The 144179-nt window shown below is 36.5% G+C and overlaps 3 protein-coding genes, 1 long non-coding RNA gene and 2 pseudogenes across 39 annotated transcripts; 3 read left to right on the forward strand and 3 right to left on the reverse strand.

Moving 5' to 3' along the window:
- Positions 1-20064: 20064 nt before the first annotated feature.
- On the forward strand, positions 20065-33669 carry LOC132252663 (uncharacterized). Of its 4 annotated transcripts, none has more exons than XM_059741719.1 (7): positions 20065-20175; positions 20299-20389; positions 28713-28763; positions 28878-28929; positions 30538-30633; positions 33245-33323; positions 33409-33669. In XM_059741719.1, the coding sequence occupies exons 3-7, from the start codon at positions 28727-28729 to the stop codon at positions 33484-33486; spliced, it is 342 nt and encodes a 113-aa protein (XP_059597702.1). In that variant the 5' UTR covers positions 20065-20175; positions 20299-20389; positions 28713-28726; the 3' UTR covers positions 33487-33669. The 4 variants fall into 4 exon arrangements, with proteins under 4 accessions (XP_059597702.1, XP_059597701.1, XP_059597700.1 ...); XM_059741718.1 differs by having other exon boundaries at positions 20299-20387; positions 28718-28763; XM_059741717.1 differs by lacking the exon at positions 20299-20389 and having other exon boundaries at positions 20067-20175; positions 28718-28763.
- Positions 33670-37379: 3710 nt separating this feature from the next.
- On the forward strand, positions 37380-37533 carry LOC132255012 (5.8S ribosomal RNA; annotated as a pseudogene).
- A 9973-nt stretch (positions 37534-47506) lies between these two features.
- Positions 47507-81485, forward strand: LOC100254420 (putative disease resistance RPP13-like protein 1). 31 transcript variants are annotated; one of them, XM_059741680.1, is made up of 15 exons: positions 47512-49106; positions 52523-52608; positions 52733-52794; positions 52891-53008; positions 53135-53324; positions 53660-53711; positions 53843-54315; positions 79024-79107; positions 79226-79296; positions 79420-79497; positions 79577-79724; positions 79810-79903; positions 80298-80397; positions 80539-81064; positions 81345-81485. In XM_059741680.1, the coding sequence occupies exons 1-4, from the start codon at positions 47681-47683 to the stop codon at positions 52934-52936; spliced, it is 1620 nt and encodes a 539-aa protein (XP_059597663.1). In that variant the 5' UTR covers positions 47512-47680; the 3' UTR covers positions 52937-53008; positions 53135-53324; positions 53660-53711; positions 53843-54315; positions 79024-79107; positions 79226-79296; positions 79420-79497; positions 79577-79724; positions 79810-79903; positions 80298-80397; positions 80539-81064; positions 81345-81485. The 31 variants fall into 31 exon arrangements, with proteins under 31 accessions (XP_059597656.1, XP_059597657.1, XP_019073174.1 ...); XM_010647199.3 differs by lacking the exons at positions 79024-79107; positions 79226-79296; positions 79420-79497; ... (3 more) ...; positions 80539-81064; positions 81345-81485 and adding exons at positions 54640-54966; positions 55361-55460; positions 55602-55730; positions 55851-56752 and having other exon boundaries at positions 53135-53568; positions 53861-54554; XM_059741677.1 differs by lacking the exons at positions 79024-79107; positions 79226-79296; positions 79420-79497; ... (3 more) ...; positions 80539-81064; positions 81345-81485 and adding exons at positions 54640-54966; positions 55361-55460; positions 55602-55730; positions 55851-56752 and having other exon boundaries at positions 53843-54554.
- LOC100852775 (SAC3 family protein C) lies at positions 56777-71211 on the reverse strand. Of its 3 annotated transcripts, none has more exons than XM_019217664.2 (9): positions 70816-71158; positions 65940-66040; positions 63415-63636; positions 62312-62533; positions 62127-62212; positions 61856-61952; positions 61387-61479; positions 61138-61291; positions 56777-57289 (listed from the first exon to the last, which is right to left on the reverse strand). In XM_019217664.2, exons 1-9 carry the CDS (start codon positions 71063-71065, stop codon positions 57270-57272), a joined length of 1245 nt encoding a protein of 414 aa, XP_019073209.1. In that variant the 5' UTR covers positions 71066-71158; the 3' UTR covers positions 56777-57269. The 3 variants fall into 3 exon arrangements, with proteins under 3 accessions (XP_019073209.1, XP_019073210.1, XP_010645524.1); XM_019217665.1 differs by lacking the exon at positions 56777-57289 and adding an exon at positions 68875-68999 and having other exon boundaries at positions 60583-61291; positions 70816-70930; XM_010647222.3 differs by lacking the exon at positions 56777-57289 and having other exon boundaries at positions 60583-61291; positions 70816-71211.
- A 5636-nt stretch (positions 81486-87121) lies between the features above and the next one.
- LOC109121532 (uncharacterized) lies at positions 87122-87534 on the reverse strand. Its single transcript, XR_002029179.1, has 2 exons — positions 87490-87534; positions 87122-87394 (listed from the first exon to the last, which is right to left on the reverse strand). It is a non-coding gene; the product is annotated as an uncharacterized LOC109121532 (long non-coding RNA).
- Positions 87535-97765: 10231 nt separating this feature from the next.
- LOC104877891 (SAC3 family protein C-like) lies at positions 97766-109046 on the reverse strand (annotated as a pseudogene).
- Positions 109047-144179: the final 35133 nt, after the last annotated feature.

The raw sequence follows: 144179 nt of genomic DNA on the forward strand, positions 1-144179 counted from the left end.
GTGAAGAATTTGTGAGCTTCAAATATTGGAACCTATTGCAAATAGGAATGCATCACAAATATAATTGCTTTGATGATTTTCTTTTCCTTTCAAGACCAATTTATTATGTCAAGCAATGGTTCTCTCAATATGTTCTTGATGTTTCTTAGAGAATGATAACAGTTTAATGTTATTTTATGGCTTGCATTTTCCTCATCTAATTTGCATAAACTTTTCCAATTTAAACTATTGGTTTTTTTTTTTTTTTTGTCATATAAATACAAATATTTTTAAAACAATATGTGTTGTGGATTTTCTTTAGCATTTGACTTTTTAAAACAAATCAATTTGTCAATTGTGTGCAAGCAATCTGAGGTTCTTGGCTTGTCTTGTAAAGTCCTTAAAACTTAAAACTAATTATTAAGTTATTTTATCTATTAACTAGTGATAGGTGTAGATCTGTTAAGGGATTTGTTGACAATATGATATTACAAGTGAATAATTAGGATATTTCATAAATATAGCTTGATGAATTAGGAAAAGGAAAAAAGGAACTTGATGAATTTTAATGGTGAATTTAGCTCAATGTCCATACCTTTGATAAAGGGGTATCCATTAGAAACTTGAGAGAAAATACATTCAAGAGATTTTTAACTCATATGAGTTGTGATAAAGTTGAGTCTAATTTTTTTTTCCTATAAAGATGATAAAATGACGAGTATTATGAACTTTTACCCCCTAAACCATAAAAGCATACCAAAAACTTTTTCTCTCTCTTTTCAATTTTTAGAAAACTTTTATTGAGATTCTTTTTAATAACTATTGTACCCTTACTTTAAAATGTTGTTTGTTATATCTTTTTATTTTTTATTTTTTACCATAAATTCTATTTTTGAACTTGATAGTTCCTAATTTTTTTTCCTCTTTATATTGTTTTTCTTTTTATCTAAAAATTTATGAACTTTATAATGAGTTTACAAATCTATTGATGTTTTATGGATTGTATTATCATTTTTGTCTCAATTCATTTTTATTGCTTTCTTTTCAATGGAATAAAAAAATGCGAACCAATGGTGTAAATGAAACTAGCTATTGATTTCTAAAAGTCGCATATAGACTTGGATGAACTATAATTTATATTTACAACTCAATTTTATGGTTAGGGAGTGTATCAATCTATTCTTTTTGAGTAGGCATTTCTAGGTTTTTTCTTTTTCTTTTTCTATCTTTTTTTTTTTTGTTGAAAAAACAACATGAATTTCATAATTTAAGGGGATATAGATATGCTATTATGTAAAATAAAGAGTTTTATTTTATTTTATTTTTCACTTAGATAAGATTTTTCAAGTTTTAGCTAGTAATTTTAGCAAATTAGTTACTTAACTTTATAGTGCTAATACTTCACCTCATAAACTATAAAGCATTCTATTTTATATCAATTTACTTAGTCCTTACCATTTTCAATAAGGAAACTAATGTTTTTTATTATGTTGAATAACTAGGGTTGATTTTATTGACGTGAGTTGTTGAATGAGCAATTATAGAAATAAAAATATTCTAGTTACCAAGTTAGTTTTATTTTATTGTAAATCATCCAAGATTGTAGCCTAGATTAGTGTGATTAGTTTCTTCCAAATTAACTTCATGTATAGGTTATATATAGCCCTCATCTGCTGTATCTTTCAATATATAGAAGAATACCATTTTTCTTCTCTTCAACATGGTATCAGAGCAGAGATTCTAGGGCCATAGAATTTCAGAAAAAAAAAAAAAACAGAAAGAGGAAAATGGAAACACCTCCTATTAGGGTGGAAAAACACGAAGGGGAGAGTTCAATTCTCGCAGATCTTATGACAAGAATGACACAAGTACTGAACCACAACCAAACTCAGAACCATATCACAAGTCATGAACCTGCTACACAGATTGGAATCAAGTTAGATGGTACCAATTATGCACTATGGTCCCAAATTGTCGAGATGTATATCTCAGGTAAAGACAAGTTGGGATACATAAATGGAGATTTTCCACAGCCCCTGCAAACAGATCCTGCATTCAGAAAATGGAGAACCGAAAACGCAGTGGTGAAGGGATGGCTAATCAATTCTATGGATCCAAAGTTAGTCAGTAACTTTATCAAATTCTCAATGGCTAAGGCTGTTTGGGATAATATTGCTATTACGTACTTTGATGGCACTGATACATCACAAGTATATGATCTCAAAAGAAGAGTAACCAGATTCAAACAAGAAGGAGGATCTATCGAGACACACTACAACAATCTGCAAGGCTTGTGGAGGGAAATCGACTTTCGTTGACCAAATCCTATGGAATGTGATATTAATATACAAAAATATAACTCTATTTTATAGGAGGATAGAGTCTACACTTTCGTAGACGGACTTGATGATCGGCTTGACAAGATCTGAGCAGATGTGCTGTAGATACAACCATTCCCAACAGTGGAACAAGCTTATGCGCAAGTTTGAATAGAGGATTTGAGGCAATCCGTAATGATGATGAATGAAGATACCATATCTGGTGGTGCTATGCTTTCAAGAGGAGAACATAAACCTCAACACCAATTATCTTTTCAAACGCCATCAAATGGAAAGCCTAACACAACCACAAAACCAAAAGGGGAAGGAGGAGGCTGCACACATTGTGGGAATACAAAACACACCAAAGAAACATGCTTCAAACTACATGGTTATCCAGATTGGTGGCATGAACTCAAGGCAAAGAAAAAGCGTGAAGCAAGTGGAGGCGACAATCTTGGTTGTGCAGCTCTTATGAGCGTAGAGCCTCAACTATCTCTCGTACCACAACAAGAATATTCTATCTCCACTAGTGAACAGATTGCTCAGAATGACTCAGGTAACCAAGGTTATGTTTTTTCTTGCTCGAAAACGGGGAACCATGATGGCTGGATCATTGACTTTGGGGCAACAGACCACATGACCTTTGACCCTTGTGACTTCTCTAAAGCCACCCAACCAAAACGAATATGCATTGCCAATGCTAATGGAGTAACATATCCAGTAACAGGGGTTGGAACAGTGGCTCTTTCTCCTTCTTTTACATTACCAAATACCTTACTAGTTCCATCACTTTCCAATTAATTGTTATCTATTGGACAAGTGACTGAGGAATTGAATTGTTATGCTCTAATGTACCCTAACTTTTGTTTGTTTAAGGATATTCTCACCAAGGAGATTATTGGTCGTGGTACTAAAAGGGAAGGGTTGTATTACATGGATGATTTTAGTTATGGTCGAGCAAATAATATGCATTCTGCTGGAGTTAAGGAAAGACAGATATGGTTATGGCATAATCGGTTGGGGCATCCCTCATTTCGGTATTTGAGATGTTTATTTCTAGATTTATTTACGAAGTTTAATGAGTCAGATTTTAAGTGTGAAGCTTGTATTCAGGCTAAGAGTCATCAGGTACCTTATTCAATCAGTTTGAATAAATGTGACACTCATTTTTTGATTGTTCATTCTGACGTTTGGGGCCCTGCTCCTATTACTATTTCTTCTAGTGTTCGTTGGTTTGTAACCTTTGTCGATGATTGTACACGAATGACTTGGCTTTATGTGATGAAAAATAAACATGAAGTGTTTGAAATATTTCGATCATTTCATAATATGATTCGAACACAATTTTCTGCTAAACTTCAAATTCTTTGATCTGATAATGGTGGGGAATATGATAATGCACAATTTCACAGATACTTTCAGGAACATGGTTTGCATCATGAGACATCTTGTTCTCAAACACCGCAACAGAACGGTGTTGCAGAGCGCAAGAATAGACATATCTTGGAAATCACTCGAGCTTTCTTGACTGCTGCTTATGTTCCTAAACGATTTTGGCTAGATGCAATAATGACTGCTGTATACTTAATGAATCGATTGCCATCACGAGTTTTGCACTACAAAACCCCTCTTCAAGTTCTCGCACAACATGTGACATTACCATCAGTTCTAATGCTTCCTCCAAGAAAGTTTGGTTGTGTTACATATGTTCATCTACACAAGAATCAACGGACAAAGCTTGATCCATGTGCTGTCCATTGTGTTTTTCTTGGCTATGCAACTCACAAGAAAGGATACCGATGTTATGATCCAGCTACAAGGCGACTCTATACCACCATGGATGTCACCTTTATTGAATAGGAGAATTTCTTCACTTCTCAATCTTCCCACTTCTCTCTTCAGGGGGAGATGACGAGTGAAGAGCAGAATTGGGAAAATTGGCCAGGCTTCGAAGAAACTTCAAATGATATAAGGGAGGTTCAGCCAAGAGAACCAATGGCAATACTGATAGATCAAAGAGGAGAAGTTGAAAATGTTGAGCATGTCGAAGCAGAGATCGAACAACAACCAACAAGAGTATATCAAAATGGAGAAGTTAGGGAAATTGAAAGTGAACAACCCTTCCATGACTTGACAGTACCACAATTAGACCAATCTCTTGAGAATATTCCTGAGGTACAAGTTCTAAACTCTCCTCACAATATTTTTTCTGGCTATAAACTACCTTTCAGGCATAACCGCGGGCAACCACCAAACCGCTATTCACCCGATCATGGAACGAGCAAGTCAAAGTACCCAATTGCCAACCATATCTCAACTCAAAAATTGTCTGAACCTCTCAAGGCATTGGTTCATAAATTATCTGCAGATAGTGTTCCTGATACAGTGAGTGAAGCCATGAATAATCCCAAATGGATCCAAGTGATAGAGGAAGAGATGAAAGCATTACAAAAAAATGATACTTGGGCGCTTGTGCCATTGCCTAAGGGAAAGAAAACTGTGGGATGTCGATGGGTGTTCTCTATCAAACACAAAGTAGATGGATCAGTTGAAAGATATAAAGCAAGGCTCGTTGCGAAGGGATATACTCAGACATATGGGGTAGATTATCAAGAAACTTTTTCACCTATAGCAAAATTAAATACTGTGAGAGTACTAATCTCTCTTGCTGCAAACTTGGACTGGCCATTGCACCAATTTGACGTCAAAAATGCCTTTCTCCATAGGGATCTTAAAAAGGAGGTGTACATGGACATTCCACCGGGTTTTGTTTCTTCGACACAGGGGAAGGATGTTTGCAAGTTACAAAAGGCATTATACGGATTGAAACAGTCTTCTAGAGCATGGTTTGGACGATTTAGCCTTGCCATGAGAAAGCACGGTTTCAAGCAAAGTAATTTAGATCATACTCTCTTCTTAAAGCACCAACGGGGGAAGGTAACAACTCTAATAATCTATGTTGATGATATGATAATTACAAGAAATGACGAGGAAGAAATCTCTAAATTACAAGAGCATTTAGCAATTGAATTTGAGATGAAAAATCTTGGAGGGTTGAAGTATTTTTTGGGGATTGAAGTAGCTCGATCAAAACAAGGCATATTTCTATCCCAAAGGAAGTACGTGCTTGACTTGTTGTCTGAAATAGGAATGCTTGATTGTAGACCTGCTGATACACCAGTTGTTCAAAACCATGGCTTGGGAGAATTTCCTAACCAGACCCCTACCAATAAAGAAAGGTATCAACGCCTTGTGGGAAAGCTGATATACTTATCTCACACACGACCTGATATTGCTTATGCGGTGAGCTTGGTGAGTCAATTCATGCATTGTCCTAGCGAAGATCATATGAGTGCAGTGGTTCGTATTTTACGGTACTTGAAGTCTTCTCCAAGAAGAGGACTGATGTTCACGAAAAACCAACATCTGCACATTGACGGTTATACGGACGCAGACTGGGCATGGAACATTACTGATAGAAAATCCACATCGGGCTACTTCACATTTGTGGGAGGCAATCTGGTCACTTGGAGGAGTAAAAAACATAAGGTAGTTGCTTTATCTAGTGCAGAGGCTGAGTTTAGAGGCATGACTAAAGGATTGTGTGAGCTACTTTGGTTAAAAAGATTATTAGAGGAAATTAAGTGTTCATCTCAGAATACAATGAACTTGTTTTGTGATAATAAGGCAGCCATAGCAATCGCGCATAACCCAGTTCAACATGACCGCACCAAACATGTTGAAGTGGATCGACATTTTATCAAGCAGAAGCTCGAAGACAAGGTCATTCAATTTCCTTTTGTGAAGTCAGAAGATCAACTAGCAAATATTCTTACAAAGGCTGTCTCTAGCAAAATATTTCACAACTCACTTGACAAATTGGGCATTGATGATATCTATGCACCAACTTGAGGGGGAGTATTGACGTGAGTTGTTGAAGGAGCAATTATAGAAATAAAAATATTCTAGTTACCAAGTTAGTTTTATTTGATTGTAAATCATCCAAGATTGTAGCCTAGATTAGTGTGATTAGTTTCTTCCAAATTAACTTCATGTACAGGTTATATATAACCCTCATCTGCTGTATCTTTCAATATATAGAAGAATACCATTTTTCTTCTCCTCAACAGATTTTACTTTGATTACAAAACAATATTAATGTTAAATAATAAATTTTCCTAAAAGCTTAATTAAGTTGTTAGAATTTGAGCACATAACATATATAATGGTCCAACACCCCTCCTCTCCTCATATGTGAGCCCATACCTATCATGGGGAGCACTTTATGGTCATAAATAATTAGATAGATAAATAATGAGGGAAGGACTTGGACTCAGGACCCCTATTAACTTCTCATTAGCAACCTCATATCTAGCCTTTTTTTTACTCAATAAATTAGGGAAATAATGTCTTTAGGTCCAAACTAATAACCTTCGAATAAATAAGACTCTAATGCCATATTGAACTTTTGATTTTTCTAAAAGCTTAAACTATTAAGATTTGATCCCATTCTTTAACACTCTCTTTCACTGCAACCCCATACCCACGTATGAAGAGAAAAATTTTCCTATGCAACTAACCTCATTTTAGTAAATCATGGAAATAATGAGGTGAGATTCAAACACACAACCCCCCACTAAACAAGACACTATTGGCATGTTAAGCAACTGATCTTCCTAACAACTTAAGTTGTCATGATTTAGGCTCATAATGTACATCATGCTCCAAAATTAGAAAAAACCTTCTAACTCCTTTCAAGTATTAAATTATATAACATTGTTTTTTTCATTCAAAAGTTCATATTAGACATAGGCAAATAAAAGTTTCTAAGCCTGGGGCTTTTTCAATACTTTTCTCAAAACAAAATCTTAGATCTCACTTCCATTTTTTTTTTCCTAAAAAAGTATCTATAAGTTTACAACTAAAACTTAAAAGTTTTAAATGTCCCAAGAGTTTAAAATGAGAGCAAAACAAAGTGAGAGTAGATGATTGGGTAGAGATGGTGGCAGTAAGATCAAGGAGAACAACAATATCACTTCTTTTTTTCATTTGGATAGAAATGAAGTTTTTATTGATGCTCTAAAATAGTATTTTGAATATTAGTTATTCTATAAGGATATACAAACTTCTTCATATGACACCTATAATGAAGACACACTTGTCACCTCTTTCATTTAAGCTAAAATGAGATCAATGTGTGTTAATCCAACCTTGGTAAGTATAAGATCTAATTGCTAAACCAAGATGCTCAAACTAATCTTGAAATGCTAATGGGTAGGGAAACTAGATTTACCACTAAGGACACAAAGTCCATTCCAAAACCTTGAGCTTTGCTCATGAACTAGGTAGATTTATTAACATCAAGGCATTATGGTAAGGCTGACACATTAGAAGGAGGTATAAAAGATCATAAACCAATAAAAACTATTAGTTTTTAGGAAGCATGTATTTTCTAGAATAAGAATAAAACAATTATCAGAAGCACATGATACCATCTTAAGGAAGAATAGAGTAAGAAACACCTTTACCCCCCTCCCTGGCATTCACTATGGGCAACATCCATGCTTCATAGGCATCCATGTGACTTAGGGTCTTATTGAAGATAAATATTCATTTTCAAATAATGTAGCACTATGGCATAGGAGATATGAAGGTAGAACATGGACCTATCATGTATCAAAGATTAAGGCCAAGAAAAGTGTATTGAATGTCATGTTTATTAGAGAGATGTCTTCGATATGTAACATTAATCTTTGAGGCATGATGCTAAATAATTAGTCAAACTCACACATCATCAATGAGACACATGAGAGACAATGATTGATCGCCATGGGCTTTACAAAATAAGATATCAACATTACACTTCGAAATAATAAGTGTACATGTCATACTAATTGCACATTGGTTTTTAACATGGAAACAATAAAATAAGCATAACACAAATTAAAAAATTTGAGACTTCAATCACAAAATTGAAAATATTAATTAAAATGGTATATAAAAATCAAGAAAAAAAAAAGAAAAAAATACAAATACTAACATAAATTACTAACTTGAAATCTTAACATTTATATAATTACAAGTCTCTAGTTTTTACTTTTTCTTTCTCTTAGTTTATACATTTTTGTTCAATTTTAGTTTCTAAACAAAAATACTAGATTTTGGTTTGTAAATAAATAAATAAATAAAAAATAGGTTGAAGGTTAACTTATCTATTTTAGCTATTTACTTTTATGTCAACATTATTGAAATAAATTGAGAGCAAATTTTAGGTATGTGAAAATGGTGAAAGGGTAGAGAATGAAAGAGTTTAAAAATAAATAAGAATTCAAAATATTTAAGAAATATGTTGTTTAGTTTAGAGAGAGATAATGAAATATGAAAACTATTATAAGGAAATCATTAAACAAAAAATTGACATGCAACATTGCTAGAAATGTCCTCATCTTCTTCCTCTTCTCCAATTCCTAGTTCTAATGTTATTTTCATTTTTGTTCCTCTTTCCCTACTCATTGATTACATCTTCTTCACTCTAAATTCAAGACAAAAACCAACTAAGAATGAAAAATAATAATAAAGGACTATGTAATTGACTATGTAATATTTAACTAAGTAATGTAAATGAAGCTAACCAAACAATCTTTAAGGATTTTGCTACTACACACCTAAAGGTACATTGATCCTTTCTACATGGATCACATTTAAACAATGGCTAAACTTGACTTTAGGAAAAATCTTTCTTAAAATATGACCTACCTCATTAACATTAGCAATCTTTCTAAAACAAGATATGACTTTCTTCTAGAATCTCTTAAATAAAATGAAATTAGACATCAATATGCCTTACCAATGAGTGATGAACTTTATTCTTAAATAAATGTAGGGCACTCCCATTATCATAATAAATCACAATGTGATCATGCTTAACTCTTAAATGTTAGATAAATATCTCTGATAATTACAAGTAATAAAATGAAAATCCAAGATCATACCTCCAGCCATGGCAATCAAATTCACACAAAATAGGGATTAGTTGGCTAGTCCTTACAAGACCTTATGTCCATGCACCGATGGAACTCATAGACTTATTCTTGTAGATCAGAGACTCTTTTTCCCTCTTTTGGAATTAATCCTGTATCTATCTATTTATTTTCTCTTCTTCCCATCAAAGAAGACTTCGGGTAGTTTTCAACCGAGTAATATGTCTCACGTCTGTAGACATGGGTGGTTACTCCATAAGAGATGTGCCCCCACGTTTCATTTATTTTAGGGAAAATAATATTTAAATGGGCCACAATTTAAAATATTTTTATTTTATTAAAAATGCAAAACGGTTTCCAACATTTCTCCCACTTAGCCCATAAAAATTACTTAATATGTATTAATTAAATTAATACATAACATATTTTTCCCTAAATCCTTATACTTAATCAAAAGAATTTAAAGCACATAAATCATGTCAGTAAGTCCTCTAAGAACAAGTATTACCTTCCATGTATTACAATGCAACTTTCTCTTTTGAATAAGAACAATACGTGAGTCATTCCTTTATGAATGAGTTTCCAAAATTCTCATTCAAGGTCTACTTAACATTCATAACATGCATATTTTCATTCTCTAAACTTTATGTATATAACCAAATGAGAAGACAAGATTGAAATAATTGGAGTTTTCATATCAACCAAAAAATGCGATGAAACACAAAAGATGTCTCAATTACACAAAATTTAAAAAATAGAATTGAGTCCCATATGTTCAACCTGTTCCTTATAAGCCTTAGGTGGCAATCCTTTCGTCAAAGGATCCGCAATCATCAATCCAGTACTAATATGCTCAATAGCCACCTTGTTTGACTTAACATGTTCCCTAATAGATAAGTACTTTATGTCAATGTGTTTACTATGACTTCCACTCTTATTATTCTTAGCTAAAAACACTATGGTAGAGTTATCACAGTAAATCCTCAATGGCTTAGAAATTAAGTCAACAACTTGAAGCCCTGAAATAAAACTCCTCAGCCAAATAGCATGTGACGTTGCTTCAAAACATGAAACAAATTTCGCTTCTGTGGTCGAAGTAGCAACCAATGTTTGTTTTGCACTTTTCCATGAAATGGCCCCTCCAGCTAATAAGAAGACATATCCAGATGTCAACTTTCTAGAATCAAGGCAGCTAGCAAAGTTAGAATCCAAATATCCAACCACATCCAAATAATCAGATCGCATGTATGTAAGTTTGTAGTCCCTAGTCCCCTTAAAGTATCACATGACTTTCTTTGCAGCTTTTTAGTGTTCCAGACCTCGATTACTTTGATATCTGCCCAACATTCCAACTGCATAAGAAATGTCAGGTCTTGTATTAACCTGAGCATACATTAAACTCCCAACTGAAAAAGCATAAGGAATATTTTTCATCTCTTTATTTTCCAAATCATTACTGAGGCATTGGTTCAAACTAAATTTGTCACCTTTGACAATCGGTGCAATACCAGGTGAACAATCCTTCATGCGAAATCTCTCAAGCACTTTATTGATATAGGTTTCTTGAGACAATCCTAATATCCGTTGAGATCTCTCTCTCTCAATCTTTATGCCAATGACATAAGAAGCTTCACCCATATCTTTCATATCAAATTGTTGCAAGAGAAATCGCCTCACCTCACCTCATGAAGTAAGCCCAAATCATTTGAAGCAAGCAAAATATCATCCACATATGAGACTAAGAAATTCATTTTGCTCCTACTAACCTTATGGTACATACATTGATCCATAACATTTTCTATAAAACCAAATGAAGAAATAACATCATGGAACTTTAAATACCATTGACGGAATGCTTGTTTTAGTCCATATATAGATTTTTTAAGCTTGCAAACAATGTGATCATTTCCATTTGTGATGAACCATTCTGGTTGTTTCATGTAAACCTTTTCCTCTAAATCCCCATTAAGGAATGCTGTTTTCACATCCATTTGATGTAACTCCATATCAAAATGAGCTACCAATGCCATGATTATCCAAAATAAATCCTTCTTGGAAATAGGAGAGAAGGTATCATGATAATCAATTCCTTCTTGTTGAGTGAATCCTTTAGCTACAAGTCTTGCCTTATATCTTTCAATATTGCCCAAAGAACCCCTTTTAGTCTTAAAAACCCATTTACAACCAATTACCTTTGCACCTTTAGGCAACTCAACAAGATCCCAGACTTGATTATTAGCCATTGAATTCATCTCATCTTTTCACTTCCACCCACGGCTTGTGAAAACGTAATGGGGTCATCTTCAACACCAATATCAATGTCATATTCTTGTAAGTACACAACATAATCAAAAGAAATTGTAGACCTCCTTTCTGTAGTAGATCTTCTTAATGTTATATCAACATTCCCTTGTTGAGGATGTTGAATAACTAAATCCATCAGAATATCCTCATGATGTGGTTCATTAACAACTGGTGTTTCTTGGATTGTCAAATCTTGATGACTATCCAGGAAAATAATTAATCCACTTGAAGACTCAAGAGTGGGTTCAATATTGTGGCGTTCCTCAAACACTAAGTGTCAAGATTCATTGCTCCCACTAATCACATCATTCTCCAAAAACCTTGCATTATGAGATTCTACAATTTTCGTAGCACAAGAAGGATAATAAAAATTTGTATCCTTAGACTTTTCTATGTAGCCAATGAAATATCCACTGACTATTCTTGAGTCTAACTTTTTCTCTTGTGGATTATAAATTCTAACCTCAACTAGGCAACCCCATACATGTACATGCCTTAGACTGGGTTTGCAACATTTCCATAACTCAAAAGGCGTTTTAGGAACTACCTTGGTTGGAACCCGGTTTAGTACATATGTGATTCATTCCCAATTGGTGTATCAGCTGATTCATGTCCTCTCAATGGTCCCCAACAACGGTGTCATTTGATTCGTGTCCAGCTGGTATTCCTTGATTGTGGTCCTCAGACGGGAGTAATCAACAAAATTTATAACCTATTACACCATGTACTAGGATAGCCTCAGCTAGCATAGCATAGTGGCTCTAGGATCGTTCACTGGGATGGGTTTTCACTTCACAATTGATATTAATTCAAAGCTGAATTGGTGTTTTTTCATTTCAAGGTTAGCTCTAAAAGAAAATATAAAGATGTTTGAAAAGGTTGGTTTTAAGCTAACCAAAAATAGTAACTGATTTTAATTACAAAGAAAAATGTTTCTTGGAGTTTCAGATCACTAGGCTTAGGTTCCTTATACAAAAAGGGAGTTCTGGTCACTTGAATCTTTTCCTCGCATTGGGGATTTAACATATAGTTATTTCCCGAATCGATGTGGTATAGATGTTTCCCCTTAATGGGTTCAAACACTAAATCTCTCTCACTGATGCATCTTGCAATGGCTCATGCCTCTCACCTAGAATTTGCCATTCAAGGTGATCCTTAACCTTGGATTACCCTTTAAAAGCTCGCAAGAGATAACTAATGGATGTCTCCTTAGAGTCCAAAAGCTTACCAAGTGTTGGCTATTCTAGAAAATCCTACCTTCAAGTCACCTCCCAAAGGCTCGCAAGAGGTAAACTAGTGCATCTCAATGGACGGAGATCACTTGCCTTACCAAGTGTTAGCCTAGGTAACTTAAAGGCGTTTTAAGTTAACTAAAAAGATAAAAACCATTAACGAGTCACACTTTCTCTTCATTAAAAACTGAAACAACAAAACTTCTAATTTTTGCATATGGAAACTTACTTGGCTTTCTTCACTCCAAGAGACAAAGAGCCAAGCCACTCATCCTCTAAGGAAACATCCTCAGAGTTTGATTTGCTAGAAATAAAAATAACGAGAAAACAAAAATATGAAGGAAAAACAGAGCAAGTGCTCTGTAAAAATATATTTCTTACTATCGTCAATTACATCCATGATCTATGATCTACATGATATATCCGTATTATTTACATTGGTTCAAAGATATATATAGAGAAGATATTTTCTAAGAAATATCCCAATAATATCTTTGACTGATTACAAGGAGAAAATAGAAATTTACAAAATATCTTGAGAAAAAATCTAACTGAGTCGGTTGCAAATATCTGAGATTGCACAGGTGGATTTCACACTTTGAATTGTCCATTTTGCAAGTTTGAACTTTGATTTTGCAAGTTGAATTTGTGATTTTGCAACTTGGAGGTGATTCCGCAACTTGGAGATGATTTGCAACTTGTTTCGCAGCTTGGAGGTGATTTCGCAACGTGGTTCGCAGTTGCGAAGATGGAGTTTCAACTTGCGAAGTGGCACACGTGTGCTTGGAGGTGGTTTCGCAGCTGCAAAACACCTTACAAAATTTCGCAAGTGGGTTTCATTTCGCAGCTTATTTCGCAGGTACGAAATGGGCTTTGGGCCATGAAATTTTCGCTCAACTTTGTGCGGTTGTCTTCAAATGGCCATAACTTCTTCTTTTCAACTCCAATTCATGTACCGTTTGAAGCGTTGGGCTTCTGACTTCCCGATCTTCGAAACGACATATAGTATGCATGAAATGGACTTCAGGAAGTACTCAAAATGTCTTCAACAGTTGCTGTCCTCTTGAATTCTTCATGTTAGATTTCTCTCTTTGCTTTCCCTCATTGCATTCATGATTTGCTTTTGGCAAAGGACTTCAAAGCTCCAAAGCTTGGATTCTTCTTGTAAATGAGCTTTTATTTTCTTTGCCATGGATTATATAAAGCTCTCCCTCATCTTAGATTGCTTTGGTGATAAAAAAGATATCAAAAACACTAAAACTTAACACAATTTGATTAGAAACGATTGCAAGGGTCCTTAACATGCCAATTGAGTTAAAAGGTAATAACTACTACTCAAAAGTGTTTAAAAGAGTTAATTACAAGCTACAAAACAGCACTTTTTGAATAGTAATCAATATGTTGTTGTCTTTATGGCCTCACTCCACAAGGATAATAGGAGGTTGGAGTTACTAACCATGTCCTTTAGGGTTTGGTTTCATCTTTCAGCCACACCATTTTGGGATGGTGAGCAAGGCATTGTGTATTGGGCAACAATGCCATGTTCCTGTAGAAACCTTGCAAATGGACCAGATAATTGTCCTTTTTCAGTGTACCTACCATAATATTCACCAACTCTATCTGACTTCACAATCTTAATTTGTTTACCCAATTGTTTCTCTACCTCTGCATTATAGATTTTGAAAGCATCTAGTGCTTCACACTTATCATAAAGCAAAAAAAGATACATATATCGTGAGTAGTCATCGATAAAAGTGTTAAAATATATTTGACCATTTAAGCACATATTATAAAGACCACTAATGTCAGTGTGTATGATTTCTAAAACATTAGAAGTCCTCCTAGCACTTTGATTCTTAGTCATGTTGGTTTGCTTTCCCTTAATGCAACCCACACAAATATCAAAATCAGTAAAATCAAGAGCCTCAAGGACTCCATCATTTACCAATCTTTTAATTATTTCAATAGAGATATGATCTAATCTCTTGTGCCATAATGTGGAAGATTTCTTATTTATAACACCACACTTAATGCCAACATTTCCATGCATAGTTGTAAGTCTATGATTAAAACTTGGATTTAAATTGAGTTTGAATAAACCATTATCCAAAATACCATCACCAACAACGACATTGTCTTTTATCAAATGAAATGAAATAACAACAAATTTAAAACTAAAACCATATGGTAAAAGTCTCGAAACTGAAATAAGATTCCTAGAAAATGATGGAACAAAAAAAGAGTTTTCAAGGTTTAAAACAAAACCAGATCTAAGAACAAGTCTGTAGGTCCCAACCGCTTCCACATGTGAACTTATCCGATTTCCTGAATAGATAGAGCATTCACTTTCTGTTGGTTTCCTTTGGTTTAAGAAGCCCTGCATGGTATTGGCAACATGAATTTTAGTACCAGAATCAATCCACCAAGTGTTGTAAGAAATATGAACCATATTAGATCCATAACACACTAAAGAGATAAGATTACCTTTATTTTCAAGCCAAGCTTTAAATTTGGGACAACACTTCTTAATGTGTCCTTTCTTCTTGCAAAAGAAGCACTTGATATCGCTCTTATTAACTTGATTAAGAGATGTCTTTTGCTTTCTTTTACCTTTCTTGCCTGGTTTCTTTTCTTAAGTCACCAAATGGGCACTTTCAATCCTTTCTTGATTTAGTCTTCCTTCTTCTTGCACACACATGGTCAAAAGTTCATTAATAGACCATTTTTCCTTATGTGTGTTGTATGAAATCTTAAAAGGTCCATACTCAGATGGAAAAGAATTAAGAATGAAGTGAATCAGAAATGACTCAGACATCTCAATCTCTAATGACTTAAGTTGAGTAGCAATATCTCTCATTTCCATTATGTGCTCACGTACTCCTTTGGTGCCATTAAACTTCATCTAACACATCTTTGTCATTAAGGTGCTAGCCAAAGCCTTGTCAGAAGCCTCAAACTGTTGCTCAATAGCCTTGAGATATTCTTTCACCTTAGCACATTCAGAAATTGAACCACGAATACTTTTCCCAATACTAGACTTGATAAACATCAAACTTAAGCAATTAGATCGCTCCCAACGTTCATATGATGCTTTCTCAGTTTGGGTACTTGATTCCATAGGAACCAATGGCTCATCCACACAAAGTGCTAAATCAAGGTCCATGCACCCCAATGTAAGGAGAATTTTCTCCTACCAATTAGCATAATTATCACCATTCAAGAAAGGTATACGAGATGAATCAAAATTTGGAACATATATAGATTGAACTACAAAATAAATGACAAAGCTTACTAATATGCCATGAAGCAAAAAACAAAATTTACTCATGTAAATTAATTCAATCAACAAAAAATCAACACGTGATCATAAACTTTCCTGTGGAAACAGAATACAACATGCAAATGTTTTTTTTTTAATTACTTTATAATGGAACTAGTAATTTTAGGCCTATGGGCAACATATTTTTTTTTTACCATCCCATCCTAAATAAACACAAAACATAATAATTACCCTGTGGGGTAAAATTATTATTTTTTATGATTATTTACAAATATTGATGTCATTAATTTAATGTGACAAAAATGAAACTTTCTTTTGTCACTTAACATTATCATAATCAAGAATGTTGTGGCTATTACTTAATTAATCAAATGTTACCTCAGTATGACATCAAAAAAATTACCAAATCAATGGTAAACAAATATAAGTAGTGTTTCTAAATACTACTTTATAAAAATAATTTATACAAGTTTTTCACAATAACGGAGCCAACATTTAAGTTTAGAGGAGGCAATCTCTAACAAGTCATAGGCTTTAGTCCAATGGTTCAAGGACTATTCTAGTTAAGGAAGTAACCCATGGTCACGGGTTCAAGTTGTCTCAATTGCAGGAAACATAACATGTCATATGAGAAATGTCTATTGCAACTGTAGAAAAACAAATCTGTATAGATTAAATAAAAAATATCCAATAAATATGGAGTCTACTAAATTTTCTTCATTTGGATTAAATTAGAAATACCCAATAAATATGGAGATAAATTTCTCTTATCATGTATGAATATAGAACTTAATTCATTTAAGACCATAAATATTGAATCGAAAGCCAAACTAGAGACCCTTGGCTCTGATACCAAATGTTAGATAAATATCTCTGATAATTACAAGTAATAAAATGAAAATCCAAGATCGTACCTCCAGCCATGGCAATCAGATTCACACAAAATAGGGACTGATGAAACTAATCACAGACTTATTCTTGTAGACCAGAGACCCTTCTTCCCTCTTTTGGAATTAATCTTGTATCTATCTATTTATTTTCTCTTCTTCCCATCAAAAAAGACTTTGGGTAGTTTTCAACCGAGTAATATGTCCCACATTTGTAGACATGGGTGGTTACTCCATAAGAGATGTGCTCCCACGTTTCATTTATTTTAGGGAAAATAATATTTAAATGGGCCACAATTTAAAATATTTTTATTTTATTAAAAATACAAAACGGTTTTGCAACATTAAATTCTCCACTAAACCATGCAACTACATAGCTTCCTTGACTATCACTATCATATACTCTACCTATGGGGTAAACAAAGTCACCTATATAGTAGACAAGGTCACTTTGCATAGTTTGAGTTTAATTGTTCCAAATATATATATATATATATTAACATCTATTTTGCTTCTTTTTTTTTAAAATGTTTTTCCCTAAATTATGCTTATATAAGAACATGTAAGTGAAATATATTAATGAGAAACAAGTTGCATATGTGATATAAAAATGACGCATAAGCATAATGGGCTGGAGAACCAAGTGGTGTAAGCAAAAGATAAGAGTTCTATATCTTCTTTCTTGGAACAAAGATGCATAAGTGATGTGGAAAGAATGCAAAATTGTTCTACACTCATACAAAAATGTGTGAGTGAACTAGTTAATATTTGTAATCATCTTCGCTAAACATCCTAAAGTAATTAAGGAAAAATGGCTAGCAACCAAGGATGATTATGAAGACGTGTAAGCATCTTCGCCTAAATTATGATTGTTTCAATGCTAAGTTTAGGATCACTCAAGAAGAGTTAAGGAATGCTCATGTAAATTTATAGAAATCTACTATGCTCAAGACATTAGAGAAAAATGATTAAACAAGATGAGAATGATTAAAGGGCACTTAAAGAAAAAATGTAATCATTCAATGTGGAAGGTAAAGGTTTTGCATTAATTATATATCCAACATGTAAAACCTTGTTTACTTACATTCTTTGACATCTTAAACTAATTTTAAGTATTCATTGCATGATTTAAAACTTAAGGAAAACACTAATTACAACTGAGAATCAAATTTTCATTCATCATACTATTTGTACATGAAAGGGAAAAAAAAAAATCTTGCTCACAAGCCCTTGTTTAAATAAGTTTTGCAACATCTTATAGTGGTTCTAGTTGGTCATTCTTTCCAAAATACATCAAAATAGACTTTAACACAACAATAAGCAAACAATACTACACACAAAGTCTAAGAAGAATTCTTCATACTTCAAATCAAGTATCAAGTTTTCTTCTTACTTTGACCACTTTAGCCTAATCTAAATAATATGTTTATAAGAGGATGAGTCATACAAACCATTATGGAGCATTTCTATATTAAAGTTTAAGTACTTGATGTATTTATTAGATATACACAGTTGAAAACATAATATTTCAACTCATTAGATCATCATTAACAACATGATCATATCAAGATATATAATTCTTTTATACCTATTTCATTAATACCTAAATTATGGGAACTCTTACCAAAGAGATACATCTATGCCCCCAATTTGATCCTAACGAGAATCTCCCTGAGCATGTTTTTGGTCTCTTATGTTAGGATACTCTTCCCTTCCCTATTCAGAATGTACAAGTCTTGACATCTTATTTCTTGACTCCTAGTGTATGCTGTAACCTACCCTTAATTAAGTCATTAATCAGTCCTATTAAAAAAAATTTCTTCACATTGGTTCTACATGATGAAGACTAAGCAAATTCATTACTATTATATTATTTATTAGTTTATTTAAAATATGAAATTTATAAAAGGGATAATGGAAAAACTATAACTTTTGCTAGTTTTATTACATTACACTATAAGTTTATCATTTTTGTTTAATTATTAAAATATTTTTAAATATTCACACTTGTGTTTCATGTTACCATTAAAATTAGTCACTAGTAATATAATTTATGACTTTGTTAAAATTTTATTTTATAATATGGTTTAATTTATAATTTTGAAATATGTCTTTTTTATATTAGGAGATTCCATTATATGTGGTTTATTTGATAATCCATGAAAACTTGTGGGAATCCATAGAAACTTTAGTTGTCAATGAGTTTAGTAACTACCAATCTAACTTTGAATCGAGTTTAGCATAGGTTGGACATATTAGTAAGTAGGTTTGGCTTGGGTTAGCCAACCCTAGCTAACTGGCTGCAAATATTATTCAACAAATAATCAAAGACTTCAAATACGATAACTAATTGAATTCTATTGTAATTCTTCTCTACCATAAATTAATTAACTCACTTGTAACATTGTTAAGGTGACTATTTAAAACCATATAACAATTTGGTCAATTTATAACCATATTATTCTTTTCTAGGTTATTTAAAGTTTTTAAGAACAATTAACACATTAAATTATTTAAAAAATTATTATCAAATTTAAATTTCTTTAAACTTTTAATGACATGTATATTTTTTATAAGTATGTTTTATAAGTATTTTTTTTATATATAAAAGTTGTTATTAATTTTTTTAAAAAAACAAGCCATTAAGGCATGACTCAAGTGGTAAAGGATTCGGGAGGACTTGTGGGAGGTTCCACAGGTCCTAATGAGAACAAAAATTTACTTATAAAAAAAATTAAAAAATTAAAAATAGAAATTATTATTTTTTCTTTTTATTTCTAAAAATGAGAAAATAGGAAAAGTAGGTCATTGGGTAATTTGATATATATGAGTGTGTCGTTAAGGATGAACATTAAGAAGTGTGGTCTCAATAAATGATATATGGTCCTAAGTTTGAAATCTATCATTAATGATACTTTGAATTTACTATATGCTGGTTATTATAGGGTGATTAGCAATGTGAGATTTAGGCTCCATGGAGAGTTCTAAAGGCTTCATCATGTAAGGGTGTACGGTGGACATTACACTTCAATAACCTGAAAATAATAATAAAATAATAATAATAATAATAATAATAATAATAAATGGTATAGAAAGAATATTTTGGAGCGATTGTTGTCAGAGGCCAGTATCCTGATGTCTCTCCCGTCGAAAGTTTGCCTTCACCAGCTGAAGCTGCTTTCACATCATCAGGTGCGTCATACACACTCTTCTCTATTTCATTTTTACGCTTCTTATTTATTTCTTGGATTTATTTTTTGTGTTTGTTTCTTAAATTTCCAATTCTCTCTCACAATCCTCTTCTTTCAATCCCAGCTTTCCTAGGGTTCCCAAACTCAACAATTTCTCCCAATTCCACCACCATCATCGTCATCTACGTTTCTGCTCAATCAATGGCCATGCTGGTGTGAGTCTGCTCTCCCAATTCTGCAAAACCTCTGTTTTTTTTTTTTCCTATTTACTTGCGCAAGCTATAGGGTTTTTCGATTTTAAACAGAAATGGGGATTTCTCACATAAGCTACTATGTGGAAATATTGCTGAAATATTATTATAAAAATTATGAAATTAAATAGGGAAGTATATTTTAATTGCATTTCTGTAATCCATACTCATTGAGGCAGTTAGGATGTTAGTGGGATTATGGTTGTAGTTTGGTGTTGGAATGACATGCTGAGATGATGCACATGTCAACTAGTAAGAAATTTTAGTATGATTTGCTAGTTCATAAACATTTGCTCGGTTAGATAATAGAGTTAGGGCAATGTTAATTGGTGGGTGAAAAATAAGTAGAAAAATCAACCTAAAAGGACCTGATGCCAAAAAATATATATATACATATCCAAGAATTTTATGTGTTTCAACCAAAAATAAGTCTATTCCCTCAGCCACAGAACACTAAATTATTGGAGATTTAAAAAAGTGGGTGTTTCCTAGAACCTGGATAGAAGTACCTTGCAAATTTTTTTTTTTTTTGATAAGTAAACAAGATATGCATTAGAAAAGGCTAAACGCCACAAAGCATACAGGGAGTATACAAGACGGCTACTGCCTCAAAAAGAGAAAAAGGAACAAAAAGAACTACCTCCCCTTAAGTGGAAGCTATCCACTCCAAAAAACCTATAAGGGAGAAAGACTCCTCACCTAAATACACTTTGTCCCAATTCCACAAGTTACAGACAAAAGAATTCTTTAATTTCTGAATATTCAACGCACCCCCCTTAAAGGCTAACCTATTCCTCTCCTTCCAAACCGTCCAAAAAATACATAACGGAATGGATTTCCAAATCTTTTTCCTTTTCTTCCCTACAAATGAGCCCCTCCAAGAGATTAAAGTCTCATTTACAGTTTCTGGGAGGACCCACTTAACATCTATCAACCCAAAAATAATATCTCATAGGGCTCTAGTCACTATACAGTGTAAAAGAATATGATTTACATTCTCTTCTTCACAACCACACAAAAAGCAACAATTTGGGAGTTGCACCCCTCTTATCTGGAGTCTGTCCAGAGTGAGCACCTTCCCCCACGTAGCCTCCCAAGCAAAAAAGCAGACTTTAGTTGGCACCCTATCCACCCATATTCTCCTTGCGGGAAATACTGTGACATTAGGCTTGTCTAACAGCTTGTAAGCTTCTTTGACCCTGAATAGACCATTTCTTCCATGCCTCCACATAACTGAATCATCCTCCAGGGAGGGCCTATGACCCCTCAAAGTATGAAGCAGCTCCCCAACCATATCCAACTCCCAATCATTGAAGTCCCTCACAAAAACAAAATTCCAATCTCCTTGGCCCGAGTCCTGATCCCACATCTCCTCAATCGTAGCATCCCTATGCACGGCAAGGACAAAGAGATGATTGAAGCATTGGGACAACGGAGTGTCAGTGCACCAACTATCTTTCCAAAATTTGATTTTGGAACCCTTCCCAACTATAAAAGCCAAATTTTCCCAGCACCAAACAGATTCTTTCATAATCTCCTTCCAGACCCCTACTCCGGCCGCCCCACTAGCCTTCTTTGACCTCCAACCATAATCCTCTTGCCCATATTTCATAGTGATCACTTGTTTCCAAAGGTTATCCTTTTCACAAGCAAACCTCCAAATCCACTTGCCCAGCAAGGCTCTATTCAGAGTGACTATTCTCCTTAATCCTAGCCCTCCCTTGTGTTTTTCTGTACAGACCGCATCCCATTTAACTAAGTGAACTTTTCCCTCTAAGTTTCCTCCCCCCCATAGGAAATCTCTTTGGGATTTCTCCACTCTTTTAGCAACAGACTTGGGCATTCGGAAAATAGACATTTGGTAAATTGACATGCTAGCCAAGATGCTTTTTATGAGAGTGATCCTCCCCCCTTTGGAAATGTACTGTCTTTTCCAAAGCGCAAGTCTCCTTCTGACCCTCTCTTCCACTCCATCCCACATAGAAGTAGCCCTATTGGGGACCCCTAAGGGGAGACCCAAATAATGAGAGGGCAGAGACCCCACCCTGCACCCTAACTCAACTGCCATCTCAAGAATCTCCTCCACTTCTCCAACTGGAATGATTTCGCTTTTGGCTAGATTAATTCGAAGACCCGAAGCCGCTTCAAACCAAAAAAGAATCCAGCTTAGGTGAGAAACTTGCTCTTTGCTCGCCTCACAAAACACAATTGTGTCATCAGCAAAAAATAGGTGGGAGATATTCAAGGAAGTTCTACTACCACCCCGAATGTTGCATCCTGAAAGATATCCCCCCTTCACCGCTCTCCTGATAAGGATGTCCAGAACCTCCATTCCCATAACAAAGAGGTAAGGGGATAGAGGATCCCCTTGACGAAGCCCTCTAGTGCTAGGGAAAAACCCAACTGGCACTCCATTAACAAGAATAGAGAATTTAGCAGAAGACACGCAACTCCACATCCATCCCACCCACTTGGTCCCAAAGCCCATTTTTTGAAGGACCTTCATTAAGAAATTCCAATTAATGCTGTTATAAGCTTTTTCTATATCCAATTTGCAAATAAGACCCTTTTCTTTTCTCTTCTGCCACGAATCTATCACCTCATTAGCAATTAAAGACGCATCCAGAATTTGTCTTCCCATTACAAAGGCATTCTGAGCAATAGAGACCACCTTACCAATCACTTTTTTGAGCCTATTAGCTAAGATTTTAGCCAAAAGTTTATAGAGCCCCCCCCCCAACAGGCTGATAGGTCTAAAGTCTCCAAGATCCTCAGCCCCGCTTTTCTTAGGTATCAACACCAAGAAAGTATTGTTAAGGCTCCTAATAAAGGAATTATGCTCATGAAATTCTTTAAACATCTCCATGATCTCCTCTTTGGTAAAATCCCATGCATTTTGCCAAAAGGCTACAGTAAAACCATCCGGGCCAAGGGCTTTATCCCCATTCATCTCCATCAGCGCCGAGTGAATCTCAATCTCTGCAAATGGGATTTCCAGACTCTCTGCTTCTTGCTGAATGATGCAACCCACCTGAATTCTACCAATATCCGCCTGCCAACCCATATCTTCAGAAAGCAACTGCTGAAACGAATTCTCAACTCCTTCTCTCACCTCCTGCTCCTCTACTAGCCACTCCCCATTAACCTTAATTCTGTCCATAGCGTTGTTTCTTCGATGAGCACTTGCCATTCTATGGAAGAACCCCATGTTTCTATCCCCCTCCCTTAACCAAATCTCCCTTGAGTGCTGTCTCCAATGGGCTTCCTCCAACAGGACCCATTTCTTAAAGGAGTCTTTAGCTTCCTTTTTTAATTCAGCTTCCTCCACAGTCAAGATTCTCTCACTTTCCACCCGATCCCAAAAATCTACTTGTTGTAAGGTTGAGGCTTTATTAGTTTCCAGCCTCCCAAAAACCTCTTTGTTCCACACTTTCAGCTTCTTTTTAATTTCCTTCAATTTAACAACCAGTCTATAGCTAGCGCTGCCCCTGACTTCAATTCCCTGCCACCAGGTTCTAACAATGTCATTAAACCCTTCAACCTTAAGCCACATATTTTCGAATCTAAACGGGGTTGGGCCTCTTCTTATTCCACCCCCCTCTAACACGATTGGAAAATGATCAGAAATTGGCCGAGACAACCTGCCCTGAGTGAATCCACTAAACTGATCTAACCAGCTAGGGGAAACTAAAAATCTGTCTAGTCTCACCCACGCCTGATTATTAAGCCCCCCATTCCATGTGAACTCTCCCCCCTGAAGGGGCAGGTCCACCAGCTCTAGATCATCCACAGTCTCTGCAAATCTCCGCATGGCTGAGCTGATTCTTCTTTGGCTGCTCCTTTCTTGTTGAAACAGAGTGATATTAAAATCCCCATCGAGACACCAGGGATCATCCCAAAGGCCTCTTATTGCCCCAAGTTCTTCCCACATACCCTCCCTTTCCACTTTGGTAAAAGGACCATACACTCCCGTAAAAACCCAAGTAGCCCCATTTACTGTGGTCTTGAATCTACAAGACAAAGAGAACTGACCCTCCTCCCAATCCAAAATATCCAGAACCCGCTTGTCCCAGCATATCAAAATGCCACCCGCAGCCCCCTCCACATTTAAGGCTCTCCAATCTAAGAATCTCCCCGAACCCAGACTTCTCACAATACCCTCCGACATCTCCTGAATCTTGGTTTCCTGAATACACATTAGGTCCACCCTCTGGTTCCTTATATAGCTCTTAATAATTTTCCTCTTAGAGCTGTCATTAGCTCCCCTCACATTCCAGGTTATAATCTTCAGCTTCATTGGGCAACTATCAACTGATTCCTTTTGCCCTGTGAAGGACCTTTCTGCTTATTCCCCCCCTCGTAATTGATAGAGCATTCCAGCCTCTTTAGTTCCCTTTCAAACTTGGACTTCTCCAAAAGTTCTTTGCTGTGAATCTTTTCCCGCCTCTTTTTGATTTTAATCAGAAAATTCAATATCTCCTTTTCCAGCCCCTTCATAGAGAATCCCAAGAATTGGCTAAATTTTGCAAGACTACAGTCCTCTCATAGATCCTCTTTCTCATTTTCGGTATCTTGAGAACCAGAGACCCCAGTGTTCTCCTCCTTGCCCTTAACCTTGTCTCTGCTTTTGTTGTCCTCTCCCAGCTTCCAAGATCCATTTTCATTCTCAACGTTCCCCTCATAGACTGTTAACCATGTTGACATGTCCCCCCTTAATTCCTCCTCAATTCCCCCTGGGCGATCAAAAGACTCCCCCTCCGGAGCCCGATCAGAATTAGAAGAGAGAAGAAGAGGTGTCCCCATAACCCATTTTCCTTTAGGATGGGAAATCAGGACATACCTTTTAGCTTCCTCTTACAGCGCTCGATCAGTCATTGAAAAGCCATCATCCCTCTGTTCCCTTCTAAACTCCTCTGGCACCCAGCTCGTCAAAGGATCCTCTGAAATGGGTCCTTTTCTGGAGCTAAAACGGCCCAAAAAACCAGCCTTCTCTAGGGGAACAGTTGGGCCCTCCCTTTCCAGGCCTTCCACCTCAACTAAAGGATGGCAGCCCAGTTCAGCAGCCCAACTACTAGACGATGGGCCTGCCTCTGAATCACTAGCCACCTTTGACTTATTTTTTAACTTTCGGCCCAAAGGCCCGTCTATTTTAGTCTGCCCACCATCCTTCTCCAACTCATTAAGATCCATATTTGGGCCACATGCGGTTGACCCAGCCACTCTTCCATCTGGATAGGCCCAATCCCGGGTCACCGGGCCATGGATCTGGTTCCCGGGCACTAGACCCGGCCTATTCTCCTGCAGATCACTCCCAACATCTGGCAGGTGCAGTTCCTCGATTCCCGCGTCTACCAGCTCCTTCCCCACGCGCTTCTCCGCGCGTGAATACGAGTCACCCCTGACCTCCTTTCTCCTCCTGTTTTCCGTCGCAGAGAAGATCCGTCTCACCACCGGCCTAATCTCCCACCACAGTGTCACAGTGTATACCTCCTCCTCTACCTCAATTTCTAACATACTTGGTCTAAAATCACCTCTTATTTTGACCAGTATCCTAGCCCATTGAATCTCCCCCATCGACCTTGTCCGCTCGTCAATATCTACAAAGCCCCCACATTCCTCCCCTATTTTCTTCAGAATCCCCGGGCTCCATAGCGAAATTGGAAGGCCGAAGATTTTAACCCAAGCTTCCTGTTCCATCTCCTCCTCTACCCGACATCCCGTCTTTGGATTCCATAGATCCAACCCTAAGTGAGCTCCTCCCATCACTCTGCTCCCCGAGGAGACCACACGGTGTGCCTCTCTTAGATCTTCAAACTCCAACAGTGCCCTACCTTGTTCCAACTTGGCCAGCCCTAGCTTGCCTTTAAGACCCCAAGAATTCGCCCAATGACTTCCCAATCTCTCCAAGTCTTCTTCTTCCTTTTCGTTGGACTTCCAGCTCGCGACGAGGCAGTGCTCCAGCTTCTGTAAATTTCCAGCAATCTCCTCCCTAGTGACCTTCATCTTGATTGCGTTTAAGCCATTCCAATTTGTTCTCATGACTGCTTCTGCGTATGATTTCGCCGGAGTAGCTTTTCCGACGGTCCTTACCTCCTGCAAGTTTGTTCTTCCACTAGCCAGTTCTTCCATTTGATGTACCATCTCCGCCATAGTCGTCCATCCTCTTTTGTTCCTCCTACCTCTCGGTAAGAAGATACAAAACCTTTTTCGTTCCAGATCCACAACCCCCAACCTTAAAAAACCACCCGCTCTGTTGAAACCCCGAGCCAATGTATACAGCTTGCCTCTTTCTTTCCACTCCTTTTCCCATCTCCCTTCTTTTTCGTCTCGTATACAATGGATTAGTCCCTCCTTGAAGAGCCCTAAGCTTTCCAGCCCTAATCGAACCCATGTCGAGACCCCCCGCTTCTTCTCCACAATGCGAATCTGGCGTTTCCCTTTCCTATCATCCAAGGCAAGCTCGAAAGTCTTGGATTCCACCGTGAAGCTTCGCTTTCGACTCGCCTCGCCGGACTCATCGTCGTCGCCGTCGCACGCGCTCTCACACTCCCTCACGCCCTCTCTCTCTCTCTCGCCCTCTCTCTCTCTCTCTCTCCCATTGAGCTTAATAAGATTATAAAAATACCTTGCAAAAATTTGAAGAGCTCAAAAAGAAAAACAGAAGACCAAAGTTGTTCTCATTTAAGGGTGGCATAACCATGAGGACGCCTAAAATTGAAGCTTTTGACAACAGTAGAATAATAAATTGATACCTATAAATATGGAATTTGGCATAAAATCTAAGAATAATTTTTATCCATACGTAGAATTGTAAATAGTTTTCTGCCTCTAAGCTTGCCTCAAGCAGCAAGTGGTGGGTTGGGAGGGGCAGGTTTGAAATTGAATTCTATTTATCGGTAGAAAAAAAAAATCCATACTAATAAAATTTTTTGCATAGTTTTCTACAATTGGTTCATTCAATGGCAAATGACAAACTTTGTTGCTTTATTTTAATAAGCATTACCTATAAAGTTCCAAAATTTGAAAATTATTTTGCCTATTTTTTAATTTTCTTAGTGTAAGAAAATTAAAATTCCTTTTACACTAATTTCTATTTGACTCAAAGACCTGAAGGAAACTTAAATTTAATAATATTAAAGAAGGTATTTTTTAATTGCTCAGGATTTTCTTAGTGTAAAAGGATTGAACCTTAATTTCTAATAACTGATGTAAATTATGATATATTAAGAAATTAGTTATACACCTCAAACCTCAATAGACGTAGTAATCAATTCATAAAAAAATTGGCTTTTCTAACTCAAATAAGAGAAGACATTGGAAAGGACTTCAAAAAATGTGTATTACCTTAAGGAAATTTTGGAGTGGGTTTGTGAGTATATAATTCAAGCTCTTCATCCAAAATCTTGTCACAGGCTTTTAAAATTGTAAATTACTTAGAAAATGGTTTCTAAGCCTTGCAAAGGAAGATTTGGAAGGTTTTATAGTCTGAACCTATTATGACCTGCTACAGGCTAACTTGTATAGGTGTAGTGCTGATTGGAGATGGGTACACGTGTTATGCATTCCGATATGTTGGTGTGTTTTGGTGTTAATTGCTGGTGATACCATTTCTATTGGTTGATATAAATTTTTTTTTTTCTAGAAATTAAAATTAAGATTTGATCTTGGCCTATACTTGCATGTTTTTCTGGGTATAATTTGCTTACTACCAGTGTTTTACTTTAATATCTTTGGAAATTCTTTCTATGTATGACTGGCATGTTAGTGTGTCCAATGCTAATTCTGGCATGTGTCCACATGTCCACACTATTCTATATTCTGGTATGCTGATGAATGGAATTATATGCCTTCTTGCTATGGGACTCATTGTAAAGCTATTACGTTTTCCTTATTTGAAAACTCACCGTGGCTTGATGTTCAAGGCCTCATTTTAAATGAAAAGTATGTTTTTTACCTAATCCTCAAGTAAATGCAGATGGTTTGTCTGCACCAAGAACATGTCATAATAAATACCCCCACAAAAAGCAGACACACATTCAGAGATACACAAATTTGCTGCAGCTATGTCTAGATTAGTTACTTGTTTGATCCTATATCTGTGCTGGAATGCGACTGCATATCCATTGATCATAGGGTTTTTTCTCAATATATTCCTTGTTTCTTTCATTTAGTTTATCATATGTGGAAAACAATTGAGTGTGATGATATGCTATTTGTTCATTTGTTTGTCTTCTATTTTTTTCATTGAATTTTGAATATTGCTTTTTCAACATTGCCTTTGTTGTAGGTTAGGCTTCTGGCATGTCAAATGGTCATGACTACTCTGCCAACCATGAAGGTATCAATATCTTTCAAATGATAACTGGAAAAATGGTGTAGCTTTTTGTGATACCATATTTTACATTTGATAAACTTGATATTTCTAAAAATCTACTTATACATATTTTTATAGACTCAAGTGCAAAGGGCGAAAATGGTGAAGGAGAACTGCACACATCAAAAGAGTACTTCCTACTTGCCTTACAATGCTATTAGTCTATGTTATAGACAACTGATTTATTAATGATGGGATGGCAGTTTATATAGTTGTTTTTGTGTACCCATGTATTTTACATTTTACATGAAATTTTTTGACTGATTGACAGAGTTGGAAAGGGAATTTTATCTGGAGGCTACTTAATGGGATAACATGCTAGGGAAGAATACATTGTGTGGATTGTAAATAAAACAAGTGTGGGTGATATGCAGTCACAATTGTTGTTTCTTTCTTAGAAAAAAATTGCAGTCACAATTCTTAACTTTACTGTTTGAACTGATTTTGAATGAATTTCATTTATAGCAGTATGTTCTTCTATTCTTTAACATGGAATTTTTTTGGAAACAACATTGTTTAATAATTTTCTTTTAGTGTACTTCTAACGTAATGGCTGTTGGAATGTTTACCCATTTATATGCATTGATGGACCAGGTTGAAGTCCTTGTCTCCCTGTTTAGAACTTGTAGAGTCATTTAAGATAGAACTTGGATGGTTTCTCTCTTTATTAGCCAATATTTTAGGCTTTAGCTGTATTTTTCAATTTTATTGTCTTACCTTTACCAAACTATCATGAGGTCTGTGCTGCTAATAGGCATGTGGAAGGAGCACTAATGGAAGCGAAACAAGTGAATGAGAGATTTTAAATATGATTATTCAATGTGTATGGAAATGAATAAAAACGTGCAATTCTCTGAAGTTGATAATTTGCCATATGATCTGCATCTGAAAATCCCTCACCAAAACTTAATCATAACTTAATTTCTCCATGCATTCGCAGCTCATGGCTCCTCAATGATGTTTTACATCACATTCCTTGTATGCTCAATAATATTGTCAGCTTCAACACTGCACAAGGGACAGAAGAATGATTGAGAATTTTCTGTCTTAAGTCCACTACATCCCACCAAATGGCATAACTTTGTCCAGCCACCCCATGCCCGTAGTGGATGAAATTTATCTGCAATTTCTCAATAATGGAGACAAGCCATTTATTGATCCAGGTGTTTGTCATTCCAAAGCAAGTTGTGAAACTTCTTGAAATGTGTCTGACCAGCCTCTATCACATATGCACATACATGCATTTATCTATACATATAATATGTATTTATTATACATAGAAATCCCATGTCTCTTTTCTTTCCCACTTTTTTTTTTCTTCTTTTTTTTCTTTTCTTTTTTGTATCTTCCTTTTTCACATTGGGAGTTTGAAATTCAATTTGAATGCAAGGATTTGGTCGTAGTCTGGGTGCTAGCAGTGTAACAGACAAACTATTGCAACAATGTCTTTTCTTTCTTTTTCTATGTAACCTTATGAATTTAATGTAGTTTGTTAACATTATTGGAACATGACACAAAAGATTCATTTTGTCTACTGCATGAGTATGCTGTAGACCTTTTCTCAGTAAATAAACTATTGTTTGGATGAGTGATCTTGTCCCAATCATATTAATTTCTCTTCTACTACTGAATTTCATGCAAACAATCTGTAAGAAGTGATACCTCAATCCTTTTGCCCTTTGTATGCATAAATGCATGTCTACTTACATTGAGAGCTCACTCTTGCTTAACCTTTCAGTCTTCTAAAGAAACTGAAGAGATATGGAATTTCTGGAATATTATCCTATGGACTCCTGAATACTGCATACTATCTTACAACGTTTCTCTTGGTATGGTAAGTAAATAATTCATTCATGTAAATTAGTTAAGGATGAGGTATTTGTGACTTGTGAGTATGCATAGCTGCTGAGCATTATTCTCTTGAAATTTAGGACTATTTGATTTATTGTTGTTGTATATAATTGATGAAAAAAGTGTCTGGCCTAAAACTTATGATTTTCTTTTTGTTCAGTCATTTATTGTCTTCAGCCATTTATTCTTTGGTTGATTAAGATGCAAATACTTGGTTCTTGCACAAAAATGAATGTTTTTCTCACGCCTTGTCAGACCATTTACTTGTGCATAGTCACCTGATGATGTTTCTATAAGATTATTTTTAAAATTTTTTTTTTAAGAGATTAGTACCTATTATTCAGCCTCTTTATGCTCATACCATTTTCATTGATCTAATTAATAAAATAGCAATAAGAAAGTTTAGTTCAACATTAGGAACAACACAACATAAACTGTAAATGTCTAAATGAACAAGATGAAAAGGACTAGTACTCCTCTTATTGATTATAGCACAAAAAGGACTAGAACAACACTATGATGAAGCTATTTTCTTGACTCGCAAACTTGGTGCTTTAACTTGGAGTCCAATATAACTAGAAGTCCCATATGCTAAAGATGCGAAGTGAAAGGTGTGCCACTACATAGAAGAAATGGAAGTATGTAGAGCAATTGGAGTAAGAGGTGGGCCGATATGGTGATAAATTCCATTTACTTCATGCCCTCCACCAATTGTCTTGTTCATTAAGAGATCTTGAAATACACTATGGGAAGGGAAGGAATGTTGCAAAACAATTAAGTGACTTGGTTAATTTGCTTAGAGATAAAAGATTTATAGGAACCTTCAAAAGGGAGACTCCAAGTGGAAGGGAATTTTCTAGATTTTCCTGAATTAATTAAAAGGGCTTAAAATGCTCTTTTAAGGGGGGCGAGGGTGGGGGTGACTCAAGGGAGACGAGGTGGCATGGGCATGGCCACACTTAGGGGCTTCAGTGCAAGTCCTCAGACATGAGCAAGGCACATGGGCAACGCCTTGCTAGCAGCCATACATGGGCTCCATGACATGTGATGGTGTGCAACTCATGGTTGCAACGACTTGGGGTGCTATGCAGTCTTCCCTTCCCAACGGTAGCATGAGGGGGAAATGCCTTGTGCAATAAGGTGGCTTGGCACAAGGGCACAATGCCTTGAGGCTTGTGCATAGAGATAAGGGAAGCCGACTCAGATGTGATGCCTAATGCTTAGCACAAAGGCACAATGCCTTGTGCGTAGAGATGAGGAGTCATGGGTGCAATGCCATGACTCGTTGCTGCACCAAGAAGAGGGCTTGGGCATGGCATGATGCTATAGCAACAACTAGGCAGAGCAAACATGGGCAGGTTGCCTCGGCATGGACGTGATCCAGATGCGGGAACACATATGAGCATGACTGACACGCTCAAGGAACAACAAGGAGCTAGAACCAAAGAAAAGATTGGCACCAAGGAAAATTGCTAGATCTGTAGGCTAAGAGAGGGCTTGGCATGCACACTAGTTGCATAGAGACACATGTAGTAGGCTGCCTAGAGACTCTATAGCAAGCTGATCGGATGCATCAGCTGATTCAAATGCATGAATGAACTGACTCAAGGCACAAGAGTGGGTAGACTTCAGGCAGAACACAACAAAGATGTCTTGGCATTGGGACAAGCTTAAGGAAGATGTATTGCTCCTTATCGAATAGGGAGTGGTTGGTGTCACACCTATAAAAGGAGGACTGGAGTGCCCTTTGAATTATCGTGCAATCTGGAGATCATAGAGAATATACAGAGGTATATTGAGAGGGAGAACTTTCTTAAAACATAGCTTGAGAGAGAGCATGAACTCACCAAAGAGATTGTGGAAGTCTTGTTGAGCTATGTCTTGTATTGTTATTTAGAGAAGAAATAAAATACAAGTTAGGGATTGAGCTCCATAGCCTTGTGTGTCTTTGTGAGTTTTTTCTTGATTGCAATCTCATGTGGGTTTGAGTATGTTGGCTCAGAGGGCTTCTAAGCGCTGCGTGGATGCAAAAAATTTGTGGGAAAATTCGTGCCCATGACAACTACCATCCCAAGTCATTTAAACTATGATAGATTGAAGTAACTTACTTGAATAACAAAATAAGCAAACTGCAACTTCCAGTGGAAATCAAGTTTGCAACTAGGAGTTAAGAGTTTGGAGACTGCTTTAATACCATGTTAAGGAGAAGAGAATGTACTTACTCTTGTTTCATTCTTTTTTATTAAATATTAGATATTGATATGAAATTTTTATTTGTTCAAAATTTTAAAACAACCCTATTTTTGTTCCGTACAATGTATATTATCATATAGAGTATTGGAAAACGGAATTGCATGAAACAATTAAATTCAAGACTTTGCAATTTCTCATCCCCTCCTCCCCACTTACCAACTGTACGCATTACCTCTGGTTCTTATGGCCAGTGTAAATGACACTGCTAACATTCAAGTCAATGCTTTTGTTATTGACCTTCCCAGCATTGTGGCTGTTATTCAACTATAGCATATTCAACCCTATTTTTTTTTTTTTCCTTTGGGTTTTCTGTGATTTTTGTAGAGGTGCTTCTCATGCAGGGCCCTTGCACTTGCTCCTATTGTAGATAGAGGATTGTCATGGTTTACAGTAAAATTCAAGTTTGAATCTCAGGGAAAGGTAAGTCGTACATGAGATTTTGATATTGTTCTCACTTGTTTAATGATTCCTTACATGTCTCTAGTTACATTTCCTCTGCATCCAGGCTTTCATGGCGATTGTCGGATTTTGTTTCGGGTTAGCTCTCATTCTATTCTTCATTGTAACATTGCTTTGGGCATGACACATTTTTCAGCATTTTTCTTAGTCATCCTGGCGGAGAAACTCTTTCATTAACTAGCATTTTTGAATCTCATCAATGTTAATTTTTTTTTTTTCATAGTTCAGTCAGTTATATCTCGTCTTCATTTCACTATGAATTGTAGAATCTAAGAAATCTCACAATGAAATCTAACAATTTTGCTTATGTTTGGATACATTTTTTATTTTTCATTTTTTAAAATAGAGTTTTATATCAAATATAGGAATTTTTATTAAAAAAGAAAAAAGTGGATATCTTGGTATTTAAAAATATTTTTAAATTTGTTTAAAATTTTAGGACACATCCTCATTTTTTTTTTAATATTGAAAAGTAGTTTTAAGATTATAGGATAAATTTTTATTTTTTATACAAAGGGTTGTCATATTTTATATCAAAATTTTAATTTTAAAAATAAAAAATAGAATATGTATCCAAATATAACCGTAGTGTCCTATTTGATTAATTTAATTTTACTTGAATTTTGTATGGTATTATTACATCAAATCTCTGCTCAACTATATTGATAAATTTTATTATGATAAGCTAGTTGATCCTGCATGAAAATTAAAGTAAAGTTTAGTGCTTTGTTAAATTAAAATATAATTTACTTACAAAGATTAATACAAAAAAAAAGCAAAATGAAGAAAAATTTGTTTGTTTATCCTAGATCGGAAAAATACTAATTGGATCCATTGAAATATGTTTTTATTTATTTATTACATTTTGGTTTCAACTGGTATTTATGGGTTTCTATTTGAGTTGTACAAGATGAAATTTTCATATACGAGTTATGAGAGTGGAAGCTCCCTTGGTTAACCTATCTCAATAAAGTCTATGGTTGGTTCGAAGAACGTCGCGAGATTGAGGCTATTGCAAATGATATAATTAGTAAATATATTCCTCCTTGTGTCAACATATTTTGTTATCTAGGAGGAATTATATTTACTTATATTTTAGTATAAGTAGCTATTTAAAAGAAAGAATAATTCGTACTAATTGGTCATATCTTTATGTACTGTATATTCATTGAAATCGTGTCAACATATTTTATTGTTTAGGAGGAATTACATTTAATTTTTAATACAAGTAGCCATTTGAAAGAAAGAATAATTCGTATTGATTAGTATCTTTATATATTATATACTCATTGAACTTTATAGTATCGGTTGTGCTATAGAAATAGAATTGGTCGAAGTTGATAAAATATAAAATGAAGGACCCAAAGGGCTTCCATTTATATTTTTGTCTATTTTTGTCATGTTGCATTTATAAATGGAATAAAATACATGAAAAAGTTTAGTGTTTTGTTTCCTTGAATTTCAAGAGGTTACATTTGTTTTCTATCACATTTTAATTTCTTTTTCTTTTAAGGTATTTAACTCACATACTGTCTTTGCATTTATGTGGTAGCAAAGGGGGGAAAAACGTATAAAAGAATTTTAAATTCTATTGTAATTTGATATATGAAATAGGAAGTGGACAAAGTATAATAAAAATCATTTAAAATTTGAATATTTTCTAATTCTTTTATACTTCATATAAAAGATGATTAAGGTTTCATTTGAATATATATAAAAGAGAAACAAATACTAAAGAGAAAATATACTAATTTTCTTGCACAAAGACGAGAAAAGTTTTGAAAAAAAAAAAAAAAAGGTATAGTCGATGATTTAATTTTTCTTTCCAACTTTTCCACTGAGGAGCAATTAAGTAAAATATCATTTTTGTGGTGCTGGAAATACTGAGACCATTTGTTGTGCAAACACAAAAAGCCTGATACCACCTGTTATTATGTAGTAGCAAGTTAGAAATGGGCAAGAAAATGAAAAATAAATGAAAAAAAAATCATATGAGAATACAAGATTTAACATAATTTAGCATTTACCTACATTTAGAGGGAGAAGGTAAACTAATTCACTATTATCAATTATTTATATTCAAAGGTGTAATTACAATTATAAAACTCTCATATTTTAGTTCTAATTACATAAAAAAAAGATTCATAATTTCAATCAAAACTCTTCCTATATTCCTTCTTAATTTCATAGGAATATTTCACACGAGGAAGAACCTATTTTCATAACAAATCTCATCATAGGACTATCTTATCTAACAAGAGAAGACTTCCTAAATATCCAAATAGGATATATCAAACTTAGAAAAACATAAAATTGAAATTTGAAACATTTTTAGACCATCTATTCTTTAACTCAATTTTCCAAACTTGTAAACATCTTCATATGTGTTTTTCCCAATATGCTAAATTGTTCTCCTTTATACACTGCCTAAGCTTTCCAATCAACCAATCCCCTATTTCAGGGACATCTCTGCATGGGCCTATCATTTATTGGTCGATCTGATTGGCAGCTCTTGCATCTCTTGCATCTCCATAGGGCCCCTTCATACAAGTTTACTGCTAGGAGTCCCTCTAATCAAATCAAGAATCAATAGAAGTCCTAATAGAAGTTGACTGACCTGACTCTTCGATAAAATTGACCTTCCATGTTCTACAAAATGAAAAATTAATGACATTCAACCAATGCTTGAACTTATCCTTAAGAACAACTTTAGTCAACATGTGCATTGGTCAAGAATCAATAGAAGTCCTAATAGAAGTTGATTGACCTGGCTCTTCGATAAAATTGACCTTCCATGTTCTACAAAATGAAAAATTAATGACATTCAACCAATGCTTGAACTTATCCTTAAGAACAACTTTAGTCAACATGTGCATTGGATTCTCATTTGACATAGCACCAAGACATTGATAACTATCATCCTTCCTAATTGCACCCCAAAAAAAATTAAAGATCTCCTATTCCAATAAATAATGAAAAAAAAATTAAAATCTTAAAATTGATGTCCTTACCCAATACGATGATTCTTTAGAGCAATAGAGAAAGATGCCTATATAAAGTTCTAATAGGGACATCAATTAGGAGGGATTTCATATTTAATGACATTTTTCTCAAATTTCATCTCGATGATTGGTCATGTAGTTGAATTTTTTTTCAATAACAATTTCATTTGTCCTTGATCTTTCTTTAACATATGTTTTTCATCGAATACATCTCTACTCACCACTTTTTTTTCTTTAATTGTTGGATCCCAAAGTCTATAGTCTTTAATCAATCCTTTTTTCAAACCCAAGGAATATATACCTTTTTTATTTTGGATTGAATTTTTTTTTCACCTATATATGAAGATAAGTGCAACAATCAAATATTTCAATAGATGAAAAGTCAATTGATTTACTTGACACTTCTTTTGGAATATTGAAAATAATTGTAAAACTTGACAACTAAGTAATTACATGATAAGTTATGTTGATAGCTTTAGCCCTTAAATTCTTAAGTAACCCAATGATTAATCTTAGCCACCTAGTCATTCCAATGGTGTTCTATTCATCTTTTCAACCACTCCATTTTGCTTTGTAATTTCTTTACATGTGATGTTAAGTTATATAAGAATTCTCGCAATACTTTGTGAACTTCTTGTTCTAATGCTCAAGTCCACTATCAAATCTAAAATATTTTATCTTCCTCCCTACTTAGTTTTCAACTTTTGTTTACCATCGATTAAATATCCTAAAAACCTCTTATTTATATTTCATGAAATACTCTCATAGTTTTATTAAATAATCACCAATGACAGACAAAATAATATATGCCACCAATGGAAGAAACTAAGCGTGTAAGATGCTAAATTACGGCCCACTCTGTATTATCCCTTTATTACAAAGATTCACAAAAGCCCTCTTGAGCGAACAACAAACTTTGGCACAAAACGCGCTAAGTAACTTGGGCGAAGCAACACACTCCAGTTGCCTTGATCTTGGGCATGTCGGTTAGGCGCCTTTATTTTCATACATAAATAATTCTTGACAATGGATATCTAGGCTCTCTCATTGATGAAGAACGTCGCAAAATGCAATACTTGGTATGAATTGTAGAATCTTGTGAATCATCAAGTCTTTAAATGCAAGTTGCTCCCAAAGCCATAAGGTCAAGCATATTTACCTTGGTGTCACACACTTGTTGCCTCTCTCCCTCCTAGAGCCTTGTACTAGAGGGGTGTAGAGCGAGGGTAGACATTGGCCTCCCGTGGATGCCCTCATCCGTGATTACCCGACGATGTATGCCACGACAAGTGATGGTTTCACAAACCCCTCCCCTTCTCGTGGAGCAACTTGGTGCATTATTGCCCATTAAAATGATTTTACAAACAATTTACATGTCAAACCAGTCTCTACAAGGGCTTGTATGGTACAAGTAGACAATTCCTAATTTAAGCATTTTAAAAACTATTAACAAATCTACTTTTGATTTACATTTCGCAACTTTAAGAACACTAGTTACACTTGTAGGCTTCTTTGATTTGTTTTTTTTTTTTTCTTCGTTTTTTAGGTCTTTTTCAAAATTTCATAAATTTTATGATATACCCCTTTTTGTGATAGTAGTAGTGATACTCTATGTCTTGCCTTAGGTTCTTGGAATTATTTCTATTCAATAATCTTCCTTTATAATGATCTCTTCCCTTTTTCCATGTAGTCCTTTCTTTATTGTTTTCCACCAAAAGTTTAATTCTTTTTGTCCTATGGTCTTTTCTTTAAATACTAACCAAAATTGCAAATCCAGTGTTGTAGTAGATCTGTATTTTCTATCATACATGAACCATAAAACTTTACACATAACTTGTTCAACAAGTTTCTCACCATGTACTAAAATCAAGCAATGTGCCCTTCATACTTCTTAAATAGTTGCAATGTACATTTGTTATTTAACAATGTTAGCTTTAATGAATGGAAGTGTCATGTGCTCAACACACGAGGGTAAATTTGTAATTTCATATATATATATATATATATATATATATATATATATATATATTGCAATTTTGTGAGTATTTTAAACCCACTTGTGGAATTAACTCTTTTCTTTTTTAAGTTATTTGATTAAGAGGACGAAATAGTCTCAAATTTGTAAATATAAACCTATATATATTTTAGCCTTAAAAAAAGATCAATTTTTAACAAAAATGTCTTTCATGTTTTCCAGTCAAAATAACACTTTCTTCTAAAATTTATATTAAAATAATCCAAATATTGAAGAGTATTTATGTTGGAAATGAGTTATTTTTCAAATTCAAACATGGAAGAAGTTATTTTTGCAAATTTGGGATTATTTCATCCATCTTAATAATTAAAAAACATAAAAATTCATTCTTTTTTTTTTTTTTGAAAATAAAAAATATAAGTAATTTTAACTTTTAAAGGATCATATTGAAAATATAATGATATTTAAATATTGATTAAAAATTTTGAGGTATTAAAAAATTTAAAATTTTTTATTTTATAAGGATATAAGGTGAGCCTTATATTTGTTGGATAAAATTTTTACTTTCTATATAGAAGCTCCTATTTTTATTTATTTTTATTTCTTTTTAAAAAAAACACTGAAGCTTATTTAAAAAAAAAAAAAAATCAAAAGCATATTCAAATAAAGTCAACTCTCAAATTTAAATTGGAAAATGTTCTAACATTATGTTAAAGAATTCTTGACGCTTAGGGGTTGAATCATCCTAACTCTGATTTTTATCTATGAAATCTATGATTAACTAGAGTCTCATGCACCCATGGGATTTGGGTCAAAATGGCATCTTTGATCATAAAATTTATACCTTTTAAGCCACTTTTGAAACTTATATTCAGTATGGCTTTTTTCTAGTAACGTGAGTGTCACATAATCCTTTCACAAAAATAAAGCCTCAATTGACAATTGAGATTTCAGTTTAAAAATAAAACCGCAATTGTTAATTGAGGCTTCAATTAAAAAATTAAGTCTTAGTTGACGATTGAGGTTTCTTTTTTTAGTTGAAACCTCAATTGGCAAGTAAGGTTTCGGGTTAAAAAATAAAGTCGTAATTGATAATTGAAGCCTTAATTGGCAATTGAGGCTTCAACTTAAATTAAATATATATATATATATTAGTGATATGACTCCTATGTGATAATAAAAGGATCATTTTACACATTAGTTTGACAAAGTGGTTAAATTTAATATTTTTCCCATCAAAAGGGTTGTTTTAACCCAAAACTCTGCACTCATGCGTACAATTTCTCTCTTTGCTAATCTTTTTATTTTGTAGTACAAATATGAATACTTTTTCTTTGCTAATCTTCTTGTTTTGTAGAATAGACAGGGGTGGTGAGTTTAACAAACTAATACCTTTTAAATTTCCTAATTTTCAAAATGATATGTTAGGTAAAACTCAACTTTTACTTGTTCACATATCCACATGTGATTTTTGAATAAAAAATTTGAGTTGAAGGCTAGATGGACCTGCATATCATTTGGAAAAAAAAAAAAAAAAAGGCTAACTCAAATTAAGACTTTTTGCTATAGACCAACTTTAACCTTATTCAAGTTTTTTTTTCTACATCGGAGAAAATAGGAGAAGAAATGCCTCAATCATTGTCTTTGAAGACTTAAGGTTGGTGCAAAATCAATTGGGGATGTTACACTCTAATATTGTTGAGTTAATTGAGAATAATGATGTAAAATGTATAGAGTAGACTTGCATGAAAATTAATAATAAAATAATTTAAAAGAGCGTTTTAAATTGATAATTTAAAAAGAAAATATTTCTTAAACTCTTAATAAATTTGAAAATAAATTAAATTGAGAATTTAAAAAGGAAACATTTTCTGACTCTCTTTGAATTTTTTTTAAAATTTATCTTTCCAAAATTCTTGAAGTTTCTTAAATTTATTTTTTTATTTTTAGTAAAATACATGCTTTAAATTGAGTCTTAAGTTCACTTAAAAACTCACACACAAAAGCTATGCATTATTACTCTTTGTGCCTAACCCAAAACTCTCAGAGCTAATTTGAATTTCATTATGAAGCTTGTGAGAAATATTCACATCCTTTCAAGTCACTTAAGAGTACGATGGTGTTGCATTGTAGATATGAGATTAGTGTAGGTTGGTAGATAAATTTGTGTTTCTATTCTTGATTCAGTGGGTTGGAGTTCTAGAGTCTTTGGCCTTATGTCTTTTACATCTGTTAACTCAAGATTTTATCAGTCCCTTTTCACGTAAATTGTTTCTCGATGTGGCTGAAATCTTACCTTGATTAATAAGTTTCAATTTAAGTAAAAAAAAATTATAAAAAATAAAAATTCATAAACTTTGGACAAAATTTAAGAAAACTGTTAAGCATTCTTTGTGATAACCTTCAATGCTATTTGGTAGCTATGTGTAAGCATTCTTCTCCTCCAATGGCAGCATAAAGAATTCTTAAACATCCTTCTTCATTTTCTCGATTACTTCTTCTGCTACCCCATGGTTTAGTAACTGTTTCATTGCAGCATATTCAAATAAAAATGAAATGCTTTTCAATCAAGTAAAATTTCTTTCTATTTTTCACCAAATGACAATCCAAATGGTTTGGAAATTGAGTTGACATGATTTGAACACCAACAAAATCTATTCCATTATAATGTTATGATATCGTGAGGTTAAAATATTTAAGCAAATTAAGTGGTTTTGGGAATGGAACAATTTTGGAAAAGCGCTACCAAATAATAATAAAGACATTTAGCATGGAAAACCCGAACTCATTCCAGTATTTATGGCATCTATACCCTATAATCCAAACCTACAAGCCATGTTTGGTTCTCGAAAATTATTAAGGAAAGAAAAAAAAATGTTAAAGAAAATGATTTTCTTATATGTGGTTTACACAATAGAAAATACAAAAGAAAGTCAAATATAATTAAAATTCTTAAAAAAAAAAGATATATTTTTTAATTATTTGATATTTATATCAAATGATGAACTAATTATACAATAGAAACTATCTAAAAATAATTCAAGTTGTATGCAGGTCAAAGGTATTACCTACATTATTAAAAGATAATACTTAAATTGTCAAATATAATATATTTAACCAAAAAAATGCATGAAATGATAATTATTTTTAGATGGATGCTTAAAATTTGTATTTTATAAACTTGAGTTCCTATTTTATGATTTTTTTTTTCATACGAATGTATCGAAATATACTTTTCCCAATCTATTTTATAAAGAAAATCAAATTCCTTGTTTTTATTTATTTTAATCGTATTGCTAAAAAATCTATCCTTTTTAGCTAATTAATATAAATATGTCTTGTACAGTTTCATTTAATTAATCAAAATAAAGAATAATAATAATTGAACCTTAAAATGAAAAATAAATTAAGATAATAGTTGCAACTTGAAAAAATAAAATAAAATAAAAACTATATGATTGTTAAATAGATTTAGAAAAAGATTTTATTTATTATTAATTTTTCTTGAAATCTTAATATATTAATTATCATGAGTACTTAATTGTCCTTTTTAAAAAAACACTCTTAAGGGTATTTTGAGCATTTTCGACTCACAAAATGGGTTTATATCCTCCACAACAATCTACAAACCTTCTCTACCTTTTTAGATCAATTATGCAAAATTTGTACCCTTTAGTCATTATCAACCCCGTCTACTCCTTAAATATAATTGTTCCCTATATTTTCATAATAAAGGATTCCTCAGATAATTAAACTTTAAATCTAGTCATACATAAATAATTCTTATGTCATTCCTTTAACATTTTTTTTTCCTTCTTTTAATTTATTTAATTGTCATAGGGTGGTGTATATTGACAAATGGATTTGGAAGTCAAATTTCAAAGATGCCTACTTGAATTATTGTCCAAATCTTCATCATGATTTTTAAATTTTAAATATATTAGTTTCCCTTACTTTAATTATTTTTTAACCTCCAAGTGGATGTTAAGATACGTCATATGTGGAGCGTAATTATTATTATGATGGTATTCATCCTAATGCAAATTCTAGTAGATTAATGAAATTTTGTAAGGTTATTTTAAGTTGAGGCATTTCAAAGATTTTACACATGTAAATCTATAAAAATATATATAAATCTTATTTTAATTTAGTTGATAGATTAATTAATTTTAATTTTAAATTTTTATAAATCTTTGCTAAATATATTTTAAAAATAATATTTTTAAAACATAATCTTTGAATTAAAACTTTATATTTCCATGAAATCAGATAACATAAAACTAATTTTATTTTTTACAAAAATTTAAACTCTTTACAAAAAATTTCATCCCATAGAACCTTAAGACTATAAAATCTTCAATCAATCTCCTCGTCACCAAACAATTCTTCAATCTCTCCATTCTCAATCCTCCATATAAAATGATTCAAAATTGTATAAATTTATGATATATATAAATTTCATTTTAATTTAGTTGTTAAATGAATTAAAATTTATTTTTAATTTTTAATCTCATTTAAACAATACATTCTTAAAAGATAAGACTGGTTGTTATAATTTTTTTTGTTAGTGTTAGATATGGTACATTAAATTTTAATTCTTAACTAATAAAATAATATTGTAAAAAAAATTGAAAGTCTTGTGCATAAGATTCTAAACCTTTAAGCTATGTTTGGTTCTTGGAAAATTTGAGGGAAAATGAGAAGGAAAGAAAATAGAAAGAAAAAGTAGAAGAAAAGAAAAAATGAAGGAAAATAAGAAATAAGTTTAAATTTAATAAATTATTTTTATACATTTCTTCAAACTCGTTTTACTTATTTTTTCTAAATTATAAAAAGATTAAATACTTTTAAAATATATAAATTTCAAATTAATTTTAATTATATTTGATTTTTTATATATATATTTTCTATAGTGAAACCAAATATGAAAAAATTATTTTCCTTAATTATTTTTTTTCTTTTCCTAGTATTTTTTTATAACAAAAAATAACCTTAAAATTTGGTGTTATTGTTATTATTATTATGGTGATTTAGAGGTATGGAATAGCAACGAAAAATCCTACTAGTTTTCTTTGTTGCTTTCGCTCCATCCACCTTACAAGACAATGTTTGACATCACCTTTTTTGCTTTTCTTTCGTTTTCTCATCACTCAATTATGGTGTCTGGCAAATAATGTGGACATCTGGGTTGTCCACCATCAATGATTCCTTCAAGTCTTCTGTATTTTGGTAATTCAAAATCAGTCATTTGAGGTATGAAATAGCAACAAAAAATCTTGTTAGTTTGCTTTGTTGCTTTCACTCCATCCACCTTACAAGACCATGTTTGGCATCACGTTTTTTTTCCTTTCCTTTGCTTTTCTTTCATTTTCTCATCACTTGATTATGGTGTTTGAAAAATAATGTGGACATCTGGGTCATCCACCGTTAATGATTCCTTCAGGTCTTCTGTATTTTGGTAATTCAAAATCAATCCTTTGAGGTATGGAATAGCAACAAAAAATCCTGCTAGTTTGCTTTGTTGCTTTCGCTCCACCCACCTCACAAGACCATGTTTGTCATCACCTTTTTTTGTTTTTCCTTTGCTTTTCTTTCGTTTTCACATCACTCAAATATGGTGTCTGGCAAATAATGTAGACATCTTGGTCCACCACCATTAATGATTCCTTCAAGTCTTCTATATTTTGGTAATTCAAAATTAGTCCTTTGGGTATGTGTTAGCCCAATGATTCTTCTAATCATGTTTTGATGATAACAAATCATGGTTAAGTTACTAATTGATTTGAATTATAAAGAATTTCAGGTGTTAATTTGGAAATTCATTAAAGGACCTAATGAATGCAAGATTAAGACTTTTGAAAGACCTTTTAATCATAAGAAACATACGTAAGACGAATGCATGGGTGTACTTAGGATATTCATATCATTTCATACATCTTTAAAACTCGGTTTATGCATTAAAGTTACATTTCCATCCAAATCTGAGTTCTATCAAATGAACCTTAGGCAAAACATTCAAAATTGGCATATTATTTTATCTAAAGTCCTTGCCTAAGTGCTAGAAGCAAAAAGACCAGAAAAAGATAGGTTTTCGAACTAAAAATGGTGAACTAGTCGAGGCACTGGTCAACCGGCTCAATCGGCTAGGTACCGGTCTACCGATTACTCCTTCTAAGTCAAGAGATGCAAAAAACATTATCTCTCTTCCAGTAGCCTTTCTTTCCTGGTTTATGGATTTGCCTTCCCGGTTAAGGTTTGGTCGAGGGTAACGGTCACCTGCCAAGCATTTAATGTTTCAACGGCTAGTGAACCAGTCAACCCCCAGCTCGACTAGTCGAGATTGCTTTTTGGATTTTTAGCTCCTGAGGTTAGAAACTTATAAATTGAGAGCTCTACCTCATTTATGAGCAAGAGAACACTTGCATTTATTTGTTTACCTACTTATTATTGTCATAAAAGCTCTCATTATTTTCTTAGTGCATTAAACTTCCATTTGCATATTCTTTAGTGCACCTTAGTGATTCATCCTAGCCTTGAGTTGTATTTGAGTCATTGTTGAGCTAGGTTGAGAGATTCAAACTTGTTAATTGAGTGTTAAAACATTCAAGTGAGTAAAGACTTGAAGAGATTGTATAAGAATCCATTGGAGCTGGAATCCAAGTGTAAAAAGTGATTAGAAGCTTGGTTGAAACTTCAAGTATAAGTGGAACCCTCACTCAGGTAGGAGCTTGAGGAGAGTGGATGTAAGCACGGAAGTGTCGAACCACTATAAATTTGAGTTTACTTTCTATAACCTTACCTCTTTATATTTGTACTTCTTGTGCTTCATTTTATTGTGTTTAAAAAGACATTTTTTAACTTCTATTCACCTAGAGTAGCCCTTTATTTTCTCAGTATGGAATAACAACAAAAAATCCTACTAGTTTGTTTTGTTGTTTTCGCTCCACCCACCTCATAACACCATGTTTGGCATCACTTTTTTGTTTTTTCTTAACTTTTTTTTTTCATTTTCTCATCACTCAATTATGGTGTTTGGCAAATAATGTGGACATCGGGGTCCACCACCATCAATGATTCCTTCAAGTATTTTGTATTTTGATAATTCAAAATCAATCCTTTAAGGTATGGAATACCAACGAAAAGTCTTGCTAGTTTACTTTGTTGCTTTCACTCCAGCCACCTTACATGACCATGTTTGGCATCACCTTTTTTGTTTTTCATTTTTTTTTTTTCATTTTCTCATCACTCAATTATGGTGTTTGGCAAATAATGTGAACATCTTGGTCCACCACCATCAATGATTCCTTCATGTCTTCTATATTTTGGTAATTCAAAATTAGTCCTTTGAGATATGGAATAGCAATGAAAAATCCTACTAGTTTGTTTTGTTGCTTTTGCTCCACCCACCTTACAAGACCATGTTTGGCATCACCTTTTTTGCTTTTTCTTTTGTTTTCTCATCACTCAATTATGGTGTTTGGCAAATAATGTGGACATCTGGTCACCACCATCAATGATTCCTTTAAGTCTTTTGTATTTTGGTAATTCAAAATTTGTCCTTTGAGGTATGTAATAGCAATGAAAAATCCTGCTAGTTTCCTTTGTTGCTTTCGCTCCACCCACCTTATAAGACCATGTTTGGCATCACCTTTTTTGTTTTTTATTTGCTTTTCTTTCATTTCCTCATCACTCAATTATGGTGTCTGACAAATAATGTGGACATCTGAATCATCCACCATCAATGATTCCTTCAGCTCTTTTGCATTTTGGTAATCCAAAATTAGTCTTTCGTATTTTGGTGGTATCGTGGTAATACAAACCGATAGTTGAATTCCTATTAGAAAGAATATTTAACTATTAAATCACAAGTGTGTCTGAATTATTATAGGTGGAAGTATTTTTTAAAGAAATGTTTTTGGAAGATGTTTTTTTTTAAGGAAATATTGTAAATATTTTTTTAACATTTTAAAAATATATTTTAATTTTTTTAAAAGTCTAATTTTTATTTAAATATATATTTTATATTAATAGTGCTTTAATTAAAAAAAATGGGCATGTGTGAACTCTCGGTTGAAAAGTCAACACTGCACATTTGGCTTTTAGGTTCAGTGAATTTAAGTGCATTACTGCAACACATTTGTCTTTCTTTGGATCTTTTTATTTTTATTTATTTATTTTTATTGTGTATTATTCCGGTTGTCAAAATAATGAAAAAACAAGTTTTTGAAAATTATTTTATGATATTTTATAAAACGAGCTTGAGAAGATAGAGTATTCTTAACTAATTTTTTATATTTTAAAAATAATTTTTACCTAGATTATTTTATTTTTTACATTTATATAATTACTTTTACAATAATTTTTTTAAAACAAGTAAAAGTAACTAAAAGGGTATCATCTAAAAATGCCTTATTTTTTATTTTTAAAAACAAAAATTATGTTTTATTTTCTAATTATTAAATATATTTTCCTTTTTCTTTTTTTAAGAATAAAAGACCATTTTAAAAAAATAATAATAAAAAATGGCCTTAATTACCACTAGGTGAGTTAGGGATGGCAATGGGCAGCATTGGGATAGGTCGGTCCCATCCTAATCCTGTCACGTTTAACTTTTTTTTTAAATTTTAAAATTATTTTAATTATTTTAATTATATTAAAATAAATATATTTTATAAATAATAAAATTCTTATATTTTTATAATTTATTTTATTAAAAAAAATATTTTTGTTATTATTATATTATAAACTTTTTTTGAATCAAATAATAATAACCATAATATTCAAAATTTTAATATGTCTTATGCATATACCATTGTTTACTTGAAAATACTAATAAATTTTAATAATTATTATTATTATTATTATTATTATAAACAATAAAAGTAAGGATACTAATTAATTATTAAAAAATAATATTAGTATAAATATTATTAATAACAAATTTTATAATAAATTCTATTAATAATAAATTTTATAATATTAGGAATGATAATGTTATAAACAAATATTTGTGTGTATACGTCTACTAATAATAATACTACAAGAAGAAAGAAGAAAGAAGAAATGCGTAGATGAAAAAGAAAAATACCGAATGTTGTTGTTGCTTTTGCTTTCCGTTGGGAAAGCACCATCCATCTCCCACTTGCTTTTCCTGTTCTTTTTCTCACCACTCAATTATGGTGTTTGACAAATATCTGGCAGCTGGGTCCACCACCAATAATGATTCCTTCAAGCATTCTGCAGTGTGGTAATCCAAACCCAGTCTTTTGCACTTTGGTGGTATCGCGGTAACAGAAACCAATCCTCTGAATTCCTATTGCAAAGCAACAGTCGACACAGATATGGCGGACGCCCTCCTCTCAGCTTCGCTTCAAGTTCTATTCCAAAGGTTGGCTTCTCCAGAGCTCATAAACTTCATTCGGCGACGGAACCTTAGCGATGAACTCCTCAACGAGTTGAAGAGGAAACTCGTGGTTGTTCTCAATGTGCTCGATGATGCGGAGGTGAAGCAATTTTCCAACCCAAATGTCAAAGAGTGGCTCGTCCATGTCAAGGATGCTGTGTATGATGCGGAAGACCTGTTGGACGAGATCGCTACCGACGCTTTGCGTTGCAAGATGGAAGCTGCTGACTCCCAAACCGGCGGAACTCTTAAGGCGTGGAAATGGAACAAGTTCTCTGCTTCTGTGAAGGCCCCATTTGCTATCAAAAGCATGGAGTCCAGGGTCAGGGGCATGATTGATCTACTGGAAAAAATCGGAGGAGAAATTGTTCGGTTGGGGCTAGCAGGATCACGGTCACCAACACCAAGATTACCAACGTCCACTTCTTTGGAGGATGACTCCATTGTTCTCGGCAGGGATGAAATTCAGAAGGAGATGGTGAAGTGGTTGCTTTCTGACAATACAACAGGCGGCAAAATGGGGGTGATGTCCATAGTGGGCATGGGCGGCAGCGGCAAGACCACGCTTGCTCGGCACCTCTATAACGATGAGGAAGTGAAGAAACACTTCGACTTGCAAGTATGGGTCTGTGTTTCCACTGAGTTTCTCCTTATCAAGGTCACTAAAACAATTCTATACGAAATCGGTTCTAAAACTGATGATTTTGACAGCCTAAATAAGCTTCAGCTTCAACTCAAAGAGCAACTTAGTAACAAGAAATTTCTGCTTGTTCTTGATGACGTCTGGAATTTGAAGCCTCGTGATGAAGGTTACATGGAGCTTAGTGATCGTGAAGGTTGGGAACGTCTACGAACTCCACTCCTCGCTGCAGCAGAGGGAAGCAAGATTGTTGTGACCAGTCGTGATAAATCTGTTGCAGAAGCCATGAAAGCGGCCCCTACTCATGATCTTGGGAAATTAAGCTCTGAAGATAGTTGGTCCCTGTTTAAAAAGCATGCATTTGGAGATAGAGACCCCAACGCATTCCTTGAGCTTAAACCCATAGGCAGACAGATTGTGGACAAGTGCCAAGGATTGCCTTTGGCTGTGAAAGTACTCGGCCGTCTCTTGTATTCGGAGGCCGACAAAGGGGAATGGAACGTTGTGTTGAACAGTGACATATGGCGGCAGAGTGGCTCCGAAATTCTTCCATCTTTGAGATTAAGCTACCATCATCTTTCTCTACCTCTGAAGCATTGTTTTGCTTATTGTTCTATTTTTCCCCAGGACCACCAATTCAACAAAGAGAAGCTGATTTTATTATGGATGGCAGAAGGTCTTTTACATCCACAAGAAAACGAAGGAAGGAGAATGGAAGAGATAGGTGAGTCATATTTTAATGAACTTCTCGCCAAGTCATTCTTTCAAAAATCTATTGGAACAAAAGGATCATGCTTTGTAATGCATGATCTAATACACGAATTGGCTCAACACGTGTCTGGAGATTTTTGTGCTCGAGTGGAAGAGGATGATAAGTTACTGAAAGTATCTGAGAAGGCTCACCACTTTTTGTACTTTAAAAGTGATTATGAGAGGCTTGTTGCATTTAAGAATTTTGAGGCTATCACTAAAGCTAAATCTATTCGAACATTCTTAGGAGTGAAGCAAATGGAAGACTATCCGATATATAATTTGAGTAAAAGAGTTTTGCAAGATATATTACCAAAAATGTGGTGTTTACGTGTGTTATCATTATGTGCATATACAATAACTGATTTGCCTAAATCGATAGGTAATTTAAAACATTTGCGTTACTTGGATTTGTCTGTCACGAGGATTAAAAAATTACCTAAATCAGTATGTTGTTTATGCAATTTACAAACGATGATGCTGAGAAATTGTTCAGAACTTGATGAATTGCCTTCAAAGATGGGAAAATTGATTAATTTGCGCTATCTTGATATTGATGGATGTCGTTCATTGAGAGCAATGTCAAGTCATGGAATTGGTCAATTAAAAAATTTACAAAGGTTGACTCGATTTATTGTGGGCCAAAACAATGGATTAAGAATTGGAGAATTGGGGGAGCTATCAGAGCTTCGAGGAAAACTTTATATTTCAAACATGGAGAATGTGGTGAGTGTTAATGATGCATCAAGAGCTAATATGCAGGATAAAAGTTATCTTGATGAGTTGATCTTTGATTGGCGTTACATGTGTACCAATGGTGTTACACAAAGTGGTGCAACAACGCATGATATACTCAACAAGTTACAACCTCATCCAAATTTAAAACAACTCTCCATCACAAACTATCCTGGTGAAGGATTTCCAAATTGGCTTGGAGATCCTTCAGTGTTGAATCTCGTGTCCCTTGAGCTTCGGGGTTGTGGCAATTGCTCAACATTGCCACCACTTGGACAGCTAACCCAACTTAAATATCTGCAAATCTCAAGGATGAATGGAGTAGAGTGTGTGGGTGATGAGTTCTATGGGAATGCTTCCTTTCAATTCCTAGAAACACTATCATTTGAGGATATGCAGAACTGGGAGAAATGGTTATGTTGTGGAGAATTCCCTCATCTTCAAAAGCTTTTTATACGAAGGTGTCCCAAACTCATTGGGAAATTACCAGAACAGCTTCTTTCATTGGTGGAACTTCAAATTCATGAATGTCCGCAACTGCTTATGGCTTCACTCACAGTTCCTGCAATTCGTCAATTGAGGATGGTGGATTTTGGTAAACTGCAGTTGCAAATGGCAGGTTGTGACTTCACAGCTCTTCAAACTTCAGAAATTGAAATTTTAGATGTGTCTCAGTGGAGTCAACTTCCAATGGCACCACACCAGCTGTCAATTAGAAAATGTGATTATGTGGAGTCTCTGCTAGAGGAGGAAATCTCGCAAACCAACATACATGATCTGAAAATCTATGATTGTAGTTTTTCTAGATCCCTGCACAAAGTTGGTTTACCCACTACACTGAAATCACTATTCATCTCTGACTGCTCGAAATTAGCGTTTCTCCTACCTGAGTTGTTCAGATGCCATCTCCCAGTCCTTGAAAGTCTAGAAATCAAAGATGGTGTTATCGATGATTCTCTCTCGTTATCCTTCTCATTAGGCATCTTCCCAAAGTTGACTAATTTCACAATCCTTGATCTTAAGGGGCTTGAGAAGCTCTCCATTTTGGTTTCAGAGGGTGATCCCACATCTTTATGTTCCCTGTCTCTAGATGGTTGCCCTGATCTTGAATCTATCGAATTGCACGCTCTCAACTTGGAGTCTTGTAAGATTTATAGGTGCTCCAAGCTCAGGTCGTTGAATTTATGGGATTGTCCAGAATTGTTGTTTCAGAGAGAGGGTTTGCCTTCCAACCTACGTGAACTTGAAATTAAGAAGTGCAACCAACTCACACCCCAGGTGGAGTGGGGTTTGCAAAGGCTGACCTCTCTTACTCATTTCACAATCACCGGTGGATGTGAAGACATTGAATTATTTCCCAAGGAGTGTTTGCTGCCCTCTTCTCTGACTTCTCTTCAAATTGTAGAGCTTTCGAATCTCAAGTCTCTTGACAGCAGGGGTCTTCAACAACTCACCTCTCTTCTACAATTAAAGATCAGAAACTGCCCAGAGCTCCAGTTCTCGACAGGATCGGTTCTTCAACACCTTATCTCTCTAAAACGATTAGAAATTGATGGATGCTCGAGGCTCCAATCATTGACAGAAGTGGGTCTTCAGCACCTCACCTCTCTTGAAATGTTGTCGATCGAAAACTGCCCAATGCTCCAATCCTTGACAGAAGTGGGTCTTCAACACCTCACCTCTCTTGAATGTTTGTGGATCGATAACTGCCCAATGCTCCAATCCTTGACAAAAGTGGGTCTTCAACACCTCACCTCTCTTAAAACATTAGGGATCTGTAAGTGTCGTAAGCTCAAATACTTGACAAAAGAGAGACTTCCAGACTCCCTCTCTTATCTGTTCATCTACAAATGTCCTTTACTGAAAAAACGGTGTCAATTTGAGAAAGGGGAAGAATGGCGTTATATAGCTCACATTCCAAAAATAGTGATCAATTTTGTGCTATATTAATCAAAGTGCCACTCCGCCAATATAGAGTCAGGTAATTCTTTTGAGCTTGAACTTTTCTTTCAAGTTCCAATTCATTCGCTAGTCCTGTTTATTTGATTTAAGATTTTCTTTTTCATGCTCTGTTTTGATTTGGTGGTTTGCAAGAATTAAATGAACCATTTATAACTATTGAAAAATTAAGAAAAAAAATAACATAAGACCATGGATATTTTGTTTGTTTTTTTTCTAGGATTTTTTTTTTTTAAATTTGTTATATACAGGGCACAGAACAACTCTAGGGCATATTTTAGTTAGCTGCTTCATTAGCAAGTCATTCAAATTGCTTTGTTTTTTTCTTGCTTCAATATATCAAATTTTATGGACAACTTTAATGACTTGAATTTCAATGCTTTTAAATAATTTTATTCACAATTTCATGTGTTTGATTAAACTCATTTAATTGAAATTAAACACGTTTAAATTATCGATTTGACAACATCTAAAACATTTTTGGTTCCTCATAAGTGTTAAATAAATTTCTCTTAGATTTTTGTTTTTCCCTCAATTTTCCGATAAACAATCAAACAAGAGAAAAAGTTTACAATTTTTTTCCCTACTTTCCCGTAAATTTTCTGAGAACCAAAATAGTTTTATAATTTCTAATTTTAAAAAATTATCAAATCAAACTAATCGTCATTTTTTGTGTTTTTTGTCTTTTCATTTCAGTGATCATTGTAAGTAATCAGGATGAGCATAAAAGATTTCTTATGATAAACAAAGTTTCGATTATGACCATGGAAGAAACATGTAAGGTAAACAACAATAATTTTATGCCAGTGTTTTTTAGATATGAGATCATTTAGAATTCATGTGAAGTATTTTATGATACTTGAGTTAGTCAAATTTTTTAGATGTTTGAACTCTCCTTTGGTTCAGCAGCTTGCAGTGATTGGGCGTCCATGTAAAATGTGCTCTAACCAAGTGGACTTCTGCAAAAGGTAAGCAATAGGCATAAATCTCTTCTTGAGACAGTTGATGCACTTATTTTTGTCTCAATTTTGATGATATTTTCTTCATGTTTTGACTTTTGCAAGGAAGTGGAATATGAAGAAAGATAGATTGTTCAGATTTTCCCTGTAGAGGAAGGAAGATTCCTGGGTGCTCAACACTGGATGCTCATTGCTCTGTTCAAGAAGACTAAGAAACTCAGAGGTATAAGGTTCATCTCCCTATAATTATCTCTAAAATTTTTTATTATTTCATTTATACATTAATCAATTGAAGAGATTCGGATCCTCTTCTGTTAAATATCTACTTGTGTGGGATTTTTGATTTCAGGATCAGTTTCAGCCATGTCAAAAGCAAAAGGAAAAGCTGAAGCTGAAGATATCATGTATAAAAACAGAGTAATTTCCATTGAAACTAGTCCAAATGATGGTACTCTTTGTCACCCAGCTTCTTCAGAAATTGCTGCTTGGCCCATGGCAAGGTTAACAATCCCCTCAACTGTGAAACAGTTTTTGATGAGGTTGGCTAAATAATCAAATTCCACCAGTTCACTATGATTTATACTGTAACATGATCATACGTATAAACCCTAAAGTTCTTATATAAATGCTGAGAATCTTCTATTGGGCCCTAATGGATTATGGAAGTTGTGTAATTTTGGAAGCACCTCCACCAATCATAAGCACTTTAAGAAGCCTGAAGAAATGGGCATTGAAGAAGACAATATCAGAAAGTACAGTACACCTGCACATACAGCTCCCGAGGTTGAATGGAAAACTATGTTTTTTGATAATTTAGTGCTGACATTTGGTTGAAAAAATGTTGACTCCCAGTTTCTTCCTTTTCCTGTCCTAGATGTGGGGATTTGTTTAGGAGGAAACTTATAAATGAGAAAGTAGACATTTGGGTAAGTCAATTGTACTTTATTTTTCTTCAATAAGTCTGGGGTATAATTTGCCTCTTGTGAAGTTTCCTGTGCTTTTCAATACAACCAAAACCTGAAGTTTACCTTTTTGTACCCATTCATGTGTCTGATAGGTTTTCTTCTCATAACAGCACAGAGAAAAGATTGAAGCAACAGACTGGGAACTCCAGCAAAGAAAATCCGTTTCCCCTGGCCCAGACTCTAATCTTTGGCAGGCTTTCTCTGAGGCAGGTGCCCAGACAACAATAGCAAGTCTGTTAGGACCCGAAATGGCCATCACAACAAACCAGCCACAGAAGGAACTTCTGGCCCTGAAACTTGGGGTTTTGGAACAGAGAGTTTTACAGCCACCCCTGCTGCCGGCTCTAATATTTCCAGACCCTCCATTGGAGGCAATAATGCCCAGCTGTTTGTTGACTCAAAGAAGATTGAGGGCAAGCTGGCTACTCAACCTGCTGAATGGGCTGGTTTCTAACTTATTTGGTGAGGCTTATATCATCCTGGGCACTTCTGGCAATAAGAGATGGGAATAGATAAAAAGGCAAAACAAAAAGGGATTCATGGCTTTCTGGGCATGATTATGCTTGTAAGTATTGAGTGTTTGCCTTATGCAATAGAATAAAACATCTGCATATGTTCCCTGGTTTCCATGGACTACTTACAAACTTGTACTGTTCTGAATTCCTTGATTTTCAGGTCGGAAAAATAATAATTTCTTTTAATATTGTCCTGTCTGTGACCTTATCCTTCTATTTTGCCATCTATTTTTGTTTAATCCATGAAAATCTTGTATCATATTTCATTTTTATTTGTAAATATCCAAAGGTATTTCCTTTTCCTTTTCCTTACTGATTGATAGTTGTTGACTTGTTGATTATCCTGAGATTCATGTTTGCCTCCCTTCACACAGCTATGATTTCAAAGTCATTAAATGTGCCAATCCCCGTTGACCTCAATCAGAGCTTAAGGAGTGTGTTAGATTGTTACCATTGATCACCTCAGTCCAAAAGGCATTCCATTCAGGGAAGAGGAAATAGAAGAAAATGGCAGCTCTTGATGTATTTTGATTTTGATCAAGGCTTTCTTGATGTATACTCTGATGTTTTGCTCAAACTAATCCTGATGATTTTCTTAACTGGAAAGGTGACTTTTCCCAGTGGAGGAATTGGAGGAAGGGGAGATTCCTGGGTGCTGAACTATTGATGTTCATTGCTCTGTTCAAGAAGAACAAGAAACTGTGAGTAGAAGGTTCATCACTTTAGAATTATCTCCTGAACATTCTGAAATATAATTTACTCATCCAGGTTGAGCTCTAAAATTATGGTAATGGTTAGAAAGCAAAGCCCTCTTCCAGAATTTATGGTCTTGTCATTTTGTCTTCTCTCCAGTGTTGAAACTTTCCCAGTCTTCCAGAATTTTGTTGTTACTCCAAACAATGAATAGGATTCATTTATACATTTAATCGATTGAAGAGATTTGGATTATACAAAATGGGAATGAAGTTATACATAGAAACCCCTAGAGTTCTTGTATAAATGCTATAACAAACACCACTGAAAATGCAGAATGATCCATTTCTGTTCCTTATCATTTAGTTTGAAGGAAACATTGATGAATCCCTTGCTTTGCAGATTGAACCCCGGCATTGAGCTGATGCTTCATAACGTGTTATTATAAGAGACATAGGCTGCCCGAGTTGTCTGAATATACCCCATAGTCCCTCTGATGCCTGTGAGTGTTCTAGTCTGGTTGCTTATCAGAAGCTTTCCCAGTCCAAGTTTGCAACTTTGGCTGTAGAAGAATCATCCAAGAGTTATGTTCTGAGGGCTTTATGTCACAATGGATGATCTGTTTACTGCATTCTTCATGTAGGTACACAAGTCCTTGGGCGCCTCCAGAAAGGAAGCTTGATAAAGAGCCATTGTGCATAAAAAAAAAAAACACCAGTAGTCAGTGTTCACCCTCACGACAGTAACGCAGCTAGTGTCCGTGATTCTTATGGTGAGTTGGCCTATCACATTCACTTCTGCTTTGAATTCTTTCTCATCTTCTCCCACCACCTTCTCCAACTTCTTTTCAGCAACAGAATTTCCAGAACCTGATGGTAATATCCCTTTATAGACAGTGCCAAAGGCTTCTACCATCGCTTGTACTCAGGATTCTGTGATAAAGCTGCAGATTTTTGAGGATCAAGCAGTAGAAAACTAGAGAAATTGCAGCCAGAGAAATGAAGAAGAAGAACACAGAGGGGCCTAAGAGGACTGAGAGTATTAGAATTGCTTTATTTTGGTTGCCTCTGCCTGAAGTTAGTTCACTGGACTTCAATATCTTGATTAGAGCACTTCTGGAAACAGCAGTTTGATCCAACCTCCCATTTGAAAGAGGTAGTCTTTTCCTCCAACAGCTTCCAGTTCCATTTGGAAACCTCAGGTCCTCAAAAATAGCAACTCAACAGTAGGCTCCAACACCAATCCCTGGGTTGGCAATATGGTATTAGTCGGGTGCTTGAAGCTCTCCCATACACTGGTATACAATTTCCATCTCCAAGCATGGCACCATGCACTGGTTCGCTGCTCACATTACCAGCCTCTAGAGAACAAGCTGTCTATTGGTGGTAAGCCCAACTTTTGATCCTCTTGGCACCGGTTAACTTCCATTTGCAGTCCAGATAGCAAGAAGGAATAGGTCCTCTTCACTTGGAGAGGGTCGGAATCCAAATGCAAAATCACCAGAAAGGCAAAGCCCATGTGGAGTTTTCATCAATGGCATAGAGAGATGAACCCAAGCTTATATTACTATAAGCTTGACTGATGAGTAACAAGTAGAGGTAGAGAGACAATGTATGTAAGTTTTATGTGAATAATTGGTCGCCCGACTGCTTTTCTCTGCATGTTGATTAAGTTGAAAGAGACTAGCGAATATTATTTTCTTCAATAATGAACATTCTCCTGTAATTGAATAGTGTGAAAGCAATTTTTTTTCTTCTTCAACAAATGAATATTGAGAGCATAGAATTACAGTAAGTGACAGCTGATAAGATTTCCTACTATTGAATCTGACATATTTCAGAAGCTCTGTTGTCTTCTGCAATATCATGTTGATATATATCATGCTCACCAATTCTCGGAACATTTTAAACCTACTCAAGCTTTTCAAACTCATCCCCTTGATCTAGATCCTTCCAGGGTGATATATATCAGAAACATATATGAACCTGGCATGAACATTCATCTGCCCAGATACAAACCAGATCACAAAGGAGACGTATACTTCGCCAATCTCTAAGTATCACCAAGGAGACGTGTACAAACCAAACGGCTTATCCCCATGAAACAACAATTCCTCAAACACATTGAGTGGGAGTTTTAGGTCTTTATCTGCAATTTGACTCCAAGTTTTCATTGAGAACATCTTTCTTTCCTTAGTCTTTTGAAGCTAGTGATCTTGATAAAGTCTCTACAAACCATGTTTGGGGGTCATTGTAGTGCAAACCAAAGTGTCCCCAGTTATATGAATGTAGGCCACCATAGCACCATAGATTCATGGAGTTTCGAATGTTTCTGCAATTTGGATCAAATTAAGATGAAGTTAATGAGCTTCAAGATGAAGTACAACACACTTTTTTGCCATTTTTTCTGTGATCAAAATAATGGAGTTCGCGTTTTTCCTCCTGGAGTTTGGAGAAAAAGAGAGATACAAGAAGAGAGTGATCTTCTAATTGCTAGCTGTAAAGGTTTAATGGCATTTGTCAAATGTAACGTTCTTGGTGCCCATTTGGATGGTGCAGTTTGACATGTATTTGTTACATATTTTGCCTTGATTGAATTATGATTAATCAACATTGAACCACCACCTAGTCATGCCCATCCTGAATACTATTAAAACTCATTCGATTTTCTAGGTCTTATAGGGTGTTTGGTAATCATTCATTGACTTAATAACTTAATTTAATTATTAAATATATTAAATATATTTGATAAAATAACTAAATATTATATTTTAAAGTTACTTTTAATTTTAAGTGTTAAATCAAAGTAATTAACTTATTCTTAATCTCATTTTTTTTTTCATTTATCTGCATCTAGTTATCAAATTAATGAAGGTAAATATGACAATTTGAAAATTTAAAATGATTTTTAAATTAGCTTTATCAAATAACTTTAATACTTAAAGTAAATATTAAATAATAAATTTTAAGTAAATAACTTAAATATTATCTAACTTAAAGTCAACTTAAGTTATTAAGTAATATATATTAAGTTTTATCAAATAAGCCTTAATCAACAACTTAAATATGGGATCTCCTCTACTTAGCACTGCAATTAATGTTAAAATTCTCTATTTATTTAATGACATATAAACTTTTATTAAATAAGAATATTTACACAATGTGTATAAAAATATTTCAATGAAGTTTGTATTATCATTTCTTACTATTTTATACTCTTGAGGTATTGATTAATAAGGTCAATAATTTAATTTAGTGTAATTACTCATTACTTTAATTTTCCAAAAATATGACAAATTAATACATCTCAACCATAATATGAATTTTTATATATAGAGTACAAATGTTCATACAATATGCCATCTTTCGATGAATCTAATTCAAAAATGTAGTCTTATCTTATGATTCACACCTTCTAATCTTTTCTTATTATTTTATATTTTCTAGGTATTAATTAATGAGATCCTTAATCTAAGCAGTTTTTTTTTCTCTCTATCTATATATATAACAAATCTAATCAAATTATGTACATGGACATGTAGAGCCTCTTTTTGCATCATTTATTTTAATTAATGTAACAGATGTGTATATCTTTTTTTGCAGATGTTTAAGGGCTAATGGAGTTGTGTTTCATACTAGAGATAGAAGGGCGACAAGGTTTAATTTTCACTTTATTACATGTACGTTCCTTTGTCATGGCTTTGAGCATACATTAAGCCAAGTCATTTGAGTTGAAACGCTTATACAATACCTAAAATTGAAAGATACCTAATTTGATATTCCATATCGAATAAGAAGAAATTCATGATATTATATACATATGAGTTACTCTTAACCATGTGGATGCAATTTAAAGTGATGATGATCCATTGAAATTAAAGCGGATAATGTTTACACAATTGGAAGAATCATTATACCCTGGTGTCACTTAACTATTGAGCACCAACCTAAGCATTCCTCTATTAACTTCACAACAAGATGAGAACAAAAAATAAAACTACCCTAAATTTCTTTCATTATTTCTTATATCCTTTGTTTGGTTGTGGAGAATGTGAAGGATCAATCAAAAGTTTTGGCATTAATTTTATATCCACATTAATTGTTTCACTACCTAAACTTAACAACATATATCTATATATATAAATGATTTTTAAGTTTTGATTTCATTTCTTAGTTGGAGGATTATAGCATGGAAAAGTATTTAAGTATATATTAGATGTTGTGCACAAACTCTGGTCAATTAAAAGTTTTTTACAATATAATTAATTTTACCTTTAAAATAAATTAATATTAGATGAGTAATTTAATAGGATGAGACAATTAAAAAAAATAAAGAAGAGAATCCAGTCATTTAATAGTGTATGATATTCAACTTTCATACAATATTTTATTAAATATCTGAAATGTAAGCCATGTAATTAATTTTGTTTTTTCTATTTTTTGTGGTATTTTTTAATCCTCAATTTCTATTGAATAAATAAAAATATTGATAACAATTAATATGACAACATCTCTAGACTACCTAATGTTGTTGTCATTGTCATGTCCCAATTCAGAAATGTTAACCCTATTGCCTTTCAAAGCTCGCACATTGTGCGTTGTTAGACGGGCTTCCCCCATCTCTTAAGATTGACTAACCCATGTGCAAGTGTTGTTCACATGGAACCTTCCCATCACAATGAAATTTCAAAGATTACCCGGACCTGTCGGTTAAGGTTATAGACTCGTTGAATACATTAGTGTAACGCACATGTGCTTAAAACATCTAAAGGCATCACAGACCTATTATCACCTCAAACTTCCTTGGCCTAAGCGATCATGGTCCCTTTAAGAAGCTAGCTATAAAGGTTCACCTTCACATAGCTAGTTAGCACTCCTTTTAGTATTAGTTTTTTTTTTTGGGTGTTTTTTTGGGTTTGAAAAGACTAAAGAGCCCATCATATGGTGACGTGGCACTACAGTATTGTTGGACGCACAAAAAGTGTGAGTAACTGCATAAACTCCAATCCACGTGTAACGCATGCAAAATAAAATACATGCGACATGTGTAAAGCCCTCCAGTTTCCACACTAAAACCTCTCCTAACAAAAATTAGTACCCAAAACACCACCTCAAACAGTGGGGCATGCCTTAAAATTTGGAGGCTAGTTTAGGTATTTGAGAGACTACCACAAATTTAGTACCAAAAATACCCCCAAAAAGAGCATCATGCCCTAAAATTTGGAGGGCTTTTTTGGGATATGTAGAGAATAATGTGGGCTCAGCCATGGATTGTCTTTTTGTATAAAGTAGATGATGCTTTGTAAAGAAGAATCAAAAGCAAAAATGGTGATTAGAGGGTCTCTTCTTGTGTTATTATCTGCTATTATTGGATCAATGGCCCAAATATTTCAGTTATCTCTGGCTATTGGTTTTGTTCAACTTGCCATGTAACACCTTACAAACTTCCTGTTAAGTACATTCTTTATTGGTAATTGTCATAGGGAAATATTCTAGAAACTTTTACTATCTTATATTTAGCCTCAAACATTGTGTTAGCACAAGAATCATCTAGTGTGTCGGAAACAACTCTGATACCACTTGTTATGTGGAGACAATTGAACAATAAACAACAAAACAACAAAATAAACCAAAAAATAATTAACATGATTCAAGAATGTGCTTACATCCATGGGAAGGGAAGAAATCAACTCACTAACCTAATTTTTCTTTGCTTTCCAAGTGCCAAACCAAGGCTAAATTTATAGAATTTCCCTTTCAAGTTAAGTTACAACATCAATTGATAGCTTACAAGAGGTCAACTCTAATATTTACATATAAGACTCAAAGACAGTTATGAGAAAACAATATTACAATAGATGGAATACTCTTAGATGATTTTAGAAATACCACTTATCATCACCTGCTATTATTCCATTTGACACAACACTGCATGATTGGGATGCAGAAAACATGCATCTCCATGCAACACACATAAATTTGGTCTTGCGGGGTTATCTACTGTTCCTCTGACGATAGTTTCTGGGAGTGAATAGATTGCTTTACTCTATTCCCAAAAAAACTAACCACTAGAAGGTGTCATAAATTCTTGAAATTATGGGATCAGAAATGGTTGCACATGCAGGCTATATTTGTACAATAAGAAGTTTGAAAGAGTAACTAGTTCCAATTGATTGTTACCTCTAAAAGTGTTCCAAACCCGAAGGCAGTAGCTTGGAAAGACTTCCTTGGGATAATGGAAGTTTGTTTGCTTGGTTGATAAGAACTTATTTCCCCGTTCACCAGTGCTGGTCTCAAGACCACAAGCATTGCAAAATGATTCCACATCTAATTCCTACAAGAATGCAAATGGAGTCTTCAAGGTTCAAAAGAAATTGGAACTTTGGATGACAAATTTTAGCAATTTAATGCTAGTAAATGCAATCATACCTTCATCATCAAGAGTTTGGACAAGTGTGCAATTGGATATGGATGAAGTTTGTAGCCACAATAATTTACACATGACAATGCCAATGCTCGAACCTTTTACGGTCAAAAGAAAACCAACAAAATGTACATAAATCAGGCATGTCTTTTAGAAGCACTAAAAAAAGGCAGTTGAGAAGAACTTCTAAATAAGACCTAGTTTATGAAACAAGCTAATTGAATTTGAAAACTTCAGATGAATGAAGAAAGTGAGGAGCAATAAACCACATAAAGAAACAGTTGGTGAGAAATTTAAGAATAATGAAGTGCAACTACTAACAAAAATGAAAGAAAAATAAAACCCAAAAGCACAAGTACTCGAGTCTAGATTTTAGATATATTCTCATAAATGAAACTGGAATACAATAAATGAACAAAGAAGCATATATTTTTCAAACTGAAAAATCTAGCAAAATCAACATATTTAAGCAACCTCATTGATGTAAGGTTCAATAATGTAGTACTGCAAATAAGATGCCTCAGTTGCTGTAGTACAAAGGAAATGCTTATAATTGCCCATCCGAAATAATCTGTTACAAGAAAAGACAGATCTTTCAGTTCATGAAAACAAAAATTTTAACATTGGGTACTAAAAGAAGAGAAAAAAATCGATTGAAAAACAGAACCACTCTACATTGAGTTAAATGTAAAATGAATATAAACAATTTATATGCAAGTCGAATCTATAATAGCTTTGTGGTCACCTTAAAAGTCTCCGGGCAAAACACATTTCCTTTGACTTCAAAATGAGAGAAGGTACACGACCCAACCACAAAGAGAGTGACTCTCCCTTCAGAACAGAAATAGTAACATATTCAGAAACCAGTACAAGGCTGCAAGAGATACTGACAAAGATGAACTCAAACAAACAATGGAAGCAAGTGTCCACCAATGGTTGGTTGTTAAAGCCAAGATGAAGAAGAACGTGAAATGAGCAAAACTCAGGTTCATTCTTGTAAATAGAATTTGAATTTCGATTTTCTTTGTATAGAGCATATAGAGATATCAAACACTTTTTCAGCTGCTCCATATTGAGGTAATGAACTGAAGAAAAATTTGGCTTGCTGCTACAACTGCGAAGCTTGTGGTGGGATATAATATGAAATTTCACCTATATTATGAAACAAACCACAAGTCAGAACATAAGATGCGGCTTTTAGCTAACTCCAAGGTTTTAGGATGAGATTAAAATATCTGATCTATTATCATCAAAAAACAAAAGTCATTCATATGCATGTTTGTTGTGCATTCTATTGCTTGGCTAAAATTGTTACTAGCCATGAATTTGTTCCTTTGCTTCAAGAATTTGAATAAAAAGTGAGAGAGAAACCATATAAAATTTTAAGGAACAAATTGATGGAGTTCTTGTTAAATAATTTCCTCATTTTTCCGAATTACTAGGATAAAGAGATATAGGTTTAAAAAACTTAAAGAGAGGGAACAGGAAATACAGCTTTTGAAATATGGTTAAGAAACTTCTATGATTGGGAATTAGGAGGTGGCAGCCCTTTTTGTAGGCATATTTTACAAAGTCAGCAAGTGTACTGGAAAACTTGACATTATGGAAGAGAGCACCAATTCCCATCACATGTGGTGTGAGTTGCTTTGGTTCTATGGGTCTTTCATAACTTGGAGGGTGACTAGAAATAGACACTTAATAGTGGATAATTTAATTAGAATGGATTGGATAATAACTAATGTGCCAAGAAAGATTCAAAATCAGACCATTCATTTATCCATTGTAAAGTAGGCTTCAAGTTGTGTGATCACAGTTTCACCTCGTTTGGACTCAACTGAATAAATTATCTTATTCAATAAAGCAAAAGGAGAGGATAATGACTCAATTTTCAACATTTTATATCTTGTATACTTTGATTATTTTCTCCAACTAGGAGAGTGTTTAGCAATGGGTTGGCTAACTTATTGTATGTTGAGGAGATGAATGCTCAGAAAAAAAAAGGTAATTGAGATTATGTTTCAAGAAATTCATACCATTTCTTCATACATATGAATTGTTTGATCATTAACGATATTCTGCATGCTAAGATCTTGTCTTATTGATCTTGTCCTATCAAAGACGAAATCATGAACCACTTCAAAAGGATGTTCCGTGGCATCCAACAGGTTTAATAGGTAGTTCAAAGTCTCTTCCAACACTGGAAGTGGCCGCACATCTGACGCCTGCATGTGCTTAGTGGCAATGGTTCTGCAAAACTAGTGAGAGAGATGGAGGGTGAACGGCTTTCTGCATCAAAATATAGATATTTCATGGCATTATAAAATATCAAGGAACAAATTGGAGAAAAAGAATCCTACAATTTATAGCATCTTCATTTCTCATGCATCAAGTGTATAAATGATTATAAGCTAAGATGATGTTGAATCAGAATAATAAAAAGGACGAGATAAAATCATGACACCCAACATAAGCTTTACAAGACACACACACTATAACGTTAGGAACTTTTCCTCCTATCTAACGTAGGATATTACAATCACTCTCTCTCTCATGCAGACACAACGTTCTTGTTGTGTCCAACAGGATTGTAGGGTCAAATAAACGGACACCCATTTTAGGCCAAACAAACTCTCCCACCAAGGTCGAGGATTGACTTTGATACCATTTGTAACAACCTGCTCCCAGTTGTGTGGATATTATTTGCTTTGAGCCTAAGCGACCCTCGCGGCTTGAAAACGAATCAACAAGATTAAAAGAAATTCATACATATATAGCGCTAGGAACTTTTTCCTCTATACGATGTAGGATATTACAATTATACACTTTGACAAAGCCAAAAACAACCAAAAGAACAGACAAGACAGCAAACACTTAACAATGATTGAACAAAGATATATGTTTAAAAAACACAAATGCCACTTGTTTGAAGGCCTCTTCCTGAGTTTGAATCCACACTAATGGTAAAAGAAGAAACAAGATAAAACCTATTCTAGGCTAACTTGCCTTTGTTTTTTCCTTTTTTGTTATGAAACATAAACAGTTTTTGCAAAGAATAAAAAGTTGATTGGTGATCCTACAGCCACAATAAAGAAACAAAGAAAGCAAACAAGCAAAATAAACAAAAGCATCCCAGCCAAAATAAGAAGATTACCATTTAGAAAGCATAACACAGGCTACAACCTAGAGCACACCCAAAATTGAAACCACAGGACTCCCAAGGTCAAGAGAGAAGCAAAATTTTTACAAACCCAACAAGAGAGGTGGCAATCCTTTTAAGCAAGCTATTGTCTTCCTAGCTAGGACTCCACAAAAAAATTTGCAATATAAGCCTCTTGCTAGAGTCAAGATCCAGAAAGCATCTACTTGAAGCATTATTTTAACTGGAGTAGTTCATAAAGCATAAGTAAAGCAACAGGTTGCGGCCACCTAACAATACAAATACCAACAGAAAAAAAGGAGCTGCAACTTGAAGATTTCGCAATAGGACTTTGGTTACAATACCAATTTTAGTGACATGATGACAAGCGTATGATAATTAGCCTTAAGATTGATTTGAAGCAAACTTTGAAGTATCCTTTGATGGCAGCAGGGAGTTGTGGTGTTTTTTTCTTGGTATAGTTTCATAAGGTAAAAGCATAAGAGGCAAGGGGGTTTACATCTTGCTACGATAGGCATAAACCCTCAAGGGGTTGAGCCGTTGAGGCCTAAGCGCTCCCTAAATTTTCAATTTTACTAAAAAAATATAATTTTTTGAGCACAAGAAAATAGATAATAAATGAGTTTTTTTAAAAAAACTATAGAAAGGTTTAGCCTATTCCATACATTTTAGGAGCATTTAATGCTCATAGGAACAATAGATTAAACAAAAAAAAAAAAAAAGGAAAAAAAAAGTTACATGATAATAATAGTGCAACAACAATTGAACAAAATAAAGCACACCCCACAATAATAAGGAAAAATAAATTAATGGTGGCTCCATCAAATTCAAAAAATAAAAAATAAATTAAAAATAAAAAATAAAAAAATAAAAACTAAGAAAAGAAAACAAATGAGATAGATGTAATATCAAATAAAAATATTGAATAGTGAATCAAATGGGATCATTAAAATTCAAACAATAATGCTTTGCACATCAAGAAGCAAAGGAAAAAAAAAACTTTCAGCAAATGCTTGATCAACAACAAACACAAATCCAACAATAGCACCGATATAACAGGGGAAAAAACAAGTTTTCTACTAGAGAAACTAAAAAATCAGTTTGGCATAAACCCTGTAACAGATCAATAGCTTATTAGCATAGTCTTACTTTACAGTAGCATTAAGATAGGCTTTGGTGTCTAACACAGATACAGGTCATCCAACACAATCACATCCAAAACAAAACAAGACAAGACAAGATAAAACAAAACAAAAGCACAAGTATCAGTGCCTGAATTAGTGCTCAATAAGTGCACATGTTGATGGCTGATATGGTAAAGATGATTCAATAAGAGTATCATTGTCCGATGCAAGATGAGAAGCTAAGATGCGGTATAGAGGCATGAGATGTAGGGTTTACCTTTTTGACAGCAAGGCTTGGAGATGTTTTCCCAGGATTTCCATGTAACCTCTCAAACACAGCTAAGTCCCGAAGGCGTTCACGTTGGGCCCTTTCTCCAGCTATTTATTACAAATGAACATCAAAGATAAGAGTTGTTAAAAGAAATTACAAGGTATAAGCTGCTGAAATAATTAAACAACTTCTTTGTTAATAATTCATATTAAGCCATTGAAAATTCAATAGCAAGCAATGTGATTGCAGAAATCCTGATCAAAGAATCAGAATAAACTCATCAGGAAATAAATACAAGCATAAGAAATACACAATTTGAGTAAATAGAAAGGAGTAGACATATAAAATGCAAATTAGCTAGATCATGGCAGCATGGGTTTCAAAACATTTTAATTTGCTTGGTTGCAAAGAGAAACATTAGTCCCATCGAGTGTTTTTTCTATTTCAACCTATGGAATAAGAAAGGTCTTATGGAAGCAGGGTCGTGTAATTTGCTTTCTACTATATTAGTGGCAACCAACCTGTAATAGCAAGAAAGGAAGAAAAAAGGAAAAGAATGGTATGATGTAGTTGTGAGACTGCATACTTAAGGAATTTAGTTTAATAGAAGATGAATGTGTTTAATATGAGAGTTCTCTTGATCACTAAGCATTTGGTGCAAAAATATCCCATATAAGGAGTTGTGCAATCTAGAATACAAATACTTTAGTACCATCATCTGGATGGTAAAACCAGAATAACTATGCTCCTGAAGCATAATTATACAGCTGGTAGGAACATGATGCACAACCACCCAAATCAGCAAGACAAAGAACAGGATAGAACTTGTTGGCACAACCAAAACAGGACAAAATCCATAATAAAGTCCTCAATTACCAATCTATGTACGACACAACACCATTCGGAATGCTACAACAGATTCACATTTTACAGGAGAGTTTATAACTGCCAATGGAACATTACCAAGTAGCAGACATGTCTTATGTAGTTTGGGGGGAAAATGATTCCTATTATCTGTGTCAAGACAAGTACCAGCTTCGGAGACTCTAATCTGGTGAAAATCTCAAAATTTTCCATAAACGTAATCCTTTGCATCATAATTTGTTATTTATTTTAGTAAGGAATCAAACAATCATTAATGGAAGAAGAAAAGATATACAAGCAAGCTTGAAAAATGAGGAAGTTTCAAGAAAAATCAAAGAAAATTACATTACCAAAAAGTAACATCAAGGGGCATTGGCCAAACCTATCGAAAAAAGAGACAATACTGAACAACCCAACAGCCTACTGTATAGCTCTAGCTAATAGATCTAGGTTTTGCATACTCCATAACAGAATAAAGTCCTTCCATCATGTAACATAATATCTCTTTTTTTCCTTATAACAAATGAGAATTTATTGAGTTAAACAAGATAAAAAAAAGAGGGATGATATGCATGTATGGCAAGAAGAGAACAGAAAAGCCGCTCCATGCCTCAAGCCAATCAAAGAGCAGTAAGTGTTCTCAATAAAAATTTTCAGATATTAGCATCCCTATAAGAAAAATATAGCCATGCACCTGGCTAGCTGATCTGGGCCTCAATAGAGAAGAACAAGCAATGTCTCTAGCATGATTATGAAGCCACCCCATCTGATGAGCAATCCACTAAGGACCTTTGCCTTCAAAGAGGGTTCTAAGACAATAACAAAGGAATCCCCTTCAATAAGGAGGTTCATTACATCCAGGCAAACAACCATGTCCGAATCTTCCTCGAGTGCTAATCACTCAGCTTCAATAACCATTAAAGAGTCTGCAGTTTGAAAAACAGCCTCAAAATATCCAGTCCCTTTGTGCCATCCAGGTTCAAGGGCCTTCCCTATTCAAAGTATGTATCATACATGAAACCCCAATCTATGTGATCATAAACTTCCCCAAAACCTATTTTAAAAACCATCCCTTTGTCCTTAGAACAGAATTTTTTATCTAGGATTTCATTACTAATGATAACCACATCTAGAATTTGCCTTCCATTAACAAAAGCCCCTTAAGCTAGAGAGATGGCACTATTAAGAAACTTCCTAAAGCAACCCAAGGGTAAATTGGAAGTATTCTCCTAAAAACTAGTGACTGGGTTGACAGGTATAAAATCCCAAATCAAGTTGGACCCCTCTTTCTGAAGATCAAGATAATGAAGCTGGAATTGGTGCTTCACAACTCAGTAATAGTTCTTCACTCACCAAATTTTTGTGAAGGAACTTTGGGGTGAAGAAGTATCAGTGGTTATTCATTACCTCATTAATGTGGAAGTCTTCGATTACTTTTAATCTTAATGATTTCCCAAAAATCTCGTTAAACCTCAAATCCACATTGAGAAGACATGAAATTAGAGGCGATAAGCTCAATATCTACCACAAGCTGAATCCTACCCATTCTTCTAAGAAATCTGCCTCTTCATTTGCACATTTCAAAGTCTACAAGAAGGTGACCTCCACCATAGCAGCAATAAGGCCAACCTCTCCATGCAGCTAGTGGGGATGGACTGTAAATTCATTCTGTTGCTCATACTTTTCTCCTAGTAGTCCTAGGACGTGCAGCTTAGCAATTGCAACAAAGTTATCCTCATATCCTCTGACCAAAGCTTTCTCACATTACCCAACTTATCCTTAACTTCCATAAGTAGTAATTATGATAAAGTTATCCCCATATTTGTTGACAAAATTATTTTGCTTTTATGACACTGAACTTTGTAAAACAAGTGCTTATCATCGTTAACTGGATGGCCAATCTGAAGTTGTAAATCATTGTTCTGAACAATACAAACATTTTTTGTCAAGAATCACTCTAGCACTTGGTGACCAATGCCAGCATTTTTTGGTCAAGAACCAGCCATACATTTGGTACATTTTCTGGAATAGGAAAAACGGTGTCACAATATTACCTTTCACACCTTGGCATATATACCTTTCAAGTTGTGTGCAGACATCATCAGCCTGTCATGGGTGAGTCATCTGCTGAGAAACTGTTACTAGAAGTTGGGTAATGAATCACAAGATTGCGAAAAACTGGTCCATCACGTTAAGCTGTATCTGTTGCAAGGTCAAAATCAAATGGAAATGTCAGCAAATGAGCACTGTGCCAACTGGAAGATTGCAATTGGCAATTGGGGTTTTCTCTTCTCCCTCTCCTTCCTACCTTCCTTGTGGCCATACTGCCGAAATTCAGTGGTGACCAAATAATGAAACTTGCCTACCAGTTTATGGGCCTTATCAAGTTCTGGAACAAATTGGTACTGCAGGCCTGCAGCACACAATTCAAATCTTCCTTCCTCAGCCCACATCCACCCACCCTTCATGCTTCCTAGTTCAAAAAGAAGTTGGGCTCTGTATGGGGAGAATACATCAATATTCATACGGTCATGCACTCCCGAATCACTTCCAAAAGTAGAGTTAAGGTGACCTATCCATCCCATCTAATTTTACAGTACAAAATCATGGTTCACAGAAGTGCTTCCAAGGCCTAACCAGAAAGTAAAAAAATATAAAAAGCCTTCATCCCTACTCAACAGGTAACTGATTCACATTATGACCTCTCTGTTTTCTCTTATTTGCTCGGGAAATTAATAACAGCATCAGAGAGCCTTTGCTCAGTGTCACACCAGTATTCAGCCAATTGCAGGTACATAGGAAAGTCCATAGTTTTCTAGGCTGAAGGTGTGGTATCTGATTTTAATCCATTCAAGCAGAAGAAATAATTATGTCAACAGGCCTCTTCATTGCTACCTTCAACTGTGAAAGGCTATTTGCAACTTGAACTTAAAAAAAATCTGATGATGATTAGTACAACAATCAGACAGTCACAAAGTTCTCATTGACTGGAAGAATTTGCCAATTGCCACATAAATGGACTTCTAGGAGGCTATTCCACTCAGAAGCATGTCACCAAAGTTCTTGCCATGACAACATAGTATTAACTTTGGGGAGGGGAGGGGAGGGAGGAGGAAACATAATCTTCCAATGCATGTTCCCATACATGGAATGAACACATGCCAAAGGACTCCATAGTGTTCATCTCTACTCTATGATTATCTACATTGTGAAAATCTCTAGCATCACTTGTATGTCTTTGGGTATAACACGAACAATTTGCATCCTTTTAGCACTCCCTAATGTAAGGATAATAAATTGAATTTAGTCATTTATAATCAATATCAACACCCTATGCTGATATAGAGTGAATTCCAGATATACAATGAATTTATTCTCTGAACATGATAGGCTGGCCACCAGTCTTACCAGAATTTTCCTACCATTTGTACAGAATAGCACAAGGGTTGTCACATCAGCATGTGGAACCGGTGGCATAAAAGGCAGCAAGACAAGAAATGTCCTTATTTTGTTCGTATGAGAAGGAGATAGATCAATTTGGCCATATATGTAAGCAAAAACAAAAGAAATCCCTTTCCCTTCTCATGGAGCAATAATCATAAACAATTAAATTTCTTCTGGAGTCTTAAGATCCAGTAATTCAAGTTTTCAACACCATTTGACATTAGGATAAGTGCTCTACTCCAAATACAGTGTTTGATTACATGTAAACCTGACATGGTAAAGGAAAAGTGATAAAAGAGGTGGTAAGTCCATTTTCCATTATGAAAGATTTGGGGGAAGTAAAGGCAAAAGCGAATTTTTTTTTGGGATTCCTACATCTTCTGCAGATTGGTATCTAATAAAGGGGGGGAAATATCAATTTTATTTGTAAAATTTATGTAAAAGCCACAAAAATGACACAAACTCCAGATTCACTTCTCTTTTCTACTGTTTTCCTCCAATTTCTCGGAAACCAAACACAGAATAACAGGAAAATAGAATTTAAAAAAATGGAAAAATAAGCACGCATTTTTACCAGGGCACATGAAGGGGCAAGTTCCAACTAAGGAGAGAAGATTGCTCGGATCTTGCTTTTCTTCCTCCTCTTGCTCTGGTCTTTGTGGCTTCCCACATTTGCTTTTCAATTGGTGAGCATCCTCCAGGGAGTTACTAGTTTTTGGGGGATTCGAGGAGAATTTCTCTGAGCGGAAACGCGATGAGGATGAAGCTGGAGATGAAAAGGCAGAAGAAGAAGCAGAAGGGTTTCTCCGTTGCCTCCTGTCCATGGCGGCTTGTGCTCTGGTTTCAGCTAGGATGATCCATTTGCCGAGAGCATTTATTTAGATGATGAAATCAAGTGCATTTTTTAGATTGTATCCTATACTTATCAATCATATATTTTGTGGTCAATTATTCTTGGCACCTTAATACATAAAACATATGATAGCAATATTCTTGACTCCAGGCCTACTAGCCAAATGTACTCCATATGATTGGTAAACCGATTATATAGCCTAAAGTGACTTAATAACTTAATTTAAGTCATTAAATAAATTAAACATGTTTAATAAAATAACTTAATGATATAAAATAAAAAACAACTTTAAGTAATAAGTACAAACAATTAATTTATTCTTAAATTCATATTTTTATTTGACATTTTTTACCATAATTTATCCCGTTACCTCTAGGATCTTTTTTACTACTCCACGACATTCATTGTTACTTGATCTCCTTTGCCTTAGTTCTAATTTATGAAAATAAATATATCAATTTGATAATTTAGAATAAATTTTAATTTAATTTTATCAAACAGTCTTAATAAATTATAAATTAATTTTATTAAGTAGTCTTAATATTTAAAATAAAAATTAATAAGTTTTAAATTAACAACTTAATTATAATTTAACTTATAGTCAACTTAAATCATGAAGTAATAAATATTAAATTTTGTTAAACACCCCTTAGTTTTTTTCCATCATTAATATCATTTAATGAGAGCATAATTGTTTTAGACCTTTATTAAGTATTGAATTACTTATCTTATTTTCTATTATTATGGTAGCACTCGTCTTATTTCCTATTATTATTATAGTATCATGCCTCATAATAAACCTATGTTTATGGGTCCATTTCATGTGAAATTACTCTCTCTCTTACTATAAGAGTAATTATAATATAAATTAAATTTTTTTATGTCAAATGGACAAGATGATCCCAATATTAGGAAAAACAATCTCCACTTATTGAGTATTATAATTATAACCTCATTTTAATATAGCTACCCTTATACCTTTTTTTTTTTTTTTCCAATAATTGTTTGATTATGAAATGTTGATAAAAACAATGGAGCGTATTTTTGTCCAAAAAATGGAATTTATTGTTTTTAAAAAATAGAAGTGATTCTTATGAATATGTAATTGTTTTATCCTTTTAAATTAAATAATCTTATAAATTAAGGTTATTAAAGTTATGTCATACATGGTATTAAAGTTGAAAAAACAATTTCCATGTTATTTAATAATACTAGTTGGTTACTATTTTTGTCATAAAGGGGAAAAATAACAATTTCTCATTAGGGATTCCATTTATTTTCATTTTTTCTTCTAAATTTATGAGTTGTGACAAAAATTATTTAGAATTTTGCCCTCGCCAATAAGGTTGAACTAAAGTCATCACAAAGAATTAGGCAAGGATTTTAGAGCTTCTAGGTTTGAGGTCATTAGAAAATGAGGCTATTTTCAATTATTCATTAACGCTACGTATTGGTTGTCACTACCACTTTAGTTTATGGTTTATGTTGTTCATTATGTCTTTTAGATAATAATATTAGTTTTAGATTTTGTTTGAATTGGTTTTTGACAAACAAAAAATTCTTCTTAAAACTCAATTAAAGTCTCTATTAAGAAATCTTGTTGCAAGTACTAACTTATGAGTTAAAAAGTGCTTATTATGAAAGTGAATGTTACTTCCCCTAAAAACTTGATTTTGGCTTCTATAGAAATTTCATATTTAATGAACTATATTAATACTAATATGTGAATATTAGTCTTGACTATAACTGTGTTGAGGTTTGAAAGTTGAAGGTTTGACCCATAAGTAGTGGACCTTCTTTTTTAGTTGAAAGACTAGTTTTTAAGCAATAACTAATGTGATACTTAGACTAACATGAAAAGATTCTTGTTTGACAACTGTTTTCAAGAACAATTTTTTATTCTTCAGAATAAAAAAACTAAGAAAACATGTTTGACAACCAAAAACCATTTTTTATTTTCTGCTATAATAAAATAAGGTGTTTTTAGATAACATCTTTTAACTGTTTTATGTTATTTTTACTTATTTTTTAAGGGTTGTCTTAAAAAATAATTATATAAACATGTAGAATGATTAAAAATAAAATACTAGACATTAAAAAAAAAAAATTTAAAACATATTTAACAACATTAAAAACATGTTAAAAATATTTAGGGTTTCCAAACAAACTTTTGTTCTACAAATTAAACATTAAAGAATAATTTTCAAAAACTATTTTTCAAAATTATTTTTAAAAACAATTATCAAACAGACCTTTAAACTCTGTTTTTTTAGGATTGTTGTGTAGTGTAACAATTAGAGGAAATGAGAGAAGTTTTCAAAAAGAAAAAAAAAAAAGGGGTTATGTAAAAAAGCAAAAAGAAGGGTTTGTTCTCAAAGTTGTATCTTTTTGGGTTGCCTTTCCTTGTATATTGTTGACTTAAATGTCAAGGTTACTCTCCATCATGTTTTGAAGACTTATATGTAGAGATTTCTCCAACTTTTATAAGCTTGACAACATGCTTGTTGTGTGTGTGTGTGTTTTAAATCGCTTCTTTAATATTTGTAATACCATAAGTTTCGAGTTAAAACACTATATAGATCACTGTATTCCCATTTTTTTATTAATAGAAGAAAGTTACTTCATGATTTTTTTTTTACCTCCTTTAGGAAGGAGTTTTCAATGATATATTAGGTATTTTTTTTGGTTTTTTATCATTGTCATTGTCTTATTTGAATGCTATAGCAAGTTGGTTGAAGAGCATTTATAATGAACTAGATTTGGGATTCTAGTTTAGCTTTGCAAACTAGGTTGGGCATTTAATTTAATCATGTATACTAGACCAAAGGTTGTGTGTGTATCATAATATATAATTAGGGAGTCTAGTTATATGACTCAATTCAATAGGGCGTTGAGCTACATTATCTAACTTGAACTAGTGTCAAGTTTGACAAAAAATAACTTCTTCTTTTTTTGTTGGTTTTATTCTTTTAACCTTATCATTTTAACTTCTAACTTGAGCTAAAAATAATGTTATTCCAAATAGTGTCTTATCTACTAAAGTAGCGGATTGTTTTGGGGTTAAAAGTTTAATTGTTAATAAATTTGATGATGTTTTATTGTACATATATATTTTTAAACATCTTTGAATGCTATAAGTCAAAAGAATGAGTGTAATTTTGTTGATGAAATCAATGTTTTAGTGCATTAATGTTTTTAAATATTTTTAATATGGATTATTATGATGCTCATAAATGACCACATGAATGAAGTTTTTACTAACTAGAGGAACATTTTTCAGTTGATAAGACCAGTTTATTTAATAGGTCACATAGAGGCATATGTTCTTACAACATCATAATGAACAATAGGTATTAAGGTTATGTAGTGTTGTATGGTTGCAAAAAGTCGGTGATCAATAATAAGTTTCTACAAACATTACACTTCTTAAAAGCGCCATGAAATCGAGTGTCATTGTAAAGAGTGTTTAGCGATGTTGACACTTTTAATAGCGTCATTGTAAATATGGAACAAATAATGATGTTTTTTAGAAGCATTGAGGTGTACCAATTTGCCAATGTTATTGTTGATTTTGTAAATAATGACACTTACAAAAACTGTTATTGTTCAAGATGAAATAACCTTGACGTCTTTTGGAAGTATCATTGTTCACCTTTTCCATTGTTGATTGCTCTAAACCTTGACACTTAGTGGAAGTGCCAAGGATTGTGACAATCTAAAATTAGCTTCACCTATTGCTCTTTTATTTTAATTGGCATTTGATATTGAAATAACTCAAATATAAAGAAAATAACAATCATTTATCCATCCAACAACTATCCAATAATTAAATAAAATTAAAGTAATTTTTATTTATCTATCCCATAAATGAAGTGCTAAGAGTAATAAATTTATAATATAAAAGAGAAATCACATTGCATATTGTATATATGAGTAACACAAGAAGTCTGAAAAAAAAAAAAACATATCCCTAGCTAAAACAATAACTTCCTTTGTTATTTTTTTTTAAATGTCACCCAATTGTGCCTTCATCTTTAATGGAAGTTGTTCATTTCTTGAATTTTCGTCATAGCTAGAGATCATCTTTCTTTGTGCTAAAATGCAATGGTGACATTCCTTCCCTTTTAAATTTTCTCACTTCCTTAGGCTTAGTGATTTCCTAATCAATTAATACAACAATGTTCCATATAAGTTCATGTCATGAAAAGGTTATTTGAAAAAAAAACATGGAAATTAATAATATTATCTTTCATAAGGTATAATAAGTCATTTTTTTTCTTCAATTTGCTTCAAATTGAGGTGCTCTTAGATAAAATTCTTCTCAACTATAAGCTAAACTAGCCCATAACATATTATTAATTGATTGAAAACAAAAAAATAAAAATAAAAATAAAATAAAATCAAGTGAGAATTTGAGTTAGAATCTAAGGTGTGTAGGAGTCATTGTAATTCTAATTTGTGAAATCATTTTTAAGATGTAACAATAATTATATGAAGTCACTTAGACTTCGAATTATCCAAATTTGTAACATAGATATTATATATAACCAAAATTTGTATAGTATATTTAATTAAATAAATGTAAGATATGCTATTCCATATAAGCTAGACCTAGGGCATATCTTTGTTCAATATTCAATCTTGTAAATTAAATATACTCCATAATAGTCCTTCACCCACAATATATTTTCAGTAACCATGAAGGAAAATTGGAATCAATTATTCCCATGAAATGGATAATCAAGATCGGTGCAAACAAGTCAACTACAAATAGCTAGTTAAACAATTAACTTGGATTTCAACTTTCAATTTCACAACAACAAAATTAAATCAAATACCCAAAGATCAAATACAACAAACAAGATGGTACACCACACCGGTGAACAATTGCACCATACTTTCTCCAAATTTCAAACACAAACCCTAATAAGAAACTCTAATGGGTATAAATGTGAGAGAGAGAAAAAATCATCAATTTGCAATTAAAAAAATTCAATTTTAATACCAACAAAATAAACACAACACACCAATTTTATACAACTGAAATTCAATAACAATGCCTATGAATTCCAAACTTGAATAATTCTTGTGATTTTGTGAAAGGTTCTCTCTCATCTTTGCTATTTGGGAAGGCAAAGGTGAGGGGTAGTCTTTCCAATAGTGTAAGCTTGTCTTTGCCAATATGAGAATCAAGTGAATTGATTATTTCATAATTCAAAGGCCTCTTATAGGAGGATATGTTTTGATTTGATGATGAAATTTACAACCCTATCATGATGAACGTTAGAGAATTAGATGGTGGAAATGTAGAAGAACTATTAAGCTTATCAGACAAAGGCACCATGAAGTAGTTGATATAATTAGGAAATGAAAAATATATGCTACCTTTTCATCGATTTGAGAAAGGGGAAAAACGGTGGATTTGAGAAAGGGGAAGAATGGCGTTATATAGCTCACATTCCAAGAATATTGATCAATAATGTGCTATATTAATCAAAGTGCCACTCCGCCAATATAGAGTCAAGTAATTCTTTTGCGCTTGAACTTTTCTTTCAAGTTCCAATTCATTCGCTAGTCCTGTTTATTTGATTTAAGGTTTTCTTTTTCTTGAAGCTTCAAGCCTGAAACAAATATTGAACACATTTTCATGCTCTGTTTTGATTTGGTGGTTTGCAAGAATTAAATGAACCATTTATAACTATTGAAAAATTAAGAAAAAAATAACGTAAGAACCATGGATATTTTGTTTGTTTTTTTTCTAGGAATGTTTTTTTTAAATTTCTTATATACAGGGCACAGAACAACTGTAGGGCATATTCTAGTTAGTTGCTTTATTAGCAAGTCATTCAAATTGCTTTGTTTTTTTCTTGCTTCAATATATCAAATTTTATGTACAACTTTATTGACTTGAATTTCAATGCTTTTAAATAATTTTATTCACAATTTCATGTGTTTGATTAAACTCATTTAATTGAAATTAAACACGTTTAAATTATCGATTGGACAACATCTAAAACATTTTTGGTTCCTCATAAGTGTTAAATAAATTTCTCTTAGATTTTTGTTTTTCCCTCAATTTTCCGATAAATCTGAGAACCAAAATAGTTTTATAATTTCTAATTTTAAAAAATTATCAAACCAAACTAATCGTCATTTTTTGTGTTTTTTGTCTTTTCATTTCAATGTTCATTGTAAGTAATCAGGATGAGCATAGAAGATTTCTTATGATAAACAAAGTTTCGATTATGACCATGGAAGAAACATGTAAGGTAAACAACAATAATTTTATGTCAATGTTTTTTAGATATGAGATCATTTGGAATTCATGTGAAGTATTTTATGATACTTGAGTTAGTCAAATTTTTTAGATGTTTGAACTCTCCTTTGGTTCAGCAGCTTGCAGTGATTGGGCGTCCATGTAAAATGTGCTCTAACCAAGTGGACTTCTGCAAAAGGTAAGCAATAGGCATAAATCTCTTCTTGAGACAGTTGATGCACTTATTTTTGTCTCAATTTTGATGACATTTTCTTCATGTTATGACTTTTGCAAGGAAGTGGAATATGAAGAAAGATAGATTGTTCAGATTTTCCCTGTGAGGAAGGGAGATTCCTGGGTGCTCAACACTTGATGCTCATTGCTCTGTTCAAGAAGACTAAGAAACTCAGAGGTACAAGGTTCATCTCCCTATAATTATCTCTAAAAATTTTGATTATTTCATTTATACATTAATCAATTGAAGAGATTCGGATCCTCTTCTGTTAAATATCTACTTGCATGGGATTTTTGATTTCAGGATCAGTTTCAGCCATGTCAAAGCAAAAGGAAAAGCTGAAGCTGAAGATATCATGTATAGAAACAGAGGAATTTCCATTGAAACTAGTCCAAATGATGGTACTCTTTGTCACCCAGCTTCTTCAGAAATTGCTGCTTGGCCCATGGCAAGGTTAACAATCCCCTCAACTGTGAAACAGTTTTTGATGAGGTTGGCTAATGATCAAATTCCACCAGTTCACTATGATTTATACTGTAACATGATCATATGTATAAACCCTGAAGTTCTTATATAAATGCTGAGAATCTTCTATTGGGCCCTAATGGATTATGGAAGTTGTGTGATTTTGGAAGAACCTCCACCAATCATAAGCACTTTAAGAAGCCTGAAGAAATGGGCATTGAATGGAAAACTATGTTTTTTGATAAGTTAGTGCTTTTGGTTGAAAAAATGTCGACTCCCAGTTTCTTCCTTTTCCTGTCCTAGATGTGGGGATTTGTTTAGGAGGAAACCTATAAATGAGAAAGTAGACATTTGGGTAAGTCAATTGTACTTTATTTTTCTTCAATAAGTCTGGGGTATAATTTGCCTCTTGTGAAGTTTCCTGTGCTTTTCAATACAACCAAAACCTGAAGTTTACCTTTTTGTACCCATTCATGTGTCTGATAGGTTTTCTTCTCATAACAGCACAGAGAAAAGATTGAAGCAACAGACTGGGAACTCCAGCAAAGAAAATCCGTTTCCCCTGGCCCAGACTCCGATCTTTGGCAGGCTTTCTCTGAGGCAGGTGCCCAGACAACAATAGCAAGTCTGTTAGGACCCGAAATGGCCATCACAACAAACCAGCCACAGAAGGAACTTCTGGCCATAAGAGATGGGAATAGGTAAAAAAGCAAAACAAAAAGGGATTCACGGCTTTCTGGGCATGATTATGCTTGTAAGTATTGAGTGTTTGCCTTATGCAATAGAGTACAACATCTGCATATGTTCCCTGGTTTCCATGGACTACTTACAAACTTGTACTCTTCTGAATGCCTTGATTTTCAGGTCGGAAAAATAATAATTTCTTTTAATATTGTCCTGTCTGTGACCTTATCCTTCTATTTTGCCATCTATTTTTGATGTTGTTTTCTTCTTGTTTTTTGGCTTGTCTTAGGTCTTGAGCCCAAACAACACCCATTGTCTCTTAAGACCATATATGGTCATTGTAACATTTTATTTGGCATTGCAGTGGTGTGAGGTAGAGGGGTGGATTCTTCATCCAGGTTTTATGTTACTGTTTTTAGAAAATTATTAGTCAAATGAGTTTTTGGACTGTCTTTAGCTATTTTTGACTATTTTTCCATAGCTTATCTTAGATCTAAATGCATTAGCTGGACAATAGAATGGTGGTTACTTATCTAACAGATGTTGTTTTACTAGACCATGGGTGAGCTCTCTGACCAATTCTCATCTTTAAAGGGCTTCTATATATAAACTTTTAGCGTTTCATTGATGTTTTTAATCTTATTGCAGAATGAAAGAAAACTCAACCCTCTCATCCGTAATTCAGACTGGCCATGGAATAAGCTCAAGCCTTTCTGTACAGAGAAGCTGGACTCTCAATTTTTTGATTTGTAAATATCCAAAGGTATTTCCTTTTCCTTACTGATTGATAGTTGTTGACTTGTTGATTATCCTGAGATTCATGTTTGCCTCCCTTCACACAGCTATGATTTCAAAGTCATTAAATGTGCCAATCCCCGTTGACCTCAATCAGAGCTTAAGGAGTGTGTTAGACTGTTACCATTGATCACCTCAGTCCAAAAGGCATTCCATTCAGGGAAGAGGAAATAGAAGAAAATGGCAGCTCTTGATGTATTTTGATTTTGATCAAGGCTTTCTTGATGTATACTCTGATGTTTTGCTCAAATTAATCCTGATGATTTTCTTAACTGGAAAGGTGACTTTTCCCAGTGGGGGAATTGGAGGAAGGGGAGATTCCTGGGTGCTGAACTATTGATGTTCATTGCTCTGTTCAAGAAGAACAAAAAACTGTGAGTAGAAGGTTCATCACTTTAGAATTATCTCCTGAACATTCTGAAATATAATTTACTCATCCGGGTTGAGCTCTAAAATTATGGTAATGGTTAGAAAGCAAAGCCCTCTTCCAGAATTTATGGTCTGGTCATTTTGTCTTCTCTCCAGTGTTGAAACTTTCCCAGTCTTCCAGAATTTTGTTGTTACTCCAAACAATGAATAGGATTCATTTATACATTTAATCGATTGAAGAGATTTGGATTATACAAAATGGGAATGAAGTTATACATAGAAACCCCTAGAGTTCTTGTATAAATGCTATAACAAACACCACTGAAAATGCAGAATGATCCATTTCTGTTCCTTATCATTTAGTTTGAAGGAAACATTGATGAATCCCTTGCTTTGCAGATTGAACCCCGGCATTGAGCTGATGCTTCATAACGTGTTATTATAAGAGACATAGGCTGCCCGAGTTGTCTGAATATACCCCATAGTCCCTCTGATGCCTGTGAGTGTTCTAGTCTGGTTGCTTATCAGAAGCTTTCCCAGTCCAAGTTTGCAACTTTGGCTGTAAAAGAATCATCCAAGAGTTACGTTCTGAGGGCTTTATGTCGCAATGGATGATCTGTTTACTGTATTCTTTATGTAGGTACACCAGTCCTTGGGCGCCTCCAAAAAGGAAGCTTGATAAAGAACCATTGTGCATAAACTCATACACCAGTTCCATTTGCAAACCTCAGGTTCTCAAAAATGGCAACTGCACAGTAGGCTCCAACACCAATCCCTGAGTTGGCAATATGGTATTAGTTGGGTGCTTGAAGCTCTCCCATATACAGGTATACAATTTCCATCTCCAAGCATGGCACCATGCACTGCTTTGCTGCTCACATTACCAGTCTTTGTCTTCCATATCTCTTAGCCTCTGGAGAACAAGCTGTCCATTGGTAGCAAGCTCGACTTTTGATCCTCTTGGCGCCGGTTAACTTCCATTTGCAGTCCAGAGAGCAAGAAGGAATAGATCCTTTTCACTTGGAGACGGTCGGAATCCAAATGCAAAATCACCAGAAGGGGAAGCCCATGTGGAGTTGTCATCAGTGGCATAGAGAGATGAACCCAAGCTTATATTACTATAAGCTTGGCTGATGATTAACAAGTAGAGGTAGAAAGACAGTAAGGTGGTGTTTGTTTTTTTACTTAATTCTAAATAGAACCTTAATACTTAATAGTATTAAATATTAGGTTGTTTGTTTTTGTAGTATTTTATTTCTATTAAGTATTAAAAAGTAAAAAAAACCATTGTGTTATTTTTTCTATTTAGAAAAAGCCACATATTTTGGCTTTTTCTATTTAGTAAAAAGTTTATGATAAGTTATGAAAAAGTAAAAAAACAAACTACCTAAATTCTAAAACTAAATGGTTTTCAGCAAAAAGCCAAAAAAACAAACACCACCTAAGTTATTATGTGAATAATTGGTCACCCGACTGGTTTTCCCTGCATGTTGATTAAGTTGAAAGAGTCTAGTGAATATTATTTTCTTCTATAATTGAACATCCTCTTGTAATTGAATAGTGTGAAAGCAAATTTTTTTCAAGATACCTCTTTCTTCTTCAACAAATGAATATTGAGATCATAGGATTAAAGTAAGTGACAGCTGATAAGATTTCCTACTATTGAACCTGACATATTTCAGAAGCTCTGTTGTCTTCTGCAATATCATGATATATATCATGCTCACCAATTCTCAAACATCTCAAACCTAGTCAAGCTTAGAAACTCATCCCCTTGATCTAGATTCTTCCAGGGTGATATGTATCAGAAACATATATGAACCTCACATGAACATTCATCTGCCCATATACAAACCTGATCACAAAGGAGATGTATACTTCGCCAATCCTAAGTATCACTAAGCAGACATGTACAAACCAAACAGCTTTTCACTAAGTGAGGCTTGATCACGTGCTACTCTAGTGCTTTAGGTATCACCCCACCCCAAAACTCGTGCACTCTGTTCTTACTCCCTATCAAACAACAATTCCTAGAACACATTAAGTGGGATTTTTAGGTCTTTATCTGCAATTTGACACCAAGTTTTCATTGAGAACATCTTTCTTCCTCAGTCTTTTGAAGCTAGTGATCTCGATGAAGTCTCTACAAACCCTGTTTGGGGTCATTGTAGTTTAAACCAAAGTGTCCCCAGTTATATGAATGTAGGCCACCATAGCACCATAGATTCATGGAGTTTCCCATGTTTCTGCAATTTGGATCAAATTAAGATGAAGTTAATGAGCTTCAAGATGAACTACAACACACTTTTTTGCCACTTTTTCTGTGATCAAAATAATGGGGTTCGAGTTTTTCCTTCCGGGGCTTGGAGAAAAAGAGAGATACAACAAGAGAGTGATCTTTTAATTTCTAGCTGTAGAGGTTTACTGGCATTTGTCAAATGTAACGTTCTTGGCGCCCATTTGGATAGTGCAGTTTGAGTTTCGTTACATATTTTGCTTAGATTAAATTATGATTAATCAGCATTGAACCACCACCTAGTCATGCCCATCCTGAATACTATTAAAACTCATTCCATTTTCTGGGTCTTAATAGGGTGTTTGGTAATCATTTGACTTAATAACTTAATTTAATTCATTAAATAGATTAAATATATTTGCTAAAATAACTTAATATTATAATTTAAAGTTACTTTTAATTTTAAGTGTTAAATCAAAATAATTAACTTATTTTTAATCTCATTTTTTTTTGTCTCATTTGTTCATATCTTGTTAGCGTACATTTTAAAATCATGACTTCAAATTCATGACTCATTTATTATTGTGAATATTGTGTAGTTATTTTATGAATCTGTTAAATGTTTAATAAACAAATTTATTATTTAAGATTAATAAAAATAAATATTAAATAAAATTAATGAATGTAAATACTAATTCAAATTAATGAAGGTAAATATGACAATTTGTGATTTAAAATATTTTTTAAATTAACTTTATCAAATAACTTTAATACTTAAAATAAATATTAAACAATAAATTTTAAGCAAATAATTTAAATATAATATAATTTAAAGTCAACTTAAGTTATTTAAGTAACAAATGTTAAGTTTTCAAATAAATCTTAATCAATGACTTAAACATGAGATCTCTTGCACTTAGCACTGCAATTAATGTTAAAATTCTATATTTATTTAATGACATATAAACTTTTATTAAATAAGAATATTTACGCAATGTGTCTATATAGGAGTTGGAATGCTTATGCAACATCTAAAATTGAAAGTGATGCGACTCATGGTAGCTTAGCTTTAAAGGCGTATCAACAAAATTTATACCTTGAATACTATTACTAAAGTAGCCAAGCTACTATAGCATAGTGGTTCTAGGATCGTTCACTGGGAAGGGTTTTCGCAAACACAAGTGATATTCAAGTTAGGAAAATAGGTGATTTTCTTATGGATGTTAGCTTTAAAAGAAGATGTAAATGTTTTAGAAAGATTTAAACTAATCTAAGCTAACATTAAAGACTAAAATGAAAGGGTGTAAAAACAAGTTTCTCAAAGATAGGATAGCTATGCTCTGGCTCTTATGCAAATTGGAAATCTCAGGATAGGCTCCTCGCGTTGGGGTTGCAACTATGGTGATGCTTGCTTCCCGAACCGGTATGGATTTAGCAAATCACGTTTTAATCCTTTAAAATGGCAAAACAGATGGTAGTGAATTTCATCAATGGTTATTCACCTTAGACTTCCTTTGAATGGCTCGTAAGAGATAACTAATGGTCTAAAGCCAAAAGCTTACCAAATATTGGCAACTCAAAGTCATTCCAGGTGATAAACTCACCTTTCAATGGCCATTGAAATTGGTTCTAACGGATTAATACAAAACTTGGAATTGAAAACCTCACCTTCCAATAGCTCGTAGGAGATAACTAATGGATAGAAATCCAAAAGCTTATCAAGTATTGGCCGTTGGAAGTTGTCCAAAGGAAATAAAAACCAAACTTTGCATTAATGAACCTTTAATGAAAAACGACTACCTTACCTTCCGGGTGTGAGAAATTTCCATGGGATTGCATCCAAGTCATCACATAACATCCATACTTTGAGAAACTAAAAGTTTTAGCCAATCATCCTCTGAGGAAAAGCCCTTAGAGGCTGTTTGGCTACCAAGAAAATAAAATAGTGAAGAGAAAAGAGAAAACGAGAGAGTGTAAAACGTAATATGTATTATATATCTATATATCAATTATTTGTTACAACGGATGCAAGGGGATATAAATAGAGAAGTTTTTCCAACTTTCCTAGCTAATAAATCTTATGATTGGTGGATTACAAGGAGAAGAATGGAAATTTATACAAAAATATCTAAAAGAAAAGATCTAAAGTGGAGTCGGCAGAAACAGGGGAAAATTCGCACCACGCATGGGGTGTGCGAAATTTTCGCACACCTGAAGAAGGTGTGCGAACTTCGCACACCATTCGCACAGCTAAAGGGGGGTGTGCGAAATTCTCGCACACCTGGAGCAGTTGTCTTCCGAAGGCCATATCTTCCTCGTTTCAGCTCCAAATCATGCACGGTTTGAAGCGTTGGATTCTTGACTTCCTGAGCTTTGAAATGGTATATAGCATGTAGAGAATGGACTTCGGGAAGTGCTCCAAAAGTGCCAACGAAGACTGCAGCTGCTGTCCTCTGTTTTCCTCCTTGCTTTTCTTTGCTTTTCTTTGCTTTTCTCCTTTTGTTGGCTTGCTTTGGTGTAGCTAAAAGCTTGATTTAACTTGTCCAAGTAGCTCCTCCATCATTTGGCATGCTTGAATTGATTCATAAGCTGATATAAACATGTAAACTTGCCACAAAATGGTTAAAACCAATTACTAAGGACCTTAATGAATTAATTGGGTTAAATGAATATGATTACTACTCAAAGGTGCTTAAAACCATTATAATTAGGTCTACAAAATAGCACTTTTTGGTAGTAATCAGAAAGATACCCAATTTTATATTCCATATCGAATAAGAAAAAGTTCTTAATATTATGTACGTATGAATTGCTCTTAACAATGTGAATGCAATTTAAAGTGATGATGATCCATTAAAATTAAAGCGGACAATATTTACAGGATTGGAAGAATCATTATATCGGATGTCACTTGATTGTTGAGCACCAACCCAAGCATTCCTCTATTAATTTCACCATGAGATGAGAACAAAAAATAAAACTACCCTAAATTTCTTTCTTTATTTTTCTTATTTCCTTTGCTGTGGAGAATGTGAAGGAACAATCAAAAGTTTTGGCATTAATTTTATACCCACATTAATTGCTTCACTACCTAAACTTAATAATATATATCTATATATAAAAATGATTTTTAAGTTTTGATTTCATTTATTAGCTAGAGGATTATAGCATGGTAAAGTATTTAAGTATTATAATATAATTAATTTTACCTTTAAAATAAATTAATATTGGATGAGTCATTTAATAGGATGAGATCATGGAAAAACTAAAGAAGATGATCTAGCCATTTAATCGTGTATGATATTCAACTTTCATACATTTTGTTAAATATTTGAAATGTTATTCATATAATTAATTTTTTTTTCTAATTTTTGTGGTATTTTTTAAATCCTCAATTTCTATTGAATAAATAAAAATACCGATAACAATTAACATGACTCTTCAGACTACCTAACATTGTTGTAGACCGTCATGTCCCGGTTTAGGAATGTTAACTCAATTACCTTTCAAAGCTCGAGTGTCACGCGTTGTCTGACGAGCTTCCCCCATCTCTTAGGATTAACTAACCCATGTGCAAGTGTCGTTCATGTGGAACCTTCCCCATCATAATGAAATTTCAAAGATTACCTAAGCTTGTTAGTCAAGGTTACAGACTCGTTGAATACATTAGTGTAGCGTGCATGTGCCCAAAACATCTAAGGGCATCGTAGACGTATTATTGCCTCAAACTTCCTTGGCCTAAGTGATCATGGTCCCTCTAAGAAGTTGGATGTGGAGGCCTACCTCCACATAGTTTGCAAGCTAAGGTCCTTTTAGTATTAGGTTTTTTTTTATTTTTTTATTTTTAGTATTAGGTTTTTTTTTTCTTGGGGGGAGGGGGTTAAAAAAAGGCTAAAGGGCCCATCATATGGTGATGTGACATACAGTACTGTTGGACACACAAAAAGTGAGTAACTGCATAAACTCCAATCTAAGTGTAATGCACGCAAAAGAAAATACATGCAACGTGTGTAACATTTCTAATTTCATATTCCCAAGAGGCCCTCCGATTTCCACACCAAAACCTCTCATAACAAAACTTAGTACCCAAAATACCACCTCAAAGAGTGGGTCATGCCCTAAAATCTAGAGGGCATTTTAGGTATTTGAGAGAATACTTAAATTTAGTACCAAAAATACCACTCAAAAGAGTACCATGCCCTAAAATTTGGAGAGCAGTTTTGGGATATGCAGAGAATAATACGAGCTCAGCCATGGGGTGTCTTTTTGTATAAAGAGATGATGTTTTGTAGAGAAGAATCGAAAGCAAAAATGGTGATTAGAGGGTCTCTTCTTATGTTATTCTCTACTATTGTTGGATCAATGGCCCCCAAATATTTCATATATCTCTCTAGCTATTGGTTTTGTTCAACCTGCCATGTAACACCTTACAAACTCCTTCTTAAGTGCTTCCTTTATTGGCAGTTGTCACATGAATCATTTGTTGTGTTGGAAAAAACGCTGATACCACTTTTTTTTTCAGAGACAATTGAATAATAGACAAGAAAAAAATAATTTAAGTGATTCAAGAATGTGCTTACATCCATGGGAAGAGAATAAATCAACTCACTATTAACCTAATTTTTCTTTGCTTGCTATCTTTCAAGATCCAAACCAAGGCTAAGTTTATATAATTTCTCTTTCTAGTTAAGTTACAACATCAGTTGATAGTGTACAAGAGGTCAACTCTAATATTTAAAAATAAGACTTCAAAAACAGTTTTGAGAAAGCAATATTACATGACAGATGGAATATTCTTCGAACATTTTAGAAATACCACTTATCATCACCTGCTATTATTCCCTTTGACACAACACTACATGACTGGGATGTAAAAAACATGCATCTCCATTCACACACATAAATTTGGTCTTGCGGGTTATCTACTGTTCCTCTGACGATGGTTTTTGGGGGTGAATAGATTGTCTCACTCTATTCCTAGAAAAACTAACCACTAGAAGGTGTCATAAATTCTTGAAATTATGGGATCATAAATGGTTGCACATGCAGGTTATATTTGTACAATAAGAAGTTTGAAAGAATAACTAATTCCTATTGATTGTTACCTCTAAAAGTGTTCCAAACCTAAAAGGCAGTAGCTTGGAAAGACTTCCTTGGGATAATGGAAGTTTGTTTGCTTGGTTGATAAGAACTTATTTCCCCGTTCATCAGTGCTGGTCTTAAGACAACAAACATTGCAAAATTATTCCACATCTAATTCCTACAAGAATGCAAATTAAGTCTTCAAGATTCAAAAGAAATTGAAACTTTGGATGACAAATTTTAGCAATTTCATACTAGTAAATGCAACCATACCTTCATCATCAAGAGTTTGGACAAGTGTGCAATTGGATACGGATGAAGTTTATAGCCACTAATTAACACATGACAATGCCAATGCTTGAACCTTTTATGGTAAAAAAAAAAAACCAATAAAAATGTATATAAATCAGGCATGTCTTTTAGAAGCACTAAAAAAGGCAGTTGAGAAGAAACTCCTAAATAAGACCTAGATTACGAAACAAGCTAATTGAATCTGAACACTTTAGATGGATGAAGAAAGTGAGGGACAATAAACCATATAAAGAAATAGCTGGTGAGAAATTTAAGAATAATGAAATACAATTACCAACAAAAATGAAAGGAAAATAAAACCTAAAAGCACAAATACTCAACTCTAGATTTTAGATATATTCTCAGAGATGAATCTGGAAAACAATAAATGAACAGAGAATAATATATTTTTCAAATTGAGAAACCTAGCAAAATCAACATATTTAAGCAACCTCATTGATGTAAGGTTCAATAATATAGTAGACAGATGAGAAATGGAGGAGAGAGGGCTAGAGAGAGAACGAGCGAGAGCTCCGATGGAGAGTGAGGCGTGCGGCGAGCGAGAGAAAGTGTAGATGGTGGAGCGAGCGAGGGTGCAGAGGGTGTTGTCTTCGTGGGGACTAGGAAAAGCTTTAGAAAGGGTAGTTTTGGAGTGGAGTTGAAGTCGTTCGAGGTCGAGGTGGAGGAGCAGAAAGGTAAAGTGCAAGCTACAATTGTGGAACTGAAATGAGGGATCTTCTCGTGGATTAGGTTGGGACCGAAGATCATTGGGTTTTTTTTCGATGGTCTAGTTCTTTGTATTAAGGACGCGGGAACTGGTAAAAGGGAAAGAAAGTGGAAGGAAAGTGGGAGAGCCTATTCTCTGGTGCGGGATCAAAATAAGGGGGGTATTTTCTTCGATTAGAGGTTGCGGACCTGGAAAACAAAAGGTTTTGCATCTTTATTCCAAAAGGAAGAAGAGCTAAGGGTGGCTGGGTTTCAATGGTGGAGACGCTATGGCGATTGGGTTTTACTAACGGAGAAGAGGGATGCCAAAAAAAAGAAGCGTTGTTGTCGAAATCTAGCATGGGGAAAACCTACGCGGAAGTGGCTAAATAGCCAAGAGGAAAAGAAAAAACAATGATTAGGGTGGAGATAAGAAAGAAGGAGCTGAGCCGAAACTTAAACAAGCTGGCTCACTGTTTAGTTGGGATTTGGAATCCTAGCTCTGTGAGAGGGGATGACCTAAGAAGTAGAAGGACCCATTTGGAGAATATTTGGAGACTGAAGGGTAATCTAGGGCTAGCGAAATTGGAAAGGGGCAAAGTTTTACTTGAATTTGAGTTTTTGGTAGAAGCAGAGAAAACCTTAAAAATCGGGGGTATTTCGGTTGGGGGGTCTCTCATTCGTTTGGAGAAATGGAGGCCCGAGATGGGATGCCTGATGGATGGGGTGAAAAAGAGCAAGGCTTGGGTGCGTATTATGGGATTACCCATTTCCTTATGGGATCGAGCCATTATGAGAAGGATAGGGGAGGAGTGCGGGGGCTTCATCGCAGTCGATTCCCAAATGGAGAAGCTGGAGGATTTGCAGTGGGCAAGGATCCTGATGAAGCTCAACGACGAGAAGCTTCCCAACGTGGTGGAGGTTTGGGCTGAGGAATTCTACTACGAGGTAACCCTCCGGTGGGAGGTCAGGCCAATCCTGAGAATGACGATGGCAAGAAAGAGTGGAAACATTATCGGTACAGAAGGCGAGGTTGGGGGTGAGGCCATCGCATGCACAATCGAGCGCGTGCGGGTGGAGGACGATGCCTCGAGGCTTGAGGACTTGCTACTACCTGCTGATGGGACGAGGGGGCAGACTAGTGGGTCGGGACAGGCCATGGGTCATGGTTGGTGCTTTGTTGGGCTGTCAGTTGGGTCCCAAGGTTCGGGTTGGTCTTCGTCACCGTGTTGAGCAGAGCCCATTGTGATTACTGGGCCTGCTCCTCTTGTGGCCTTTCTCTGCGAGACTGGGCCATCTCATTTTGGGTTGTCGTTTATTAAGGGTTCTAGGTGGGCCAAGGAAAAGGAGCCTATTGTGGTGCTTGGGCTGGTTTGCCGAGGCCTGACCTTGCCCTTAGCTGAGGGAAGAGCCCAGCTGGGAGCATCCCGTCTTTACAATCTTTTTGGCCTAAGACTTTTGGGGGCTCCAGACCATTCCATCTTTTCCTTTTGGGTGCACGAAGGTCTGCGAAGACCTTCGACTAAGGAACAACTTTTAGAGAAGAGTTTGAAGACTAACTGTGCTCTAATGGAGGAAGCTTCGAGGTATGAGAACACCTCTAACCCTTGTGGAACGTTGCTTTGTGATTTCTCATCTCCCCCCTCTTCTTTTTCTGGTCGGACTCAATTGGGGGAGTATTACGACTGTTCTAGGGCCAGATTGGAAAAATTCCAGAGGGAATGACCGGGCTGCATGGTTAATGGTACGGAGTCTTCAATGATGGAGACTGTTACTCGTTGGGAGCTAATGAAAGTTAATAATGGTAGTATTGAAGAAAGTGGAGAGGAACTTTGCTTAGCTAGTGCTATGCCACTCGAAGTTAGAGGATGAGAGGAAACTAGTTGGGAGGAAAGCGATCTAGTGAGGTTCAGCAGGTTTTTGGGGTTTTTGACAGAGAGATTGAAGGACATTTTGGAGTTTCTGGTCAAAATAAAAAAAAGAAGGGAAAGAGTTCATAGTGAAACTCTTCTAGAAAAATCGAAATTTGAAAGGGAATTGAAGAGACTTGAATGATCCATTAATTATGAAGGGGGGAGGAAATAAAAAGGTACCATGCAAGGAAGAGGGTGCCAGATTTTGGTTGTCTAATGAAGTTAAGGTTGTTGAACTAGAACATGTGTAGAGCTAACGATAGCTCTAAAAGAAAGGTGATCAAGGCTATGATTGGAAGTCAGAGGGTGAATTTGTTCTGTATTTAGGAGATGAAAATTCAGTCAATGTTAGTGGGTGTGGTGAGGACTTTGGGCTCTGGGAGGTTTCTAGATTGGGGAGCCATGGGTGCTCAAGGCTTTGCGGGTGGGATTTTGATTTGCTGGGATAAAAGGTCCCTGGAAATGCTAAAGATGGAGGTGGGACAATTTTCTATTTCCTGTAGGCTCAGGAATGTTGAAGATGGGCTTGTTTGGATCTTCACAAGAGTGTACGGACCGTTCACTAGGAATGAAATGGAGACTTTGTGGGATGAGCTAAGGCCAATAAGGGGCATCTGGGATGATCCCTGGTGTTTAGGGAGCGACTTTAATGTCACCCTTTTCCAAAGGGAAAGGAGCAGTCAGGATAGTTTAAATGGTGCAATGAGAAGGTTTGCTCAGGTGGTTGATGAACTAGAGCTCCTAGATCTTCCTTTGCAAGGGGTTGTGTTTTCCTGGAGTGGAGATAGGAACAATCAGTCCTGGGCTAGACTGGATTGTTTCCTGGTGACCCAAAACTAGCTTGACTTGTTTAGGGAGGTTGTCCAAAGTAGGCTTCCCAGGCCCACTTCAGATCATTTTCCCATTCTATTGAAGGGTGGCGGGTTAAGACGAGGACCCTCCCCGTTCAGGTTTGAAAACATGTGGCTTAAAGTTGATGGTTTTAAGGATCTCATTCGGGATTGGTGGTAGGGAGCGGGGAGGCGAGAGAGGACCAACTTTAGACTGGCTGCTAAGCTAAAGGTGTTGAAGGAAAAAAATCAAAGTTTGGAACAAGGATGTGTTTGGTAGGTTGGAAATTAATAAAAGCTCAGCTCTCCAGCAAGTTGAATTTTGGGATGGGGTGGAATGTGAAAGGGGCCCGCCAGAAGGAGAAACGGAGTTGAAAAATGAAGCTAAGGAAACCTTTAAAAAGTGGGTGCTTTTAGAAGAAACCCATTGGAGACAATTGTCAAGGGAGCTGTGGCTAAAGGAAGGGGATAAGAACATAGGATTTTTCCACCGAATGGCCAATGCCCACTGAAGAAACAACTCCTTGGATAAAATCAAGATCAATGGGGTGGAGTTGGATGAGGAGCAGGAGGTGAGGGAGGGGATTGTGAATGCTTTTCAACAATAGCTCTCAGAAGAGCCAGGATGGAGAGCTGACATTGAGGGGTTGCACCTTCAACGTCTAAACCACGGTGAAGTTGAAGCTCTGGAGATGCCCTTTACTGAGGAAGAAATTCACTTAACTCTGTTGGAAATGAATGGCCGAATGGGTTTACTGTGGCCTTTTGGCAATCTTGTTGGGATTTTGTGAAGGAGGAGGTTGTAGAGCTGTTTAAGGAATTTTATGACCAAAAATATTTTGCCAAAAGTCTAAATACTATCTTCTTGGTCCTCATCCTAAAAAAAGGTGGGGCTGTGGACCTCGGGGATTTTCGGTCTATCAGCCTTTTAGGGGGGCTATACAAGCTTCTGGCCAAAGTGCTAGCCCATAGGTTGAAGAAAGTGTTAGGTAAGATGGTCTCGGTGGATCAAAATGTGTTTATGAGGGGAAGACAGATTCTAGACGTCTCTCTCATAACTGATGAGGTGGTTGATTATTGGCAGAAACATAAAGAGAAAGGACTGGTTTGCAAATTGGATATTGAAAAAGCTTATGATAGTATTAATTGGAACTTTCTCATGAAGGTTTTGCACAAGATGGGCTTTGGGTCTCGTTGGATGGAGTGGATTTGGTGGTGCATCTCAACTGCAAAATTTTCTATTATTGTCAACAGGGTGCCAGTAGGCTTCTTTTCCAGTTCCAAGGGGCTATGTCAAGTAGATCCCATTTCTCCTTACCTTTTTGTTTTGGGTATGGAAGTGCTGAGTGCACTTATAAGAAAGGCTATTGATGGAGGCTTCATTTCTGGTTGCAAACTTCGAGGAAAATGGGGGATGGAGATGAATGTGTCCCACTTGCTCTTTGTTGATGACACAATCATCTTCTATGAAGCAAGGAAGGAGCATCTAACTCATCTTGGCTGGATTTTGGGGTGGTTTGAGGCAGCTTCTGGTCTTAGGATTAATCTAGCTAAGAGTGAATTAATTTCTGTTGAGGAGGTTGAAGATATTGAGGATATGGCTGAGAAGTTAGGGTGCAGAGTGGGGGCTTTTCCTACTAAGTATTTGGGGCTGCCCCTTGGAGCCCATCACAAGGCCTTGTCTATATGGGATGGGGTGGAGGAAAGAATAAGAAGAAGATTAGCTATTTGGAAAATGCAATACATGTCTAAGGGTGTGAGAATTACCCTCATTAAAAGTACATTGGCCAGTATACCCATCTACCAATTATCCCTTTTTCGAATGCCCAAGTTAGTTGTAAAAAGGCTTGATATGGAAGAGGACTCAGTGTTATGGAAAGGAGGGGGTCTTGATATTTTTCGGATTCGGGATGCTTATAATTTGATGGCTACCTGATTACTACTCAAAAAGTGCTATTTCATAGCTTGTAATTAACTCTTTTAAACACTTTTGAGTAGTAGTTATTGCCTTTTAACCCAATTAACATGTTAAGGACCCTTGCAATCACTTCTAATCAAATTGTGTTAAGTTTTGGTGTTTTGATAGCTTTTTAATCACCAAAGCAATCCGAGATTGAGGAGAGTTATTTGGAATCCTTGGCAAAGCAATGGAAAGCTCAGAAACATGAAGAACCAAAGCTTTGAAGACCTTTTCCATAAGCAAATCCGGAATGCAAGGAGAGGAAGCAAAGAGAAATCTGCCATGAAGCATATTCTTGATGACAGTCATGTCAGCCACTTTTGGAGCACTTTCTGAAGTCCAATTGATGCATGCTATATGTCGTCTCGAAGCTCAGGAAGTCAACAATCCAATGCTTCAAGAGGTTTGCAATTTGGAGTTGAAATGAAGGAGTTACAGCCATTGCAAGCCGATCACTCCAAGCTGAAGGAAGAATTTTGCACAGCGTTGCGAAATCACCCTTTTGTTGCGAAATGATTTCGCAGCCTTTTTGCACAGTGCTGAGGAATTCCCCCTGAAGTTTCCCGACACGTTGGAAGCCGAATGCCGCAAGCTGAAAGATCACTTCGCAGCGGTGCGAAATCAACCGTTTGCTGCGAAGTGATTTCGTAGCTCTTTTTGTGCATCTGAGAAATCTCGCAGACCTCGTTTTCACTTGCGAAATGGTCCTTAGTGCTTCCCGATATTTACGACCGACACAATGAGATATTTTTCATCAGATTTTTGTTGTCTAAATCCCAAAATTCTCCTTGTAAGCCACCAATAATAAGATTCCTTAGCTTTTAAGTTAGGAAAAAGGAAAAATATCCATGTAATAGCTATGATGGTAGTTTCATATAAATAGCTCTCAGGAGCCTGTTCCAAGAGAGAAACCTTTTTGTAAAAAGTTGGAAAGCAAGTAAAATTCAGGACCTTTGTTTTGCCTTACCTTCTCACTTTGATTGTATTTTTCATTTACTAAGTTATGCACTCTCTGAGGAAGTTTCCCCAGAGAATGAGTAACTAAACCTTTAGTTCCTTGGAGCTAAGGTTGCCGGGAAAGGTTCCAAGTGCAAGAATGAATAGCTTTGTGGTTTCAGCCATGAATGAAGAGGAAGTGTAATCTTTTAGTGATTTCTATGTTTTTAGTTAACTTAAAACACCTTAGAGTCACCTGGGCCAACACTTGGTAAGGCAAGTGATTTCCGACCATGGAGATGCACTAGTTTACCTCTTGCGAGCCTCTGGGAGGTGACTTGAAGGTAGGATTTTTTGGAATTGCCAACACTTGGTAAGCTTTTGGACTCCAAGGAGACATCCATTAGTTATCTCTTGCGAGCTTGAGAAGGGAAGTTCAAGGTTAAAGATCACTTTGAATGGTTAAGGCTTAGTGAGAGGCTCGAACCATTGCAAGTTGCATCAGTGAGAGAGAATCAAAGCTGAAATCTAATTAAAGGATGTAGCTGTACAACACCGGTTAGAGAATTGACTATATGTTAATTCTCTAACGCGAGGAAATGAACCAACTGTCCGGAGCTATGTTTTTGCATGAGGAACCTCCCCTGTAAACCTGACTCTCCAAGGAATGTTTTTCTTCCTAAGTAATTTCCATTACTTGCTTTGCAGTTAGTTTAAATCTAAATCTTTTCCAACCAAAGTTTGTGTTTTATTTCTTAAGCTAACCTTGAAATGAAACAATACCAATTCACTTTGAATTGGTATCATTGATAATTTGCCAACCCTTCCCAGTGAACGATCCTAGAGCCACTATGCTATAGTAGCTTTTTCTTTGCTACCCTAGTATATGGTGTAATAGGTTATAAATTTTGTTGATTACTCCCTCAATCAAGGAACACCAGCTGGACACGAATCAGCTAAGACACCAATTGGGCATGAATCACTACCCCTTGATTACTACTCAAAAAGGGCTATTTGATAGCTTGTAATTAACTCTTTTAAACACTTTTGAGTAGTAGTTATTACCTTTTAACCCAATTAACATATTAAGGACCTTTGTAATCGTTTCTAATCAAATTGTGTAAGTTTTGGTGTTTTTGATAGTAATTTGATCACCAAAGCAATCCGAGATTGAGGAGAGTTCTTTGGAATCCATGGCAAAGCAATGGAAAGCTCAGAAACATGAAGAACTGAAGCCTTAAAGTCCTTTGCCATAAACAAATCATGAATGCAAGGATGAAACAAAGAGAAAAATCTAACATGAAGAATCCAAGAGGACATCAACTGTTTGACACTTTTGGAGTACTTCCTGAAGTCCATTTGTTGCATACTATATGTTGTTTCGAAGCTTGGGAAGTAAAAAATCTAACGCTTTAAACGGTTCGCGAATCGGAGTTGAAGTGAAGAAGTTAGAGCCATTGGAAGATGATCACATCAAGCTGAAGGCCAATTTCGCAAGGCTGCGAAATCAGCCTTTGGCTGCGAAATGATTTTGCAGCCATCTTGTACGTCTGCGAAATTTCGCAGCCATTTTGTGCGCCTGCGAAATTCTCCTGAGTGCTTCCAGATATTTACGACCGACAAATTTTTGATATTTTGCTTCAGATATTTGATGTCTAAATCCCAATTCTCTCATTGTAATCCACCACTTATAGGATTCCTTAGCTATTAAGTTAGGAAAAAGGGTAAATATCCAGGTAATAATTATTATTGTAATTTTCATATAAATAGCTCTCAGGAGCCTGTTATCAAGGAGACGAACCTTTTGTAAAAGTTTGAAAGGAAGTAAAATACAGAGTCTTTGCTCTGCATTACCTTCTCACTTTGATTGTATTTTTCATTTACTAGCCAAACAAGCTCTGATGATGTTTCTTCAGAGAATGGGTGGCTAGGCTTTTTGTTTCTTGGAGCTAAGGTAGCCGGGGAAGGTGTCGAATGCAAGAATTGGTAGTTTTGATGTTTCAGCTTTTAATGAAGAGAAAGTGTAACCCGTTTATGATTTCTATGTTTTTAGTTAACTTAAAACGCCTTCAATTCACCTGAGCCAACACTTGGTAAGGCAAGTGATCTCTGTCCACAGAGATGCACTAGTTTACCTCTTGTGAGCTTTTGGGAGGTGACCTGAAGGTAGGATTTTCTAGAATTGCCAACACTTGGTAAGCTTTTGGACTCTAAGGAGGCATCCATTAGTTATCTCTTGCGAGCTTGAGAAGGGAAGTCCAAGGTTAATGATCACCTTGAATGGCAAATGCTAGGTGAGAGGCACGAGCCATTGCAAGATGAATCAGTGAGAGGGAACTAGTGCTGAAATTTATAAAAGGGAAGCATCTGTACAACACCGGTTGGAGAATGAACTATATGTTAATTCTCCAATGCGAGGAAAAGAACCAAAGTGACCGGAACTCTGTTTTTGCATGAGGAGCCTGACCCCAGTGATCCTAAAACTCCAAGAGACGCTTTTTCTTTATAAGTAATTCCCATTACTTTCTTTTTAGTTAGCTTGAAACCAAACCTTTTTCAACCAAAGTTTATGTTTTCTTTTGAAGCTAACCTTGAAATGAAAAGGCACCAATTCAACTTTGAATTGGTATCAATTGTAAGTTGAAAACCCTTCCCAGTGAACGATCCTAGAGCCACTATGCTATACTAGCTTAGGCTATCCTAGTGCATGGTGATATAGGTTATAAATTTTGTTGATTACTCCCATCAGGGGACCAAAATCAAGGTACACCAGCTGGGAAAACACGAATCACCCCCAATCCCCTCGTCTTTCCGAAAAAAATCATTTGGGTGGATAAGGTTCCAACCAAAGTTGCTTTCTTTGCGTGGGAAGCCACTTGGGAAAAAATCCTCACATTGGATAGGCTTCAAAAACGAGGGTGGCAGCTCCCTAATCGTTGTTATTTGTGTGGCTGTGAAGAGGAAAATGTAAATCACATTCTTTTACACTGTACAGTGGTCAGGGTCCTCTGAGAGATCGTTCTTTCCTTGTTTAGGGCTCAATGGGTGTTCCTAGAGACAGTCAAAGAGGTGTTATTTTGTTGGAGGGGCCCTTTTATGGGGAAAAGAGGAAAAAGATTTGGAATTCCATCCCGTTGTGTATATTTTGGACGGTTTGGAAGGAAAGAAATAGGTTAGCTTTTAGATGGGGTTCTTTAGCTATTCAGAAACTCAAGAATTCTTTTGCATGTAATTTATGGAGTTGGACTAGGATGTATATGGGAGAGGAGTCATCTTTGATTTTAGGCTTCTTAGAGTGGTTAGCGGCTCTTTAAGGGCTGGTGAGTTTGTTCTGTTTATGAGTTTTTTGCTTTTTAGCTGCTTTGTATACTCCCTGTATGCTTTGTGGCTTTCCGCCCTTTATTATATATTTTGTGCTCATTTATAAAAAATAATAATAATGTAATATTGCAAATATGATGCCTCAATTGTTGTAGTACAAAGGAAACACTTATAATTGCCCATCCACTGTCACTAGAAAAGACGGACCTTTCAGTTCGTGAAACAAAACTTTAACATTGGGTACTAAAAAAGAGAAAAAAATCAACGGAAAAACATAACCACTCTACATTGAGTTAAATGTAAAGGGAATAAAAACAATTTAAATGCAAGTGGAATCTACAACAGCTTTATGGTCATCTTAAGAGTGCGTTTGGCAGTTATTTTATAAAGTGTTTCTAGTCTTTTTACCACTTAATTTTTTTTTTTTATCTTTCAAGCATAAAAAAGACTAGAAACACTTCCTAAAATCACTACCAAACGTACTATAAAAGTCTTGGGCAAAACATTTTTCCTTTGACTTCAAAATGACAGAAGGTACAAGACCCAACCACAAAGAGAGTGACTCTCCCCTCAGAACAAAAATAGTAACACCTTCAGAAACTAGTACAAATACTGAAAAAGATGAACTCAAACAAACAATGAAAGCAGATATCCACCAGTGGTTGGCTGTTAGAGCCAAGGTGAAGAAGAACGTGAAATGAGCAAAACTCAGGTTCATTCTTGTAAATAAAATTTGAATTGCAATTTTCTTTGTATAGAGCATATAGAGATGTTAGACACTTTTTCAGTTGCTCCATATTAAGGTAATAACTAAATAAAAATTTGGCTTGCTGCTACAATTGCAAAGCTTTTGGTGGGATATAATATGAAATTTCACCTGTATTGTGAAACAAACCACAAGTTAGAACATAAGATGAGGCTTTTAGCTAACTCTAAGGTTTTAGGATTAGATTAAAATATTTGATCTATTATCATTAAACAATACAGTTCATTCATATGCATGCTTGTTGTACATTCTATTGCTTGGCTAAAAATGTTGCTGGCCATGAATTTGTTCTTTTAAATCAAGAGTTTAAATTGAAAGTGAGAGAGAGAAACTATATAAAATTTTGAGGAACAAATTGATGGAGTTCTTGTTAAATAGTTTCCTCATCTTTCTGAATTGCCAAGGATAAAGAGATATAGGTTTAAAAAACTTTAAGAGACGGAACAAGAAATACAACTTTTGAAATATGGTTAAGAAACTTGTATGATTGGGAATTAGAAGGTGGCAGCCCTTTCCGTAGGCATATTCTACAAAGTCACCAAGTGTACTAGAAAACTTGACATTACGGGAAAGAACACCAATTCCCATCGCAAGCGGTGTGAGTTGCTTGGGTTCTATGGGCCTTTCATAACTTTCATTGGAAATAGACACTCAATAGTGGATAACTTAATTAGAATGGATTGGATAATAACTAATGTGCCGAGAAAGATTCAGAACCAGACCATTCATTTATCCATTATAAAGTAGGCTTTAAAAGTTGTGTGATCACAGTTTCACCTCATTTGGACTCCACTGAATAGAATTTTCTTATTCAATAAAGCAAAAAGAGAGGATAATGACTCAATTATACAACATCTCTTGTATATTTTGATTATTTTCTGCAACTAGGAGTGTGTTTAGTAGTGGATTGGCTAACTTATTGTATATTGAGGAGATTAATGCTAAGAAAAGAAAGGTAATTAAGATTATGTTTCAAGAAATTTATACCATTTCTTCATACGTATGAATTGTTTGATCATTAACAATATTCTCCATGCTAAGATCGTGTCTTATTGATCTTGTCCTATCAAAGATGAAATCATGAACCACTTCAAAAGGATGCTCCGTGGATCTAATAGGTTTAAGAGGTAGTTCAAAGTCTCTTCCAACACTGGAAGTGGCTGCATGTCTAACGCTTGCATGTGCCTAATGACTATGGTTCTGCAAAACTAGTGAGAGAGATGAAGGATGAACGACTTTCTGCATCAAAATATAGACATTTCATGGCATTATAAGATATCAAGTAAAAAATTGGAGAAAAGAATCCTACAATTTATAGCCTTTTGATTATAAGCTAAGATGATGTTGAATCAGAATAATAAAAATGATGAGAGATAAAATCATAACACCCAACATAAGCTTTACAAGACGCTACATTATGATAGATGAATATTTTTCTATGATAATGTTATGCAATTAAACATATATGGAAGGAAAATCAAAATTATTATAACAACCTACTCCCAATTGTATAGATATTGTCCACTCTAAACTTAAGTGACATTTACAATTTCAAAACACGTTTACAAGGTTAAGAGGAGTCCATACATATATAACATTAGAAACTTTTTCCCATATTCGATGTAGGATATCATAATCACACTCCTCATGCAAACCCAATTTCCTTATTATATTCCACATGATTGTAGGGTCAAATAGATAGACACTCCTTTCGGTGCTAAACAATCTCTCACATTGAGGTTGGAGATTGGTTCCGATACCATTAGTAATGACCTACTTCCAACTGTGTAGATATTATCTGCTCTGAACCTAAGAAACCCTCGTGACTTTAAAACACATTTACAAGATTAAGTGGAGTTTATACATATATATAGCACGAAAAACTTTTTTCCCTATATGATATGGGATATTACAATTATACACTTTGACAGAGACAAAAACAACTAAAAGAACAAACAAGACACCAAATACTTAACAAAAATGATCGAATAAAGATGTATGTTAAGAAAACACAAATGCAACTTGTTTCAAGGCCTCTTCCCAAGTTTGAATCCATACTAATAGTAAAAGAAGAACAAGATAAAACATGTTCTAGGCTAACTAGCCTTTGTTTTTTCTTTTTTAGGTATGAAACATAAATAATTTTTGCAGAGAATAAAAAGTTGATTGGTGATCCTTCAACCACAATAAAGAAACAAAGAAAGCAAACAAGCAAAATAAATGAAAGAATCCTAGCCAAAACAAGAAGAAGATTACCATTTAGAAAGCATAAGGCATGCTACAACCTAGAGCACACCCAAATTTGAAACCACGGGACTCCTAAAGTCAAGGGAGAAGCAAAACTTTTACAAACCCAATAGAAGAGGAGGCAATCCTCTTAAGCAAGCTATTGTCTTCCTAGTTAACCTATCTAGGACTACAAAAAATTTTTGCAATGCAAGTATCTTGCTAGAGTGAAGATCCAAAGAACATCTACTTGAAGCATTATTTTAATTGGAGTAGCTCATAAAGCATAAGTAAAGCAAAAGGTTGAAGCCACCTAACAATACAAGAGCCAACATAAAAAGAGGAGCTGAAACTTGAAGATTTCCTAATATTACTTTGGTTACAATACCAATTTTAGCAACATGAATTTGACAAGCCTATGATTATTAGCCTTGAAATTGATTTGAAGCAAACTTTCAAGTATCCTTTGATCGGGGCAAGGAGTTGTGGTGTTTGTTTTTGGGTATAGTTTCATAAGGTAAAAGCATAAGAGGCATGAGGGTTTACATCTTGCTAAGATAGGTATAAACCCTCAAGGGGTTGAGTCATTAAGGCATAAGCGCTCCCTAAAATTTCAATTTTACTAAAAAATATAATTTTTTGAGCACAAGAAAATAGATGAAAAATAAATTTTTTAAAATAACTATAGAAAGGGTTTAGCCTGTTCCATACATTTTAGGAGAATTTAATGCTCATAGGAACAATAGATTAAACAAAAAAAAGGTTACATAATAATAATAGTGCCACAACGATGATATTTACATGAACAAAATAAAGCACACCCCACAATAATAAGGAAAAATAAATTAATGGTGGCTCCATCAAATTCAAATTTCACAAATTAAAAAAAAAAAACAAAAACAAAACAAAACAAACTAAGAAAAGAAAACAAATGTGATAGATGTAATATCAAATGAAAATATTGAATAATGAATTGAATGGAATCATTAAAATTCAAATAATAATGCTTTGCACATGAAGTAGCAAAGGAAAAAAAAAAAACAAAGTTTTAGCACATGCTTGATCAATAGAAACACAAATCTAACAATAGCATCGATATAATAGGGAAAACAAACAAATTTTCAATTAGGGAAACTAAAAATTCAGTTTGGCATAAACACTGTAAACATTAAAAGGTTATTAGCATAGTCTTGCTTTACAGTAGCATTAAGATAGGCTTTGTTGTCTAACACAGACATAAGTCATCCAACACAATTACCTCCAAAACAAAACAAGACAAGACAAAACAAAACAAAACAAAAACAAACAAACAAAAAATTTGAATAATGATGCTTTGCACATTGAAGATTTATGATAAGTGAATTTTTATTTATTTATTAATTCTCTTACTTTCTATATAATACAACATGATATATATATACAAGAGAATGGTGCAATCAGTCACCATAAGGACCGGGACTCAATCTTAACTGATTAGAGACCAAAATCTCCACTAAACAAGGAAATATATTAAATTTGGAACTAATAACAAAATACCAAAAATAACGTTAACAAACCCTAGCATTCCTCACTAACTTTAAGCTAGAATTCCACACTTCCCCTCAAGCTGGGGCATAGATATTGTACATGCACAGCTTGTGACTCAGTTCTTCAAAGTTAGTTCTTGAAAAAGCTTTAGTGAGTATGTGTGCCATTTGGGATTTTGTAGGAGTATAGACCAACTGTACAATTGCCTTCTCAATCTTTTCTGAAATGAAATGTCGATTTATCTCGATGTGTTTCGTCCTATCATGATGTATAGGATTCTTTGCAATGCTTATGGCAGCTTCGTTGTCACAGAACATTTTAATAGGCTTCTCAGTAGATATTCCCAACTCATTCAGCAGTCTCTATATCCAGGTTCCTTCACAAATACCAAGAGCCAAAGATCTCAATTCAGCTTCTGCACTACTTCTTGAGACTACAAACTGTTTCTTGCTTTTCCAAGTCACGAGATTTCCCCATACATAGGAACGATATCCAGATGTTGATCGCCTATCTAACACATCACCTGCCCAGTCTGCATCTGAGAAAACTTCAACATCTCTAGTATCATTCTTTTTGTACAACAGTCCTATTCTTAGGGTCATATTCAGATACCTCAAAATTGTATTCACAGCTTCCATGTGTTCTTCTATTGGGTTGTTCATAAATTGACTCACAACACTAACAGAGAATCTAATGTCAGGTCGAGTATGTGAAAGGTAGATAAGAAGTCCTATAAGTCTCTGGTATCTCCCCTTGTCAACTGGTGCACTGTTCTTCTCAGTTCCTATTTTCTTGGTTGAGTCCATTGGAGTGTCTGCAGGTTTACATCCAAGCATACCTGTCTCTTTTAGTAAGTCTAGAACATACTTACGTTGGGAGAAAAATATGCCTTTCTTAGATCTTACCACCTCCATACCGAGAAAGTATCTAAGATAGCCAAGGTCTTTGATTTCAAATTCTTTGGCTAAGTGTTTCTTCATTCCCAATAGTTCCTCTTCATAATCACCTGTTAAGATGATATCATCAACATACACTATGAGGACTGCTATTTTCTTTTCTGAAGAGAACTTCACAAATTGTGTATGATCCGCTTGACATTGAGTATATCCTTGCTTTGTAACTGACTTTGCAAACCTGTCAAACCATGCTCGAGGTGATTTTTTGAGTCCATACAGAGATTTCTTAAGCTTGCACACCCTGTTGTTGTTGAAAGAAGTTTCCAACTCTGATGGTATCTCCATATACACTTCTTCCTCCAAGTTACCATTCAGAAAAGCATTTTTGACATCTAGTTGATGTAATGGCCAATCTTGGTTTGCTGCAAGATAAAAAAGAACTTGAATAGTGTTGAGTTTGGCCACTGGAGCAAATGTTTCTTGATAGTCTATTCCATAAGACTGAGTAAAGCCTTTGGCAACAAGGCGAGCTTTCAATCTCTTAATACTTCCATTAGCCTTATGTTTAATGGTAAATCCACTTACACCCGATTGGTTTCTTTCCATGAGGAAGATCAGAGATTACCCATGTTCCATTCTTCTCCAAAGCTTTGATTTCTTCGCTAATTGCCTTTCTCCACTTTGGATTCTTGAGAGCCTCCTAAATAGAATTAGGAACCTGCACACTATCAAGAACTAAAACAAAATCTTGATAGGAGGGAGACAATCCATCATATGAAATAAATCTATAGATAGGATGGTTTGTGCAAGTTCTAACACTCTTTCTCAAAGCAATCGGAATATTTGAATCATCTACAAATGGTACTAGCTTTTCAAGATTAGTAGTTCCCTTACCCAAGTGAATTTGAGTAGGACTTGGACTAGGTTAAGATTTTTGGTCATTTTTTAGAGGAGTTGGTTGCTCTATTGTTCTCTTAGGCCTTTTTCTCCTAATGTAGACGCTAAACTCATTATTTGCAGTTAGTGGTGATTTAGAGTAATTATGGACTAGAGTTTGAGGTGAGGTAGTAGGAGGATGACTCTCAGGTTTAGGTTGTGAAGACATTGAAATTTGAACTGGAATTTGATTAATGACTTTTGGTTGTTGACTGAAAATTGGCTGAGAAGTAAGATGAGGTAATGGTAGGGTGTCCCCAAGATCAAGTGTCTTCCAAAACTGGAATGCTCTCATGTTCTTCCCGTGCATGTCGGTTTTGTGGTAGTAAGCTTGATGTTCAAAAAATGTCACATCCATAGAGTTGTATACCCTTTTAGTGATGGGAGAATAACACTTATAACCCTTTTGATGTGAAGAGTACCCTATAAAGATATATTTGATGGATTTAGGGTCTAATTTGCTACGATGTTGCTGATGTATATGGACAAAAGTTGAACACCCGAATATTTTTGGATCTAATGAAGAGATGATTTTTGTATGTGGAAAGATCTAGAGAAGGGATTGACAAGGCGTTTTAAATTTAAGAATTCTGGATGGCATTCTATTGATGAGATACGTGGCTATAAGTACTACCTCCCCCCAAAAATGTTTAGGAACGTGAGTGGAAAACATGAGGAACCTAGCTACCTCTAACAAATGTTGGTTTTTTCTTTCTGCAATCCCATTTTATTAAGGGGTGACAACACAAGAACTTAGGTGGACTATTCCTTGACTCATGAGGTAACTACCTAGAACAAACTTGAAGTACTCTTTGGCATTATCAGTTTTTAGAACTTGGATTTTGGTCTGGAATTGAGTTTAGATCATGGAATTGAAAATTTGAAAAAATTTTCCAACTTCAGATTTTTCTTTCATCAGGAATACCCAGGTCAATCTAGTGTGATCATCAACAGACGAGACAAACCACCGTGCTCCTGTTATATTGTTTTTCCTCGAAGGACCCTACACATCACTATGAATCATGGCAAATGGGTGAGATGGTGTATATGAAAGACTAGGGTAACTACTGTGAGTATGTTTTGGAAGCTGGTAGATTTCACAACTGAAAAATTTTGGACTTTTATTGATGAATAAAGATGAAAACAATTTTTCAAGATATATAAAATTTGGATGACCCAGACGATAATGCCATAACATGACCTCATTATCTTTATTGACACAAAAATCTAAAATTGACCGACTCTTAAGCGACACACAACTTGCATTTTGAGTTCGTCTTCTTAGAGGAGTATCACCCTTGAGAAGATAGAGTCTAGAGCACATCTCAACATTGCCAATCATCCTCCTCGAATCCAGTTCCTGAAATTTACACAAGTTTGAGAAAAATTTAGCTTCACGATGAAGATCACGAGTTAATTTGCTGATTGAGAGTAAATTACATTCCAAATTAGGGACATGGAGAATAGGGTTTAGATTAAGGTCGTTTGTAACCCTGATTGAGCCTGTTCCAGCAACTTTGGATAGAGATCCATCAACAATCCAAACTGTATATTTCTCTTTAGAAGGGTTGTACTCATGAAATATGGTTCCTTCTCTTGTCATGTGATCTGATGCTCCAGAGTCAATAATCCAGGATTCAAGTGTTGTTTATTTACTGCAAAGGCATTTGAAAAATCACCTTTTTGTGCCAACATGCCTATACCAGATGCTGAGTTACTGGATTGAGATAGGGAGTTTTGACTTATGAGTTGTTGAAGCATCTCAAGCTGCTCTTTGCTGAAAGGACTGGTCTTGGTTGAGGTTGGCTTGTCTTCTGAGGTAGCAACATTATGGACACTACTTTCTCTATCATTGAATGGTTTGGATGGCTTCCAATTAGCTGGTTTGCCATGAATCTTCCAGCAATTTTCTCTGGAATGTCATAGTTTTCGGTAGTGGTCACACTAAGGTTTCCCATTTTCTGGCGATTTTCACTGTTGGTGTTTGATGGAAGTCCTCGTGCTACAAAGGTAGATCCTTCAATTGATAGGGCAGAATTCTGAGATCCCATCATAACCTTTTTCATGTTTTCCTCACGGCGAACTTCTGAGAATGTCTCTCTAATACTTGGAAGAGGTTTGGTCCCCATCACTCTCCCCCTAACCTCGTCCAAATTCTTGTTGAGGCCAAGGAGAAACTTGAATGTTCGCTTTTGCTCCACAATTTTTCGGTACAATGCAGTGTCTTCAGGGCACTTCCAGGTGTGAACTTCAAACATGTCTAGGTGCTGCCAATGACGAGAAAGAATGTTGAAGTATTGGGTAACAGAGAGATCTCCCTGCCGTAGGGTTGTGTAAAGTGGCTTCTATCTCAAATATTTTTGAAGTGTTTTCAGAATTTGAGTATGTCTCCCTTGCTACATCCCATAATTCTTTGGCAGTTCCATAGAGGAGAAAATTCTTTCTTATGTCGGTATTCATCGAATTAATCAACCAAGACATCACCATGTGATTCTCGGTCTTCCACACCCTGAATTTGGGATTGGTCTTCTCAGGGATAACTACTTCACTGGTGAGATATTCATCCTTGCCCTTTCCACAGACATACATCATCACTAACTAAGACCACTAGAGAAAATTATGGCCATTGAGTTTGTGACCTGTGATGAGCATAGATGGGTTCTCGGCTCTTCCATGGTTGTTCATCGTTGGCATCGTTTCTGGATTGAAGGTCACTTCAAAGGTTGAGATTTGTCTCTCAATAGCCATGACGAATTTGGTGATGTGGAAAATTAGGGTTTTAGAGGGAAGGCTTTGATACCATGAAGATTTATGAGAAGTTAATTTTTATTTATTTATTAATTCTCTTACTTTCTATAGAATACAACATGGTATATATATACAAGAGAATAGTGCAATCAGTCACCATAAGGACCAGGATTCAATCTTAATTGATTAGAGAACAAAATCTCCACTAAATAAGGAAAAACATTAAATTAGGAACTAATAACAAAATACCAAAAATGGCCTTAACAAACCCTAGAATTCCTCACTAACTTTAAGCTAGAATTCCACACACATGAAGTAGCAACGGAAAAAAAAAAAAAAAACAAACTTTTAGCACATGCTTGATCAACAGAAACAAAAATCCAACAATAACATCGATATAATGGGGAAAACAAGCAAATTTTCAATTAGGAAAACTAAAAATTCAATTTGGCATAAACATTGTAAACATCAAAATCTTATTAGCATAGTCTTGTTTTACAATAGCATTAAGACAAGCTTTGTTGTCTAACACAAACATAAATCATCCAACACAATTACCTCCAAAACAAAAGAAAACAAAAACGAACAAACAAAAAAGGAAATAACTTTAACAAAAGCATCAGTGCTTAAATTAGTGCTTAATGAGTGCAAATGTTGATGACTGGTATGGTAAAACTGATTCAATAAGAGTACCATTGTCCATTGCAAGATGAGAAGCTAAGATGCAGTATAAAGGCATGAGATGTAGGGTTTCCTTTTTGACAACAAGGCTTGGAGATGTTTTGCCAAGATTTCCATGTAATCTCTCAAACACAACTAAGTCTCATAGGTGTTCACATTGGGCCCTTTCTCTAGCTATTTATTACAAATGAACATCAGAGATAATATTTGTTAAAAAAAATTATAAAGGATAAGTTGCTGAAATAATTAAACAACATTTTTCTAATAATTTATATTAAGCCATTGGAAATTCAATAGCAAGCAATGTGATTGAAGAAATCCTAATCAAAGAATTAGAATAAACTCATTAGGAAATAAATACAAGCATCTCTTGCAAACAATACACAATTTGACTAGGTGCATGCTGTGGACCTGCAATTTTCACGTGTGTCCCCACTCATCAGCGATACTTGCTTTTATTGGTGAAAAATTAATTTTGGTCAAAGTTAGAGTCATTGCTTATTTTATTTTATTTTAAAAGGAGGTTCGGCGATCAAGTTACCTTTTGGGAAGGTACCTCAAAGAGGTAGTACCTCTCTAAGCCATAAAAAGGTCTCTATTGACTAAATTGAGGTAAATGTGGCAATTAATAAGTTGATTATGAATGCCTAGGTAGGCTAAGGTGATTTCAAAACAAGCATGCCCAATAATAAATCAAATCATAATCATAAAGGAGAGTTAGGGTGTGTACCTAGATTGCTCCTCAAGCACTATCATAAGACATCAAAGTTAGCTTACAAATATGACACACAACATGCATTTTGTTAGAGCAAATAAAACAAACATTTAGGCATCCAATGATAGAATTGAACATAGATATAGCTCATAATAATATGCATATTCATAGAATTCTGAAAATTAGGTGATAGATAGCGTACAAGAGTAGCAAGCTAAGCGCTTTAATGGGGAGCATGGTTAGTTCAAAAATAACTATAAAACAAACTCATGTATCATGAAGAGGATCAATTTCAATTAAATATCAAGCAAACACCTCATTTGAATCAATATCTAAAAAAAAATTCATGGATGTCGCGCCACCCACCAAGGTCCAAATTACTTTTGCATGAATTGGTTTAATGAGTTCCATTATTTGGAATCATGAAGTTTATTCATGCTTGTTTAGGAAAAACAAGAAAATCAAGAAAATTAGTAGAAAATAGTGAGAACGCGTGCTAGAAGGAAAATTGCAGCAAATAGTATGTTAAAATTTGGATTTTATGCCTAGAAACTCCTAAGGAATGAATTTTAAAGAAAAGTAGAGTTATTTTGATGGAAAAAGGTTTTGAAATCCAGATTTAAGATGTGTAAGATCACAAAGAAAAGAAAAAAAATTATGAGGGTAAGGTGCACCAAGGTAGCCAATGCTAGAGTGAGGTCCGAGAATGTACTTGAGACTACATTGCTGATATAAATTGCATGAGGAGAACTCTACGAATTGCATGGGGCTCTGCTTATCGCTGGTTGTTTGGAAAGAAATTGAATGTATGCATTTTAGAGCTCATGTTCACTGGGTTTTAGTGTGCCACTTCATCTAAAATGGGGCTTCAATTCAACACACAACAAGCAAACATATCCAAGTCCCATGCATGCAAATGAATCCAATTCCCAACAAGTCAAGTATGTACCTCGGGTCCCCAGCCAAGCGTTACAAACAGGGGCAAATCAATAGACACAAGCATTTTTAATCAAACATCAAAATGTGCCCAAGCCAAACATTCACAATAACCCCCCGACCTTCCTAGCCAATAATACCCTCAACTCATAGGTGGGCCCACATTAATTCAAACCAAATCTGGATTCAGACCCTAAAGGTGGCCTACAAGTGCCTTGGAGCCTAAGGGCCCAAGCCATAACAAAAATGGGGGTCAAAACACGCTGAAACTAGAGCTACCTAGCAAAACCGATTGAACCGGTTCCCAACCAGCTCAACCATTTGAGAAAAGAAATCTAAAACTTTACCAAAAGATTCCTTGGAGAATAATGAATCCAACAAAACAAACGGCGCTCAATTCTGAGCCCGGACGAGGAAGAACCGACCGAAACAATACAGAGCATTTATAAAATGGGGCTACCACCAAGCCACCTGTTGAACCGGTTCCCAACTGATTCATCCGATTGAGAAAAAATTTGAAAATTTACCAGAAGATTTCTCAAAGAATAAAGAATCTAAAAAAACAAATGGTGCTCAATTCTGATTCTGGATGAGGGAGAACCGGCCAAAACAATGCAAAGCGTTTATAAAATGGGGCTGCCACCAAGCCACCTGTTGAACCGGTTCCTAACTAGTTCATCCGATTGAGAAAAAAATCTGAAAATTTACCAGAAGATTCCTCAGAGAATAAGGAATCCAAAAAAACAAACAGAGCTCAATTTTGATCTTGGATGAGAGAGACTTGATCGAAACAATGCAAAGCATTTATAAAACTGGGCTGCCACCAAGCCACCTGTTGAACCGGTGCCCAACCAATTCATCCGATTGAGAAAAAATCTGAAACTTTGGGAACCAGTCGAGCCAGTTGAGAAAAAAAATTGAAATTTTTACAGAATGTTCCTTGATGAATAAGGAGTCCATAAAAAAAAACGGTGCGTGATTCCGAGTTCGGATGAGGGAGATATGATCAAAACAAGCCTAAGTGCTCCGAATTCGAACCTGCTCTTATGAATTCCAACTGAACTGAAATTTTTGGGGGGCTGCACTTCCTTCCCTATAGCATGATGTGAACAACTAGGGAAATTGGCCATGACGGAACTCCAAAATGAACTACACACCCGCACTACATTGGACCGCAAATGAACCTACACAAGGCTCAGAAATCGATCAAGGCCAAAAAGGGGCCATGGCGGGGTCATATGAAAACATGGGTGCATGTGGCACCCATAAGATAAAATGCAAGTGTCAAGGGACAAAATTGAGGGTTTACAAATATGCCCCTCTTTAGTAGAGTGAATGAACGAGTGAGTCACGAATGCAAAGTGCAAGAATGAATGAGTGAAATGAACTCTAGTGAAGAATTCCAATGACCAACAATTTTGTCCCCACACAACCATAAAGAGGCTAAGGGAATGAGCCATGATGACCGAAGGACTAAAGGACCCAGGCACACTGCAGGAGAAAGCTAAAGGAATTTGGACACGGTGCCAGAAAAGATAGGAGAAAATCGGACGCGTTTTCGGGAGAGATATAAGATCCAGGCGCAATGCCGAAGAAAACAAAGGAAATTCGGGCACAATGCCGAGAAAGATAAAAGGAAACCAGACACGATGCCGGAAAATAGGGGATTCGGGCACGATGCCAAAGAGCCACCGGAATGACTAGGGGATCCGGGCACAATGCTGGAGAAAACAAAGGAAATCCGGGCGCGATGCCGGGAAAGATAAAAGGAAACCGGACACGATGCCGGAAAATAGAGGATTTGGGCACGATGTCGAAGACCTACCGGAATGACTAGTGGATCCGGGCATGATGCCGGAGAAAACAAAGGAAATCAGTATGCGATGCCGAGAAAGATAAAAGAAAATCCAACACGATGACGAAAAATAGGGGTTTCGGGCACGATGCCGAAAAATAAAGGATTCGGCCACGATGTCGAAGAGCCGCCGGAATGACTAGTGGATCTGGGCACGATGCCGGAGAGCCACCGAAATGACTAGGAAATCCGGGCATGATGCCGGAGAGCCGCCGAATGACTAGGGGATCCGAGCATGATGCTGGAGAGCAGCCGAAATGACCAGGGCATCCGGGCATGATGCGGGTAAGCCCCCAAAAGACTAGGGGATCTGAGCACAATATTGGAGAGCCATCGAAATGACTAGGGGATCTGAGCACGATGCTAGAGAGCCGCCGAAATGACTAGGGGATCCGGGCACGATGCTAGAGAGCCATTGAAATGAAAGGAAATGAAAAGTAATGGCACCATGAAAAAGGGGGGTATGTCCTAGTGTGGCGTCCGAAAAATGTCAATAAATGAATCAAATAAGAGAAAAGTCAAACCCGTCAATCATGACGAAAGAAAGGGGGTGTGCCTTAGTGTGACATCAGAAAACGCCGATAAACAAGAAATGAATAACCCCACCAACAAGATAGAAAGATGGGGGGTATGCCCCTGTATGACAACTCTTAAAAGTGACCAAAAGTGCAAAGAAAGGGCCATGCTCCAGTCTAAGGCATCAAAACCATGTTAGAAACCCACAACTGCACATAGATTCAAAGTCAAAAAGCTGGAAATATCACAAACATCCATCCATGAGGAAAAACCCTCCACCCTAATCCATAACATCCAATATCCACAAAAAAACTGATAAGGGGTATGCCCCAATGTTTACCTCTGAAACTCAAATATCTCAATGAAAACTCTGAAATACATCATTGAAGACCCAATTGTCTGAGCTAGCGAACAAGACAATGAATGGGGTATGCCCGGGTGTGCACACTCCTGCTGGGTCAATGAATACCGTGAATTTGATCTCAGGTCAGCTCCCAAAAGCACTCTGCTGTATGAAGAAACCAAGTTGAATGTGGGGCTTACTTAAACTCTGATATCCAAAACATCTCTAGGCGAAACGAACTGCCTGCGTACATGTGTAAGAGTCGAAGCCAGTATGCAAGGATGAGGGTATGCCCTAGTATGAACATGTCAAAGCATCAAGCAAAGACGTTTTCAACGGTCCCAACTCTCTGTATCATTTGCCTCTGATCATGGACTTGAGGCAAGCAAACTGAATGGAAAGGCAATATGTGACCCTCGATATTCCCTGAAGCAATGGAGACCTGTTGACATCCCGTACTCAATCAGTAGATGGAGCCTATCCGAATGAACCGCATCGAAGCAGATACGAGATCTCATGGCCTCAGGGTGGTCTTACGACTCGGACCGTAATGTAGGCCAGGGGTGACAGGTGAATGAAATGATGGGACACAAAGGCCCAAATACCCAATAACTAAATGCCAAACCCCTGTATGCAATGCCAAATATCATAGAATCATGTGAGTGATTACTACTCAAAAAGTGCTATTTTATAGTTTATAATTAACTCTTTTAAACACTTTTGAATAGTAGTTATTACCTTTTAACTCAATTGGCATATTAAGTACCTCTGCAATCATTTCTAATCACTTTGTGTTAAGTTTTGGTGTTTTTGATAGCTTTTTTATCACCAAAGCAATTCAAGATTGAGGAGAGTTCTATAGAATCCATGGCAAAGCAATTGAAAGCTCATTTACATTAAGAACCCAAGTTTTGAAGCTCTATAGTCCTTTTCCAAAAGCAAATCATGAATGCAATGAGGGAAAGCAAAGAGAGAAATCTAACATGAAGAATTCAAGAGGACAACAACTTTGGACACATTTAGAGCACTTTCTAGAGTCCATTTCATGCATACTATATGTTGTTTCGAAGCTTGGGAAGTCAGGAATCTAACGCTTCAAACGGTGCATGAATTGGAGCTGAAATGAAGGAGTTATAGTCATTGGAAGCCAATCACACCAAGCTAAAAGTTGAAATCAACCTTTGGCTGCGAAATGGAGACTTTCAACTTGCGAAATTTCGCAGCCCATCTTGCATGCCTGCGAAATCCACCTGAGTGCTTCCAGATATTTGCGACCGACTCTTTTAGATTTTTTTCTTCAAATATTTGTTGTTTAAATCCCCATTCTCTCCTTGTAATCCACCAATCATAGGATTCCTTAGTTAATAAGTAAGAACAAAAGGGTGAATAACCTCATATATATGGTTTGTAATTTTCTTTACACAGACATCTCGGGAGTTTGTTCTTAAAGACAACCTTTTGTATAGTTTTGAAGGAAGTAATATACAGAGTTTTGCTCTGCCTTACCTACTCACTTTGATTGTATTTTGCTTACTAGACAAATGAGGATGTTTCCTCAGAGAATGAGTGGCTAGACTTTTTGTCTCTTGGAGTTAAGGTAGTTGGGTAAGGTGCCGAATGCAAGAATTGGAAGTTTTGTTGTTTCAACTTTTAATGAAGAGAAAGTGTACCCGTTAATGGTTTCTATGTTTTTAGTTAACTTAAAACGTCTTTGAATCACCTGGGCCAACACTTGGTAAGGCAAGTGATCTCCGTTCATTGAGATGCACTAGTTTATCTCTTGCGAGCCTTTGGGAGGTGGTTTGAAAGTAGGATTTTCTAGAATAGCCAACACTTGGTAAGCTTTTAGACTCTAAGGAGACATCCATTAGTTATCTCTTGCGAGCTTGTGAAAGGAAATCCAAGATTAAGTATCACCTTGAATGACAAATGCTAGGTGAGAGGCACGAGCCATTGCAAGATGAATCAGTGAGAGGGATTTAGTGTTTGAATCCATAAAAGGGAAGCATCTGTACCACACCGGTTAGAGAAATAACTATATGTTAATTCTCTAATGCGAGGAAAAGATTCAAGTGACCGGAACTCTGTTTTTGTATTAGGAGCCTGATCCCAGTGATCCTAAAACTCCAAGAAACACTTTTCTTTATAAGTAATTTTCGTTACTCTATTTTTAGTTAGCTTAAAACCAATCCTTTTTAAACCAAAGTTTATGTTTTCTTTTGAAGCTAACCTTGAAATGAAAAAAAACATCAATTCAACTTTGAATTATTATCAATTGTAAGTTGAAAACCCTTCCTAGTGAACGATCCTAGAGCCACTATGCTATGCTAGCTGAGGCTATCCTAGTACATGGTGATATAGGTTATAAATTTTGTTGATTACTCTTATCTGAGGACCAAAATCAAGGTATACCAGCTGGGCACGAAATCAAATGGCGCCATTGTCGGGGAAGGTGCCAACTTTACAGTGATATTATCTTTTCAGAGTACTTGTGATTTTCATCACAAGTTTGGTGATTTTTCTTTCATTCTAGTAACTCTTTTAATTGTTTCTTTTATTTGTTCATATTTTAGCATTTTTTTTAATTTAGTTTTAATTAATCTTAGTCTTTTTGTAGTTTTGTTTTCTTTTGTTTTCTTTTGTTTTCTTTTGTTTTTGTTTTTATTACAGTTGATACTAGTTGTGTATGCCAAATTGGATACGAGATAGTAGAGGAAGGCTTGTGAAACTTGAAATACCTCATAACAAGGAATTGGAATTGAGTTTGAATATCATGGAAGCTACACCTGAAGATCAGTATAGTCACCATGGTCACCAGGACAATCCCAATGCATTCAGATCAATGAGGGACCTCATGTATCCACCTCGTATGAGTGCACCATCCTGTATAGTGCCCCCTACAAAGCAGCTAGTAATTAGACCGCATATTGTTCCACTTCTACCAACTTTCCATGGGATTGAAAATGAGAATCCCTATGCCCATATCAAGGAATTTGAAGATGTTTGTAATACGTTTCAAGAAGGAGGAGCTTCAATCGACTTGATGAGGCTTAAACTATTTCCTTTTAATTTAAAGGATAAGGCCAAGATTTTGCTTAATTCTTTAAGGCCAAGGAGTATCCGGACTTGGACTAATTTGCAAGTTGAATTCCTCGAGAAATTTTTTCCTACTCACAGAACAAATGGCTTGAAAAGGGAAATTTCAAACTTCTCAGCTAAAGAGAGTGAGAAATTCTATGAGTGTTGGGAAAGATACATGGAAGCCATCAATGCTTATCCTCACCATGGTTTTGATACATGGCTATTGGTGAGTTACTTTTATGATGGGATGTCTTCCTCAATGAAGCAACTCCTCGAGACAATGTGTAGAGGAGATTCCATGAGTAAGAATCTGGAGGAAGCCATGGATTTCTTAAGTTATGTGGTTGAAGTATCAAGGGGATGGGATGAACCGAACAAAGGAGAAGTGGAGAAGATGAAGTCTCAACCGAATGCCTTTAATGCTAAGGCTGGGATGTACACCTTAAATGAAAATGTTGATATAAAGGCAAAGTTTGCAGCTGTGACAAGAAGATTGGAGGAGCTAGAACTGAAGAAGATACATGAAGTGCAAGCTGTTGCTGAAACACCAGTGCAAGTCAAGCCATGTCCTATTTTTCAATCTTATGAGCACTTGGTGGAGAAGTGCTCTACAATTCTAGCTGCTAGGGAAATGTTTAGAGATCAAGCAAATGTCATTGGACAATTCAAGCCCAACAACAATGCTTTGTATGGAAATACTTACAACTCAAATTGGAGGAACCATCTAAATTTCTCCTGGAAGCCAAGAGCACCTTAGTACCAACAGCCAGCTCAACCATCTCAACAAGCTTCAAATCTTGAACAAGCAATAGTGAATCTAAGCAAGGTTGTGGGAAATTTTATTGGAGATAAAAAATCCATCAATGCTCAACTTAGTCAAAGAATTGACAGTGTAGAGAATACATTGAATAAAAGGATGGATGACATGCAAAATGGCTTATCTCAGAAGATAGATAATCTCCAATATTCAATCTCAAGGCTCACTAACCTGAACATAGTGCAAGAGAAGGGTAGATTTCCTTCTCAACCTCACCAAAACCCCAAAGGTATCCATGAAGTGGAAACTCATGAGGGAGAATCTTCTCAGGTGAGAGATGTCAAAGCCTTGATCACTCTAAGGAGTGGTAAAAAGGTTGAGCTACCAACACCCAAGCCATATGTTAAAGAGGAAGAAAAAGAAGAAGAAGAAACAGAGAAGAGGGAGGAAATCAAAGGAAAGAAGAAAGATACCAGTGAAGTGAAGGAGGACCATGATTCAACAGTGAATGCAAATCCGGATAAAGTACTCATCAAGGGAGATGTGATGAAGAAACACACATCTCCACCTTTTCCTCAAGCTTTGCATGGGAAAAAAGGGATCAGAAATGCATCAGAAATTCTTGAAGTATTGAGACAAGTGAAAGTCAATATCCCATTGCTGGATATGATTAAACAAGTTCCAACATATGCAAAATTCCTAAAGGACTTGTGTACTATCAAAAGAGGGTTGAATGTGAATAAGAAAGCCTTCTTGACTGAGCAAGTGAGTGCTATCATACAATGCAAGTCTCCTTTGAAGTACAAAGATCCGAGTTGTCCCACCATTTCAATCATGATTGGAGGAAAAGTAGTGGAGAAAGCTTTGTTAGACTTGGGAGCAAGTGTGAATTTGCTACCATACTCTGTCTACAAGCAATTGGAACTTGGTGAATTAAAGCCAACATCAATCACTCTATCTCTAGCAGATAGATCAATGAAAATTCCAAGGGGGGTAATTGAAGATGTCTTAGTTCAAGTTGATAATTTCTACTATCCAGTAGACTTTATTGTTCTTGACACAGACCCAATTGTCAAGGAAACGGATTATGTTCCTATCATCCTTGGAAGGTCATTTCTTGCTACATCAAATGCAATCATAAATTGTAGGAATGGACTCATGCAACTCACGTTTGGCAACATGACACTAGAGCTCAATATCTTCTATATGTCCAAAAAGCTAATCACTCCGAAAGAAGAAGAAGGTCCAGAAGAGGTGTGCATTATTGACACTCTAGTGGAGGAGCATTGTAATAAGAAAATGCAAGACAAGTTGAATGAAAGTCTTGGGGATCTTGAAGAAGGGTTGCCTAAACCCTCAGATGTGCTTGCTTCTCTACAAGGTTGGAGAATAAGAGAAGAGATTCTACCTTTGTTCAATAAAGAAGAGGCACAAGAAGCTGCTAAAGAAGAGACCCCAAAACTCAATCTGAAGCCTCTACCCACGGAGTTGAAATATACATACCTAGAAGAAAATCAAAAGTGCCCTGTTGTTATATCTTCATATCTTACTACTCCTCAGGAGATGTGTCTACTTGAAGTTCTCAAGAGGTGTAAGAAAGCAATAGGATGACAAATATCTGACTTGAAAGGCATCAGTCCTTTGGTCTATACACATCATATATACATGGAAGAAGAAGTTAAACCAATTCATCAACCTCAAAGAAGATTGAATCCTCATTTGCAAGAGGTGGTGCGAGCTGAGGTTCTGAAGCTACTTCAAGCAGGTATTATCTATCCCATATCCGACAGCCCTTGGGTGAGTCCTACTCAAGTGGTACTAAAGAAGTCAAGGATCACGGTGGTTCAAAATGAAAAGGGAGAAAAAGTTTCTACACGCCTCACTTCAGGGTTGAGGGTGTGTATTGATTATAGAAAATTGAATGCTGTGACAAGGAAGGATCATTTTCCATTGCCATTTATTGATCAAGTGTTGGAGAGAGTCTGTGGCCATCCTTTCTATTGTTTATTGGACGGCTACTCCGGGTATTTTCAAATTGAAATCGATATTGAAGATCAGGACAAAACCACTTTCACATGTCCATTTGGAACATATGCCTATAGAAGAATGCCTTTTGGTTTATGCAATGCACCTGCAACATTCCAACGATGTATGCTAAGTATCTTCAGTGATATGGTGGAGCAAATTATGGAGGTTTTCATGGATGATATCACCACATATGGAAGTACATTTGAAGAATGCTTAGTCAACTTGGAAGCGGTTCTGAATAGATGCATTGAAAAGGACTTGGTGCTCAACTTGGAGAAATGCCATTTTATGGTACAGCAAGGAATTGTCCTTGGCCATATCATCTCCGAGAAAGGCATTGAAATTGATAAAGCAAAGGTGGAACTTATTGTGTCAAATTGTCATTCCCAACAACTGTAAAAGGAGTAAGGCAATTCCTTGGCCATGCAGGGTTCTATAGGAGGTTTATAAAAGATTTCTCTAAGCTTTCAAAGCCTCTTTGTGAACTTTTGGCTAAGGATGCTAAGTCTATATGGGATGAAAGATGTCAAAGGAGTTTTGATCAACTGAAGCAATTCTTGACAACTACTCTAATTGTGAGGGCTCCTAACTGGCAACTACCCTTTGAAGTGATGTGTGACGCCAGTGACTTTGCTATAGGAGTTGTGCTTGGCTAAAGAGAAGATGGAAAGCCCTATGTGATCTACTATGCAAGTAAGACATTGAACGAAGCTCAAAGGAACTAAACAACCACAGAGAAAGAATTGTTAGCTGTAGTGTTTGCCTTAAACAAGTTTCATGCTTATCTAGTAGGGTCCTTCATCATTGTTTTCACTGACCATTCAACCTTGAAGTATTTATTGACAAAGCAAGATGCAAAATCAAGGTTGATTAGATGGATTCTCTTACTACAAGAATTCGATCTCCAAATCAGAGATAAGAAAGGAGTGGAGAATGTGGTAGTTGACCACCTTTCAAGGTTGGCTATAGCACACAATTCCCATGTCTTACCTATTAATGATGACTTTCCTGAGGAATCACTTATGTTGCTAGAAAAAACTCCTTGGTATGCTCATATTGCTAACTATCTAGTTACTGGTGAAGTTCCAAGAGAGTGGAAAGCACAAGATAGAAAGCACTTATTTGCAAAGATTCATGCTTATTATTGGGAAGAACCTTTCCTTTTCAAGTATTGTGTAGATCAAATAATAAGGAAGTGTGTCCCTGAAGAAGAGCAACAAGGAATCCTCGGCCATTGCCATGAGCGTGCATGTGGAGGCCACTTTGCCTCCCAGAAAACAGCCATGAAGATGTTGCAATCAGGGTTTAGTTAGCCATCACTCTTCAAAGATGCCCACACCATGTGTAGGAGTTGTGATAAATGCCAAAGGCTTGGGAAGCTAACAAGAAGAAATCAAATGCCTATGAACCCCATTCTAATAGTTGATCTCTTTGATGTTTGGGACATTGACTTCATGGGACCTTTCTCAATGTCTTTTGGTAACTCTTATATCTTGGTGGGGGTGGACTATGTTTCTAAATGGGTTGAGGCAATCCCCTGTAAACACAATGATCATAGGGTGGTTCTCAAGTTTCTCAAAGAGAACATCTTCTCAAGATTTGGGGTGCCCAAGGCCATAATCAGTGATGGAGGTACTCATTTTTGCAACAAGCCTTTTGAAACCCTATTAGCCAAGTATGGGGTGAAGCATAAGGTAGCTACACCTTATCACCCTCAGACTTCCGGGCAAGTTGAGCTAGCAAACAGGGAAATCAAGAATATATTGATGAAGCTGGTGAACACGAGCAGAAGAGATTGGTCTATTAAGCTCCATGATTCACTATGGGCATATAGAACAGCTTACAAGACTATTCTTAGCATGTCTCCCTATCGCCTAGTCTATGGCAAAACATGCCATCTCCTTGTAGAAGTTGAATATAAAGCTTGGTAGGCAATCAAGAAGGTTAACATGGACTTGATCAGAGCCAAGGCAAAGAAGTGCTTAGACCTTAATGAGATGGAGGAATTAAGAAATGATGCCTACATCAATTCCAAAGTTTCAAAACAGAGGATGAAGAGGTGGCATGATCAGTTAATCTCCAACAAAGAATTCCGAAAAGGAAAAAGAGTCTTACTCTATGAATCAAGGCTCCATATCTTTCCTAGGAAGCTGAAGTCAAGGTGGATAGGCCCTTTCATTATTCACCAAGTGCATCTCAATGGAGTGGTGGAATTACTGAATTCCAACAACACTAACACCTTTAAAGTCAATGGCCATTGTCTCAAACCATTTATTGAGTCATTCAAGCAAGGTAAGGAGGAAATCAACCTCCTTGAGCCACAGAAATCCTAATCAGAAAGAGGTTAAATGGACTTGGTCTCACCAAAGTCCATATTTTTTGTTTAATTTTGTTAATTTAAGAACTTTATTAATTGTTTTGATTTTAATCTTAGTCTTAATTTATGTTATTTTTATGTAACTTAGACTTTTTGAATGATCTAATTTAGGAGGAATTGCAAAAGAGGTGAAGGAAGGTCTCAGGGAGCCAAAAGGAGCTCAGAAACAAGAAATTTCAGTGGCCTGCAAAATTTCGCAGCCCAAAATAGCCCCCTGCGAAAACGACCATCCTTTGTGAAATAATTTCGCAGCCAAAAGGGACTCGCTGTGAAATCAAGGGTTTGCTGCGAAATGGGTCCTCCTCTGCGAAACAATTTCGCAGCCCCATAGCCCTCTTCTGCCAAAATTTTCGCAGCTGCGAAACCTTCTTTTCGCACACGAGTGTCATTTCGCAGCCCAAGCCTTCATTTCGCAACTGCGAAACCTTCTGTGAAACCATCCAAGGCCCTCAAAAGCTCAATTTCGCAGCCAAAGCTCCATTTCGCAGCTGCAAAACCCCACTTTGGCACACGAGTGCCATTTCGCAGCCCCACTTTCTCATTTCGCAGCTGCAAAATGGGCTGCGAAAATGGTCCTTGGCTGTGAAAATGGGCCTCCGCTGCGAAATGCCCGCTCCTCTACGAAAAATCTCAACCGTCACTTGGCTTCTAATTTAACTTTTTAAATTCCATTTTTTTTCACTTTACACCGGTCATTTGCCTTGCGAAAACCTCCCTTTGGTGCAAAATAGGAGCCAAGCCAAAGCACCATTTCCAGAGGACCTCCATCTGAGCCCAAGCCGCGCACGCACCTCCGACCACCCTCTCTCAAACCTCTCTGAGTCAGCCATGGCAAAAACCCGAGGAACCAAGACCTCATCTCCCTCAGGCCATCCCAGAGCACCAAGAGTGGCCCCTATGCAAGGCTCCATGATTGAGCCTTCACAGCCACTTGTCGTCCCACCTTCAGTAGAGGGCGCGCCTTTGAGTTCTCATTCGAGGCGATATGAGACAAGAAGATCACCCACCACACTCGGGGCAAGCTCTTCTCGTGCAAAGAAGTCAACTAGCCGTCCTCCTAAGAAGAAAGCAAGGATATTAGCTCCACTTAAGTCATTTTTGTTACTCTATTTTTAGTTAGCTTAAAACCAATCATTTTTAAACCAAAGTTTATGTTTTCTTTTAAAGGTAACCTTGAAATGAAAAAAAACATCAATTCAACTATGAATTATTATCAGTTGCAAGTTGAAAACCCTTCCTAGTGAACGATCCTAGAGCCACTATGCTATGTTAGCTGAGGCTATCCTAGTACATGGTGATATAGGTTATAAATTTTGTTGATTACTCCTATCTAAGGACCAAAATCAAGGTACACCAGCTGGGCACGAAATCAGTGAGCAAGGTGACTCAACCTACATCCAAATGAATAATGTCAAACAATAGGTGATGTGCACCAAAGAACTCGTCGTTCATAAAGCTAAACGACATTCGATGAGGATAGAAGAAGGCGAAAAGGGATAAGACAAATGATGATTGGATGTAGTAGAAAATGGAGGAACAAGCTAGGATAAAAATGTAGCAATATGTGACAACGATGAACAACTCATCCCAAGAACGCCAGACTGAAGCAAGTCACTGTAAGATGGGAAAGGTGATGTAAACAATGATCCAGGGGACCGAGTGCCAAAGAAACCCAAACCTTACTCCCAATGTGTCACCCAAATCCATGGAGAAGGATTGTACAATGCTCTCATCCAACTCTCAGAGGAATAATAAATCTCTCAAACCCAAATGATCTCTGATAATCCCAAGTATAACAACAAATACCAAATAAGCACTTCTTTTTTTTTTTTTTTTTGCGCCAAATAACCAAAGCTAGCTGAATGCCACACTAGCATAGTCCAACCAAAAGAACCTCAAAACTCTCATCCCAAATGGTCCCACCTCAACCTAAGAATCCTAGATCAAAGACTACAAGTGGAATGAAGGGTGTGAAAGGCCTGACCTGTAGCTCCAAGACAAGAGCGTGTTATCATCACATAAGAGAAAACAGAAGCGAATAGAGTCGAGATGATAGAAACAGAACTCAAAGCCAGATGAAATGAAAATGCACAATGGACGAAAGAAGAAACCATGAATGACCAAAGAAAGAACACATGAACAATGACAGAAAGCTCACGATACTCACAGATCCAATCAATAAATGTAAAGCGCAAAGGACAGGCCCCCAACCCAGGTGAGAAAATGTATGCAAGGCTAAGTGAATGAATAGGCCATAACAAACCACATGAGGCACAACAGGCTAGCAATAGGATATATCAATGTGTGGGTGTGCAACAAGAAAAATGGCTACTAAAAAATGATGGCCACCCATCCTCTAACCATGATCTCACGCATAAAACTTCTTCAACTGATCCACATTGACTGGCTCCTTAAACTGATTTTCGTCTAAGTCCGTCAGCCAGGCGGCTCCCTCTCGGGTCAAATCTCGAATAACATAAGGCCCGCTCCAAGTCGGTCTAAACTTGCTTCTAGGGTCACTGATCAATCCCCTGAGGACTTTCAAGACTAAGTCACCCTTCTGAAATTTCCTAGGCTTAACCCTCTTTCTAAATGCACGAGTCGTCTTCCTCTAATAAGCTTGAACATGATCTACTATCCTCAATCTCCTCTCATTTAGAAGACTAAGTTGGTCATAATGGGACTGAGCCCATTCAGTCTCAAATATTTGCTGCTCTAATGCTACTCTCAAGGATCCCATCTCAATCTTAACAGGCAGCACCGCCTCCATACCATATACCAAAGAATACAGGCTAGCCCCGGTAGAAGTACGAAAAGATATACGGTAAACCCATAATGCAAAAGAGAGCTTCTCTGACCAATCCCGAGAAGTCTCGACCATATTTCTCAAAATCCTCTTGATATTTTTATTTGCAGCCTCAACTGCCCCATTAGTCTGCGGCCTATACGCATACGATCTGTGATGCTAAATGCTATACTCCTTAATCAATATATCCACCTCGCCCCTGAAATACACCCTCTATCAGAAATCAGCTCGGGGGGACCCCATATCGGTAGATAATATGTGACCTGATGAATTTGGCCACCTTGGCCGCTGTCAATCTAGCATAAGAAGCAGCTTCCACCCACTTGGTGAAATAATCAACGGCAACTAAGATATACTCATGCCCGCTAGAAGACTTGGGTGAGATCTTTCCAATAACATCAATAACCCACACTGAAAATGGCCAAGGGGATGTGAGTGCATGCAACTCCGAAGGTGGCACGTGAATGAGATCACCATGCATCTGACACTCTGGGCACCTCTGAACGAACTGGCAACAATCTACCTCCATAGTCAACCAGAAATAACCTGTCCTCATAATCTTTCGGGCCAACATATGTCTCCCCATGTGTGGGCCACAAACTCCTGCATGAACCTCTCTCATTACTCTATCTGCAGAGGTATGGTCTAAACACAGCAATAATAAGCCCTCGGGTGATCGTCTATAGAAGGACTCTCCACAAATCACGAATCTAGTGGCTAGCTGCCTCAAAGCTCTCCTATCCTTGGTTGAGGCTGACTCAAGGTAAGCGCCACATAACAAGAACTGATAAATGTCATGATACCAGGGCAACTCATCCTGGTCCTCAATATCCCCAATCAAACAACAGTAAGCTGGTGCGGACCTAGTCTCAATCACCAATGGTCACACTATCACTCCCGCAGGAATCTCAATCACAGAAGCTAAGGTGGCTAATGCATCAGAAAACTACTTTTCTGCCCTAGGCAGATGTATATATCTCAACTGCTCAAACCTATCAACCAACAAATCCAAATAAGCATGATAGGGCTTTAACTTCTCATCCTAAGTCCTTCAAATACCCTAAGTTTGCTGAATAACCAAGTTGGAATCCCCATGGATCTCCAACTATCTGACTCCAAGGTCTAGCGCAGTCTACAAACCTGTAATGCACGGCTCATACTCAACAATATTATTCGTCAGTCGATGATGATCAAAGAATGCCGATCGGACTGATATGGGAATGTGATCACCTTGTGGTGATATCAATAGGATACCGATACCAAACCCCGACTGATTGGCAGCACCATGAAAGTATAACCACCATCCTGCAATACTGGTCACTAAGACAAACTGCTCATCAGGGAAATCATCGTCAATCGGTTTGTCGTTAGATACGGGAAAAAAAGCCAAATGATCTGCAACAATGCTCCCTTTTACCGACTTCTGTGTAACATACTAAATATCAAACTCTGTCAACAGCACCAACCATCTCATGAGCCTACCAGTCAGGACATGCCTCTCAAACAAATATCTCAATGGATCCAATCGTGAGTCTAATAATATGGAATACTCTGTCACGTAGTTCCTCAGCCTCTTGGTGGCCCAAATAAATGCTCAATAGAGGCCCTCAATCATAATGTATTTGCACTCATACTCCAGCATCCTCTTACTCAGATAATAAATGGCTCGCTCCTTCCCTGAATCATCGAGCTGAGCTAACATGCATCCCAAAGCCATGTCTGAAACGGACAAGTACAGAAGCAGAGGCCACCCCCGTGTGGGAGGCACTAAAACTGGAGAAGAGAGGAGACACTCCTTAATCTTCTGGAAAGCGCGCTAGTAATCATCATTCCAAACTGTAGGCTGGTTCTTCCTCAGAAGAAGGAAGATAGGCTCGCATATGTCTGTCAATCTAGCAATGAAACAACTTATATACTGTAGTCTGCCAAGAAAGCCTTTAATCTCTCTCTCAGTCCTCGGAGCAAGCATGTCAAGTATGGCTCTGATCTTTTCGGGATCAACCTCTATACCACGCTCATTGACGATCTGTCCTAGCAATTTCCCAAAAGTCACCCCAAATGTACACTTCTTGGGATTCAATCTTAGCCTGAACTGTCAGATCATCTCAAAGAATCTCTGTAGTGCTGCTAAGTGATCTGCCCTGTCTCGGGATTTCACTATCATGTCATCCACATATACCTCGACGTCTCTGTGCATTATGTCGTGGAATAAAGTAGTAGCAGCTCTCTGATAAGTGGCTTCCGCATTCTTCAACCTAAATGGCATAAGCAGGTAGCAATAAGTACCCCACTTAGTGATGAAAGAAGTCTTCTCCATATCCTCTAGAGCTATTACAATCTGGTTATACCCATAAAATCCATCCATGAAGGACAACATCGAATGCCCTGCAGTGCTGTCAACTAGCATATCGATGTTGATTACTACTCAAAACGTGCTATTTCATAGCTTGTAATTAACTCTTTTAAACACTATTGAGTAGTAGTTATTACCTTTTAACTCAATTGGCATGTTAAGGACCCTTGCAATCAATTCTAATAAAAAATGTGTTAAGTTTTGGTGTTTGATAGCTTTTTTATCACCAAAGCAAATCTGAAATTGAGGAAAGTTATTTGGAATCCATGCAAGGAGTATACCCGGACAGGGCGTCTGGATACACCATCGGAGGGCGTCCGGACCACATATCCGGATAGGATTTGCACCCGGCTGCCGCCAATTTGTATCGGATGTGCGCCGCCATTTGCACCCGGCTGCCGCCATTTGCACCCGGCTGCCATCATTTTGCACCCGGCTGCCGCCAATTTGTACCCGACTGCACTAGTTTGATAAGGCAAGTGATCTCCATTGAGATGCACTAGTTTATCTCTTGCGAGCATTTGGGAAGTGGTTTGAAGGTAGGATTTTCTAGAATAGCCAACACTTGGTAAGCTTTTGGACTCCAAGGAGACATCCATTAGTTATCTCTTGCGAGCTTTTGACGGGAAGTCCAAGGTTAAAGATCACCTTGAATGGCAAGTGCTAGGTGAGAGGTATGAGCCATTGCAAGGTGCATCAGTGATAGAGATTTAGTGTTTGAACCCATTAAAGGAAAGCATCTGTACAGAGCCGATTAGAGAATTGACTATATGTTAATTCTCTAATGCGAGGAAATGAACCAAATGACCGGAGCTCTGTTGTTGCACGAGGAACCTCCCCTGTGAACCTAAACCTTTAAGGAATGTTTTTCTTCATAAGTAATTTCTATTACTTTCTTTACCATTAGTTTAAACCAAACCTTTTTCATCCAAAAATTATGTTTTCTTTTAAAGCTAACCTTGAAATGAAAAGGCACCAATTCAGCTTTGAATTGGTATCATTTATGAATTGAAACCCCTTCCCAGTGAACGATCCTAGAGCCACTATGCTATAGTAGCTTTGTCTTTGCTACCCTAGTTCATGGTGTAATAGGTTATAAATTTTGTTGATTACTTCCTCAAGCAAGGAGCACCAGCTGGACATGAATCAGTTGATACACCGACTGGGCACGAATCAAATGGCGCCGTTGCCGGGGAAGGTGCCAACTTCATAGTGATATTATTTCAAGGTACCTGTGGTTTTCATCACAAGTTTAGTGAATTTTCTCTCATTTTACTAACTCTTTTAGTTTTTTCTTTTACTCGTTTATATACTAGCATAGTTTTTAATTTAGTTTTAGTTAATCGAACTCTTTTTGGTAGTTTTTTTTTTGTTTTCCTCTATTTTTGTTTTTCTTTCTTAGTTACAATCGATACTAGTTGTGTATGCCAAATTAGATACGAGACAGTGGAAGAAGGCTTGTTAAACTTGATAACCTCATAACAAGGAATTGGAATTGAGCTTGAATATCATGGAAGCTACACCTGAAGATCAGCATAGTCACCATGGTCACCAGGATAATCCCAATGCTTTCATCTCAATGAGGGACCGAATGCATCCACCTCGTATGAGTGCACCATCATGTATAGTGCCCCCTACAGAGCAGCTAGTGATCAGACCTCATATTGTGCCACTTCTACCAACTTTCCATGGAATGGAAAGTGAGAATCCCTATGCCCATATCAAAGAATTTGAAGATGTTTGTAATACATTCCGAGAGGAAGGAGCTTCTATCGACTTGATGAGGCTTAAGCTATTTCCTTTTACTTTAAAGGATAAGGCCAAGATCTGGCTTAATTCTTTAAGGCTAAGGAGTATCCGTACTTGGACTGACTTACAAGCTGAATTCCTCAAGAAATTTTTTCCTACTCACAGAACAAATGGCTTGAAAAGGCAAATTTCAAACTTCTCAGCTAAAGAGAATGAGAAATTCTATGAGTGTTGGGAAAGATATATAGAAGCCATAACTGCTTGTCCTCACCATGGCTTTGATACATGGCTGTTGGTGAGCTATTTTTATGATGGGATGTCTTCCTCAATGAAGCAACTCCTTGAAACAATGTGTGAAGGGGATTTCATGAGTAAGAATCCTGAGGAAGCTATGGATTTCTTGAGTTATGTGGCTGAAGTTTCAAGGGGATGGGATGAACCCAACAAAGGAGAAGTGGGAAAGATGAAGTCTCAATCGAGTGCTTTCAATGCTAAGGCTGGGATGTACACCTTGAATGAAGATGATGATATGAAAGCAAAATTTGCAGCTATGACAAGAAGATTGGAGGAGCTAGAACTGAAAAAGATGCATGAAGTGCAAGCTGTTGCTGAAGCACCAGTGCAAGTAAAGTTGTGTCCTATTTGTCAGTCTTATGAACACTTGGTGGAGGAGTGCCCTACAATTCCAACTGTAAGGGAAATGTTTGGAGATCAAGCAAATGTTGTTGGTCAATTCAAGCCCAATAACAATGCACCATATGGAAATACTTACAACTCAAGTTGGAGGAATCATCCAAATTTCTCATGGAAGGCAAGAGCACCTCAATACCAACAACCGGCTCCACCATCTCAACCGGCTCAACTATCTCAACAATCTTCAAGTCTTGAAAAAGCAATAGCGAATCTAAGCAAGGTTGTGGAAGATTTTGTTGGAGACCAAAAAGCCATCAATGCTCAACTCAGTCAAAGAATTGACAGTGTAGAGAGAAGGATGAATGGGATGCAAAATCATCTATCTCAAAAGATAGATAATCTCCAATACTCAATATCAAGGCTCACTAACTTGAACACAGTGCAAGAGAAGGGTAGATTTCCTTCTCAACCTCACCAAAACCCCAAGGGTATCCATGAAATGGAAATCCATGAGGGAGAATCGTCACAGGTGAAAAATGTTAAAGCCTTGATCACTCTAAGGAGTGGTAAAAAGGTTGAGCCACCAACACCCAAGCCACATGTTGAAGAAGAAGAAGAAACAAAGAAGGGGGAGGAAATGAAAGGAAAACAGAAAGATGTTAGTGAAGAGAAGGAGGACCGTGATTCAACAGTGAATGCAAATATGGAGAAAGAGCTTATTAAGGAAGAATTGATGAAGAAACGTATATCTCCACCTTTTCCTCAAGCTTTGCATGGGAAAAAGGGGATAAAAAATGCATCAGAAATCCTTGAAGTATTGAGACAAGTGAAGGTCAACATTCCATTGCTGGATATGATTAAGCAAGTTCCAACATATGCAAAATTCCTAAAGGACCTGTGTACTATCAAAAGAGGGTTGAATGTGAACAAGAAAGCCTTCTTGACTGAGCAAGTAAGTGCAATCATACAATGCAAGTCTCCTTTGAAGTACAAAGATCCGGGATGTCCTACCATTTCAGTCATGATTGGAGGAAAGGTAGTGGAGAAAGCTTTGTTAGACTTGGGAGCAAGTGTGAATTTGCTACCATACTCTGTCTATAAGCAATTGGGACTTGGTGAGTTGAAGCCAACATCAATCACCCTATCTCTAGCAGATAGATGAGTAAAAATTCCAAGGGGGGTAATTGAGGATGTCTTAGTTCAAGTTGATAATTTCTACTATTCAGTAGATTTTGTTATTCTTGATACAGATCCTACTGTAAAGGAAGCTAATTCAGTTCCTATCATCCTTGGAAGGCCATTCCTTGCTACTTCAAATGCAATCATCAATTGTAGGAATGGACTCATGCAACTCACTTTTGGCAATATGACACTTGAACTCAACATTTTTCATATGTCTAAAAAGCAAATCACTCCGGAAGAAGAAGAAGATCCAGAAGAGGTATGCATTATCGACACTCTAGTGGAGGAGCACTGTAATCAGAATATGCAAGACAAGCTGAATGAAAGTCTTGGGGATCTTGAAGAAGGGTTTTCTGAACCCCCTAATGTGCTTGCTACTCTACAAGGTTGGAGGAGGAGAGAAGAGATTCTACCTTTGTTCAATAAAGAGGAATGAGAAGCTGCTGAAAAAGAGACCCCAAAGCTCAATTTGAAGCCTCTGCTTGTGGAGCTGAAATATACATACCTTGAAGAAAATAATCAATGTCCTGTTGTTATATCTTCATCTCTTACTAGTCATCAGGAAATTTCTTTACTTGAAGTTCTCAAGAGGTGTAAGAAAGTAATAGGATGGCAAATATCTGACTTGAAAGGCATTAGCCCTTTGGTTTGTACACATCACATTTATATGGAGGAAGAAGCTAAACCAATTCGTCAACCTCAAAGAAGATTGAATCCTCATTTGCAAGAGGTGGTGTGAGCTGAAGTGCTGAAGCTACTTCAAGCAGGTATTATTTACCCCATATCTGACAGCCCTTGGGTGAGTCCTACTCAAGTGGTACCAAAGAAGTCAGTGATTACTGTGGTTCAGAATGAAAAAGGAGAAGAAATTGCTACACGCCTCACTTCAGGTTGGAGGGTGTGTATTGATTATCGAAAGTTGAATGTTGTGACAAGGAAATATCATTTTCCACTCCCATTTATTGATCAGGTGCTAGAGAAAGTCTCAGGCCATCCTTTTTATTGTTTCTTGGACGAGTACTCAGGGTATTTCCAAATTGAAATTGATGTGGAAGATCAGGAGAAGACCACTTTCACATGTCCGTTTGGAACATACGCCTACAGAAGAATGCCTTTTGGTTTATGCAATGCACCTGCAACATTCCAAAGATGTATGCTTAGTATCTTCAGTGATATGGTGGAGCGAATTATGGAGGTTTTCATGGATGACATCACCGTTTATGGAGGTACATTTGAGGAATGCTTAGTCAATTTGGAAGCAGTTCTGAACAGATGCATTGAGAAGGACTTGGTGCTCAACTGGGAGAAATGTCATTTTATGGTACGTCAAGGAATTGTCCTTGGCCATATCATCTCCGAGAAAGGCATTGAAGTTGATAAGGCAAAGGTGGAGCTTATTGTCAAATTGTCGTCCCCAACAACTGTGAAAGAAATAAGGCAATTTCTTGGCCATGCAGGGTTCTATAGGAGATTTATAAAAGATTTCTCTAATCTTTCAAAACCTCTTTGTGAGCTTTTGGCTAAGGATGCTAAGTTTGTCTGGGATGAGAGATGTCAAAATAGCTTTGATCAACTGAAGCAATTCTTAACAACCGCTCCAATAGTGAGGGCTCCTAACTGGCAACTACCCTTTGAAGTGATGTGTGATGCCAGTGACTTTGCTATAGGAGCTGTACTTGGCCAAAGAGAAGATGGGAAGCCCTACGTGATCTACTATGCAAGCAAAACATTGAACGAGGCTCAAAGGAACTACACAACTACAAAGAAAGAATTGTTAGCTGTGGTGTTTGCCTTAGACAAGTTTCGTGCTTATTTGGTAGGGTCTTTCATCATTGTTTTCACTGACCATTCAGCCTTGAAGTATTTATTGACGAAGCAAGATGCAAAAGCAAGGCTGATTAGATGGATTCTTTTGTTACAAGAGTTCGATCTCCAGACCAGAGACAAGAAAGGGGTGGAGAATGTGGTAGCTGACCACCTGTCAAGGTTGGCTATAGCACACAATTCCCATGTCTTACCTATTAATGATGACTTTCCTGAGGAATCACTTATGTTGCTAGAGAAAGCTCCTTGGTATGCTCATATTGCTAACTATTTAGTTACTGGTGAAGTTCCAAGTGAGTGGAATGCACAAGACATGAAGCACTTCTTTGCAAAGATTCATGCTTATTATTAGGAAGAGCCCTTCCTTTTCAAGTATTGTGCAGATCAGATCATAAGAAAGTGTGTCCCTAAAGAAGAGCAACAAGGGATCCTCAGCCATTGCCATGAAAATGCATGTGGAGGCCACTTTGCCTCTCAGAAAACAGTCATGAAGGTGTTGCAATCAGGGTTTCCTTGGCCATTTCTTTTCAAAGATTCCCACATCATGTGTAGGAGCTGTGATAGATGCCAAAGGCTTGGGAAGCTAACAAAAAGAAATCAATTGTCTATGAACCCCATTCTAATAGTTGATCTTTTTTATGTTTGGGGTATTGACTTCATAGGACCTTTCCCAATGTCTTTTGGTAACTCTTATATCTTGGTGGGGGTAGACTATGTTTCTAAATGGGTTGAGGCAATCCCCTGTAAACATAATGATCACAGGGTGGTTCTCAAATTTCTTAAGGAGAACATCTTCTCAAGATTTGGGGTGCCCAAGGCCATAATCAGTGATGGAGGTACTCATTTTTGCAACAAATCTTTTGAAACCCTATTAGCCAAGTATGGAGTGAAGCATAAGGTAGCTACACCTTATCATCCTCAAACTTCCGGGCAAGTGGAGCTAGCAAACAGGGAAATCAAGAATATACTGATGAAGGTGGTGATCACGAGCAGAAAATATTGGTCTATTAAGCTTCATGATTCACTATGGGCATACAGAACAACTTACAAGACTATTCTTGGTATGTCTCCTTATCGCCTAGTCTATGGCAAAGCATGCCATCTCCCTGTGGAAGTTGAATATAAAGCTTGGTGGGCAATCAAGAAGTTAAACATGGACTTGATCAGAGTTGGGGCAAAGAGGTGCTTAGACCTTAATGAGATGGAGGAATTAAGAAATGATGCTTACATCAATTCCAAAGTTGCAAAACAGAGGATGAAGAGGTGGCATGATCAATTAATCTCCAACAAAGAATTCCATAAAGGACAAAGAGTCTTGCTTTATGATTCAAGACTCCATGTCTTTCCAGGAAAGCTCAAGTCAAGGTGGATAGGCCCTTTCATTATTCACCAAGTGTATCCCAATGGAGTGGTGGAATTACTAAATTCCAAAAGCACTGACATTTTCAAGGTCAATGGTCATCGTCTCAAGCCATTCATTGAGCCATTCAAACCAGAAAAGGAGGAAATCAACCTCCTTGAGCCACAGAAAGCCTAATCAAATAAGGGTTAGATGGACTTGGTTTCACCAAAGTCCATAATTTTTTTTTTTGTTGTTTTGTTTGTTTTTGTTAATTTTGTTAATTTCAAGCTTTATCAATTCTTGTGATTTTTGGTCTTAAGTTGTGTATTTATATGTAACTTAGTATTTCTAAATGATCTCATGTAGGAGGAATTGCAAAGAAATTAAAGGAAAGTCGTTTGGAGCAAGAAAGAGTGTAAAACAGGGGAAAAACAGAGGTCTGCGAGATTTCGCAACCTAAAAGAAGCCTTTGTGAAATCATTTCGCAACCTCAGGCCCCTCTCTGCGAAAATTTTCGCAGCTGTGAAGCACCCTCTTGGCACACGAGTGCCATTTCGCAGCACAGTTCCCCTCATTTCGCAGTTGCGAAATGAGCTGTGAAAACGACCCTTGATATTCCTTTATTTTTATAAAAATCGGTCATTTAAGCTGCCAAAAGGGTTCAGAAAGGAAGAACATCAGAGCAACCGTCTGTTTTCTCTTTCACCTGAGCCCGAAGCCGCGCGAGCCATCGGCCATCACCTCCGGCCATTTTCTTCAGTCCGCCATGGCGCGAACCAGAGGAGCAAAGTCATCATTTCCGTCAAGCCGCATGAGAGTCTTGCGAAAGGCGCCTATTCAAGGCTCCACATTAGAGCCTCCGCGACAAGTAGCCGCCCCACCTTCGGCCAAGCCCATGCCGTTGAGTCATCCGGCGAGGCGTTATCAGACCAGGTCAGGTGGCCGTCCCCCTCAAAAGAAACCCAGGGTAGTAAATGCAAAGCCAATCGACTTAACGGAGCCCTCTCTAGAGCCCTCGCCAGACCCAACTCTGGCGTCGTCTTTAGAACCTCCGGTGGAGCCTCAGCTGCCCATTGAAGGGAATTTGGACTGCCGAGCTCGACCATTTCACTCTGAGCTGTGTTTTGACACAGCCACCTTCAGGCTTCAGCCGGAGCTAGCAGACTCATTCCATCTACTGCACAGATATCGCATGGAGCATTTGTTGACCCCCAGGGATTTTTTCTATCCCCGAGTAGCAACGGAACTCTATCAGTCCATGACTACTAATCAGGTCAGAGATGCTACTCTTATTCACTTCACCATTGACGGACGTCATTGTATTTTAGGAGCTCGCCACATAGCAGAGGCCCTGCATATTCCATATGAGCCAGCCCGTCTAGAGGATTATCGAGTATGGACTAATCCTCCCCAGCTTGAAATGGTTCATCTCTTGTCCAGAGGAACATCCACAAATCCATATCTGTTGAGGAAGGAACTTCCTCCGAGCATGTTCTTCATTGATGCACTCTTGCGCCACAACATTTATCCACTTCAGCATTGGGTGCAGAGGAGAGGAGTTCTGCTAGAAGCCCTGTTTAGGATATCAGAGGGATATTTCTTTGGCCCTCACCATCTAATTATGGCTGTCCTTCTCTACTATGAAGAGAAGGTGCATAGGAAGAAGCTGCTGCGAGCAGATGCTATTCCACTTCTTTTCCCGAGATTGCTATGCCAAATTTTGGAGCATCTGGGGTATCCATCAGACCCTCAGTTGGAGCGCAAACGCATATGCCGAGAGGTATTCACTCTCGACAAGTGAACCAATATGACAGCATATAGAACAAAGCATCCAGAGCTTCCACAGCCACAGCAGTCAGAGGACCCACAGCCAGCTGAGATACCAGCTGCCAGGAGAGCATCTACAGAGCCCATACATGAGGATATACCCTCTGCTTTTCCTGCCACCCATAGCACCCCGCCAGTTATTCCAGCTGCATCAGAGCCTTCTACTTCAACCGAGCTTAGAATGACCATACCCATTTCAGAGTATAGAGACCTATGCCACACATTGCAGACACTGACCGCGACTCAGAGCAGCCTTGCTCAAGAGATGTCAGCTATTCGTTCTCAGCAGGAGCAGATTTTGACCACCCAGACTCAGCACACTGCCATCCTGAGTCAGCTTCAGCACCATCTGGGTCTTCCATCAGCTATTGAGCATCTCACCCCTACCACTGCAGAGCCCCATGCCTGAGTCATCAGCTTACCAGCATCATCCTCCCCATTTCTGATCATTTACATACTTTACTTTATGTATTTCCTTTTTGAAATCCCCATCTTTTTAGTGTTATATAGTGGGATTGGTTGTATGTGACCACACTTAGCATTATATTATTTTAATTCCTCTACTCATATCTTTTATTGTTTTTTTGAAACATGTGGTTTCTCCTATACATCTCAGACTTCACGCCACTCAGGAGGTACCACTTTCTCCCTATTTTTTAATCGCTTTGTCACATTGAGGACAATGTTCAGCTTGGTTGGGGGGGGAGTTGAGGAAGGAAGTTTTTGTTATTAATGCTAAGCTATTTTGGTAATTTAGTTGTTTTTTGCTTAATTTTTAAGTTTTTATTCTACTCTCCATGGTTATTAAGGAAAAATTTTCAAAATGAAATGGGAGAAATTGAATTTTTGTCTTTTTACTTAACTTAGAGTTTGTATTATGCTTATTAAAGTTGATGAATTGTTGAAATTTCTATTGAATTCAAGCTTATGTCTTCCACTTTAAGCTATTCACACACTGTGCACAATAAGTTCCGAGTATAAGATGAAAAACTATTTCCCTCTTGACTTAAGAAAATTTTAGACTTGGTACCTTTGCCCTCATTTAATAGTGTTAGGACACCTTGTAAAAGGCCAATGAGCCTTTGGGAAAAAAAAATAAAAAAATAAAAAATAAAAAAATAAAAAAATGTTTGCTTGCCTTGAAACCCGAGCAAGGTCTGAGGGGTATATGGTGAAAATCTTTAAAACCTGGTGCCCTAAGCCTTCGTTGGTTGGGAGTCACCGACCTCAATGCTCGTTACAAGGGTGAATAGGTGGAGTTTAACATACTGTAGGTGCTTGGGTATAAAAATTCATTCTCAAAAGTCCGGGGTAAAATTCGAGGAGTTAGTGGTTGAAAGATCCTTAAAGCTTGATGCCCTAAACCTTAATTGGTTGGGAGTCATCGATGGACCCCCGTTACATGGACAATTTAGAAAAGAATACCTTAAATGTGAAATAAAAGGGTGCGTTCTTAGCCTATTGAATTTGGTCAGTTTACTAAGTGTTGGAAAAGAGTTAGGTTGGGGGGAGAGATTAGTTCAACATACTATATTCGGAAGCTATCAAGTAACACTTAGATTTTTGTGGAAGAGTAAGGTTTGACCCTTTGGGAGTGGAAACTCTTTTAAAGCTTAAATTTGCATAAAGCCTTCTCTTTAAGAATTGTGATTAGACAAATTTTTTGATAACTCTTGTTGAAGTTTGAGTTTTATTTCTTTAATATTCCATGTGAGAGTTAGATCATCATGCCGCTTGGAAATTGTTTTTTTTTTATCAGCATGATGTTGTAAATTACAGTACTTTTTATTTTTATTTTTTCTCTCTTTCATTGCTAAGGGACTAGCAATATGTCGGTTAGGGGGAGTGATTACTACTCAAAATGTGCTATTTCATAGCTTGTAATTAACTCTTTTAAACACTTTTGAGTAGTAGTTATCACCTTTTAACTCAATTGGCATGTTAAGGACCTTGCAATCAATTCTAATAAAAAATGTGTTAAGTTTTGGTGTTTTGATAGCTTTTTTATCACCAAAGCAAATCTGAAATTGAGGAGAGTTATTTGGAATCTATGTAAGGAGTATACCCGGACAGGGCGTCCGGATACACCATCGGAGAGCATCCGGACCACATATCCAGATAGGATTTGCACCCGGCTACCGCCAATTTGTATCCGGATGTGCGCAGCCATTTGCACCCGGCTGCCGCCATTCTGCACCCGACTGCCGCTAATTTGTATCTGGATGTGCGCCGCCATTTGCACCCGGCTGCCGCCATTTTGCACCCGGCTGCCGCCAATTTGTACCCGACTGCCACCACTTCCACCCAGATGTTCACGTCCAGAATTCTGATGTCGGATAGAAAAGGAGAGTGTTTCAACTTCTCCGGACGGACGTATCCGGATCATCTGATAGCGTCTACCCGGATGGAAGAGCAGCCATTTTGCACAGTGCTGCGGTGTTCTCCTGAAGCGTCCTAATATTTGCCACCGATATTTTGGGATATTTTGAGATATTTTGCTTTAGATATTTGTTGTCTAAATCCCCAAAATCTCCTTGTAACCCACCAATTATAGGATTCCTTAGTTATTAAGTTTGGAAAAAGGGTGAATAACCTCAGATAGATATTTTGTAATTTTCCATATATATATCTCTCGGGAGCCTGTTCCCAAAAAAGGACGACGAAAAAACTTTTGTATAGTTTTTAAAAGGAAGAAAAATACAAAGTTTTGCTCTGCTTTACCTTCTCATTTTAATTGTATTTTCTTACTAGCCAAACAAGCTCTAAGGATGTTTCCTCAGAGAATGAGTGGCTAGACTTTTAGTTCCTTGGAGTTAAGGTTGCTGGGAAAGGTTCCAAGTGCAAGAATTAGTAGCTTTGCGGTTTCAGCCATTAATGAAGAGAAAGTATGACCCATTAATGATTTCTATGTTTTTAGTTAACTTAAAACACCTTTAAATCACCTAGGCCAACACTTGATAAGGCAAGTGATCTCCATTGAGATGCACTAGTTTATCTATTGCGAGCCTTTGGGAGGTGGTTTGAAGGTAGGATTTTCTAGAATAGCTAACACTTGGTAAGCTTTTGGACTCCAAGGAGACATCCATTAGTTATCTCTTACGAGCTTTTGACGGGAAGTCCAAGGTTAAAGATCACCTTGAATGGCAAGTGCTAGGTGAGAGGTATGAGCCATTGCAAGGTGCATCAGTGAGAGTGATTTAGTGTTTGAACCCATTAAAGGGAAGCATCTGTACAGAGCCGATTAGAGAATTGACTATATGTTAATTCTCTAATGCGAGGAAATGAACCAAATGACCAGAGCTCTGTTTTTGCACGAGGAACCTCCCCTGTGAACCTAAACCTTCAAGGAATGTTTTTCTTCATAAGTAATTTCCATTACTTTCTTTACCGTTAGTTTAAACCAAACCTTTTTCATCCAAAAATTATGTTTTCTTTTAAAGCTAACCTTGAAATCAAAAGGCACCAATTCAGCTTTGAATTGGTATCATTTATGAATTAAAAACCCTTCCCAGTGAACAATCCTAGAGCCACTATGCTATAGTAGCTTTGTCTTTGCTACCCTAGTTCATGGTGTAATAGGTTATAAATTTTGTTGATTACTTCCTCAAGCAAGGAGCACTAGCTGGACATGAATCAACTGATACACCGACTGGGCACGAATCAGATGTGCTGGAAGAAAAAATCATCCTTAGGACTGGCCTTGTTCGGATCTTGGAAGTTAACACAAACTCTAACCTTGTCGTCCTTTTTGGGAATAGGGACGACATTAGCCAGCCACTCAAGATACTCAACCACTGACAAGAATCCAACACTGAGTTACTTCTGAATCTCCTCTTTCACCTACAAACTCCATCGAGGGTGTACTCTTCTCAATTTCTGCTTAACTGGCCTAGCATATGGCAAAATGGGCAGGTGATGCTGAACTATAGTGGGGTCAAGGCCCGGTATGTCCTCATACGACCATGCAAATACATCTAAGGATGACCTGAATAGGTCTATCAATCTACTTCTCTCATCGGGAGATAGGGAAGAGCCAATCCTAAGCTCCCTAGGCTAGTTAGGTGCCCCAAAATCTATCAACTCAGTGATACCAGAAATGGGTGTAGCTTTCCTATCCTCCGTATCTGAATCAGAGTCACACTCTGACTGACCACTTAGTGGGTCATCTGTGTCTTCCACATCATCAACATCACATACATGTGCTGTGGATGCTCGTGGTGCAATCAAAGGAAAATGTTGTGACACAGGCAAATACTCGAAAATACTCATGTCATTATTACCATCAGAAATGTCATCAAAGCGGGTGACAAACCCGGACATAGTGTCAAAAGAAAGAGGTAGGTCCACAGAGTCGAACACTCCCTCAACAAAAATAGTATCATGAGTAATATTAGTAGCAACAAGTCCATCACCATCAAACTCAAGCATAGAAATCCCAAACACATCAAAAGCGGATCGGGGCCTAGGTGGGGAAGTATCCAAAATGCGGCCAGTGCCGATCATGTCCATCGTGTCAGTGCAAGCGTCATAAAGTGTCACACCATCAGAATTAATCATAGAAACTCCAAACATATCAAAAGCATAATGGGGCCCACCTGGGGCTGTGTCAAGGATACGACCAATGTCGATGGGGATGCAACTACCATGGCCTTGGGTGGCTCGGTGGTCTCAGAACTCAAAACACATTTGTCCTAAGGCCTATTGAATACCCTGAATCTCAACTACCTCATGAACACGATCAACTCCCTTTGTGTGGGGTGCATGCTCTAATCCTTTGGCAAAATAGTCAGCCAACTGAAAAGTGTATGGGCGAAGGGGGTAATCGAATGGAACCTCGGACAAGCGAGCTCTCACCTTATCTCGGATCAATCGCGCCATGTGTCATGCATCCTCCTCAGAAGGAGTGTAACCCAATCCATGTGGTATATCATGATCAACTGTGAAAGCAAACTCGCACGACCCCTGTTGGCGGTGACCCAATCCCAAGCCAGGCATATAGGACATGCCTCTCATCATACTGAGTACCAAAGTGCCGCTATACTGATCAAAAGACATAGGTACCATGTCTCTGTTGTCATCCTCTAAACTAACAACCTGAACCTCATCAAAAGTAAATCCGGTCAAGTGCAAGTCATTCTCATTGTGACTGATCTGTAACACTGGCTTGGAAGAGGTAACAACGTCTCTGTCTGACTGTATCGTGATAATGCACCCTTCGTGTATGAACTTCACCTTCTGATGAAGGGAAGATGGTATAACACCCGCCTCATGAATCTAGGGGAAGCCGAGAAGTAAGTTAAAGGATGTCTGGATCCTCAAAACCTGAAAGAGTATAGAATATCTGACCGACCCTATCATGACATGTGTAGTGAGAGTACCCATAACTGTCCTCTGAGTCCCATCGTATGCTTTGAAGGTCTGCGTAGATGGCCCAAAATCGGATGGTGAAAATTCCAAAGCAATGGCAGTAACCAATGTACATATGTTCAAGGCGGAGCCGTTGTCTAGCAGGACAAACGGCACCCAACAACCTGAACAAGCAACATCAATGAATAAGGGTCAAACATGATCTGATCTCTTAGGTGGTAAATCATCATCTGAAAATACAATGCATGTAGCTTTATCAACCGTCAGAAAGTGAATCAGTCCATCAGGAGTAGTAGCAGTGTCAACTCTGATCTAACTAAGAGCTCTGACCAAGGCATCTCTATGTGTGCTGGACAATGCCAAGAGGCTCCAAATGGATATGCGAGCCTGTGTGGTGCACAGCTGGTGCAATATCTCATCATCCTCTCTCTAAACATCATCTCTAACATCTGTGCCAACAAAAGACTTATCAAAGGGTAGAGGCTGAGCTACTCTCCCACTCCGTGTAACAATCTGAACATCTCTGTGAACGGGCCTATACTCTTCCAGGAATAGAATGAAGGGTGTCATGGGCAGAACATGTTGTAAGTATACCGACGATACTGCTGTCTGTTGGGGAATCTCATTCGGGATCAATCTGAATGGCCTGGGAGCTTACTGTCCATGGATATATCCACTAAAATCTGAGTCCTCGTACAGACTAATAGGTTGAGGAGCCTCTCCGTCCCACCCCATCATGAATATCTCATCTCCTGAAAAATCAATCAAATGTACGTTCCCCGGGGGTGAAGATACAGCTCTAATGTCATGAGTAGGTAGTGGGTCTGTAGTCACTGCAGGGCGTCCTAAATCAACCAAACCCTGATTAATCAAGTCCTGAATGGCGTGCCTCAGCATCGCACAATTGTCTGTATCATGGCCAGCTCTCTGATGGTAGGCATAGTGAAGATCTATCCTGAATCCTAGTGGGGTAGGATGTGGTGATGGTCTGGGTGGTAGTGGAGCAATCAAACCCCCCTCAACCAATCTCTAACTATGTAAACTGCCTAGCCGACCTCGGTGGAGGCGGTGCTCTATACTGCTGATGGAACTGTACAGGTGGCCTCTAAGGAGCCTATGTAGCATATATCGGCTACGGTGCCAGATATAGATAAGTAGGCCCTGTCGGCCTATAGGGAGCAACTGGTTTGTACTGATCGTGTTGTATCATCTGGTAAAGAGTGTCTAAGAACTGTCTCTGAGAAGGAGGGTGACGATGGGACCTGTGCCCTATCGTGCCAATGGTACCAACATCTGAAGGCCTGGATCCTGACCCTGGCTTCTTCCCCTTTGAGTTTGAACGGGAAGAGTCTACCCATAATCCTCTAGCTATGCCCTCTTCAATGCCATAGAGGACCTGAACCAATGATCCAAAGTCTGTCTGTGGAAAGCCCATGAGATGCTTGGCAAAGCGAGGGTGAAGACTGCACATAATCATGCTGATCTGATCACGCTCGGAGGATCTATCTATAATTTGTGCTATCTTCTCCCTCCAGCAGGAGATGAATGAAGTAACTGACTCATCTGGCCTTTGCTTGAGGGCCTCTAGCTCCCTTCGGGATACATCCACTATAGTATTAAAAGAATATTGTCTAAGAAACTCCTGTGCCAAATCAGCCCATGTCCGGTGCCTTGAAGGGTCCAATGAGGCAAACCAACGCTGAGCGGCACCACTTAGAGACAGAAGGAATAGCATGATCATCTGTGCCTTGTCCAATCTATGCCAGCGCATAATAGTGCTATACAATTGTAAATGAATACAGGGGCACCCTATCCTCGTGTACCTCTCAATGTCCGACATGCAGAACTCAACTAGCAAAGCTGCCACTGGCAAGTCATCATATCCGTCCCAACCCATCCATCAAAAACATGTAGAGACCTGATCCTCTGCTCAATCCTATCGATATGGGCCTGAGTGTCATCAACAATCTGTGTAGGTGACACAACAGAATGTGGCGTAGTCTCAGTCTGACCATGTAAGATAAAGGCCCTAGCCCACGGGGCTGACTAAATTGGGGGTGGTGGCGGAGATGGAACTATATAATCCTACTGTATAGTAGGCCTAGATGGCAATGGTGGAGGTGGAGGTGCAGTAGAGTCAAGCGGGGTGCTCCCCGGAACCGGCAATGGCTGGGCCTGGTGCCCATCTATTCTCTGACCCAATCCCAATATAGCATCCCGGAGTGATGCCATGGTATCTGTAATCTCAGTCAACTGGTCAATAGTGGCGTATTGGGGGTCCATATCTCTATGATCTGATATCTGCTCTAACTGACTGTGTAGATCTGATCCTCTAACCAATCAACCTCCGATCTAGATCCAAGCTCGAGAACCCAAGTCGGTCTCGATCAACAATCCTACAAAAGGAAAGGGGTACGTCAGTTCCCGTGACTATTAATCCTTAAATCAATCTAGTAATGCAATCTTACAACTAAATCCTCTAAAGGAATGAGCTGACATGTGATGTCAACAGCTAATCCAATATATGGCTCCACAGGTAGGAACAGGACTCTGACATGGTGATACCTCAGAAGTAAGGTGGCTCAAAAGCTAATAATGGGAAAAGGCAAGTCCTACAAGCTAGATGAATGTACCCACAGGGATACGCAACTTCTGATCCTAACCTACAATCAATCAACAATCAAAGCGACACACTGGCCACGCATGTATCCATGAAATCCAGCTCAGGGCTATACAGATCTTCATTGCTCGGATATCCATCATCTTCATAGTGCTCCCAAACATCAATATAACCCTTATGCTAGACCCTACTCCCAAACCCCTATCTTGGTCGAAGGCAAACAGTTGGGAATGACTCCCAAACAACTCAAGCAATCAATGAGGAATAGTCAACCAAGACTAGTAATTCGAAAATAAGGGGATACAAGCGCGCCCCAAAACACAAGCGGCAAACAGTCATGCAAGAAAAAGTGTAGCCATGCAGCAAACAGTTATGCGCAAAGGGCAAGGCCTACCATAAAATCTACACACAATCTGACCATTTATGACAATCCCAAATCTCATAACTAAGTACCAATCAACAATGAGCAAGCATGTTAAAACCAATCAAGTGGACACACAAGCATCAACACATCAAAGGTGCAAGCCAGATACCAATCAAGTACGTGATCATTAGTCATCTATGTAGCCTAAGAGTCTACTGATCAGAGAACCATGTGCTCCAATATACCCAATTCAAGTTCAAGCTTGATTCTCTTATGAAACCAGAGATCCTAGGTTCGATCCCCAGTGGAGTCACCAATTTGTGGACTCTCACCCGATCCACGGGCCGACGCGACACGCTTTTTAAAAGAATAAGAAAGTAAGTGTGTTTTTGGGTTTTGGAAAATCCGTTCCCGGTGAGGATTGTTTGGAGTCGCCACTTACTTTTTATTTTTATTTTATAAAGGGGAAAATCAAGTAAGAACAAAAACCCTTAATGACTCCAATATGGAAAAAGCAATCTGGGAAAACTAGATTCTGGGTCCGGGGATCAGGTTACCTATTGGGAAGGTACCTCATGTGAGGGAGCACCTCTTTAGGCCTGGAACTCGGTCTCTACTCTCTACTAATGAATTGGGCACATGGGAGCATATGGGTCAAAAATCAATTGATCAATCAGGCTAAACAAATGACATAGATCACACGAACCTGCTCAGTATCTAGCGTGCACTTAGTCTCCACAAATCAAAGCTAAAAGGTGTGTACCTGAGGTCCCTAGCTAAGCGCTACATAAGAGGTTAGTCAAGCAATATAAACACACAACAAGCAAACATATCCAAGCCCCACGCATGCAAATGAATCCAATTCCCAACAAGTCAAGTACGTACCTCGGGTCCCCAGCCAAGCGCTGCAAACAAGGGCAAATCAATAGATACAAGCATTTTTAATCAAACATCAAAATGTACCCAAGCCAAACATTCACAATAACCCCCTAACCTTCCTAGCCAATAATACCCTCGACTCATAGGTAGGCCCACATTAATTCAAACCAAATTTGGATTCAGACCCTAAAGGTGGCCTACAAGTGCCTTGGAGTCTAAGGGCCCAAGCCACAACAAAAATGGGGGTTAAAACACGCTGAAACTGGAGCTACCTAGCATAACCGGTTGAACCGGTTCCCAACTGGCTCGAATAATTGAGAAAAAAATTCTAAAACTTTACCAGAAGATTCCTCAGATATTAAGGAATCCAACAAAACAAACGGCGCTCAATTCCGAGCCCGGATGAGGGAGAACCGACCGAAACAATGCAGAGCGTTTATAAAATGGGGCTGCCACCAAGCCACCTGCTGAACCGGTTCCCAACTGGTTCATCCGATTGATAAAAAATCTTAAACTTTATAAAAATATTCCTCAGAGAATAAGGAATCCAACAAAACAAACGGTGCTCAATTCTGAGCCCAGATGAGGGAGAACAGGCTGAAACAATGCAAAGCGTTTACAAAACGGGGCTACCACCAAGCCACCTGTTGAACCGGTTCCCAACTGGTCCATCAGATTGAGAAAAAATCTGAAACTTTACCAGAAGATTCCTCAAAGAACAAGGAATCCAAAAAACAAACGGTGCTCAATTCTGAGCCCAGATGAGGGAGAACCGGCCGAAACAATGCAAAGCATTTATAAAACGGGGCTGCCACCAAGCCACCTGTTGAACCGGTTCCCAACCGGTTCATCCGATTGAGAAAAAATCTCAAACTTTGGGAACCGGTCAAGCTGGTTGAGAAAAAAAATTTTGAAATTTTCCTTGACGAATAAGGAGTCCATAAAAAAAAAAACGGTGCGCAATTCCAAGTTCGGATGAGGGAGATATGATCAAAACAAGCCCAAGTGCTCTGAATTCAAACCCGCTCTTATGAATTCCAACTGAACTAAAATTTTTGGGGGGCCTCACTTCCTTCCCTATAGCATGATGTGACAACTAGGAACTTGGCCATGATGGAACTCCAAAATGAACTACACACCCGCACTACATTGGACCGCAAATGAACCTACACAAGGCTCAGAAACCTATCAAGGCCAAAAGGAGGCCATGGAGAAATCATATGAAAGCATGGGTGCATGTGACACCCATAGGATAAAATGCAAGTGTCAAGGGACAAAATTGAGGGTCTACAATACCTCTATTTATTTCAAGCTTGCATGTCCTTGTGCTATCTAACATTGTTTATCCAAGGATTGCACGAATAGCTCTGGATCCCTGCGAATGCTCTTGGAAACCTCCTAATAGCCCCACTCTTTTAGAACCATTCCAAAGAGGCAATGTTATGAAATGTTCAATGGCGTTAGGTTTCAAAGATTGGAAATATTTTCTAGGATCTGACCTGACAAAGAATTAAGTGATAAATTCAGTACCATCAATCTATGCGTTTTTTCCAAATTAAGAAACTGACTATCGAGATAATTATATAATAAATTCAAGTATTCCAAACCCAATAGTCCAAAAAGTCTTATAGGTATCTCTCTATGTCATGCCCCAAAACCCACTTCAAGGACAT

Source organism: Vitis vinifera, chromosome 13 (genome assembly GCF_030704535.1).
Source record: "Vitis vinifera cultivar Pinot Noir 40024 chromosome 13, ASM3070453v1".
Taxonomy (NCBI): Eukaryota; Viridiplantae; Streptophyta; class Magnoliopsida; order Vitales; family Vitaceae; genus Vitis; species Vitis vinifera.

What these genes read in the sequence shown, in the direction of transcription:
- LOC100254420 (XM_019217628.2), top strand. Translation starts at nt 47,681, where the DNA reads ATGGCGGACGCCCTCCTCTCAGCTTCGCTTCAAGTTCTATTCCAAAGG.
- LOC100852775 (XM_010647222.3), bottom strand. Translation starts at nt 71,065, where the DNA reads ATGGACAGGAGGCAACGGAGAAACCCTTCTGCTTCTTCTTCTGCCTTT. An exon ending in CAAGCCTTGCTGTCAAAAAG is followed by an intron (nt 63,637 to 65,939) that starts GTAAACCCTACA and finishes CTCTCTCACTAG; the next exon opens with TTTTGCAGAACCATTGCCAC. An exon ending in TTGAACCTTACATCAATGAG is followed by an intron (nt 61,480 to 61,855) that starts GTTGCTTAAATA and finishes TGACCGTAAAAG; the next exon opens with GTTCGAGCATTGGCATTGTC.
- LOC132252663 (XM_059741717.1), top strand. Translation starts at nt 20,119, where the DNA reads ATGTCTCTCCCGTCGAAAGTTTGCCTTCACCAGCTGAAGCTGCTTTCA. An exon ending in AGCTGCTTTCACATCATCAG is followed by an intron (nt 20,176 to 28,717) that starts GTGCGTCATACA and finishes GTTGTAGGTTAG; the next exon opens with GCTTCTGGCATGTCAAATGG. An exon ending in GAACTGCACACATCAAAAGA is followed by an intron (nt 28,930 to 30,537) that starts GTACTTCCTACT and finishes TTAACCTTTCAG; the next exon opens with TCTTCTAAAGAAACTGAAGA.